We start from the raw sequence: 144179 nt of genomic DNA, 5'->3' as shown, positions 1-144179 counted from the left end.
AATTTACTATCTGTATCCCCATTTATACACTTCGTCATTTCATAGAAGAAAAAGGGTCTACTTATTTTATTTCCTGCCCTCGCTTGCGGCGGAGGAATACCGTGGTTACATTTACGTTCTGGGAAAATTACATATATAAAACCAAAACCATCTGCTAACTAAAATCAATACATGTACCTACAAAAGAAACCTATCTAACTATTATACTGTACCTGAGTACCTCTATACCTCTTGGAACAACTACGACTATCTCTGTCTAATCTGCTCCTCGAGCTCCCAAGAAGCTTCCTCTATAGCGTGATTCCTCCACAAAACTTTTACTAACTGTATTTCTTTAGTACGTAAAGTCTGAACCTTCGTGTCCAAAATTTTTACTGGTACTTCTTCATATGCTAATGAATATTTAAGCTCTATCTCTGCATAGCTAATGATGTGGGATGGGTTTGGGACGTATTTCCGTAACATGACAACATGAAACACATCATGAATACGAGCCAAAGCTGGTGGCAAGGCTAACCTGTAAGCAACTGACCCTATTCTCTCAAGTATCTCAAAAGGGCCAATATACCTAGGGCTCAACTTGCCCTTCTTTCCAAACCTCATAACTCCTTTCAGTGGAGCTATCTTAAAAAATACTCGATCTCCCACATCGAATTCCAACTCTCGGCGGCGAGTGTCTGCATAACTTTCTGCCTACTCTGTGCTGTATTGATTCTTTCTCTAATAAACCGGACTTTGTCGGACGCCTGTTGTATAATATATGGACCCAAAACTCACCTTTCACCTACTTCATCCCAAAAAAGAGGAAAACAACATCTCCTGCCATATAATGCTTCGTATGGAGCCATGCCGATACTAGCCTAATAGCTATTATTGTAAGCGAACTCAACTAACGGCATAAACTGAATCTAGTTGCCTCCAAAATCAAGCACATAAGCACGAAGCATATCTTCTAATATCTGAATGGTCCTCTCCGTCTAACCATCAGTTTGTGGGATGGAAAGCAGTGCTAAAAGCTAGCTGCGTACCCATAGCCTCCTGAAAACTTTTTCAGAATCATGAAGTAAACCGAGGATCTCGGTCTGAGACTATGGATACTGGTACTCTATGAACACGAACTATCTCTTGAACATATATCTTTGCCAATCTGTTCATGGAATAACCAATTTTAATAGGGATGAAATGAGCGGTTTTCGTCAACCGATCAACAACTACCCAAATTGCATTCAATCCCTACCGCACCAGTGGTAACCCCGTAACAAAATCCATCGAAACATGGTCCTATTTCCATTCTATGATAAATAATGGCTGCAGCTGCCCTGTTGGCCTCTGGTGCTCAGCTTTAACCTACTGACATGTCAAACATTACTGAACAAACTCAACTATCTCCCTCTTCATTCCACTCCACCAGAAATACTCTCGTAGATCCCTGTACATTTTAGTACTGCCGGGATGGATCGTGTATAGGGATCTGTGAGCCTCCTCCAGTATAGTCCTCCTAATCTCAGTATCTGCTGGAACACATAGCCTAGTACGAAATTGCAGAGCTCCATCATCCGATATGCTAAACTCATCCCCCTGACCATCACGTACTCTGGCCATCACCGCGGCCAACTTTGCATCGTCACCTTGAGCTACTTTAATCCTCTCGTAAAGCGTGGGATGCACTACAAGACTGGCAATAACTGTCTGAGGACTTTCCTCCACCAATTCTATACTGAGCCTCTCTAAGTCCACCAGAATCGAGTGCTGAATCTCCATGGTTGCCAACATGGATCCCCCTGATTTTCTGCTCAGGGCATCTGCCACTACATTTGTTTTTCCTAGGTGGTAGCTAATTGTGCAATCATAATCTTTAATAAGTTCCAGCCACCTTCTTTGCCACATATTCAACTCTTTCTGAGTGAAGAAATATTTCAGGCTCTTGTGATCCGTGAAAATCTTGCACTTTCCACCATATAAATAATGCCTCCAGATTTTAAGAGCATACACCACTGCAGCAAGCTCTAAATCATGGACAGGATAATTTTTCTCATATTCTTTAAGCTGTCTGGACGCATAAGCAATGACCTTACCGTGCTGCATCAACACGCATCCAAGACCCTTCAAAGAGGCATCACTATATATCACAAAACAATCCTCCCCTGATGGAATAGTTAGTACTAGAGCTAAAACTAACCGCTGCTTTAACTCTTGAAAGCTCTGCTCACAGTCATCAGTCCATTCAAATTTTACATTTTTTCTCGTTTAAGTCGTGTCAATGGACCTGATAGCCTGGAGAAGCCATCCACAAAACTCCAGTAATAACCTGCTAACCCCAAAAAACTCCTGACTTCTTGAACATTTCCCGGCCTCTCCCAATTCACCACTGCCTCTATCTTGCTCGGATCCACTGATACTCCTGCTTCTGAGATCACATGGCCGAAAAAAGTAACCTGCCTTAACCAGAACTCACATTTCTTGAATTTTGCATATAATTTCCTTTCTCTCAATACCTGCAACACCAGCCTTAAATGATGCTCGTGCTCCTCAACACTCCTCGAGTAGACCAGTATATCATCAATGAACACAATCACAAATTGGTCCAAATACTGGTGAAATACTCGATTCATCAGATCCATAAAAACTGCTGGTGCATTAGTCAACCCAAATGGCATCACTAAGAACTCGTAATGCCCATATCGGGAACGAAAAGCAGTCTTTGGAATGTCCTCCGCTTTAACCTTCACCTGGTGGTAACTTGACCGCAGATCAATCTTTGAGTAAACCTAGGTCCCCTAAAGCTGATCAAATAAATCATCGATCCTAGGGAGAGGATATTTATTCTTGATTGTCAGTTTATTTATCTCCCTATAATCAATGCACAATCTCATGGTTCCATCTTTCTTTTTCATGAACAAAACTGGCGCACCCTAAGGCGACACACTGGGCCTAATAAAACCCTTATCCAGTAATTCATGTAGCTGGTCTTTTAGTTCTTTTAACTCGATTGGTGCCATATGGTATGGTGCTTTAGATGCTGGTGCAGACCCTAGCAACAAGTCTATAGTGAACTCAATCTCATGATCTGGTGGTAAACTAGGCAATTCTTCTGGGAATACATCTGGGAATTCCCTCACTACTGGTATGTCAGCTTGTCTCAATATTTCTTTTGAAAATTCTTTTATGTATGCAACATACCCATGACAACCATCTTGTAATAGTCTCCTCACCTGAATAGCCGACACCAGCTATGGCGAGGCACGCACATGCGAACCCGTAAATCTAAATTCTGGCTCACTCAGGGGTTTGAAAATTACTTATTTCTAATGGCAATCTATGCTAGCATGATAAATGGCTAACCAATCCATGCCCAATATCACATCAAAACCTTGCATATCTAGGACCACAAGATCGGCTAGCAGTACTCTCTCCTAAATACTTACTAGAAAATTTCGAAGTAGCCTCCTGCATCTAATCACAGATCCCATTGGTGTGCCCACTGACAATTCTATATCTAATGGTTGTGTCTCTATTCCAGCTATTTTCACATATCTCGCCAATATAAAAGAGTGTGTGGCACCTATGTCAAACAAAAAAATCATTATATATGGTAAAGCAATAAGAGTACCTGTGACCACGTCTCCAATCGTCTCAGCTTCTTCTAGTGTCAACGCATAGACCCTCATCAGCGCAGTGTTCCTCTGCTGACCACCGCGGGGCGCCTGATATCCACCTCGAAATGGTCTAGAAGTCTGTGCATAATTCAACAGCATCTGACATGATCGAGCCATATGACTCGGCCTTCCACAGCTATAACAAACATTCTCCCCAAATCGGCACTCACCAAGGATGTCTCCATCCACATCTAGGACAAACGGCAGGAAACTGACCACCCTGAAATCCCCTGTGCCTTGCCATCTGTCTCTGACCTCCACCAGATCTACCTCCTCTCCAAGGGCCTCGGCTGGGACTGGCCTGAAAACTTGAGGGCGCAGCCCTCTTCTTCTGACTTGGTATCTCCGTCTCTCAAGATAGACTCTCCTCCTCTATAGTGGCCCTATCAACCAATTCTGAAAAATCCTGGATCCTCAGTACCGCCACTTGCCTGTAAATATCACGCCTCAAGTTTCTCTCAAACATTCTAGCCTTCTTTGCTTCATCTAGGACAACATAGGGGTAGAAACGAGAGAGCTTAATAAATCTCGTTGCATACTGTGAAACAGTCAACGACCCCTGGGACAAACTCAGGAACTCCTGCACTCGAGCATCTCTAACTGAAGCAGGGTAATATCTATCAAAGAACATGTCCCTGAATCGGGCCCAGGTCATTTGCACTGGTATAGACCTTCGCTCCTCTAGTAATCTGGTGGCTGCCCACCATCTCTCGACCTCCCCTGCCAGCCTATATGTAGCATATAAAACTCTCTGCTCGTCAGTGCGATGTAGTACTGTCAGAATCTTTTCTACCTTCTGCACCCAGTTCTCTGCAACTGCAGGATCAGTCGCTCCAGAAAAAGCTGGCGGATTCATCTTCATAAATTTTTCTATGGTAAATCCCTGAGCTAAGGATGGACCTCCCTGTTCTCTAGAACTCCGTGCTATCTCAGCCATGACTTGCTGAGCTGCATTGCGTAGCACAGCATTTGAATCCCCACTTGCTGCTCCAGAAGAACCAGCACCATCATCCCCACTGGCGTGAGGGCTATTGCCTCCTAGGTCCATCCTGCAAACACATAGAACACTGTTTCAAAATTTTGTCTTCCTACAGACCCAACTTATTCCACTAAACTCCAAATCCCCTATTAAATATCCCTCATGTTTCTAACCCCAAAATCTACTCCTGCAACCCAAACACATGACTCGTCGACAATTTACTATGATTTTCCTGGAATCGTTACCCCAGGAAAAAAACAGAAACAATCACGAAATCCCGTATTCGGATCACAGAACAAAACCTCAAATCTTTTCCTATATTCTGGTATTGTTTTTCGCTGCACTTTAGAGTCTACAGAACCTAGCAACCTAGGCTCCGATACCAAATTGTGATGACCTCAAAATTTATACCATTATATATATATATACATATATATATATCTGTGTATTCACATCCATCCCTAAGCAGTGGAAACATATATCATACAACCATTCACATGTTTACTATACAATACCAGAATCCAGGTTATACAGACTATAGTCGTACAAAAATACCCTTCTATCATCATCTACTAAAAAATATACCCAATTCTGCCAAAAACTCACCCTAAACCAGGGCGACCAAACACTCTCTCTATCCGCGAGCCTGATCTGCTCGCCTATCTGGCTCACCTGAAAAATGTTAGAGTAATGGGGTGAGTCGACGCTCAGTAAGTGGAAATATGCTATTACTAGTGTGTGGCAACTAAGTTAAAGATATTTTTAAAAATGATAACTGAACTGTAATGTAATAAATCATCTGTAAAACATATCATTCTTTCTCAATTTAAAACATATTGTATCGTCTGTTTTTTTACTTTTCATACTGGTAATATCATACTATACTCATCATATACTATAAAACTGTAAACATATATATATATAACTGTGCTTTTATCCCTGGAACTCTGTACGTTATGATTTGACCCCTCATGACAGGGTTGTGCGGCCCGTAGGCGGGACTCTATCTGGTCGGCCCTCCAGATAAGCCAATATACTCTACACTACCTCAGCCCGGCCAAACTGCGTCCTCTCCTAGGCGCGAGACTGGCTGCTACCACGTCTAACCGGCCCCCCTTTACCTAGTGTACTGGGGAGCTGCATCCTCTCCAAGCTCGGTTAGACGGTACCCACATACTATCTGAGATATGTGGTTGCACTCTATCTGTATCTAGCAACGGTACCGTGCTCTGTATTCTATATCTGTACTGTATCTATCTGTAATCTTTCCACACGGATCTGATACTATATATATATATATATATATATATATATTCATATCTATATTCTTTTACTGTTTTCTTCATCATGTTTCCAAAATTACCATAACTCTATCCTCCCGTACTGTAAATGATGTAATCTCAATATACTGTATCCGTAGCATCTTGATGCTACCTCTGTATATCTATCTGTATACTCTGTCTATATACTCTATCTGAATACTATGTATGTTATGGTAATAGGAAACATGGTATAATATAACTCTGGATATACTGTTTTGTATAAAGCTGTAATATAAATAGTGATCTAAGCAAAACTGTATTCATGTATATGTATATATGTATTTATCTGTTTCATAAGACTATTCATATAAAGACTGTATATGCATGTAAATTTCTTTGTATAATCTCTGTAAATATAAATCTATATCTCCATAATCTGTACAATCTCACATATTGGAAAACTATATAAAATGTATATACTATCTATCTGTATCTTTGTATTTAGTATAGTATGATATTTCATAAAAACTATATAAATTCCTTCATCACATGAAAATCTACTCAGGCTACACAAGCATTTAAATTCATATTCTATAAATACTGTATAATAAACTAGAATAAATATGCGTTTATGAAGTCTCTGTTAACATTATAAAAACTCCTAGCATAGTATATTTCCCTTACCTTAACTCTGAAAAGCCCCTATAAAATTCTGGCTCTATACCCGCAAGGTTCCTAACTTAACATCCCGAAAACACAATCACCCAGAACAAAACATCAGTATTTCTTAGTCTACATCATTTCCTATAACTACCAGGAAGTCAAAAACTAAATAAAAGACCTTACTCTGGATTTGGGATGAAATACAACTTCGTTTTCCCGACGATCCGCTCAAGCAAACTTGTAGAGAACTCTGTCAGGAGCATCATGGTGGCTTTGGATCATCGATCCGGTGACTGGTGGGGCTGGAATCGAAGAGAGAAGGGAGAGAAAGTCTTAGAGAGAGAGGAAAGAGAGAGAGCACGGATAAATAGATAAAATCCTGATTTTCCACTATTTATAGGGCCAGATTCGTCGACGAGACACGTCACTTCGTTGACAAATCCTTCAGTATATTCGTCGACGAAGCCCTGTATTCATTGACGAAATTCAGATTGCCCCAGACCCTCTCTCAGTATTTTCTCATCGACGAGGCCCTGTATTCATCGATGAAGTCTACTGTCTCTTTTTGTTCTTGTTTCCATTTTCCTCTTTCTTTAATATTTAAATATCAGTATTTTCTAGGTCGTTACAGTCAAGGATACTCAAGAAATTATTAAAATTATTTAAAATGTGTTTAAGAATAACCTTGTTCAACCCCAATTAACAATGGTAAAAATTAGGCCAATCCGAGAGTTTCGGTCGATCGAGCCATAGGTTTAGTTGCCCGAACAAACACATGGGAAAAGTGAATTTTTCATGTTCGAGTGCCTGAATTTAAGTTTGGTTTGCTATTCAAGATGATTTTTCAAAATGTCCACGGTTCGGTTGCCTGAAATAAAGTTCAGCCTACCAAACTGCCAAGTTCAATCGCCCGAGGTGAAAATGAACTACAAGTTCGGGCTCCTGAGGACATTGGAAAAAGTAAGGGTATGAGTTCGATCGATCGTGGACACTCAAGTCATTTGAGTTCGGTCTCCTGAAGTCAAGTCAATTATTTAACTAATCAATAGTTCAGTCGACTGAGGCAATTTGACTTGCCTGGTTCGGTCGCCCCGAAGCCCTAATGATTTTAAGCTTAAATTCCATTCTTTAATTTAAATTTACCTCTGATGACATATGAGTGCAGTGGGGTCTTGTGCACTAAGTGTGTAGGAACCTAAGGTCAAATTAGGGCAACCTAAGCATACAGTCCTATCATACATGATGCAGTTATTACACACCATATTGAATTACAATCCAAAATGAAGAATATAAAAATACAATTACAAATGAAACACAATAATCTTCATTCTTACTTGGGGGTCACCATACACCATCATGATATAGAATTCTTTTCAACTTCATGTGTAAAGTGAACCTGTATGCAATCTTAAGGCAAGGATTAGTACCAAGGTATTTGTCATTATCAAAACGGGATATGATCAATCAGGTCAATAATAATTCTACTTATGGAAGGGGTATTTATAGAATTTCTAAAAAATCTGACTGTTAGGGACACAAAGGGAATTTTTAAAATTGTTTAAGTAAAAATTAAACACTTTTAAGCGCTTAAAATTGGTTTAACTCAAGAGGTTCGGTCGACCGTTGACTTCGTTGATTGGCTGGCCTCTGTGTAAGATTCAAATTTCTAAAAAGGGGTTCGGTCAACCCAGGGAGGCGCTGGTTGGCTAGCCAAAAGGTGATTTCTAACCCTTCATAGGTTCGGTCGGCTGGCCCTAAGAACAGTCTGCTGAGCATTGTAGGTCGGTTAGCTGAGGGCTTTTTGAACTAAAATGGCTAGTCGGCTGAGGTATGCAAAACACCTCAAATTTTAAGGCTGATCGGTTGGGCATTGTAGTGTAAAATGGGTCGGTCAGTTGGGCTATATAAAATTACAATTTTTCCCTCTTAGTCGATTGGGGCATTTTGAACTAGAAATGGCTGGTCGACTGAGCATAGTGTAAAAATAAATTTTAGCCCTCTGTTGGCCTTACAAGGCTTAAAACCTTGTTATCTTGTTTTGATGCTAACAAACAAGTGAAATTTAATGTATTTGTGTGAGTAATGATATTTCAGGGCTCATATATGAGAAAACAAAGGTCAAAGTGCTCAAGAGGATCAAATGAAGCTTAAAAGAGTCCAAGCATGGATTTAAAGATGATATATTAAACCTTGAAGAATAAGAAAACATGAATGAGTTGTTGAAAGCCAAGGAATATTAAAAGATCCAAGGAAAGGCAAAGTGATAAAGCTCAAAGAATATGAAAGCTTGAAGAAAAGATGGAAGCTTGAAGAAACAAAACATGAAGACTCAAGAATGAGAAAAGTTTTAGAAGTTTTCATGTAAGTACTTTTAATGTTTAAAATATTGTTTGAAATATTTTGAAACTCTTAGGTTAGCTTAGACCTAGATACTTTTTAAAATACCTGGAAAATATTTTTAAGGCTAAAAATTATTTTAAAAGGGTTAGAATCATTTTTGGAATAAAAAGCACCAAAAAGGGTATTTCTATTTGCTGTCAATTTTTATACAGTCACATTAAGGTGCATTTTTCACTATCAAAACCTTATTATTTTGAAAAGTGGTTAACATTAAAGTTGTAGTATTTTCTCTTAGATTTCATTTGACATCAAGAACACCTAATTTGGAGTTATAAAAAAAAATTATGGTCAAAACATTGAAGTGGGGTCACTGTTGACAGAGAACAAGACAGAATAGGCAGAGAGTTACAGCAACAAGTTCAGACGACTGAACTTGCAACTTTAGTCGACTGAACCTGTGACATTAGACGTCTGAACCTAACTTCAGACATCTAACCCTATATCTAGTTCTATTTTAAAGGGGGTTCAGGAACTTCAGATGACTAAACTCGAACCTTCAGTCATCTGAACACTGTTCAACGGGAAATTTTTTCAAATTCTAATATTTTAAAATATAGCCGTTTGAGCTCCAAACTTTCTAAAATTTTTGGAGACACTTAAAGGAAACTTTTGTAACATGGAAACAAGTTTGAAAGCCTATAAATACATGGTTTTGCAAATCAAAACTCATCCAAGAATTGAAAAAATTGCTTGTAAAGCTGAAAGCACTCTTGTTCTTCCAAAGCTCTCTTGTTCACTCATTAAAAAATTCTTTTGCTGAGAATTCTGAAGTGCTGATCCTTCTTTCTCTGAGTTCCTGCTTCTAATCCTCTTCTAAGAAGGATATTGGTGAATTCTACACTTGAGCTTCATTGTATTTCATATTGATATTTTACATTCAAAGTATATAGTGCTGAAATTGTATTAACTTGCTCTTTGAGAGAGTATACTTGTACGCAGATTATATCTTATTTCTTGTAGTTCTTTGATGATTCCAAGGGTTGTTTGGATCATTGGCTAATCAAGGAAATATTGCTTAGAGAGGCGGGCTTTAACCTATGTAAGGAGTAACCGAGCGAGGGAATATCGTTTGGAGAAGGCGGGCTTTAGCCTTAACCAAGGAGTGTTGTAATCGGTGTTGTTCCACTCGTCAACGGAACTGAACTAGTGAATCCTTTGGTGGTTTGCCAAAGGCGAGGATGTAGGCTGGGTATAAGCCGAACCTCGTAAAAATCTCCGTCTCATTCTCTCTTTCCCCTACTCTTTATTTTCAGCATATTTAAATTGCATGGATGGTTTAAATTTGAAAATCATATAAACTACATATATTTGGAAATCAAACAAACTTAAGGTTTAATTTTGATTTGGGTTGCGGAAACCGAAAGGGAGTACGTTGGTTACACCATATCTTGCGAAAACCTTACGGGAGTACGTTACTTGGTTAACATCCCAAAGATAAATTTACCAAAAGTTTATTTGAGTTCTAAATATTTGGAAAGAGTGATTTGATTGATCTATACAGGGCTTTACATCAGCAAGCATAAATTCTCATTCACTACTGGGTTTGGTTCAAATTTGGAAAATATAAACAAACAACCATCTTGAGTTGTTATATTACCAAAGTGCTGAATACTTTATATCTTGATTTGGTTGTTTGTTGTTTAACTTGTACTTGGCAAATAAATTGATTGTTTGGCTTGAAGATATTGTTTAATTGATTGGTTGTTTAATTGTGTTATTGATTGGATAAAGGAACTAAGTTCTCGATTGATTAAAGAATTAAACAAACAAGTCAAAAATTGGTTAAAAGAAATAAAGGAAGTTTAAGGTATCTCAAAAGGAATTAAAAAAAAATTTTAAAAGCCAATTCACCCCCCCTCTTGGGAAGCTATTCCTAATTTCACCCTCTTTTTATTCTTAAAATATTTTAAAACCTTTGTGAGGTAGGCAATTTTGAAAAAGGTTTAGTATGAAAGGTTAGGTCCCTTGAGGTCAATCTATGGTCATTCTGAGCTTTCATCCACATCATGCATCAGTAGTACTTGATATCTATTGATTTCCCTTGCTCATCCTTATCAAGATTAGTGGAGATGGTCATTGGTGTTCCTAATGCCTTGCCACCTTCTATATCAAATTTCTTGAGCATGTCTTTTATGTACTTAGACTAGTTTATGAATGTGTCATTTTTGACTTGCTTGATTTGAAGACCAATAAAAAATGTAAGTTCACCCATCATACTCATCTCAAATTCGTCTTGCATATATTGAGAAAACTCTTTGTATAGATCCTCATTCATAGCACCAAATATGATATCATCAACATAGATTTGAATGATAAGCATATCATCGGCCAAGGTTTTGATAAAGAAAGTACTATCCATCTTTCCTCTTAAGAATCCATTTTCTAGAAAAAAACCACTCAGACTTTTATATCAAGCTCTAGGAGCTTGCTTTAAACCATATAAAACTTTCAACAATTTAAACACATGGTTTGGAAAATGAAAATATTCAAAACCGAGGGGTTGTTCGACATAGACTTTTAAATTTATGAAACTATTTAGAAATCCACTCTTCACATCCATTTGATAGAGTTTGAAATTTTTGTGGGATGCATAGGCAAGTAGCATGCTAATAACTTCCATTCTAGCTACTGGTGCATAGGTTTCCTCAAAATCAATTCCTTCCTCTTGATTAAAACCTTGTGCTACTAGTCTAGAGCCTTGTTACGGACAACAATGTTATTTTCATCCTTTTTGTTTCAATAAACTCATTGTGTCCCAATGGCCAAATGATCATCTAGCCTAGGAACTAACTTCCAAACTTTATTCCTTTCAAACTCTTGGTCATCCTTAAAACTTAGCTATCCTGTTGCCCGTAAGGATTGAACCTTGTGCTTGAACCGCCGGCAGCTTTCTATTGAATGGCCACAATTGCCAGCATGGTAATCACATATTACACAAGGATCATACCAATTTAGGTAAGGCGCTTTTACAAGAATCAGAGGTTGTGGCATAATTAATTGATTACTGACCAATTGAAGGAACAATTTTGCATGCAACATTGGGATGGATTCGATAACCTTCCTATCCCTTTTATTTTCCCCTGACCCATTGGCATCACACACTAACTGGCTTGGATATCACAAGGCATGGAAGACAGACTTACTATATTGACCCGAAGAATAATAGTATTTAAATAATAAAAGAAAAGGGAAATGGAAACATTAACAGAAGGAGGCAGCCGACTTCGTTGACGAACGCAGAGTGTTCATTGAAGACGTTGCATTTTAGATGGGATAACCCCAAGAAATTCTCCAAGCCTCGTTGACGAACATAGGGGATTCGTCGACGAGGGTATAAGAGGAGCTCGTCGACGAAGACAGAATTTGTCGATGAGAAAATACCGAGTAATGGTTTGAGGGATTCTGAATTTCGTTGATGAGGAGAGATTTCGTCGACGAGTCTTCTTCATGACCTCGTCAACGAGATGACGTGGCTCGTCAACGAAGGCCACAATATAAATAGGCCTAAAATTCATTTTTGGCCAAAAACCTGCGAAAATATTCCTTATTCTCTCTCCTCTACGCCCCTTCTACCTTCTCTCTACGATTTCGGACCGGATTCTCACCGGTTCAACGATCTGAAGCCACCACGATGCTCTTGGAAAATTTCGCTACAAGTCTGCCGGAGCGGATCGTTGGTGGGGCTGGGTTGGAAACCATCCAAATCTAGGGTAAGACTTTCTACTCAGTATTTGGTTATTTGATAGTTGTAGAAAGCGTAGTACGCGTATAAATACTAAACTTTAGTTCTGGGGAATGTTGTTTCCAGGGTGTTGAGTAGGGAACCCTACGGGTGCAAGACAGATTTTCTTAGGGGCTTTTTCAGGACTCAGGTAAGGAGATAAACTAAGCTAGTATTTTATGAATATATGTTTATTATTACAACATCTGATTTTAGGAAAATAAATATATTTATATATAATTTATATTTGGGAAATACTATTGAAAATGATGGTATGTTAAATATAAGAAAAACATGTGTGTGTGGCATGAGTAGAAATTATAATAAAAAATTGTTTTCTGGGAATGTGTTAATGATATAGAATTTTATAATGGAAAACCAGTGTGCGGGCTGAGATTTTTATATGTTTTGTCGGCGTACGGGTCGTGCTATGTGTATGATTTGCCAACGTATAGGTTAAGTTATGGATATATTTTGTCGGCGTACGAGCCGTGCTATGGATGTGATTTGTCAGCGTACGGACCGAGCTATGGATGTGATTTGCTGGCGTACAAGCCAAGCTATGGATGTGATTTGCTAGCGTACGGGCTGTGCTATGGATATGATTTGCCGGCGTACGGGTTAAGCTATGGTAAAATGTGAAATATCGACGTACGGGCCATTGATTTTCATGATATACGTATATATGCAAAAATGATATGATTGATTTGATAATTAATGATATGAAATATCCAAGTATCATAGTTTCAGTATATGTTATATGATATCAAAACCTAGTTAGCTTGGTCTAGGCTAGCACTTGCATGGTATCGTTGCTATGTGTTCATGGTCATTATGATCATGATATTTGTGTTAACGCCGCTGTACGGAATGATGTGAGATTAGATGGTTGATGTGGTTTTTAAGAAGTGTGTGAGCACCCCTGGTGTACGGACTAGGTGTGGCAGACCCATCAGACTTACAGACTGTACTTTTGACTTGAAAGTGGTCGGCCAACCATTGTCAGGTCCCGCCTTCGGGTCACACAACCCAGTCATGTGGGGGTAATACATGACAACAGCCAGCTAACCAACCCGGATTGTTTTCGTATTATTATTATTATATGAGATGATATATGTTTATGAAAATGCAGTTGTTCTACCATGTTTTGATGATATATATGTTTTCCCAAATTTGACATAACAATTTACTGAATATGTTCTATATGGTATACATATAACACGGAATACTCATGTTGTCACATACTAGTATTAGTTTACTTCCCTTACTGAGAGATGTCTTGCCCCGAATTTTATAAACATTTCAGGAGCCCCTGATAGGAGAGCGGGTAAAGCCCCGCTGATCTAGTACGGTTGGTCTGCCCTTCCAGAATGGTTAGTGTTTTGATAGGGTTGAATGTATTTTGTGGGATGACCCTAGATATCTTTTGAGTTGTGTATTGTGTACATATATATACAATGATTATATTAACTCTGGTATTGTGATGTATGGTATAACAAGGTGTTTATGATTTATGTTTCCTGCTGCATAGGCTTCCGTGATGTGTTTTTGATATATCCCTAGTACCCACGGGTCTAAGAGGATTATGATATCCTGAGTTTTATGATATTGATTTAATTATATTAAAAACATGATGAGAAAAGTAAGCAGGTCGTCATGGTTTGGTATCAAAGCCTAGGTTGCTAGGTTCTGTAGACTTTAGAATGTAGCGGAAACAATATCAGAGTATAGGAAATGATTTAAGGTTTTGTTCTACAGTCTAGAGGCAGGATTTCCATGGTAGTTTCTATATTTTTCCTGGGGTGACGATTTCAGGAAAATCATAGTAAGCTATTGTCGGGTTGTGTTCCTAGAAGGTAGGACTAGGGGTTTTGAATAAGTTGGGAATGTTAAGATAAGTGGTAAGGATAGGTGGGTAAATTATAAGGATAGAATTTCTAAGTTACGTTTGTTGTTTTCAGGATGGATCTAGGAGGAAGTAGTGCTCATGCGAGTGGCAGTGATGGAGTAGGGCCATCAGGTGCAGTTGCGACCGACTCTGATGTGGTATTTCGTAGCGTGGCTCAGAAGGTTATGGCTGAGATTGCTAGGAGCTTGAGGGAGCAGGGTGGTCCGTCAATTGGCCATGGGTGCACTATTGAGAAGTTTACGAAGATGAATCCTCTGATATTCTCAGGTGGAGTTGATCCTACAGCCGCTGAGAACTGAATGTAGGAGACCGAGAATGTTTTGGCTGTGTTGCAGTGTACTGAGGAACAGAGGGTCTTCTTTGCCACTTATAGACTGACGGGAGAGGCCGAGAGGTGGTGGACTGCGATGAGACTATTGGAGCAGTAGAGGGCGACTCCAATGGCCATGACATGGAACCAGTTTAAAGAGTTGTTATTCGATAGATATTTTCTAACTACTGTCAGGGAGGCTAAAGTAGAAGAGCTCTTGAGTCTGAAATAGGGACAGTTATCCATCCAACAGTATGCGGCGCGTTTCATCGAGCTCTCTCATTTTGCCCTGTATATTGTCCCTGATGAAGCGAAGAAGGCGAGCCAGTTTGAGAGAGGTTTGAGGCGGAGTATATTCAAGCAGGTGGTAGTGCTGCGGATCCAGGATTTTGTTGAGCTAGTCAATAGGGCAACCTTGGCAGAGATTGGTGAGTGTCTTGATGCAAAGGAGCATGGACAGAGGAAGAGATCTGCATCTACGGGCTACCAGAAGGGTCCTAGATAGGGCCAGTGGAGGGGGGGTAACCATGGCAGAGGGCGGAGACAGGAGATAGGAGGATGTGATGTTTAAGCAGTGCAGGGTCCTCCAGTCTGTCAGACTTGTGGTAGGAGGCACTAGGGAGAGTGTCGAGCTGGTGGTGTGGTCTGCTATCGCTATGGTAGACCGGGGCACATGGTGCGAGATTGCCCTACCCCACCCGATACAGTTCCAGCTCCTAAACCATACCGGGGAGGTTATCAGGTGCCATGTGGGGGCCAGCAAAGGAATACGGCTCCAGCCAGGGTGTTTACTTTGATGCCGGGTGAGGCTGAGACGACAGGTGACATGGTGACAAGTATGGTTATTATGTTTTCATTTTAATTTATTGCACTATTTGACTCAGCAGCCATGCATTCGTTTGCATCTGTGGAATGTGTTAAACTATGTGGGGCTGAAACACAAACATTAGATGCTGAATTATTAGTAGCTATGCCTACTGGGTCAGCGATGAGATGTAGTAGGATACCACGTGGTTGTCCAGTTGATGTTCAAGGGAGGATTCTATTTACTGATTTGGTAGTGTTAGAAATGCATGGGTTTGATATTATTTTCGGCATGGATTGGCTAGCAGCTAATTTTGCTAGTATAGACTGCCATGAGAGAGAAGTAATTTTTAGACCACAAGGAAGATCAGAATTCAGATTTACAGGGTCACGAGTGCAATCTCTACCTTAGATGGTTTCAGCTGTTCAAGCGAGGAGATTGCTCTTGAGTGGTTGTCAGGGATTTGTGGCCTTCGTAAAGGAAACAATAGGGAATGAAGCTCACCAGTACGCCAGTAGTAAAGGAGTTTACTGATGTGTTTCCAGATGAATTGTCGGGTTTGCCACCTGATCATGAGGTAGATTTTCCTATTGATCTACTTCCGGGTGCAACACCGATCTCTAAAGCACCGTATCGAATGGTGCCAGCAGAGTTGGCAGAACTAAAAGATCAGTTGCAAGATTTGCTTGATAAGGGCTTTATACGACCTAGTGTATCTCTATGGGGAGCTCTAGTGCTGTTCGTGAAGAAGAAGGATGGGTCTATGAGGATGTGCATAGATTACAAGGAGATTAATAAAGTGACCATCAAGAACAAGTATCCTCTACCTAGTATAGATGACTTGTTTGACTAGCTCCAGGGTAGACAGGTATATTCTAAGATTGACCTCAGGTAAGGTTACCATCAGGTAAAGGTGAAAGCAGAAGATGTATCGAAGTCGGCTTTCATGACCAAATATAGGCATTACGAGTTCCTTGTTATGCCATTTGGTCTGACAAATGCTCCTGTGATATTTATGGATTTGATGAATAGGATTTTTCATCCATTTTTAGACCAGTTTGTTATTGTTTTTATTGATGATGTACTGGTCTATTCGATGAGTTATAAGGAGCACAAGATACATTTGAGTCAGGTTTTGCAGATGCTCAAGGGAAAGAAGTTGTATGCCAAGTTCAGTAAATGCAACTTCTAGCTAGAGAAAGTTGTGTTTTTGGGGCACGTTATCTCAGGAGACGAAATTTCTATGGATCCTAGTAAAATTGAGGCGGTAATGAATTGGGCTAGATCGAGGAACGTCTAGGAGATCAAGAGTTTCTTGGGGTTAGCTGGATATTACCATCGTTTTGTTGAGGGATTCTCAACTTTATCAGGGCCCCTGACATGACTGACTAGGAAGAATGCCAGATTTGAATGGGATGACAGTTATGAGCAGGGTTTTTAGGGATTAAAGCATAGGCTAGTTATAGTGCCAGTACTGATCATCCTGTCTGGGGGTGAGGGTTATACTATTTTCAGTGATGCATCCTTGAAGGGACTTGGCTGTGTATTGATGCAGCATGGCAGGGTGGTGGCATATGCATCTAGACAGTTGAAAGAATACGAAAAGAACTACCCTACCCATGATATTGAATTGGCTACGGTGGTACACACATTGAAAATTTGGAGGCATAACCTGTATGGCGAGTAGTGTGAGATTTTCTCTAACCACAAGAGCTTAAAGTATTTCTTCACCTAGGAGGAATTGAATATGATACAGAGAAGGTAGTTGGAGTTAATTAAAGATTTCAATTATACTATCAGTTACCACCCAGGGAAAATAAACGTGGTAACTGATGCGTTGAGCAGGAAGTCCAAGGAATTAGTATTGGCGACTATGGAAATTCAGCATCCAATCATGATGGATCTGGAGAGACTCGACATCAAATTAATTGAAAGTGGTTCTCAGGCTTGCATTGCCAGTTTAGTAGTGCAACTTATTCTGCATGAGAGGATTAAAGTCGCCTAGAAGGAAGACCTAGAGTTAGCAGAGGTGATAGACAGAGTACAAAGTGGTCAAGGGGAGGAATTCAATATTGCAGATGATGGGGCTTTGTGGTTTCGTTCCAGATCATGTGTTCCTGCCGATACTGAGATCAGAAAGACTATTTTAGAGGAGGCTCACAGATCTTTGTATATAGTTCACCCTGGTAATATGAAGATGTACATGGATCTGCGAGAGTCGTATTGGTGGAGTGGTATGAAGAGAGAGATCGCCGAGTATGTAGCCCAGTGTCTGACGTGCTAGTAGGTAAAAGCTAAGCACCAGAGGTCGACAGGGCAGTTGCAACCACTCTTTATCCCAGAGTGGGAGTGGGATCATATATCTATGGACTTCGTGTTAGGACTGCTGACGGTGTTACATGGTCAAAATGTCATCTGGGTGATTGTTGATCATTTGACTAAGATCGCCCACTTTTTACCTATGAAGATCAGCTACTCCCTTAACCGGTTGGCGGAGATCTACATTCAGAAGATAGTTCGTTCTCATGGGGAGCCAGTATCGATTGTGTCAGATCGAGACCCGTGTTTTAGATCACGTTTTTGGAGGAGCTTGTAGGAAGCTTTAAGGTCTCAGTTATCGTTTAGCACGACATTCCATCCTCAGTTAGATGGGCAGACTGAGAGGACGATACATATATTGGAGGATATGCTCCGAACGTGCGTGTTGGATTTTGGGGGTAGTTGGACTCAGTTCATGTCGCTGGTGGAATTTGCGTATAATAGAAGTTATCATACTAGTATTGGCATGGCACCATTTGAGGCTTTATACGGTAGGAGATGTCGTTCTCCTTTATTTTGGGATGAAGTGGGTGAGCGGTTTAGCAGTAGGGTCAGAGCTTGTTTAGCAATCGCGTGATAAGGTTCGGCTTATCAGAGACAGAATTAGTGTAGCTCATAACCGACAGAAAAGTTATGCTGATAATCATCGTGGGAATCTGGAATTTGATGTGGGTAATCATGTGTTTTTGAAGATAGTTCTATTGAAAGGGGTTATAAGGTTCGAGAAGAAGGGTAAACTTAGTCCTAGGTTTATCGGTCCATTTGAGATTCTAGACAAAGTGGGGCCGATAGCTTACAGGCTAGCTTTGCCACCTGTATTGTCTAGGATCCATGACGTATTCCATGTTGCTATGTTAAGGAAATACGTCTCAGATCCTTCTCATATCATTAGTTGTGATGAATTAGAGCTTAGTGATTCACTGGTGTATGAGGAGGTATCAGTACAGATTCTAAATAGGAAAGTACAAGAGCTACATAACAAGAAGATTCCTCAAGTAAAAGTTTTGTGGAAGAATCATGCGATAGAATAGGCTTCTTAGGAGTCCAAGGAGCAGATGAAATAGAAGTACCCACAACTATTTCAAGAAACTTAAGTAGTTAGGTAATATTTTTTTTGCAAATACATGTAATGATTTAATTAATGTAGCATTTTAGTTTTGGGAGAATTTTTCTTTTGTATATATAACTTCCCAGGACTCGGAATGTAACCACAGTATTCCTTCGCCATAAGTGAGGGTGAGTAATAAAATAAGTAGACCCTTTTCCTGTTTAGGGATGATGAGTTACGTGAAAAGTAAATTTCGAGGACGAAAGTTTTTAAGGAGAAGAAAATGTTATGACCCGAAGAATAATGGTATTTAAATAATAAAAGAAAAGAGAAATGGAAAGAGGAACATAAGGAGGCAGCCGACTTTGTCGACAAACACTCTGTGTTTGTCGACGATGTTGCATTTTGGATGGGATAACCCCAAGAAATTCTCCAGGCCTCGTCGACGAACACAGGGGATTTGTCGATGAGGGTATAAGAGGAGCTTGTCAACGAAGACAGAATTCGTCGATGAGAAAATACCAAGCAAGGGTTTGAGGGATTCTGAATTTCGTTGACGAGGAGAGATTTCGTCGATGAGTCTTCTTCAAGACCTCGTCGATGAGATGACGTGGCTCGTCGATGAAGGCCACAGTATAAATAGGCCTAAAATTCATTTTTGGCCAAAAACCTGTGCAAGTATTCCTCCTTCTCTCTTCTCTACGCCCTCCTACCTTCTCTTTACAATCTTGGACCGGATTCTCGCCGATTCGACGATCTGAAGCCACCACAATGCTCATGGGAAATTTCTCTACAAGTCTGCCAGAGTGGATCATCGGTGGGGCTGAGTTTGAAACCATCCCAAATTCAGGGTAAGACTTTCTACTCAGTATTAGGTTATTTGATAGTTGTAGAAAGCGTAGTACGCGTAAAAATATTGAACTTTAGTTTTAGGAATGTTGTTTTCAGGTTGTTGAGCAGGGAACCCTGCGGGTTCGAGACAGATTTTCTTATGGGCTTTTTCAGGACTCAGGTAAGGGGATAAACTAAGCTAGTATTTTATGAATATATGTTTATTATTACAACATCTGATTTCAGGAAAATAAATATATTTATATATGATTTATATTTGGGAAATACTGTTGAAAATGATGGTATGTTAAATATAAGAAAAACCTATTCGTGTGGCATAAGTAGAAATTATAATGAAAAATTGTTTCTGGGAATGTGTTAATGATACATATTTTTATAATGGAAAATCGGCGTGCCGGCCGAGATTTTTATATGTTTTGCCAGCGTACGGGCCGTGTTATGTGTATGATTTGCCAGCGTACTGGTTAAGCTATGGATATATTTTGCCGGCGTACGGGCCGTGCTATGGATGTGATTTGCTGGCGTATGGGCCGAGCTATGGATGTGATTTGCCGGTGTACGGGCCGAGTTATGGATGTGATTTGCCAGCGTATGGGCTATGCTATGGATATGACTTGCCGGCGTATGGGCCAAGCTATGGTAAAATGTGAAATACCGGCATACAGGCCAATGATTTTCATGATATACGTATATATACAAAAATGATATGATTGATTTGATAATTAATGATATGAAATATCCATGTATCACAGTTTCAGTATATGTTATATGATATCAGAACTTGGTTGGCTTGGTTTAGGCTAGCACTTGCACGGTACCGTTGCTATGTGTCCATGGTCATTATGATCATGATATTTGTGTTAACACCGTTGTATGGAGTGGTGTGAGATTGGATGGTCGATATGGTTTTTAAGAAGTGTGTGAGCGCCCCTGGTGTACGGACTAGGTTTGGCAGACCCATCAGACTTACAGACTGTACTTTTGACTTGGCAGTGGTCAGCCAACCATTGTCAGGTCCTGCCTTCGGACCACACAACCTAGTCATGTGGGGTTAATACGTGACAACGGCCAGCTAACCTACCAGCTAACCTATCAGGATTGTTTTCGTATTATTATTGTATGAGATGATATATGTTTATGAAAATATTGTGTGTTCTGCCATGTTTTGATGATATATATGTTTTCCTAGATTTGACATAACAGTTTACTGAATATGTTCTGTATGGTATACATATAATATCGAATATACATGTTGCCACACACTAGTATTAGTTTGTTTCTCTTACTGAGAGGTGTCTCACCCCAAATTTTATAAACATTTCAGGAGCCCTTGATAGGAGAGCGGGTAAAGCCCCGCTGATCTAGTACGGTTGGTCTGCCCTTCCAGAAGGGTAAGTGTTTTGATAGGGTCGAATGTATTTTGTGGGATGGCCCTAGATATCTTTTGGGTTGTGTATTGTGTACATATATATACAATGATTGTAGTAACTCTGGTATTGTGATGTATGGTATAATGAGGTGTTTATGATTTATGTTTCCTAATGCATGGGCTTCCGTGATGTGTTTCTAATGTATCCCTAGTACCCATGGGTCCAGGTGGATTATGATCTGCTGAGTTTTATGATATTGATTTAATTATATTAAAAAAAATGATGATGGAATTAAGTAGGTCGTCACACTTACTGGCTACATGATTGCACCCATATACTACATCACCTTCTCCTTTTCTAACTCCTCTGGTATTTTATGGTTTGGACTTCATATTCCCTTTTCTTTTCTTTGCTCTTCTTTGATCATTGATCGGATTCTTCCTCTAATATTCTCCCATCATGAATGGTTGCCTCAATTATTTTCCTTACCTTTTCTACTTTTATAAAATCAGAAAATGTGCCCCAAACTATCCATTCGTGATAAGCATCCAAGAGAGCACTTATGAAAATTGGCACTGCTTCATCAATAGTGAGGGAAGGTTACACTAGTGCAGCTACTTTGTTCCACTTATCTATATATTCTTTGAAGCTTTCATTGGCCTTCTTCCTAATCTCCCATAAAGTCATCTTGATTAGGGAACACTTTCAAGATAGACTTATATTGGGGGAGGAAGGCATTATCATATTAGCCCATGTCCTAATTTAAGTTTTGTCCAATTGCTTGTACCAATACAAAGGTGCCCCAATTAAACTATCTTGGAAATATTGGATAAGAAGGCTATCATCTAGTGTATACATGACCATCCTTTTAAGAAATCCTAAGACGTGTGTAGTAAGGCATTGTTTCCTATCAAACTTGTCAAAGTATGGCATTTGGATTGCATGGGGAGTTGTCATATTAAGGGCCAAGTGTATATCAAATGTGTTGGTAAGCTTAAATTGGCTTACCTCCACAACAAAATTAGTCATCTTCTCAATTAATTCTTACTTTTGCTTCATTTCTGGGTCCTCGATGGACGGGTTATCAAAACTTGCCTCTTATTTATTTCTGATGTCATCATCAAGGTTTGGGGTTCGTGGTCTCCCTCTAGATGTTCATGCCCCACTTGATGGCCCATGACTTAAGCATACATAGCCAAGCGTCGGATCTATATCCAACTGTGACAGGCGTTGCCAAGAGAGATTGGGCCTTTGAAGATGTAAGCTCCTATGATGATAACAGATCCCGACCTTGAAATGACTTAATTGGATCAATTTGTACCCCAGTTCTTGCGCTCATCATTTCTAGCACCTCCATTAGTTTACCCATGTGTTGCTTAAGGATTATGGGGTCTTCACAAATCTCTTTCTAACTTTGCATTATCTTAGCCAATTGATTCTGAATATAATCTCTCATGATCTTCACCAAGTATTCTACAATGATGAGAAATGACTTAATTGGCTAATATCAAAGGCAAATTGAACCTTCTGCATGAGATATGATGAATGGGATGATTATGCATGTAAATAATAGATATATGATATGCATGTAATATTTCCAAGATTCTAAGACTAAGGTAATTAGATTCCCATAAGGTAAGGATCTTCTTTGGCAATTGAGATGCATTCACAAATGCCACTTCCTAGAAATCTTGCTAAGAGCTATGATTCTACTATGAACATAAGTGATCACACAAGTGGATGAATGAATGCCCAAATGCCTTCATGTAGAATGATTAAAAAAAATTAAATGAGTATGCTTGCATGTTTGCATAAATGAATGAAATATCTTCACATGAGATAAGGGGAGGAATTTTGAGGAAGCAAACGATGGGATAGGGGTTAGGGGTCCGTTCTAGCCCATAGATGGAAAAATGGAAGGAAGCTCACACTTCGAGTAGGCTTTCCTAAGAATGAATAGTAATGAGGGGATGCATGATATCAAGTGATGCAACTAGGTAAAGGAGTGAAGTGAAAAATGCTTAACAACACTACAAGTAGGTGGTTAAAAGATCTGAAGTAGAGCCTAAAGGTGACTTAAAGAGATTCCTTAAATTAGGGTTTTCTTGAATGGATGCTACCCTAGAATGTACACCACAGAGTGGGTGAGTATACAAGAGCCCTTACATCAAAAGAATGAAAGAATTGTGTAAGCAATGGTGACCTAATCAAATGGAAGCAAAGAAAGAAATCACTCCCATTAAGGGAAAGGATACCCTGATAAAGGAGTCACCTAGGGAAATGGGATGATGACCTTAAGATTGATAATGATTTTGTTGGCCCGGTTGAGCGTCTAGAGGGGGGGTGAATAGACGTTCCTTGTGGATATGCAAATTTTCTACAAACACAAAAATCTTGCCAAGAACAAGTGCATAATATCACAATATAAAAGTGCAGCAAATGGTAATGAATGAGCAGTATAAAAGAGAGAGGAGAGAAAAGAAAATTAACACGCCGATATTAATGTGGTTCAGCACCCAGTCTACATCCATGCCTTGATACCAACTCAAGGATTCCAAAAATCCACTATACGATCCTCCTTCAGGCGGAGAAGCCAATACACACAACTGCTCACAAAGATCTTCAACAAGCTACTCACTTAGAGATACCTTACAATGGCTCACAAAGGGCCTTTCTTTACAAGTAGTCGATAAGAGGTGAATACAATATTAAAAACTCCTTTTAAGTTGAGTATCACCACAATATCCTCACATTATGTCCTCTTTTCAATGGAGTAAAAACAAGAGCAAGAGCAGCAAGAAGAGGGCAAGTGAGTATAAGGGAAACCCTAGAATGAAAGCACAATAAATGATCTTAATAAGTAAATGAGCTTTCTTGGATAGGAGTAAATGCAATAACCCTTATTTAAACACCAAATAGGTGAGCTAGGTGCTGGAGAGTCGTTGGACATTTATTAATGCAAGATAAGGGTAAAACTAGCCGTTCTGCTACATTTAATGAACCCTGCAGCCCGACATTCGTCGACGAGATCTGTACTTTGTCGATGAGCTCTTCAGTGTATTCGTCGACGAAGCCTTGTGTTCGTTGATGAGTTGTTGGTTTTGAATTCAGATAAGTCTCAATTTCTTTTCGTTGACAAGAACCCTGTGTTCGTCGATGAGCTCTTCAATATATTCGTCGACGAAGTCCTGTGTTCATCGACGAGTTGCTGGTTCTGAATTCAGATAAGTCTCGGTTTCTTTTCGTCAATGAGATCCCTATGTTTGTCGACAAGGGTATGTGTTATACTCGTCGACGAAGCCCTGTGTTCATCAACGAGTCCCTTCTTACTTCTTTAGAAAGAATCCTTTTAAGTTCTAAGAAAGGTCCTTGTCTGTTTAAGGGTTTTTAGACACCTTAAGTAGCTTTACTTGTTTTTGTTGTGTGTGTGTGATATGCCCATTTCTTGCTCTTTATTTGAGTCACTCCATATACAAGGGATTTACAAAATAATCTCTCTCACTTTCACACTTAATCTTTAGAACACTTGCATATGATGTAGAGTCCATGAATTCTTTGAGTGGCTGAACTTTTGGTCATGTCACGAGTTGCTTCTGGCTTATTTGAAACTTATTTGCTTTGGTGCCATTCTGTGTAGCTGAACACGACTAGAGAAAAAGGTTAGTAGCCTTAAAGAACTGCTAATGGGTTGTTGTTATCAAAACATAGTTGGAATGAAAGACTCTTAACCACTTGGTCTAACATTCTCCCCCTTTTTGATGATGGCAATCCATTAGTGTTCTTTTTGAAAGATATATGCTCCCCCTTACTAAATGTATAGGTTTAGAATTTAAATAAATTCTCCCCCTTAATGTTTGCGTTATATGAATGAAGATTTTTTTTAAAAAAATTTTCGGCAGCATGTCGTCTATAAGTAAGACATTTCCCAAGTAATCCTGCATAAAATCGAGATGTAATAGTCCAGTATAACAATCATTGTAGTATTCAAGCATGTTGGTACAAAGATAGTGCATTTATGTTCAACAATTTCAATACTTGCTAAGTACAATAATTTCAGTGAAATACAAAATTACTACATTACTCGCAATGACTACTAAGCTACTACACCAACTAGAAATACATCCAAATAAAAGCCTATATCTCCCCCCCTTTACCATTATCAAAATTGGGGGAAAGCAGAAACAGAGGGCTACTCGCGCGGGTGACCAAGGCGGTCGAAGAGGGCGGCAAAGGAAGCGTCAATGGTGTCAAAACGAGCGCGATTGGTGTTTTCTTGTCGGGCAAGGGACGCATCTAGGGAATCAAAATGGTTGCAGTGACGTATTTCAGACTGCGTCATGGCATGTTGAAGGTCGTCTAGGTACTCCAGGATATGGCCATAGGAAGTATCCTCATCCTCGCCTTCTTCTTCTTCTTCCTCCATGGCGGCCTCAACTTCATCGATCAGAACATGACCCTGCTTGTGGGCTTTGACCCACGTGTTGGTTGCTTTGTCCTTTTCAAAATGCATGTGACGAAGGGTCACCTCGGTGTATATATCCTCGGTTGCAGGAAGAATGCAAGGCAAGCCAGCACGAATGAGCTCGAAATGATCGAAAAAGGTCGTGAGAAGACGACCATAGGGAAGGCAACCCCGCTGCCTTTTGAGGCTCTCTTCCATATTCTGAACAATGATGGAGGGCAAGTAAATACCACGCCCAACCCAGAGGCAGTACATGCTGAAAATATCGCCCAATGTGACCCAATCCCATCCACCAGTGCAAGGGCAAAGATTGTATGTGATCATGTGGTGGAGGACCCTAAATTCAACGGTGAGGTCCTTGGATTTGGGGCGGGCAATGGAGGGAATGTGAGGGTTACTAGTAATGAGCTTAAGTGCAGCATGCGAGTCGAACCAGTCAAACCGTGTGGGCCGAGAAGCCTTAAGGAGGTCTCAGAGTGGATAATTGGTGCAACCAAGCACGGTGGAGACTGTGTCCTCGGAGACTTGAATGATGGTCCCGTGAACTGTGGAGTAGGCGGCAATGCCACAATGTGAGGGAACAAAATTGGCGTAGAATTCGCAAACCAGGTCCTCATAGACAAGCTTATCTAGGTCGAAAAGAGCATCCCACCCGAGAGCTTTGATTTTGGAGAGGAGAGTGGGAAAATGGAGCTAAAGGAAGTCGGAGGGCACAATCTTCCCATAAACGATGTGCCGCTTTAGAATGTTATTCTGATAGCGATAGGCGGCCTCGGAAGAGACAAAATGGGGGTCAGAGTTTGCGAGGGCAGTCGGAGAAGGACTGGTGGTAGGACGATGAGAGAAGCCTTCACCGGCATCGGTTTGAAGATTACAACGCTTCAGTCTAGGAGCCATTGAAGGATGAAGGGGAAGGGGAGAGCTGGAGAGATGGAAGAGATGGTAGGCGATGAGAGGAGAGCCAAGGAGAGGGGAGGCTGGGGAGAGCATGTGTAGTGGTGAGAGAGAGAGAGAGAGAGAGAGAGAGAGAGAGAGAGAGAGAGGTGGAATGAGGTAGAGGGTCGAGAGGGTGCTTAGGACAAGATGGGTTGAGAGAAGGAGGGGAGAGAGAGACAGAGCGTTGAGAGGAAGGAGAGGGATTGAAAGATGATGGCTAGGGGTGGCAAAAAGAAGGGGTTGTGCGAGCGGGAATATGAAGTGTCCTGACAAATTTCGTCGACGAGGCCCTGTGTTCGTCGATGAAATTAAGCCAAATTCGACGACGAGACCCCTGTGTTCATCAACAAATATGACAGGCTTCTCGGTGATGAATACCCTGTGTTCGTCGACAAGAGCAGAAAGAGACAGAAAAAATTGAGTTAAGCGTAGGATGAGCTGGAGTAAGAACCAATATAAGGATCATATGATATATCTGAAGGAGTACACATGCCTAGGGCATGCCAGATTTTATGGAATCTTTCTTCATTGAGTGGCTTAGTTAGAATGTTGGCGAGTTGATTTTCAGTAGGAACGTAAACCAACTCAACGTCTCCCTTTTGAACATGGTCTTGAATAAATGGTGCCTAATTTCAATATGCTTAGTTTTAGAATGGAGGCATGGATTTTTTGAAATTTTGATGGTGCTAGTATTTTCAAAATGGATTGGAGTACCCTTAACTAAGATTTAGAAGTCCTCAAGCTGTTGTTTCATGTATAAGGCTTTAGCACAGCAACTACTGGCTGCAATATACTTAGCCTTGGTGGTTGAGAGAGCTATGGAGGTTTGTTTTTTGCAAAACCAGGACACAAGAGAGTGTCCTAGGAAATGACATGTTCCACTAGTGCTTTTTCTATCGGTTTTGCAACCACCGTAGTCAGCATTAGAGTAGCATGTGAGATCAAAGGGAGCATTCTTTGGATAGAAGAGTCCTAAGTCATGGGTGCCTGCTAAGTATCTAAAGATTCTTTTGACTGCATGAATATAAGATTCTTTGGTACAAGATTGGAATCTAGCGCATAGGCAAACACTGAACATTATATCAGGCCTGCTAGAAGTGAGGTACAACAAACTACCGATCATTCCACAATTGAGTTTTTGGTCAACATTTTTCCCTTTTTCATCAGCATCAAACTTTGTTGTGATGCTCATAGGGGTTACCTTAGATTTACCCATTTCAAGACTGAATTTCTTTAACATGTTCTTAACGTATTTGGCTTGATTTATAAAGATTCCATGTTTCATTTGTTTAATTTATAATCCTAGAAAGAATGTTAGTTCACCCATCATACTCATCTCAAATGTTTCCTGCATAGTTTGAGCAAAATATTGACATAAAGTTTCATTGGTGGCACCGAAAATGATATCATCTACATAAATTTGACTAGCATATCATTCTCCTTATGTTTTAGACATCATCAAAAAGAGGGAGAATGTTAGCCCTGTCAGCTACACTATCTTGGTTTATATGTTTTGATGATATTAACCTATTTGTTGTTTCTAGTATTTTCCATCCTTGCAGATCTTATCTAGTATAGGTACAAAGTGTCAGATACACCGATACCAAAATGGAAGCAAAGATCAGACCTAGTAGACATCAAATAGAAAAGATCGGAAGGACATTGATTCAGAAGCACCAAAGCACATCCCGGAGTTTTTATTGTGTATAAATTACTTGTAATAAGGGTTGTGTGAGTGAGTGCGTATTATAACTCTTGCGGTGTGTGTCTTGCATGATTTTTGAGTAAGAATTGAGCCATTGCATAAACATACTAGGACACATGAGCATATAGGATCTGCACAAAAGTAACAAACTCACAATTCATAGTTTTCAAAGTAAAAACAAAGAGGTTGTCAAAAGAATCCTATACTCAATTAAGTTTTCAAAATGGGACAAGTGTTAAGTAATATATGAGTTATAAACATTTTCAAAACTTGGTCCCGATTTTACAAAACTAGCTCTACGTCCTTAAGTCCTAAAGTCAAGCATATTTTCAATAAAGGACATACTAAGCATATAAGATATCGAAACGAGTTTTCAAATATGTTTTCATAAAACAAGATATCTTATATTTATGGGGAAATTCACTTGGACAAGTTTTAATCTTCATTAGACTCAATGTATTTCATATACTTTTTTCCAAGAATGTTTTAAGTCATTAAAACGCTTTTTGACAAGGAAAAACAAAGCAATCGTCACTACCGTAGTGCAGCCTTGAGTCCTAAACACCCTTTGGTATTTTGAGCATAACTTTTGGTAGAAAATTCCAAATGGGACTATCTTGGTGTCCCTGGAAATCTAATACAAAATTCCACAACTTTCATTTTTATGACTTTTTTTGATTCAGGGATCTCGTCGACGAACACAGGGGATTCGTCGACAAGTCCAACGAGTAGAATGATGCTAACGGGCGAAAAACGGCTAGTTTGCCAAATAAAATATCTTTTCTTCCCCCCAACGGCTAGTTAATGGCTCCTAAGGCTCTTGGGCTATAAATGCAAGCTATTAGACTTGTATTAACATGGTTTTGAAGGTCTTTGATCATTGTTAGTAAAAAACATCATTTTATACAAAACCTAGCACATTGCATATTAGTTCTTCATTACATGTGCTCATTCTCTCTTGCTCACTTATTGTGTTTGATTCAATTTTTGAGAGAATAGTGTGAGATTTGAGTTGTAAATAATATTTGCTCATTGTAAGGAGCATTGTTTGTAATCTTCCATCTTCTTGTGAAAGGTTCTTTGTGAACCAAGTTGTAAGGTTCTTTGTGAAGCGAATCGGTAAAGACTCTTTGTGAGCGGTAGGGATTTGTTCCCGAGTTTGTAAGGCTTGCTCCACCGCAGAAGGAGCGATTATAGTGGATTGTAGAATCCTTGGCTTGGTGCTAAGGCGTGGGCATAGGCTTGGTGCCGAACCACGTAAAAATACCGATGTTGTTCTTTCTCTACTGTACACTCTTTATTTTATATCTTGTGCATGATTTATATTTATATTGCGATATAATTTCTTGTATCTTGCCAAGAGTTTTTATTTTGTAGAAAAATACGTATTTCGCGAAAAGAGTCTATTCACCCCCCCTCTAGATTATATACTCCGGGTTGGGACTTCCAACATGTCCATTTCTTACACTTTATTTGAGTCACTCTATATACAAGGGATTTACAAAATAATATCTCTCACTTTCACACTCAATCTTTAGAACACTTGCATATGATGTAGTGTCCATGAATGCTTTGAGTGGCTGAACTTTTGGTCTTGTCACGAGTTGCTTCTGGCTTATTTGAAACTTTTTTGCTTTGGCTCCATTCTGTGCAACTGAACACGACTAAAGAAAAAGGTTAGTAGCCTTAAAGAACTATTAATGGGTTGTTGTCATCAAACATAGTTGGGATGAAAGACTTTTAACCACTTGGTCTAACAGATTCCTTACCTAAAACTGCCGATAGACAACAAGAATGAACCCACCTATACGAACTAATGAGTAACTAGGAAAGAAACAAGCCTTGGAAGATTAAGTTTCAAACCTTATTTAGGGAGACGTGATTCAGTGTAGGAAGAAGTGCCATCTCTACTATATTGAAAAATTCTTAAGAAAGAGGGAAGAATCATGCACAATTAATATAGTCAAACTCAAATGGAAAAAATTGTACTACACTAAGCAATAATGATAAATTGTAAAAAATGGTCTACTAAGAAGGATGGAGCTTCTGTCCCAACACGAGTAGGTTTATTGATCACATGTCATCTGTGAGGCTTTATACTAGGGAAGATGATAATGTTTTAGCTCGTGAAGCTTAAGCTCTATTCCTATTGAAGAGAGGTTCCGAGAATGTCTTCTATCCTCCTCTCATAAGGGTTTGGAAAAGATACAAACTGAATGAAGTGATTTGTGCACCCCTAGACTCATGCCTCACAAAAGCTAACGCTACTAAATTCCTATCTATTCCTAATAGGGTAAAGCCTAGGTATAGAACTTGTGAAGTGTGCAAGAGAAATCTTAGGAAAACCATAAACCATTCAACCTGCAAGTAATAAAAGAATCACATATACATACATATACATAAGCATACAAGTTATTAAAGAAGAAGACAATGTCATGATTGGTTAACTGTTAAAGATAATCAGATGCTAATCCTTGGCTTGACTCTCAAAGTCTCTAGTGGAGTTGCCAAGCTGTCACAACTTTCCGGAGGGTCCAAAATGACAAGGGGTAAGAGAATTGTGTTAATGAAGGTTTAGTGGAATTGCCACTAACCAATTATTTACCTAGGTGTGGTTAGTTCACATAATTACTTCTTATTGATTGATCTTTAAACTAATTGTAAGACCAAGGAACTAGGATTCTTGATCTATTTTTACTAGAAATAAGTTCAGGAGTACAGTTATGCGAGGAGAAGGTATTAGCACCCCTTATATACCCATTATACAAACGATACCTAATTAACTATGGGTTTTCTCAAATTTAGTAAGATAATCTTTAATTGGCTCCTAAATAATCAAATGAACATTGACATTTTAAAATAGAATGCAAAACCAAGTACGATTTAGGAAGGTCTAATAAGACCTCTAAAGTAAGGCGTCTACTAAATAAACCTCCCTCAAAATTGATATAGGTGAGGTCAGAAACACCTAAACCCTTTGTTTTATCATTAGGTCGCACACATACACACACATGCAAAATATTATGCATATAAATATTAAACATGTCAAATGATTAGATAAATGCATCAAAATGAAGCAAAAATGAGCCCAAAGTAAACCCTACTTTTTAGGAAAAATTTCTAAATTTTCTATAAATTTTATCAATTTTTTTTAATTTTTTGAGATTTTTTAGGGAATTTCTTTTATTTTTATTTATTTTTGGAATTTTTTATTTTTTATCATTTTTTGGACACCCTAAGTCAAAAAAAAAAAAAGACTCAAAGTTATTTTTTTTATTTTATATTTTTAATGAATTTAAAATTATTTTTAAATAAGAGAAAATAGGGAGCAGTTCAAGGATATTGAACTAGATCAAACCGGGTCAACTAGTTTTACTAGGTTAATTGGAAGGGTTCGGGTCAAATTGGGTTGACTCGATTTAAGAGAGGGAAGGCGGGAAACCAACCTAAGATTGCCAAGTGTCACCCATTTGTGGTGACATGTGGCAGCCAAGGAGCAGCTTGATTCACTTTTTTTTTAGGTAACACGTGGCAAAGCGTCACGAGCTAAAATTATTAAGGGCATTATGCTTGCTTGTGACCGCTTGTCTTGTGTGCTTGGGATGCGTTTCCATCATGTAAATGCGAGTGTAGGATTATTTTCTAATATTTGTTTCATTGTATGCCATATAAGGCAGTATGACTCCTTGGTCACTTTGATGTTTCCGAATGCCATGATGAATTTTGCATGTAAAACTCTTTAGGGGAGGGTGAGTGTTCATCAATCTTGTAAAACTCACTAGCTATTGTCAACGTGTCTAGCCTACTTGCCTCCCTCTCTAAACACACAATGTCAACGGAGGCGTTGTTAATGAATTGTGTTGCTTCAATGTTTACTGCTTGTTTGCCACTGCTTTCATAATTACTTACTACTTCCGCTGCTATTTGATTGAATGCTAATGAAAATATTTCGTGGATGAATGTTGGTAAATGATAGGCTGGCTAGTTAAGCAAGAGTGCTTTGGCTAGCGCTGCACATGTAACGACCCACTTAACTACCATACAATTAATTATATTTAATAAAGTCAACTCGAACCCGTGGGTAACGGGGACACACACCTGTCATACACAGCGAAAACCTACGTAGCAGTAAAATAAATTACATTCACCAAACCATAAAGTGCATAATACCAGAGTTAACTACAATCCACATTAACACCGTATTTATATACAATTCCCAAAACAACAAAAACACACCTAGGATCTCATAACACAAATCCCCTGATCCTAGTCCAAAACTTACCCTCCTAGCGGGGTATCAACTATTGCTTCAGCGGCAACCTTGGTTCGCCGGTCTATTTGGGTTTCCTGAAAATTATTTAAGCGGGGGGTGAGACACCTCTCAGTAAGGGAAAATAAACTAAATACAGTTGTGCAGTAATATGAATATTTAGTACTATAATAGATATATAATACATTTTACATACTAGAAAACATTAATCATATCATATATGTATAAACATATACTTCCATATTTTTAATAAATCGTAGTATTCATGAATTGTTTGATATGTCTAGTAATACTAAAATTTACGCCGGATGTATAGCTAGCAGATGTCATTTATTACCCCCCATGACGGATTGTGCAGCCCGAAGGCGAGACCCGACAATGGCTGGCACACCACTACCAAGTCAAAAATATCTGTAAGTACGATGGACCCATCACACCCTGGTTCGTACTGCTAGGTGGACGTCTATAACTCTACACTGAAAGCCACATCGACTATCCATCTCCCACCCCCTCTACTTGCAAGGCCAGTTAGTACAAGTCTGAAACATAATAATTTGATCTGTATAGCTACAATACCGTGCTCTTGAAGCTGAACTGAACTGTCATCCGGGTTCTGAGAACATATAAAACACGCTAATATACTATTTAACGTAAATAGATTGATAGCATTTTATGTAATAACATAAATAAATATGGCTTTGCACCGATTACTTTCATATCTACGGCCTTACGCCGAACATTTCATAAATACGACCTTGCGCTAAAATCATACATAATACACAGCCTTGTGCCAACTAGCAATCACGGCCTTGCGCCAAACATTTCATGCATAATGATCTAATAAACATATTTTTTATCATGTATTATAAAATCGTAATGTACTGCATTATTCCATAATTTCTAAAAACATACTTTATCTGTAAAATTGACTTAATATAATACTTTTTACGTAAAATAATATTCATGCCACACAATGTTGAGTAAGACCATACATTCTATACTGAAATTATATCTTCTGGCATTTTATACTAATACATACATTTCAATATAACAACAGTATTTTCCTAAATAAGCATTTTCCCAATAATACTAAAATGTAATACATGCTTTCTAAACATAAATCTACTAGTAGTTTAATAATATTTTCATAAAAAGGTGACTTCTTTAGTTTATTCCCTTACCTGGTTCCTGAAAAGAAACCCCTTAAAATATACTTGTCTTGCACTCGCGGGGTTCCCCATTCAATACCCTGAAACCAACATCTCTCAAAACTAAACTTCAGTATTTCTTCGAGTACAAAATTTCCTATAACTATGGAAAGACCAAATTTCAAATAAAAAGTGTTACCTTGAATTTGGGATGAATTTCAAAATAACCCCATCGACGATCCACTTTAGTGGATTTGCAGAAAACTTTCCCAGGAGTGTCGTGGTGGTTTCAGATCGTCGAATCGGTGAGAATCAGGCCCGAAATCTTAGAGAGAAGGAAGGATGGACGAATAGAGGAGAGAGAGAGAAGTTGGTGCATCGAAATTCAGCCAAAAAATGAAATTTAGGCTATTTATACACTAGACTTCGTCGACGAGCCGCATCACTTCGTCAATGAGGTTAAGAAGGCAATTCGTTGACGAACTCTCACCCCTTATTGACGAAATTCCGAATCGCCAAAACCCTTCTCGGTATCTTCTCATCGATGGGACACAACCCCGTCGATGAGCCCCTCATGAGCTCTCGTCGACGAATCTCCTGTGTTCATCGACAAGGCTCTATTTAGTTACCTTCTTTAATTCCTTTCTCCTTCTTCTTCCATTATTTAAATACTATAATTCTCTAGGTCACTACATTCTCCCCTCCTTATAAAATTTTGTCCTCGAAATTTACTATCCATATAACTCATCATCCCTTAAAGGCAAAATGGTCTACTTATTTTATTACTTACCCTAACTTATGACGGAAGAATACCGTGATTATATTTCAAGTTCTAAGAGATTACATATATAAAATAAAATTCTCCCAAAACTAAAAGACCATTCATAACTAAACTATTGCATGTACCTGCAAAAGAAATACTACTTATTTACTTACATTTTCCTGGTTATATATGAACTTCTTGGAACAATTGTGGGTATTTCTGTATGATCTGTTCCTTGAGTTCCTAAGAAGCCTATTTTATTGCATGATTCCTCCATAAAACTTTTACCAAATGAATCTTCTTATTGCACAATTCCTGTTCTCTTTTATCTAGAATCTGTACTGGTACTTCCTCATAAACTAGTGAGTTACTGAACTCTAATTCACTATAACTGATTATATGAGAAGGGTCTAGGACGTATTTTCTCAACATGGAAACATGGAATACGTTGTGCATCCTAGATAACATAGGTGGTAAAGCTAATCTGTAGGCAACCGGTCCCACTTTCTCTAGAATCTTAAATGGACCGATAAACTTAGGGCTAAGTTTACCCTTTCTTCCAAACCTCATAACCCCTTTTAATGGAGCTATCTTAAAAAATACATGATCACCAATATCAAATTCTAATTTCCTACGGCGATTATCAGCATAACTCTTCTGTCGGCTCTGAGTTGTACTAATTCTATCTCTAATGAGTCGAACCTTATCGTACGCCTGCTGCACTAGCTCTGATCCCACAACTCTCTGCTTACTCATCTCGTCCCAATATAATGGAGAATGGTATCTCCTATCGTACAGAGCTTCAAACGGTGTCATATCAATGCTGGCCTAATAACTGTTATTATACGCGAATTCTACCAACGACATGAACTGAGTCTAATTACCCCCAAAGTCCAGTATGCATGCTCAAAGCATATCTTCTAATATTTGTATCGTCCTCTGAGTCTATCCGTCTGAATGAGGATGGAATGTCGTGCTAAAAGACAACTGAGACCCTATAGCCTCCTACAAGATCCTCCAGAAACGTGACGTGAAACGCGGGTCTCAATCTTACACTATAGACACAGGCACTCTGTGAGAACGGACTATCTCCTGAATGTAAATCTCTGCCAAACGATTAAGGGAGTAGCTGATCTTGATAGGTAGGAAATGGGCGGTCTTAGTCAACTGATCTACAATCACCAAAATTGCATTCTGGGCATGCAATGCCGATGGCAGCCCTAAAACAAAGTCCATAAATATATGATCCCACTTCCACTCTAGGATAAATAGCGGCTGCAACTGACCCGTTGGCCTCAGATGCTCAGCCTTTATCTGCTGGCACGTCAGACACTGTGCTACATACTCAGTAATCCCCTTCTTCATACCACTTCATTAGTAAAACTCTCACAGATCCCTGTACATTTTCGTACCGCCGGGATGAACTGTGTACAAAGATCTGTGAGCCTCCTTTAAAATGGTCTTTCTGATGTCAACATCGGTAGGAACACATAACCTAAAACAGAACCGTAAAGCTCCATCATCTGACAAACAGAATTCCTCCCCCTGTCCATTTTGCACTCTAACTAATACCTATACTAATTCTGGGTCTTCCTTCTGAGCAGCTTTAATCCTTTCCTACAGAGTAGGTTGTACCACTAAACTGGAAATATGTACTGGAGGATCACTCTCCATCAACTCTATGCTGAGTCTCTCCAGATCCATCATGATCGGATACTGGATCTCCATAACTGCCAATACTGGTCTCACAGACTTCCTGCTCAAAGCATCAACTATCACATTTGATTTTCCTGGGTGATAATTGATGGTACAATTGAAATATTTAATAAGCTCCAACCACCTTCTTTGTCTTATATTCAATTCCTTCTGAGTGAAGAAGTACTTTTAACTCTTATGGTAGAAGAAAATTTCACATTGCTCGCCGTACAAATAATGCCTCCAAATCTTTAATGCATGTACCACTGCAACTAATTCTAGATCATGGGTAGGTAGTTCTTTTCATATTCTTTCAATTTCCTGGAAGCATATGCTACTACTCTACCATGCTGCATCAATACACAACCAAGTCCCTTCAAGGACGCATCACTATATAGTATAACCCTTGCCCCCTGACGGAATGATCAACACTGCGGAATGATCAACACTGGGGCCGTGACAAGTCTCTGTTTCAATTCCTGAAAACTCTACTCACAGCTGTCGTCCCATTCAAATTTGACGTTCTTCCTAGTCAGTTGTGTCAGAGGCCCTGATAACGCTGAGAATCCCTCAACAAAATGACGGTAATATCCAGCGAACCCCAAGAAACTCCTAATCTCTTGGATGTTCCTCGGTCTAGCCCAATTCACTATCGCATCAATCTTACTAGGATCCACAAAAATTCCATCCCCTGAGATAATATGCCCTAAAAATACAACCTTCTCGAGCCAGAACTTGCATTTACTGAACTTAGCGTACAACTTCTTTTCACTGAGTGTCTGCAAAACTTGCCTCAAATGCATCTCATGCTCCTCATAGCTCCTTAAATAAACTAGTACATCATCAATAAAAACAACAACAAATTGGTCTAAAAATGGATGGAAAATCCTATTCATTAAATCCATGAATATCGCAGGAGCATTTGTCAAACCAAATGGCATAACAAGGAACTCGTAATGTCCATACCTGGTCTTGAAGGTCATCTTTGATACATCTTCTGCCCTTACTTTCACCTGATAATAGCCTGATCTGAGGTCAATTTTAGAATATACCCATGTACCTTGGAGCTGGTCAAATAAATCATTTATATGGGGTAGAGGATACTTGCTCTTGATTGTCACATTATTAATCTCCCTATAATCTATACACTTCATCATAGACCCATCCTTCTTCTTCATAAATAATACTAGAGCTCCCTACGAAGATACACTAGGTCGTATGAAACCCTTATAAAGTAAATCTTGTAACTGATCTTTTAATTCTACCAATTCTGTTGGCGCCATTTGGTACGGTTCTTTAGAAGTCGGTGATGTATCTGGAAGCAGATCAATGGAAAAATCTACCTTACGATTAGGTGGCAAACCTAGTAATTCATCTAGAAACACATCTATAAACTCCTTTACTACTAGCGTACTAGTGAGTTTCACTTCATTCCCTGTTATTTCCTACACCAAGGCCATGAATCCCTGACAACCACTTAGAAGCAATCTCCTTGCCTGAATAGCTGAAACTATTGAGGTAGAGATTGCACTCGTGACCCTATAAATTTGAATTTTGGTCTTCCTAAAGGTCTAAATATCACTTCTCTCAAACGACAATCTATACTAGCATAGTTAGCTGCTAGCCAATCCATGCTGAATATGACATCAAAACCATGCATGTCCAACACTATCAAATCAATAGATAAAATTCTCCCTTGAATATCAATTGAACAGCCACGAAGCACCCTACTACACCTCACTGCTAACCTAGTCAGTGTAGTCACTAGTAGTTCAATGTCTAATAATTGTGTGTCTGCCCCACATAGTTTAATACATCTCAATGACACAAACGAGTGTGTGGATAGAAACATATTAACCATACCTGTCACCACATATTAAATAGAAACATATTAACCATACCTGTCACCACATCGTAGGCTGCCTCAGCATCACCTGGCATTAGAGAAAAAATCCTAGCTAGAGCCATGTTCCTTTGCTAGCCTCCACATGGCACCTGATAGCCTCCTCGAGCAGGTCTAGGGGCAGAAGCAGCACCTATCTGAGCCTAATAATCTCTTATCACATACCCTGACTCCCCATACCGGTAGCAAATACCTCCCCCGTCACGACACTCCCCCGAGTGCCTCTTTCCACAAATCGGGCAAGCTGGCAGTGGCTACATACCCTGAAAACCATGATTCCTTATCTCTTGCCTCCGGTCTCTATAGTAGCCACCTCTCTTCCACAAACCACAACAGAACCCCTGCTGAGAACCAGAAGGTGTGGATCTCTTCTTTTGTTTCTGCTCCTCAACCTCCAATCGCTCCCCAATTTTTGCTATAGTGGCCCTATCAACCAACTTGGCAAAATCCTGTAACTTCAGTATTGACACCTGCTTATATATTTCTCTCCTAAGACCTCTTTCAAACTGTCGTACTTTTTTCACCTCATCAGGAATAATGTATGGGTTAAAGCAAGATAGTTCAATGAACCTTGCCACGTACTATTGTACTATCTTCTGTCTCTGCTTCGGATTCAGGAACTCCTCAATCTTAGCTTCCTTGGATGAGGCTGGAAAATACCTATCAAAGAATATCTCCTTAAATCGCCCTCATGTCATCTCCATAGGTACTATCCTCTGCTGCTCTAGGAGTTTCACTGTCGTCCACCATCTCTCAGCCTCTCCAGTAAGTTTATATGTAGCGAACAACACCCTCTGCTCCTCAGTACACTATAGTACTGCTAATACCTTTTCAATCTCCTACACCCAGTTTTCAGCAATAGCAAGATTAGTTCCCCTTGAGAAAGCTGAAGGATTCATCTTAATGAATTTTTCAATCGAGCTGTCGTGGACTGCAGACGAACCACCCAGCTCCTTGGAATTCCTAACAATTTCAACCATAACCTGTTATGCCACGCCGTGTAAAATTGCATCTAAATCACCGCTTGTAGCGTTTGAGGGCCCAGCTCCCTCATTTCCACTAGCCTGGGCACTACTGCCTCTAGGGCCCATCCTGAAAAGACAATAAACTTAATTTAGAACCCTATCACCTTAACATATCATCCAACTAGTACAAATTCTCTTCTTAATTAATTCATCACTCCTGATCTCAATTCAAGGTTCAATCCTACAACCTAGATATCCAACCCGATGATAGTTTAACATGACTTTCCTAAAATCATCACCCTAGGAAAATCACACAAACCATCACAGAAGTCCTACATCTAGGCTACAAAACCAGACCTCAAATTCCTTTATCCTATACTCTGGTATTATTACTGTTGCATTCTAGAGTCTACAGAACCTAGCACCCTAGGCTCTGATACCAAACTATAATGACCCGCTTAACTACCATACAATTAATCATATTTAATAAAGTCAACCCGAACCTGTGGGTAACGGGGACACACACCTATCATACATAGCAGAAACCTAAGCAGCAGTAAAATAAATTACATTCACCAAACCATAAAGTGCATAATACCAGAATTAACTATAATCCACATTAACACTGTATTTATATACAATTCCCAAAACAACAAAAACACACATAGGATCTCATAACACAAATCCCCTGATCCTAGTCCAAAACTTACCCTCCTAGCGGGGTATCAACTATTGCTTCAACGGCAACCTTGGTCTATCTGGGTTTCCTGAAAATTATTTAAGCTGGGGGTGAGACACCTCTCAGTAAGGGAAAATAAACTAAACACAGTTGTGTGACAACATGAATATTTAGTGCTATAATAGATATACAGTACATTTTACATACTAGAAAACATTAATCATATCATATCTGCATAAACATATACTTCCATATTTCTAATAAATTGTACTGTTCATGAATTGTCTGATATGTCTAGTAATATTGAAATTTACCCAGGATGTATAGCTAGTTGATGTCATGTATTACCCCCTATAACGGGTTGTACAGCCCAAAGGCGGGACCCGACAATGGCTGGCCGACCATTGCCGAGTCAAAAATGTCTGTAAGTATGATGGACACGCCATACCCTGGTCCGGACTGATAGGTGGACGTCTACAACTCTACACTGAATGCCACATCGACTATCCATCTCCCACCCCCTCTACTTGTAAGGCCGGTTAGCACAAGTCTAAAACATAATAATCTAATCTGTATAGTTGCGGTACCGTGCTCCTGAAACTAAACTGAACTATTATCCGGGTTCTGATAACATATAATACATGATAATATATTGTTTAACGTAAATAGATTGATATCATTTTCTATAATAACATAAATAAATACGACCTTGTGCCGATTACTTTCATATCTACTGCGCCGAACATTTCATAAATATGGCCTTACGTGAAAATCATGCATAATACACTGCCTGGTGCCGGCTAGCAATCCCGACTTTGCGCCGAACATTTCATGCATAATGATTAGAATAAACATATTTTTTATTATGTATTATAAAATCGTAATGTGCTGCATTATTCCATAATTTCTAAAAACATACTTTATCTGTAAAATTGCCTTAATATAATACTTTTCACGTAAAATAGTATTCATGCCACACAATGCCGAATAAGACCATACATTCTATACTGAAATCATATCTTCTGGCATTTTATACTAATACATACATTTCAATATAACAGCATTATTTTCCCAAATAAGCATTTTATCAATAATACTCAAATATAATACATGCTTTCTGAACATAAATCTACTAGTAGTTTAATAATATTTTCATAAAAAGATGACTTCTTTAGTTTATCCCTTACCTGGTTCCTGAAAAAAAACCCCCTGAAATATACTTGTCTTGCACTCGCGGGGTTCCCCATTCAATACCCTGAAACCAACATCTCTCAAAACTAAACTTCAGTATTTCTTCCAGTACAAAATTTCCTATAACTATGGAAAGACCAAATTTCAAATAAAAAGTGTTACCTTGAATTTGGGATGAATTTCAAAATAACCCCACCGACGATCCACTCTAGTGGATTTGTAGAGAACTTTTCCAAGAGTGTCGTGGTGGTTTCAGATCGTTGAACTGGCGAGAATCAGGCCCAAAATCTTAGAGAGAAGGAAGGAGGGACGAATGGAGGAGAGAGAGAGAAGTTGGTGGGTCAAAATTCAGCAAAAAAAAATGAAATTTAGGCTATTTATACACTAGCCTTCGTCGACGAGTCACATCACTTCATCGACGAGGTCAAGAAGGCAATTCGTCAACGAACTCTCACTTCTCGTTGATGAAATTCAGAATCACCAAAACCCCTCTCGGTATCTTCTTGTCGATGGGACACAACCCGCCGACGAGCCCCTCATGAGCTCTCGTCGACGAATCTCCTGTGTTCATCGACGAGGATCTGTTTAATTACCTTCTTTAATTCCTTTATCCTTCTTCTTCCATTATTTAAATACCATAATTCTTTGTGTAATGACCCGACCCTTTATACGGACCCAGGTGTCACTCATTCATACTAAGTACATGTACCTGTTCAAGATACGTAAATGACCCGCCCTAACCAGAGACATACGGGTATAAATCATACATAATATCGATGTAAATGTGGTGAAAAAACATAAACATCCATTGGGATTTATATTAGTCTTATACCATAGCTTACCAATACATCCACAATTACATAAATACAGACATATGATAAATTCTGTTATTACAATCCTCTAGAAAAGAATTTCATCTAAGTTTAATACAGGATTCAAATGCTTACGTAAGCTAAACCAAAAATAGTCTCCCTAGGCCCTTTAACTACTAAGACCGACGTACTGACGAACCTGAAAACAAAGGTTATATAATAGGGTGAGATACTTCTCAGTAAGGAAGAAAGTGTTACAACAGTGTGTGACTGCATATATGCACATTTTCATACAAACTCATACGTTTGAAACATTTGTTTATAATACTGTATCATATAACATATATTTGCACATCAAGTATTTAAATCATGCATATGATTAGTAGAACAACGACCAGCTTGTCATATATGTATTGCCTATTTTACCCCGTGGCACGGGTTGCGCACTGATATCTTTAACAACGCCCTGTTCGTGCAGGCATATGTCAAGTATCTATATATAGTCCGACTACCCCCATTTAGTTTATTATTTCACCAGTGGTTTCATTACACCTACTAGCCGACTATCTATGTACCCATACTGATTTTAAACATGAGTGGTTGCACTGTACCCTTCCAACTGAGGAATATTCCCTGCCATTGGAGTTTCTTTCAACTCCTATTACTGAAGCTTTTTTAACTTCTTACATTGGAGTATATTTCAACTCCTTTAGTGGCAAGTTGTAGTTCCATTTATCATATATACAATTTATAGCAAAATATAGTAACCTGTGCAATTCTAGTATTTTCACAAATTTAGATAATCACATCGGGTTCAAACTGGTGCCTATCTACTCAGTTTACCCTTTTTACATATATACAGCTTGGTGTATAACCGGCCTCTGTTTTCCACATTTTCAGTATAACAAATTGGAACTCCGTTCCCATAATCTATATCAATAGTATAGAAAATTCATACGTTTCTATTTCAACATATATCACACAAGTTTAGTCCAAAAAGCCGCTAAATGATATAAATCTAGTAATCATCACTTAAAAAGAAAAGTAAAGGATTCAAGCATCGCCTATTACAATATAAATGCAAATAATAAATTTTCATAAGATTTGGAGATCATATGCAAAAATCCTCGTTTTTACCAAAAATCGTAAAATCGTAAAACCGACATTTCTACTCGGTAGAATTTAGCAAATAAACAATTAAATCATACATATAAATATAAACTAGCTTTTTAGTGGTTTAGTTTTCCAAAAAGTGTTGTTGTAATCAATTTCCCTTTACCTTTAACTCGAAACGAAATTTCGTATGAAAACGATCCAAACCGACAACTCGGGATCCCTAAAACCTAAAAACCACAGAATATAATCTTACTATATTTTCTACTACTATCCAAATATCCAATCAAAATTAAGATCAGATCCTTACCTTGATTTTTGGGAAAACCCAAAAATCTTCAAAACTACGATCCGATCGACTAAAATTGTAGAGTTTCCTCTTCTGATCCACGCAATACCCTTCGTTTTTGGAAACGGACGACGAATGGCGAAGAATCTTAGAGAGAGAGAGAGAAATTTCGTTGGTAGAGAGAGAGAGAGTTTGGAAGCAAACTTAGCTTCTAAGCAATTAAAATGGATATTTATAGGGTCTTTGACCAAGTCCAACTCGTCGACGAGGCGGCATCTTCGTCGATGAATCCGCCACACGGCTCTTCAACGAGGCCATCCCTTTGTCACCGAGTTCAAGTTTCGGATATTCTCTTTGATTTGATCGGTATTTGCTCATCGACGAGGCTCTGAATTTTGTTGATGAGGATCTGAAGGACTTCGTCGACGTACAGGTTTGGGTCTCTACACTTTGGGTCACTACAGCACAACCCTTTCACAAAGGTGTGAAAATAGTTGGCCCGTGACACTTGGTATTAGAGCAAAGGTTATTCGCTACATGAATTCAGTTACCTTTGTTGTGGGATTTGGAAAGCTTAAATAAGTGATCATGGCACCAAACAATGCTGAGAGAATCAGCGTGCTAGAAGCACAGGCTGAGGCAACATCCAACAATATGTGGTCATAGACATGGCCCAACTGAGGGAACTTGTTGATGAAGTGATGGGATCACAAAAGCATCAAGCAAGTTTGATAGGTGAAATGTCGGAGGACGTTCACCACTTAGTGGAAAATTTGCAATCACAGATAGTTGATCTGGATGCAAAGATGAATTTGATGGTTCTTATTATGGGGAACTCCAGCACTCCGGGAGTTAGCAAGATCAAGGTACCAAAACCCAAGACATATAGGGGTACTCGTGATGCCAAGGAGTTGGAGAACTTCTTGTTTGATGTGGAGCAATACTTTCAAGTTGTGAGGATGACCTCAAAACAGGTAAAGATGGATATTGTGACCATGCACTTGGTTGGTGACGCCATACTGTAGTGGCGTACCAAGTACCAGGAAATTGAAAATGGAAGATGTGTAGTGGATTATTGGGCAGACTTGAAGAGAGAGCACAAAATCTAATTCTTTCCTGAGAATGTTGAGTATAATGCTAGGAAGAAGATGAGCGATCTCAAGCATAGTGGGTCAATCAAGGAATACATGAAACAATTTTCTACTTTGATGTTGGATATTAGGGACATGTCGGAGAAATACAAGCTGTTTTATTTTCCAGATGGGATGAAATTGTTGGCAAGAACTGAACTTCATAGACAAAGAGTTCAAGACTTGTCTACTATACAAGCTATTGCAGAATGCTTGACTGACTACACTAGGGATAACCCTGCTTCATCTAAAGGGTTTGGTAGAGTGAGAAATAGTTGAAAATATTTCATGAAAGGCAAACCCAAGAGTGGGAGAGTCGACTCTAAAGCATCAACCTTAAAGGAAGCTTCGTTGTCTAAAGGAATCAACACACCCAATGGAAGGGGGAAGAGTAAAATTTTGTGTTACTTGTGTGGAGGCCCTCACAGAGTTATGGAGTGCCCACACAAAGGATCCCTCAATGCCTTACAAGCTTCCACTTCGAGACAAGTGGTGCAAAGTGATGAGGAAGAGGAGGATACCCCGAGGGTGGGTGCAATGCATCAAGTGAGCGCATTGGAAAAGTAGGTGAGAGCTCCAAAAGTTACACAAGCAAAAGGATTGATGTTTGTGGACCTGCGGATCAATGGGAAGAGTTTCTGCACTATGGTGGATACCGAGGCTACTCATAATTTTGTTTCGCAATTGGAAGCATAGAGACTCAACTTATCCTTGGAGAAGGATTTGGAGAAGGATATGTGACGCATGAAAGCGGTAAATTTTGTAGCCTAGCCTGCTTTGGGAGTGGCCAAGCAAGTGACCATGAAGCTTGGATAGTGGGAAGGTTATGTGAATTTTATAGTGGTGCCATTGGATGAATTTCCAATCATTTTGGGAATGGATTTCCTAAGGGGGACAAAGGCAATGTTGATGCCTTCTACTTGTTCTCTGTGTTTGATGGGAGATTACCCATGCATGGTGCAAGCCGTTGCAATAAAAGGAGACGATGGGAAGTCCCTTTTAGTCATACAACTTAAGAAGAGATTGAGAAAGAGCGAGTAGACACATTTAGTCATGGTGGTGGTAGATGAAGAAGTAGGCCAAAAGCTAGTTCCTACAACCATCCAAGCAATATTAGATAAGTATAAGGAAGTGATGCCGGACAAGCTGCCTCATAACTTGCCTCCATGACAGACTATGGAGCATGAGTTCGAGTTGTTGCCATGAGTAAAACCATATGCTAAAGGGTCATGTTAGATGTTGCCTCTAGAGAGAGCAGAACGGAGGAAACAACTTGACGAGTTGGAAGCGGGATATGTTGGCCTTTCCAAAGCACCTCTAGGAGCATTAGTGTTGTTTCAAAGGAAACATAAAGAGCATCTACGGAAGGTGTTCGAGAGGATAAGGGGAAATAATTTGTATGTGAAGAAAGAGAAGTGCTTTTTCACTCAGTGGAGCAACAAGTTCCTTGGTCATGTGATTGAGCAAGGTCATATTTGGAGGGGTATGAAGAAGGTAAGGGCGATTTAAGAATGGAAGATCCCCATGACAGTGAAAGAGTTGTGTTCCTTTCTTGGCCTTACCAGCTATTACAAAAAATTCATTGAAGGGTATTCACGGAGAATGACTCCAATGATAGGACTACTAGAGCAGAGGTATTATTGGCCACATATGTGTGATGATGTGGTTGATTATAACCATACTTGTCTCACTTGCCAAAAAGACAAAAGGGAGTGAAGGAAGAATGCTAGGCTGAGGTATTATTGGCCATACATGTTTGATGATGTGGTTGATTATACCTAGACTTCTCTCACTTTCCCACAAGACAAGGGGGAACGAAGGAAGAATGTAGGGTTGCTGGAGCCCTTACTAGTACTATCTAAACCGTGGAAAAGTGTCTCACTATACTTCATCACTAACCTGCCCAAAGTGGGAGATGCAGGGTCAATACTTGTGGTTATAGACAGGTTTTTGAAGTATGGTACATTCATAGCCACACCAAAATACTTTTTGGCAAAGGAAACAACACAATTATTCATTCTAAATGTTGTGAAATATTGGGGTGTTCCCTATGACATTGTTTATGACAGAGACTCAATATTTACTAACAACTTTTTGATAGATTTTTTCAAGTTCCTTGGCTCACATCTTAACATCTCTTCGAGTTCTCACCACCAGACAGACGGACAGATGTAGAGATTCAATGGGCTGCTAGAAGAGTACTTGCGCCATTTTGTCAATGACAACCAGAAGAATTGGGTGCAACTACTTGATGTGGCTCAGTTTTGTTTCAATGCCAAAAAGAGCTCAACAACCAACAAGAGCCCTTTTGAGCTTGTTACAGGCCAGTAATTGTTGTTACCTCACAGAGTGGATGAGCTGTACAGAGGAAAGAGTCCTAGGGAGTACATCTTCACCAGAGATTGGAGACAAAATGTAGAGATTGCTTGATCTTATCTGGAGAAAGCTTCTAAGAAGATGAAGAAGTGGGTAGAAGACTGCAACACTTCAACGTAGTGCATTATGTGTCTTATGTCAGTTAGCTCAAGCTGTTCAACACCAACGCCAACAATCCGACCAGAAGTCAGTCAAATAGAGTAGAGTTGAAGACAGTGCAATCTGACAGACGTGAATTTGAAGATATCCTTGCAGACAGAGGGTCCATATCCCCAAGGAAGAAGTGGCAGGAGTTCCTAGTGAAGTGGAAAGGCCGCGGTGATGAAGAAATTAGCTGGATTTCAGTGGAAGATATGCAACCGTTCATGGAAAAAGTTGAAGTGTACCTAGTGCCAAAGTCTACAAGGACATCGACCACATAAGTGGGGGAGTGTCATGAGCTAAGCTTGTTCAGGGCATTATGCTTGCCTATGACCGCTTGTTTCATGTGCTTGGGATGGGTTTCCATCATGTAAATGCTAGTGTAGGGTTATTTTCTACTATTTGTTTCATTGTATTCCAAATAAGGCAGTATGACTCCTCAGTCACTTTGATGTTTCCTAGTGTCAGGATGAATTTTGCATGTAAAGCTCTTTAGGGGAGGGTGAGTATTCATTAGTCTTGTAAAACTCACTAGCTATTTTCAACATGTTTAGCCTACTTGCCTCCCTTGCTAAACACACAATGTCAATGGAGTTGTTGTTTTCGTTTCTAAAATGTTTACTGCTTGCCTGCCACTCCTTTCATAATTGCTTACTACTTCTGCTGCTATTTGATTGAATGCTAATGAAAGTGTTTTGCGGATGAATGTTGGTAAATGAATGGCTACCTAGTTAAGCTAGAGTGCTTTAGCTAGCACCGCACAACCCTTTCACAAAGGTGTGAAAATAGTCGATTCGTGACACAAGGTGACGTTATAATGATGTCACCCACCATGTGGCACTCTATTACAGGCCCAAAGGAAAGGACACAGATAGCTGATGTGGTTGTGATCCTATCATCCAAAGAAAACGTAAAAGGGACGTTCAAGATCGTGCCATGTTTATAGGTGACGTCAGCGGAATGCATAGATGTGGTTGTGTCATGTGTCACCACTTGAGTGGTTACACGTGTCCAACATGGAATAATTTTTTTTTTAAATTAATATATATTTTATTTTCTCTTTTTTCTTTTTCTTTTCATTTCTTTCTTTTCTTCTGAGTTCTCTCGAAGCTCTCTCTCTATGCTCTCCCCTCTCACTCTCTCTAGGTCTCTCATCTCTCTCCCCCCTTTTGCTCTCTTTCTGCCTTTTACACCATGGCTGTTGCACCCTCCAGCAGCCACCACCAACTCCGGAGGCCCTTACCACCTCCAATGGCGATGCAAGTAGGACCTCCTACTCCCTTCTCTCCTCTTTCTCTCTTTTGATCCCTTTCTTACCTCCTTTGCTCTTTATTCTTTCTCTCATTTCTCCATTCCTGTCTTTATTATCTTATATCTCTCTTCTGTCTCCTTCAACCTCTTTCTTTCTCCCTCGATCTCTTTATGTTTGATTTTAACTTCCCAAATCTCTCTTTATTCGATCCTCTCTCCTTGATTCTTTCTTCCTTTCTTCTTCACACTCTTTTTGCACATTACACAAACACACAGAGGCATCTCGAATCCGAGCCCTAACCACCCAAAGGTAAAGAGACCTACCCCTTTTTCCTTTCTCTTTTGATTCTTCCCTAAGTTTCTTAGGATTTTTTTGCCAGTTTCTTGTGGTCTAAATAGGGAGTGTGGCTTGGGTAACCTGGGTGTTTACTTGGGTTAGGTTTAGTGTTAAATTAGGTTAACCAAAGTTCGGTTAACCAAGGCTAGGTCGGGTTTTTGACTTCTAGTTGGGTTAGGGTTTGTCTAGGGTTTGGGTTGGGTATGATTAAGGTTGGTTGGGGCTAGGTTAGGATGGGCTTGGTTTGGGTTGGGGCCTAAATTGGTTTGGGCCTGGGCTAATTTGATTGGGATAAATAGTGGGTCAGGTTAGGGTTAAGTTAGTTTTGGGTATTGGGCTTGGTTTGGGTCAGGTCCAATTGGGCCTTGTACATTATGGGCTTAGTTAGGTTGGGTCTTAGGTTATTGGGCTTAGTTTGGGTTACGTCCCCACTTGGGTCTTCAGATTGGGGTCTAGGCCTTAGGGTTTAGGTCTAGGTCTAGGTAATTTGACCCAAGCCCAATTAGGCTTGGGAGTTGGTTAGGTACAACTAGGAGTTTGTGGGTTAACTCGTGTTAAGTTGACCCAAATCTGAGTATAGGTTATTGGATCTTGGTATGTAGGTCCAAAATGAGCATTCTTGACTTGAATTTTAGGGTCAATTCATTCAGACCCCTTTTTATTTTTGCAGGGTTTTGGTATGGTTTTGGGGTTCTAATTGGGAGTTTTGCTGGGATTTGTTTGGATTTGTTTGGGGAAATTTAAAGGCTCTGTTTGGGTCTATTGGGGAGGGGGGGGGGGGGGGAGGGAATTAAGTGCTATGTTTGGGAATTTAAATTTTATTTTAGGACTTTGAGATTCAACAATTTTAAACAAGTCAAAAATTATAAACCCTTTTTAAAATGCAGCTAAATAAGCCAATGTATTCAAAATAAAGCAGAATTAGGGGAAGTGGTACCAATCTCTTGATCTTTCCTTTTTTGTTTATGCTAAATGAACTTCTCTAGTAGCCTCATGACTTTGGTTTTAATAATTTTGCACTACCCCCCTTCTACTTTTGCTAAACTGCTCTCTGAATGTATTTTGTCCCAAAAATCTTCCAATGTCTGCTCCTTTAAATGTCTCTTTTGCTAGCTTCTTTACTCTCTTATACTTCTCTTGCTTCTTTAAGTGATCTTATTGAGTAATCTCAGTTTTCCTTCCCCACTCTCTTCTTTGTGAACCTGTTATTTATAAACAAGGGAAAAGAAGGGAGAAGAGCCCTGATCGGGCCTTGATTTATTGAGGGAAGGCGGGAGCCTAAAGAGGAAAACAGGCTCTTTTGTGTGTGCAGGTGTAGGATTTTAGGAAGCTGACCCAATGAAGCTCCAAGGTTTTTTGTTGTCTTTTTGTTTTTTGTTTTGTTATTTATTTATTTATTTAGGTATTCATCATTTTTTTTATTGTACTGTAAAATTGCCCAATGCATGTATATGCGAATCACGATGATGAGGATGAATGAATTAGAATGAGGGATCACTAGGCAAAGACCGTAGATAACACTAAAATTATATAAAAAGAAGAAATGAATATAACAAAACCCAAGGTTTTGCTATACAAAGATCGGACAAAATGAGGTATCCATTAATAAATACGACTAAATCAGTTTGATCTGTGTATAGAAAGAAAAATGAGGGTTTAGATCCTAATTTCTTCTTATTTGATAGCCTTCCCTGTTCTCTCATAAGAAACAAACCTAGAACGAGTACCTTGTCACTATTGAATGAGCTACACAGCCTTACTACCAAGATTGTCAATGACAATTTCATCCATTATCGAGGCAATGCAAAAGCACTCTCCCTTTCAGTGGAAGCACTAGGCTAATAGTATGTTTCTTCTTCAAATTGACACTTCCCTCTTATTTCATTTGCGAAATAAATCAAAATAGAAATAAAAAATTTATTAAAACATGAAAGAATTAGGTAGGTAAATTTTGATTTGTTGTATTTAAGTTTATTCTATTTTCATGTACTAACCATGCACTAAAATCTCTAATCATCCTGCCATCACCTCGCCATTTGTCAAAGAACTGGTAGCATGTATCTGAAAATTCCCTTGATCCTACCAAATTACAATCAACCCAACATTCTCATTTAATGCTGAATGAAAAATTGAGCGAGGAAAGTTTAAAAAGCAAAATTAGACCTTTTTTTTTTTTTTTTTCCTTGTCTTATTGCATCTTTAGCTCAATGAAAGTTTATTTGAAAAGATGCACCATCATATAGAATCAAAAACTTCCTTTTTAATTTGCTATAGATCTATTCTTCCCCTTTTCGCTTGATATCCAAATAAAAACTGCTTTGGTGTATATTATTATTTTTTCAGGTTTGCAAGTTGGAGACGAAGACCATGCGTGCCAAACAGCCATTAGATCCCCCAGATTAATGGACTCAAGTTGCAGCACCATAACTCAATAGCCAAAGAAATAAGCATCATTTAGTTGGAAATAATAACACTAACTTGGAAACGTCAGTGGCTCCTCAAATATGGGGGAAAGCACAAGGATGCAGCTCAATTAACACTTCATCCCAGTGCGGATTTTACAGCTAGTTTTGACAATTGCAAGCAATCTAATCAATTTTTGTTATCCATTTTTTTTTAACTCCTTGTATGGGGGATCCTTTAATAACCCAGGATCATCTCAGTCCTCCTTCATGGTCTTAGAGATGAATGCTCTTGTAATTACAATTGCTATATAAGCTGAGGCAGTGACAGCAAACCCCCCCAGCATAATGAGACGGTCGTATGCTAAATCTTGGACTGCATAGGCCCGCAGGCTAATCTGCTCCCAGTTGCTCTCAGTCCATACTGGATCCATCATTTCCGTAATGTCGGATGAGTTGGGGGGTAACACAACCCATGTCTTGGACTCAAACTTTAGACGGGTTGAATATGCTGGAACATACCTGAAATGATCAAAAGTGGTTGAATGAAAAAGAAGAGAAAAATGTGGGAAGCTCAATATGTGCCTGAAGTCCAAGCACAATATTGCTTACCTAGATAATCAGTGAGTTAAGCTGAATGGCAATCAATCAATTACTTAAATTGGCCATTCCAGCCATTGAACTGGGTGCAGGTACACACAATATGCAAGGGAAAAGGTGCCACTATCGAGTTGGGTTTTAAAACTAGCATCGATTTTGAGCAAACTAATTTGTTGTACCATGAAATAGAAGTCGTCAAACTTTTTCATGATCAGGCCTATGGAATGGGTACATTAGGTCATCTACTTCACTATTAAGATGAGATTGTTGTCTAGAACACGGTCACTAGGGCAGAACTTTGTTCTTCTGCAATTTGAGAATAGAACCATCTTTTTACCTGGTTGTTTAATTTGGACTAGTCATATCAGATAAGATTTTTAAGATTGGTGAATGACTTAAGCCATTGGATATCCCAAACTGACTAATAAAGGACTCAGTACCCCTTTCTTCATGAGCAAAAGCAGCGTGCCATGCACCCAAAAATGGCTCTGAAATAAAAAATAAAACATTTAGATTAAAAGAAAATGAGCCACCTTTTACCCCTCATTTGCAAGATGACCCATCCGCACACTTGAGTGCATTTGGTTAGGGAAAAGCAGAGGGAAGAGAAAGGCAACTTAACGGGAGAGAATAGGAAAGAAGAGAAACTAGTTCCTCGTGTATGTTTGGTTCAATAGGAGAAAAACACAAAGAAATCCATTTTTCCTTGTTTGCTTGAACTAATGAGAGAGAGAGAGAGAAGAAACTATATATAGTTATCTTACAATATTATCTTTGAAAGAAAAAAAGCAAGATAAGGCAATAACATTATATAACATAATTTTTTTTTTACATTAAAACAAGATACAAATTTTTTTACAATAATCCAATTGCACAAGATCCCATTAAATGCTGAACAAAGCTATGTGCACATTGAACTCCATGACCCAATATTTACTTTGGCCATGATTTTCTAGAGATAATCAAATCATATAAAAAATAAACTTAAATAAGATTCATAATTTTAGGATTTTTTTTTTTTTGTTTTGTTAAGGGGCATAGTTGTATTTTTGTGAAGTTATGAGTGGTTTTCAAATTTCTCAGATTTTGGAAGGCAAAAAAATGGGTGTTTTTCACCCCTTTTTCTTTCTACTTGTTTCCAATTCTTTTTCCCTTCTTTCCTCTCTACATGAACTAAATACCATTGGCGGAGAGAAACTATTTTTTTTCTCATCTTATCTTCATTTCAATCAGCCAAACTCACCCTCAAGAGGACTTCTGAGCAGCAGTCAACTAATAGTTATATTTAATATGCTTAAGAAAATCTATTGATCATATGCACTTACACCACTGGGATACTGCCAATATAAAAATCAAAATCATTTTCTTAACCTTTGTTCATATAAAGTTGCAATCCCAGTCGCAAGGAGTGTATTAGGCTCGAATTTTCTAACCAAAATAAAGGTCCAGAAAAGGTGAGTCTAAGGTTTGCTTATGACTGCACAAGCATGCCAACACCTTGTTATCATGCCTAAATCAACTAATAAATTCCCGAAATTTTCATTTAAAAAGATACCTGGTTGTGGAGATGACACAATCTCCCTTTCCATCTGTTTCTGCTCTGATGCACACACCACCTATTTTACTGCAATCTTGGGGACAATAGGAGCTAGTATGCTCACTTGGAAAAGATGTCCGATCAGCCAAAAAATTCCACACAAACCTGGAAACATCACTGATCACCCCAGCAAAAGGTGTGGATGAAGGTTCTCCCAGAACAACACCAACATAATTGTTTGGGCAGGTACTGGTTGATGCAATATAGTTCTTCACCAGTTCGCATGACAGACCAGGATTACAGTTCAACAGGCAACCCATAAGCTCCTCAACCAGAGAGATGTTTGCACTGATATTACTGATGGATGAAATACTTAAATCTTTGTCAGCACTGGCAAGAATGTAAAGGGTGCGAGCAACAAGAGTAGCAGCTGCCACTATAGCGGAAGAGTTTGTATTTGCTGCATTAAAATATCATAGAAAAATAGTTTAAAATTTTTGCACAGCATTGAACAGAAAAGCAAGAAAAAAAAATATCAACTCACATATATCATCAAGGTGACTATGGTAGAACTTGTTGGAGAAAACACTATCAAAATCCTCTAAAACAACTCCAGAAGTCAGAGAATTCTGTTACAAGAGGGGGGAAAACAGATAATCACATAAAAATCACGTTAGATGAAGTTAAACAAAACCTACTTTTTTTTTTTGCCTGCATTTTGAAGGGGTGCAGTTATAAACTTATTTCAATTTTTATATGTTTCAGAAAGGTTTGTGTTTTTTCTTTTAATTCATTTGCCACTTTCCAACTATTGTGCAGTGAGCTTGGAGAAAATATTAACTATGCTCCAGAGACAAAGTTATTAACTATTAATAATACTTGTTTGTATGAATTATAAAAATGTAGGATGCCAACTAGAAAATGATGACTGTCTCGAGAGAATATAAATATCACATTTTTAGTTTATTTTTCCTAATCTCAATGGAGTTCTCTTCATTTATTTATTTATCATGGGTGGTGGTGGTGGTAGTGGTTTCAGGGTATGGAAGAATACACAGACGTTTTGGTATTTAGCTGATGAGCTTAGAAGCAGCTTGACCAGATACTACAAACTAGTAATGAATGCTTATAAAAAATAAAAAAAAATAAAAAAATACACTAGTAATGAATAAACTAAAAACTATATATTCATGTCACCATAACATCATCATATTTTTTGTCATTGTCATAATGTTATTGCATGAAGTCCTGTCCAGCAGTCTTGTGCAGCCAGCTTCAATCTGAGCTCTAAGATAAAAAATTTCTAAAGATAAGGCTTTTATAATGTTATTGCTTCAAATTTTAATAAATTTAACTTAACAAATTAGTTACAACTTACAGATAGAAAGCAACTCAGTGTTGGATATATTTATTTATTTTTTTCTCTTGAATTTGAGCAGGCAAAAGTTCATTGAACAAGGCGCTTTGTTGAACAGGCTAGTCTTTAGAATAAAATGAAAAATTTAGGGAAAGCAATTTATCTTCAAGATAAAATACACTCAGAGCTCCATAAAAAAATGTGGTGCAAAAACAAGAGTCTTCGAAAAGAGAGGAACAAGAAGATTAACAGTTCAGACATCTATCTAGGTACATTTCACACTCCTGCTGCAGTTCAGTTATTTTTTAAGCTTTTATATCTTTTGAGTGGTGCCTTCAATTGGAGTGAACTTGGTTTAATAAATACATACTTGGGTGTTCTCTTGGTTTACAAGCCCTAAAATTCCAGTTACAAATCCTTGTTTGCTTCAGTCCTCTTGGATTCTTTAGCCTTTTTACCTTTACCTGGTATTGTATTGCTGTGCCAGTTCAGTACCCAGCCACTGGACAGCATTTTTCTCCCTTCCTAGCCCTGCATTAAAATGTCCAGCAGGGACATTTCTATTAAATTTGAGGTTTTTAATTACTTGGTTTCCTGTAAAGAAAAATCCACCATATAGTTTGTGGAAAATTAAAGTAGTCCAAAGTGATAGGCTACAATATATTTGAAAAGGTCTCAGTGACAAATTCAAATTTTTGAAGGGGGGAACGGAAAACATGAAAGATCAACTGATGCTTTCCCAATAACAAATTTCATCCATAAGAAACAGGGCAGACCCTGTTAAAGTGACAGGAGTCTTACAAGTCGGTACTTTCAAGTCCAATGCGAAATAATGGCCAAATTAATCATTTGTTTAAGGATAACTGTCCGGAGCAAACAAATAACCATGAATTAACAGCAGTTGAAGAAGAGTAAGAAGCTAAGGAAGCATCATTTTTATTTATATGATAGTACAAATAAGAGAATCAAAACCTGCATGTTGACAACACAAAAGAGGAAATTTTTTTTTGTGTTACAGACCTTTCTCATAAATGCCATCAATGATGATGGCGGCAGCCCAGGATTTGAAGTATTAGCCATAGAGATATTAACGCTCTCAGACTTTAGTGATTCTTGAGCACGTTGCAAGGCTTTTAATGTCTCATTTGTAGCTGATGAAGTCTAAAATAATGAATCATGCATGTGTTAGGCAAATTTAAAAATGCAGACTGAACAAGTAGAAGGAGATAAATCAAGAAAAGTAGTTCTGGCAGTTAACTTAAAGATAAGGCCACATGCACAAAAAAACAGGAATTACAAATACCAGGCATAATTCAAGTGCTTTCATTTCAGAGATTTATAGACCACGTTTAATACTAGATATTACAGTTCTAAGTATTAAGCAGCCAAACTGATACATGATAAGAGAAGCACAGGCATTGAAAAAAAATAAAGTATCATAATTTGAAAAAGAAACACAAATAGAAAATCCTTAACATAGCATACAGATTACTTTCTTTGTTTTTTGTTGGATAGACAACAAAAACACTCAACGAAGAAGTGCCACAGGGAGAACTTCCAAGAACCTACAACTCATTGAGAGTAGTATTAATTAATAAGGGCAACTACATAGTTTTCAGATTATTATGCTACAAATTATACGAGGGGTGTGCAACTCACTAACACTTACACATTCTCTTCAATATATTATGACTGAAGTCCTCTCTCTCTTACATCAACCTCAATCTTTAAATCTAGCGTGGGGTGTGGAGGGTTTTAATCCTTTTGTTCCCACATGGTATTGGAGCACTCGATCCATTGAATTGCTTAGACTTTTCTTTCCTCTATGTTTTCCATTTTTTATCCTACAGTCTTTCTCATCTGAACCAAAGCGGAAACCTCAAAGGAAGTGGGGAAAGCATCAGAGGAATAGGGGGACAGTAGGAGCACAACATCTGTAGAACCATACATTCCATACAAATAGTATAAGGTTTTCTGTGGTGTTTCTATGCTGCCCTGCACAACTGTGCTCTGGATGCTGCTCGAAGCTCAGTCTTGGCTTTTTGGGGTATGCTGCAATGTGTTCCAGACTGATTCAAGTCAGTTTTTTTGGTTTATATATATACATGCACATATACACACAAACACACACTTAAATGCATGTAAGTATCCATGTGTATGCATGCATGTATGTATGTATGCATGTATTTTTTTACAATTGCTAAAATCTACCATTGTGACAATTTGCAAGCATAGTACTTTTTATTTGGTTTATTGATGAATTTGAGAGCATTTGGCATACAGGATTCTGACTCTAACACACTGTTGATATCTTCTATTGATCAAGTTAAAATTTACTAATTTAGATTATAACAAAAAGTTGGCATTGAATGACCTTCAGCATAAGCCATGAAGGTCATTCTTGGAGCAAGGAAGCAGTTAATGTTCCTTAGAAAGATCCTCCTGCAAGTTCTAATCATGATTATGATGAGCTCTTCTCTGAAAATTGTGTCATGTCATGGCAGTGGAATAGAAGGGAATCATCTATAAGTTTCAATGTAATGTTTTTAAATATTGCAAGTGATCTGGATGCTATTACTAAGATGAATTCCATTGATAATAATGTGTCTTGCATTATAATCTATACAAGAACACATTTAAGTTGCAACAAGACAAATCATTTGCTGATTATAATAGCACTTTCAGAGGGATGCTTAATGAACTGAATCAGTACCACCCACACACCAATAACTTGGATAACAAGAAGTTCCTGGCTTCAAAGTTTCTAAATGGCCTGACTCCTAGTCTCCAACCTATCAAAGGTCAGTTCTTAGCCAGAGAACAGGCCTTCCATCCTAGAATATGTATTTTTTATTGAAAAAGAAGAGATTTGCCAAGGAGAACAAGAAGCACAACATGGAGCATAAGAAATCCTCTTCAGAAAGCAAGATACTGAATCCTATCCCAAAGCATAGCTGGACATCCTCTTTCCCATAAAAAAAATTCAAGCATTCCACTCCAACCAAATCCCCTAGAAAGAAAAAATCCCACACCTCCACAACATCAAACCATCTTTAACCCTCCTAAAACCTGAAAATGATATAGCTGATGAAACCTCCAGCAATTCTGGACACATTCAACTCTCCAAATATGCCAACAGGATTGTCCCACCCCGGCAAAAAGGAGCAATGAAGGAATGTGTGAGAGACAGACTCTTAACTTGCAAGACGAAAGGAACAAACATTTGGGGCTAAAGCCTTTAACGGCCTCCTACTTTGCAACAGATTGTTAGCTCTATTAAGAACAACTAACCCAATAAATGCCTTAATCTTTGAGGGGACTTTAGCCTTTTAGATAGAAGAACGATGAGGGAAGCAATATTTTTATTGGTTACAACAACAACACAAGCCTTAAGTCCCACTAGGCGGGGTTGGCTACATGAATCCTTTTCTGTCAATTCACCTGATCGAGAGCATTTTCCTCCTTTAGCTTAAGAGCTATTAAATCCTTCCTCACTACCTCATTCCAGGTTATCTTAGGTCTACCCTTACTCCTTTTAATACCATAAGCAATACCTAACTCACTCCTTTTCACAGGTGCACTACCAGGCTTGCGTTTCAAATGCCTACACCACCTACGTCACCCCTCCTTTATCTTGTCTTTGGCTGGTATTATGCCTAATATATTTCGTATATGTTTGTCCTTAATTTATCTTTTAATGTTATACCACTTATCCATCTTAACATTCGTATTTTAGAAACTTTAAAATTTTGTACATGTTTCTTAGTTGTCCAACATTTTGATCCATAAAGCATGACTGGCCTTATAGATTTCTTATAGAACTTTCCTTTTAATTTCAAGGGTATTCTATGATCACACAACATGCTTGAGGCACTCTATTTTACTCAACCTGCTTTAATTCCATGTGTTACATCCCCTTCAATTTCCCCTTCTATTTGCATAATAGAATATCAAAATCTCTAGTGCTATTAATTTCTTGATCATCAAGTTTAATTTTCTCTCCAATACTGCCTCTTACATTACTGAAATTACATTTCATATATTTTGTCTTATTCTTACTGATCCTAAAACCTTTAGACTCTAAAATGGTTCTCCAAAGTTCTAAATTAGATTCCAAACAACTCCTACTTTCATCAACCAAGACATGTCTTTATTGGTTAAATCCTTAAAAAAAGACTTAAAGAGTATTCCCCCAAAGACTCCAAAATCCACAAATGGTAGTCCCTCCTATAAAAAAAGCTACCCTCCAAAAAACTTATATGTAAGCTCCAACATCTCCTATTATTAGGAGTTGTACAAAAATAGAAAATCCAAAGAGAATCCCTTCCCAAAAAAAAATGAAGAGGACAGTCTATACAAACCAGGAAAAGATATGCAAGTGAAGAAACCCCCACCCAAATGCCTTCCCAAAACCAAATGCGGTACTTATATCCCCTAACCAAGTTAGTATAAGGAATAGAAAAGGATATAACTGCGAAATAACCTTCTAAGGATTGTCAAAAGTACATCTTAACCCCAATTTAGCATCTGACCATTAACTTGCAAGAAAGATTTACTCTTAATAACTTTGTGCAAAAAGGAAGACTCCTCTCAGGAAAAACAGCACAATAATTTACCCATTAAAGCAATGTTCTTAGACATCAACATCAACTTACCAAGACCCAAACCCCCTCCATTTTAGACCTACAAACAGCATCCCAGTTAACTGGGTGATTTTTTTCTGCCCCACCCTAGACCCAAAAAAAAGTCTCATGATTCAATATTATTGGCAACCTTCAAAGGAATTCTAGAAGTGGACAAAAAATGAGTAGGAATACTAACAAAGCAAGCTTGAACAAGTGTACTACAACCACCTAAAGAAAATAAAGCACCCTTCCACCTATCCAACCTCTTAGACACCTTCTCCACCAGAGGAATCCAAAACCCAACTGACCTCGGATTACCACCAAAAGGCACACCTAAATAAATCAGAGGCTAACACAGAATACACATCGAACTTAATAGGACAACTCCAAAGATCTAGAATACACAAATCATACAAGCAAACCTACTCTTCCTCAAATTTCTGTTTAAACCAAAGACCCTCTAAAACAATTGCGAAGTAATAAATGTGGGAATCAGCTTGAATAATGTGTATGTTAGATTAGTCCATGCATCAAATGGTTCTCCTATGTTGGTTTCTGGGACAGGTGGATATATGCTTTGCCCAGTTCCACTAGTTATCATGGTGGTAGTAGTTTAGGTTTTGGATAAAACTATTGTGGCATATGAAGTGAAGTGATGGTAGGAAAAATATAGAGGCCGGGCTGGTCTCGGTTGAGGCAGGAACAACTTTTGGTGGTCTTCTCATTGCGGAGCCAAAGGTCATATTTCCAATACTTGTTTCGACTTACATGAAAGCCTTGGGAGAACAAAAATCATGCAATGTACTCATCATAAAACATTGAGACTTCACAAAAATCAAACATATTTAGTGGATAATCCCCATTACTTCCCATCCTACTTCTCCTAGTCTCTTTTCTGGTTTCAACTTACATGGAAGCATTGGGAGAACAAAAATCATGTGATGTACTCAACATAAGACATTGAGATTCACAAAAACCAAACACATTTAGCGGATAATCCCATTAGCTTCCCATCCGACTTCTCCTTGTCTATTTTCTGTTCAGTATATTATTCAGTTTCCTTTCAATGATTTAATCTCTCATTTTCTATTCAATCAGTTGACTGACTCTGTTTCTCAGTTGTTCTGCACATTTTTACCCCTCTAATTATGTTATCAGATCTTAAAGGCAGGATAATTTATGGAGGTTGTGAAAAAGTGGGATTTGATTACTCAGATCTGACTCCTAAGAATAGAGCTCAAACATTGATAGCCAAAGCATCTTCCTTTCAGTTTTATTATTGTCTTGGTCATCCGTCATTGAAATCTTTGAAGAATCTCATCCCTTCCAACAGAAAGTGCCTAGTCTAGAGTGTGAGATGGTCAATTTGAGTAAACATTATTGTCTTTTGTTCATAGAGAGAATGGATGTTGGCCCACTCCTCTTGAGCTAGTTCAATTTGGTTATTCAATTTGTATTTTATGTTCTAGATAGAAGACATTTGATTGAATAATGAATTATTGACGATGCACATGCTGTGAAGACGAGACGTTTGACAGAGAACATGAGGCTGGTGCACTTTACTTCTTTGAGTTGCTGTTTCCTCCTACCGCCAGTGTTGCTGTTGTCACACTGCTTCAATTTTTGGCTCAGTCATCCTTTGTGGACAAGTTAAAAGAGCTGGTTTTTTATTTGAGTTCTGTTTTTAGATTGAATCATGAGTCTAGTCAATCGGGAAAGCATCATCGTGTTCCATTTGCTTCTCGATTCAATAACGAGCTATTGACCCTTTTATGTTAGTCCATTTTAATGATTGGGTCCAAGTTCTGACTTCTCAAAGTTGGGTTTCAGCTACTTTGTTAGATCTTTTGATGACTATTCTAATGACTTGACTTTTGAGCTATTACTCCTCTCTTTCCATATTTCCTTTTGGACACTACCACTCCTCACAGCTTCTTGAACTTTTTTTAAGGTCTCGCTCACTAAGTTCAAGAGTAGACACTCTTGTGTCATACAGCTCCAACCAACCTATCCCCCCTTTCTTCAGAAGTTCTAGTGCAGGTGCTTCGTAATAATAATGCTAAGAAGTATTTTAGCACCCACTTCACTATCTATATTACTAAACGTGGGCGTATTCACCAGTCATCTTGTTCCCGCACTCCACAACAAAATGGAGATCCAAAGAGCAAAACAAACATCCGTCAAGTCACTTAAAGCTTGTTATGTTGAATTTGTTCCCAAAGTGTTTTAGAGTATTGTTGTGCTCACTCTAGCTCCCTTATCAACAAAATGCCATCTTTTGGGTGGTAAAAAACCCTTAACCCTTACTACGGCACGAGCTGAAGACAACCACGCACCAACTATGTCTGCGTTCCCGAAGGCACTCTTCTCTTTCAAAAGGATTCGCGGCATGTCAACCCCTAGTAAGGTTCTTCGCTTTGCATCAAATTAAAACACATGCTCCACCCCTTGTGCGCCTCCCTCCCCCCCCCCCCCCCCTCCCTCCCTCAATTCCTTTGAGTTTCATTCTTACGAACGTACTCCCTAGGTGAGAAACTTAACGTGTTAGCTACAGCACTGCCCAGGTCGATATGCACAGCGCCTAGTATCCATTGTTTACGGCTCGGACTACTGGGGTATATGTTCTCTTCCTTGATGCTCCATTTTTCTCACTTCCTCCTTATATATTTGGGGTGTGTGTCCTTTGCCCATCAATTAACTCCAAGGGTGGATAAGTTGGATCTTCAAGTTCTTTAAGAGCATTTTTTTCTTGGATAATGTTGTGCTAAATTGATCAAGATCCATTCTCTCTACCTTGTCTTCCTAATCTAGGCCTATTGTCTCTACCTAGTTGTTCTCTCGAATCTTCATCTTGATTGAGTTGTATTTGCTTGAACCATCCTAATTTGATGGTGTACACACAATGGCAATTCAAAGGAGGAGAGATTCCTCTAGACCTTACCATTGTGCCTTTGTTTTCCTTGTCTTCCTAATACTGATCTTCCTATTGTTGTTTCGCAAGGTAAACACACTACCCTATAACTATGTACATTACAATCTTTTGTCACCTTCATATCGCCGTTCTATTACTATTTTATCCTATGACTCTCCCCAAGTTTGTGTTTGAAGCCTTATCCTATTCTTGTTGGAGAGCTGCACTGGATGGAAAAGTGCTTGCATTATAGGTTAATGATACTTGGGAGCTTGTGCCACTTTCTGCTGAAAAGTGGTCAGCAGTTGTAAGCGTGCACCATGAAGCTCAATCCTAATGGTTCTATGGCTTGCCTAAAGGCCTGCCTCATTGCCAAAGGGTATACTCAATGTATGGTGTGTACTATTCTGCATTCTCCCTAATCACCAAACTTACATCAATTCATCTTCTTACCTCTTTATTTCCCATCTGTCATTGGCTTTTGCATCATTTGGATGTAAGGACTGCCTTGCTACATGGTAGTCTTCAGGAGGAGGTTTACACTGAGCAACCACTTGGGTCTACTTCTTAGGGAGAGTCATATTGGTATATTGTCTAAAAAAAATCTTCATTTGGTTTTGACTTTTAAGCAATCTCCTAGAGCATGATTTGGTAGGTTTAGTGTAATAAGGCTCGAGTTTGACCTTCAATGATATTTGGTAGATCACTTTGTCTTCTCTCATGTATTGCAGTTGGTAGGCTTTTGATGGTTGTGTATGATACTATTATTACATGCTATAATTGTCAAGGTATATAGCATAGACAGTGGTTAGATAAAGATTTGGGAGCATTGATATACTTCCTAGACATATCCAAATCTCGTATAAGTTCTAGACCTTTGGAATGAGACAGGGTTATTAGGATCCAAACCTGATGATACACCTATGAATTCCAAGATCAAATTATTGTCAAGTGTGGGTGACCTGTTGGCTAATCATAGATAGTACCATAGATTTGTTGGGAAGTTAAACTACCTCACAGTCACTCGATCAAACATAAATTTCGCAACAAATCTTATCATCTAGTTCATTGATTTTACCTAAAAAAGTCATCGGGATAGTATTGTTCGTATCTTGTGATACTTGAAAGGTGCACATGGGAGGGGTCTCCTATATCAAGATTAGGGATACTCATGTTTCGGGATACAATGATGTAGATTGGGCTACACCCTCTTAACAAAAGATTCACAACATCGTACTATGTGTTTCCTGTTGGTAACCTAATATCTTGGGAAAACAAGAAACAAACAGCGGTTGCATGGTTAAGTGCTTAATATGAGTATAGGGCCATGCTTATACTATAAATGAACTAACTAGGCTGAAGAAGATGTAGGAAGAACTTGGATTTCCACATTCTTAGTCTATGGAATTGTTGAGTACTAACCAAATTGCTAATCATATTGTATCCAATTTTTCACAAGGACAAAACAATTTGAGGTTGGTTGTCATTTTGCTAAGGACAAACTTGTGCAAAAGTTTATTGCAACTGCTCTTGTGATGTTGAGTACCAACCAGCTCATTTACTCACTAAAATGTTGGGGAGGGGAGTGCCTCTGTTAAATTCATTTGTAAAAAGCTAGGAGCATATGAATCATATGATAACTATGCAATAGATTGCGGGGGAGTGGTATCCATTACTATCTGTTATTATGGTATGTTAACACATGTGAGTTAGCAATGGCATGGTGGTCATTATGATGTGTGAGGTCTTAAATTTCGATTTTGATGTCAATTTTGATTTTGATTTGAAAAAATAATGGAAATTAGTAGTAAAGCATGAAATTCTTTTATGAAACTTTAGAAATGGTTAATAGGCTTAATAATATAAGTTTTAGGACTACTATATTACAAGTTAAATACATTATGCTGTGTATGAAGTGGAAAAGTTGTAATATAATTAGTGAATCAAACATATTTGTAAGATAATATGCATTAAACATAAACAATTAATACAAATGAAATTCCTAAATCATTTAAATATTATTTATTATACAAATAATGATAATTTAGACATGAATGGCTAGATAAAAAATGTTGTTGTAAGTTTATTTTTTCATATAATTTCAAAAGCCTTTGTAATAATATTTTTGTTTCAATAAAAAAATAAAATAAATTAAAAGAGAAATTTCACTTTGCTCCTAAATCTCTAATTTGATTCCTGAGGAAATTTCATTCTATAGTTAAAATTTCAACTAGTTTTGCTAAAATTTCAAACTTTCGATAAATTTTAGATGATCTATTGAAATGTTGATGGAAATTATGTAAAAAAGAAATCGACTGCCATTTCGATTTCGAGGGTTACGTAAATCTTTGAAATTTCGATAATTTCATGGAAAATTTAGGACCATGATGATGTACCCAAGATATATCATAAATAAAAAGTGAGACCTATAACTGTGTTATTTTCTCCAATTTATCAAACTCTGTTTGCAGTAGATAATGAATGCACACCACATATTGATATTTTGTTATTCATCTATATCAAGGGATTAGACCGAGCTAGTACAAAAGGAAGAGGGTTAATAAGTTGGCACAAGAAATTAAGATAAGAGTAGCAACTTGGAATATAGGGACTCTTACAGGAAAAAGTACGGAAATAGTGGAAATAATGTTTAGAAAGAAAATTAACTTAATCTGCCCTCAAGAGACGAAATGGGTAGGAGAGAAAGCTAGAGAAATTGAAAAATAAGGATTTAAACTTTGGTGCACTAGTAAAGAGAAACATAAAAACAGGGTGGGTATTATCATAGATAGAGACCTAAAAGATAACGTAGTAAATGTTAAAAGAATAGGGGTTTGGATCATTAAAATTGGGATAGCTTTAGGCCTTGAGATAATGAATGTCATTAGTGCGAATACTCCCCAAATAGGCTTAGCATAAAATCTTAAAAAACAATTTTAGGAAGATATGGATAATATTTTAGAAGGGATACCAAGGTCTAAAAATACATTCATAGGAGTTTATTTGAATGGTCACATTGGCAAGGATAATATAGGATATGAGAGGATACATGGAGGTCATGGATATGGAGATAAAAATGAGGCCAGTGATACAATCTTAGATTTTGCCATGGCTTACGATTTGGTTATATTGAATACTTGCTTTATAAAAAAAGAACACTTGACAACTTTCAAGAGTGGGTACAATAAAAGCCAAATAGATTTCTTTTTAACTAAGAACGGGATTGTGTATCTTGTAAGGATTGTAAAGTTATTCAAGGTGAAAGTTTGGCTACACAACATAGAATCTTAGTATTAGATATTCATACTAAAAAATGAAAGAGAATGATTAGCATAAATCAACACAAGAGGACTAGATGGTGGAACTAGAAGGGAGATAATATAGTAAAATTCAAAGATAAAATGAACAAAGAGTGTGATTGGACAGTAAGGGATAAGGTTGATGCAAATACTATTTGGAATAAAATGGATTCTATCATAACCATAGCAAAAGAGGTTTTAGGTGAGTCCAAAGAAAGATACTTGCATAGTAAAGAAAGTTGGTGATGGGGTCAAGAAGTCCAAGAAGTCATTAAGACAAAAAGAATTCTGGTATAAAATATGGCAAAATTGTAGAAATATAGAAAACCTTGAAATATATAAAGAAGCAAGGAAAAATGCAAAAAGGACTATCAATGAAGCTAAACGTAGAGCTTATGATATTTTATATACTAAACTAGACAAAACAAGGAAACATTCATAGACTTGCTAGAGCTAGAGAAAAAAAATGTAACGATTTATGTGATGTAAAATATATAAAGGATGAGAATGATAATGTCTAATTTAGATAAGAAGATAAAAGAGAGATGGTGAAGATACTTTGATAAGTTGTTTAATGAAAACCAAAATGAAAGATTGAACTTGGAAGTGAATAATGAAGAGAAGATTAAAAATAGGAGGTTTATTTGCAAAATTAGAATCCTTGAAGTTAAGATGGCATTAAAAAAGAAGAAAAGTGGGAAATTTATAGGATTAGATAAAATACCAATTGAAGTTTGGAAATGCTTAGGTGATAAAGGACTTATTTGGTTATCTAATCTATTTAATAATATTATAAAAAGTTAAAAACCAAGAAAATGCCAAAATAATGGAGGAAAAGTACATTAGGACCTTTGTATAAGAACAAAGGCAATATTCAAAATTGTAATAACCATCGCGGAATTAAGATTATGAGTAATACGATGAAATTATGGGAAAGGGTTACTGAACATAGAATAAGATTAGAAATGAAGATTTCAGAAAATCAATTTGGTTTTATGCCTGGGAGATCAACAATAGAAGCTATTTATCTTTTAAGTTTAATGAAAAAAGTTTAGGGAAAAGGACTTGCATATGGTTTTTATTGACCTAGAGAAAGTATATGATAAAGTTGCTAGGGAAGTGCTTTAGTGGGTATTAGAAAAGAGGGAAGTTCGCAGTAGATATACGGAGGTCATTAAGGATATGTATGATAGAGTAGTGATTAGCATTAGGACTATAGGAGGCGATTCTAGAGAGCTTCCAATCACACTAGGTGTACATCAAGGTTCTACTTTGAGTCCTTATTTTTTTATTTTAGAAATTAATGAAATTACTAGGAATATCCAAAAAATCCCTTGGTGTATGCTGTTTTCAGATGATATCATGTTGATTGATGATAATAGGAGCAGAGTAGAATCTATGTTAAAAATTTGGAGAGCCACATTAGAGTCTAAAAAGTTTAGGATAAGTAGGAATGAGACTGAATATATGAAACGTAATTTCAATAATGCAAGGAGTAGCAATAAAGAGAAGATTAAACTTGATACTCAAGAGATTAATAGCACTGATAGATTTAGATATCTTGGATCTATTATGCAAGGTAAAGGGGAATTGAAGAAGATAGATAGGTTCGGTAAAATGGAGGAGTGCATCAAGTGTATTGTGTGATTGTAGAATACCCTTAAAATTAAAAGGAAAGTTATAAGAGGGCTATAAGACTAGCTATGTTTTATGGTTCAAAATGCTGGGCAACTAAGAAACAAAATGTACAGAAAATGAAAGTTGCTGAGATGTGTATGTTAAGGTGGAAGAATGGTTTAACTTTAAAAAAAAAAGTAAGAAATGAACATATATGTAATAATTTACGCATAGCACCAGCTGAAAACAAGATAAAGGAGGGGCGACTTAGATGGTTTGGGCATTTGAAACGTAGGCCTAGTAGAGCACCGGAGAGTAGGAGTGAATTAGTTATGGTTTCTAGCACGAAAAGGGGTAGGATTAGGCCTAAAATAACTTGGAAGGAGATAGTGAGAAAGGATTTAATATCTCTTAATCTAATAGAGGAAAATGCTTTGGATCGGAAAAGGATTCACGTAGCTGACCCCACCTAGTGGGACTTTAGGCTTCTTGTTGTTGTTTGTTTATGGTTGAAGGCAATCTAATTTCATGCTTTCTTAAAACTCAACATTGTCCCTCTCAGTTGCACTTAGAACATAAGTTAACTAGAGTTGGCATTCTATACCTGGATGATAGTTACATCAATGAATGAAAATTAAATATGTTGGTCTTTCATTACTCCTTATATAGATAGACCAAGGTTAAGTAATAATGAGAATGACATTCTGCCATAATAAGAGGAAGGTTCTCAAGGTTTTGGGTAAGAAGCATGAGATTGATGTTTTGAAACAAGAACACCACCAAACATACAAGGTTTCTACTTCCAAGGGAAAGATAGCCAAATCCACTATGGCTCAATGGTAAAAAGTTCATCTCACCTGACATTAGAGAAGAGTTCAAACCCCAGTAATCCCCATCCTCAACTTATCAGTGAAAGAAAAAAGGAAAAGAAAACAAAAAAGAGAAAAAGAAAAGGAAAAAGAGAGATTAACAAAGCTATTCATATGCTATATGAGTGCCTGAACTAGCCAAAATTGGAGCATTTTTGCTCTACCTATTTAGAGAGTCCAAAGCTCTCGCTTCTCCCTCCCGTCAAGTTTCTGATGTGGGACACACCAATTCATGTTATGTTTAGTTTCTGTGTCAAAATTATGTCATTTTGATATGTAAAAGACGAATATCTTTAATGAGCAGAGATCCCACATCAGATTTCCTGCGACTGTGCTTCTAATGAATGACTCAACTTCTGGAAACTTTGAAAATCTCCAACCTCTCTCTCTCTCTCTCAACACACACACACACACACACACACACACACACACATATGTATATATGGGAATGCTACACTAATGCCCTGTCCCATCTGAAACTTTCTCTCTCTCTCTACACACACACACACACACACATACATATACATACACACATATATGTACATATGGGAATGCTACACCAATGCCCTCTCTCTCTCTCTCTCTCTACACACACACACACACACATATACATACACACATATATGTATATATGGGAATGCTACACTAATGCCCTATCCCATCTGAAACTTATACCTAAAGCATTCAAGGACTAACACATTCAAGGCAACCAGCCTGATACAACCAGATGCCTATCTGACTCTCCCACTCCGCAGAGCTCTCAAAGCTCTCTCCATCCCTATCTCCTTGAATAATCAAAAGGGTTGGAGAAGAAAACGGATGGCTGGAGATGGAGGTTGGCAATGCACCAGTTGGGATGGTTTCTGGTGGCTAACAGCAGCAGTTATCTGTGGTATTGAAGTATTAAGAAGCAAAATTTGAAAGAGAAGTTTCAACAACAAAAAAATGAAGTGATCAGAAATAAAACTTGATCCGCTGACAGTCATGAAGGATGCCAGCAGCAGAAATCACAGCAGATTATGGCTACTATGCCCCCACCATCATTAAGACATGTTGCTCTCTCTGAAAGTAAAAATATCCAAATCTCTCAAAATCCCCATCAGTTTATCAGACACCAGAAAAGGAACAATGTGTATAATTATCTACGATGGGTTGGAACTTGGAGTAAACCAAACCATGGGTTGTATTAAGGTAACCAACTCCTGCAAATCTCCGTCGATAAGTCAGCAGGGGAAATCAATGATGTGCTGCAACTTACTGCATATCTCCTTGATAATTCAGCAGGGAAAATCAATAGTGTGCCCTGCCTTGGTTAGAGGTAAAACAAACAATAGGTTCTAGCAGGGTAACCCATCTTTTGAATGCAATGAAACCACACCAGCTGCCACTGCTACCGCCACAAAATCACTACTAGCCCCAGTAAACGCAAAAAAATAAAAATAAAAATAAAAAATAACACTAAAGCAGACAGTTGAGCAACACTACCACTAGGGTACACTATGCAAAGTGCCACAACCAAAACCATGCCACCACAGTTATCAGCATTCACACCCACCAGTGCCTTCATCTTGGTTATATTTGACACCACCATTCATTTCCAATACACATAAAAAATTTCTAAAGAAACAATAAAAATAAATATGAATGCCCCCGACAAGACATTGACACAGAACAACACGAAAAAAAGGTAGGTAATTCACTCAGTTACAAGAAGGAAGAGCAAAGAAAAAGGATATTAAGCTACAAGAACAAATACTTCTCACCCCTGCTGCATGAGCGAAAAAATTTTTAAGCCCTTGACTTGAAGCCTTCCCGACAGATCCAATTTCCATGACCTATGAATAATCATTCAACATAAAAGCAACTTGTTTATTGAAAGGTTTCCATTTATAAATAAAAACATACAAGCTCCGGCAGAATTATGAAGCATCCAAATATATTATTTCCAAGCTAATTATAAAACATGCATTACGTAATAATATATAATTGCATTGCATATGAAGACTCAAAGAATATGTAAATAAAAAAAATAAAACTGCTCCAACTGAATTACAAACCATCCAGTTTATACTACATAAACCAAACCAGTGTACAGGCATGATATAAGTCAAATATTCTGATTTAACTACTCAAGTATAATTGGTCTAGATCATTGAGTCAAGGATTCCCCAAACTGCTGGACATCCTTTTCCTCTAACTGAGTCTGCCATATAGCATGGCATATAGTCCTCACTAGACAATTCCGTAACATCAATTAAAACCCACGTGTGTAATTTCTTAAGAAGAGCAACACATTTTCTTCATCCATAGGAATTATGTTCATTTCAACAAGGGTTATGTATCATTCTAGCTTTGGTAGATGCTCCTGCACAGTTTCACACATCAATTTATATTATCACACGATCACATTTTGAGGATTAAATTTTTGGTTATAATGATCAATAAGTTCTACTAGACCTTTGACCATGTCCTACAAGCTTCACAGAACAACATTTAATGATCTTGGAAAAGCATTTTTGCAGGATGAAAAGTGCTCTCCTGCTACTTTGGGATGCAAACTTCAGTTCTTGTTATTCAGCAGAACCTACAGCCAAATATTTTTTAGTCCCAGTTGATCCAGCTTGGCAGAATCAAGGCTTAAAGCACTTCTCCTTGAACAAAACACCATTGAATTTAAACAGACTAGAAGGCAAGTTGAATTTATTGTAAATCGACTCATAGCACAATAAATCTATAATTCTAGATGGGTGAAATGAACCTTTTGAGGACTTCTTTAGGATACTAGTGAAACCTTATAAAAGAAAAGCCCAATGACAATATAAACTCTCTGCAACTTTCATTTATTAATCTGAGTTCTTCAGAAAAGGATCAGGAACAGAAAATTTCAAAATAAATGCCTTCATTATTGTGATTTGAGCTTGTACCTCCTAAAAATTTTAATTCTCAACTTCAAAGAATGCCAAAGATGGCACACGCAGCAGATCCCCATACTCATGCATTTGTACAGTTTGAGGACTGCACTTGATGCACAAAGAGAACAGTTTTGGAAATTCATTTAAAGAGTTACGCTATATAGCATCAAACAATTAGGATGACTAAAAATGGAAGATGAACAAAACAAGAGATTTTAGAGTTTTAACGGGAACATAGTTATCATTTATCTGACAATAGAAAGGACTGAAATAGCTGATAAAGTTGATAGGCGTTCAATTAAAGGCTGCACTAGTTGAAATTAGCCCCCAAAGAAATAACACATTGAATAAATTATCAAATAATTCTAAACCTTGGCCATTTTCTGCATGTGAAAAATACAATGAAATTGCCTCATATATAAGACTTTTAATAGCCGGATTATTACGTACAACTTCTATAATTGATTATCACGCGAATACAGATAGTGAATGGGTATGTCTTCAAGAAGTCTCATCTTGCACGAATTTTAGCCAGTATATTTAGACTTAAGAATCTTTCAATTGTTTCCTTGTTCTTGCACAAAAGCTTGATAGATTCCCGTCCTTGTTTTGCTTCAGTGATACAAGAAGCAACAAGACATAGGAAGATGCAGAGTTTGGCAAAAAGTGGTATGCTATCAAATTCTTGAAATGAACGACAATTTCCAAGTATAATAGACAAGGCCAAGTTATTTCCTTGAACCAAACAGGTGAAATATATCTAAGGCAACATTCTAAAAAGCCACCAAAAAAAAAAAAAAAAAGAAGTTGGTTTGTGGCTCTCAGCGGTCAACTACAAACATAAAAGAGTACCAGATGCAACTGGTCCAGTCAATCAACAACTGGGCTGAGGAGTAGCGAATTTGGACTTGAGTTTCAACACTAAAAGAAAACCTCGAGCAGATGCTAAGAAACTCAGAAAGAGGTGTGTTACCTACAATTAAAATGTAAAAGATATGAGATGGTGCTGATTACAACTAATAATCAGCATTAGCAAAGAACTCAATGACATTGATGAAGACAAGATATTAACACTATAGAGGATAAATTTTGAAAGATGATTTTTCGCATTTGTCATAAAATGAATATTGCTGGAGGAAATTGTCATGATTGCATAAATTGGCAGAAAAGGAGTCATGTAACCGACCCCACCTAATGGGACTTAAGGCTTGGTTCATTGTTGTTGTGATTAAAAGAATGCCATTTCATGAGACTTGGTAATCATGCAGCCAAAGCAAATGAACATCCAAAGCCATAAAAGATCCATGTTAAAATGATACATGGAAACAGGCATTCTATCGCCTACATAGGAAATTGAAGAGGAGGATTGAAATTGGTTTACTTTTAATTTTTTAAAAATCAAGAAAACCCTTCTTACTAAAAAGCAACTGGTGCAATGCACTCAATCAATAAACAGCATAGGTAAAGCAAGAAAACGAGAAAGAAAAAAGAGAAAAGAGTAGACAAGAACACATTGCAACTTTTATGAGCATCTACTAGAGGTTTACTTGGATCCACACCACAAATTCAAATGAATAAGAAAATATGGGTGAGATACCCTCATAAGAGTAAACAAACATCTGTCGCTCAAATTTTGAGAAAAATATGACAAGATGAGCTAATGAAATCAAGGAAAATGAAATCAAGGGAGGTCACTATCAATATTGTACTCAAGTATCCTTTTTAGTTGAAATGGCATTTAAAGATGAAATACTCTAGAAAACTGCCAAAAATGGCCCACTGACGTCAATTATCATCTAATCAGTCCAAAGAATTGGCTAGCAGTGTTCCCACATGGGCGGAAGGCTGGGAGCGGGTCCAGTACATATCACTTGGAGGAACAGCCGCATCTGGATCCGATATCTAGTCATCAATTCATCCAATGACTTCATGGTTGCCAAAGAAGCAGCGGGAAGCATCAAACACTTCCAATGAGATCCATGGAACAACTCCTAGATAGCAAGCAGTAGCTGCCAGTGCAACTTCATAAAAAGCAATCAAATGTATAAAGAAGAGAGTGAAACACATGTAGTGGGCATTATAGCGGTTCTTTCTTATCCTAGAATATGTCTGCAAAAACCTGGTAGTCCACTCTCAAGCAGAGCCGAAATTTTGATTACATACATAATTTCAAGTATGATCCAAGGATTTTGAATTAAACTTGCATAGCATACTTAGGTTATAAATTCTATCTTGCAGCGTTCATGGACTTCTGTGGTAGAGTCTACCACTTGGTGTATTGCATTTTTATGAGCATGATTTTGCTAGAAGTTTAATTGTGTTTTCTGGTGATTCTACCAAACCAGAACAAAAACTATCTAGATTAGAGATGTATTCTCTAAGAGATCACTAAATATCAGTTAGCCAGTCCTGGGAGATTCACAGAAAGATCTTGAATGTCCTCAGGATCCCTTAATTTGGTTGACTAGTCTGAGAATATCAGCTGATCACAATTCTTAGGATATTTTCAGTTCAGTTAACTTGCTCATAAAACTCATCTTTATTGGTCCTCAGATATTAATTTACCAGTTTATAGTCAGACAAGGAAAGGAAAACTGCAGACGAGAAATCAAAAGAAGAAACAAGAAATAAAGGGGAAGATTCTCAATAAATCAATTCAATCCAAGCTTCAAAACCATTACATAACCTAGTGATTTAAATATCCAATAAGCTAGAGAAAAAAGAATATAAAAATTAGGAACTGGAGGTGTTAGCCTTGGGTGACAGTTTTTTGTTTCAAATCTTTGATTGTATTTTTTATTAACTTCCAAGTATTCATTTTCAAATTGTTCTTAAATTTCTGCATTTTCTTTCTTTGTATCATCTTCTTGCCTTCTTGAAAGCCTTGGATAAAACAAACCTTATCCATATTTAACAGGCGAAGGAAGAATTTGTCCTGTAGGCCCAAAGAAACACAAGTTGCAAACAACTTTGGGCTTTCTGCTTAATACTATTAGGATACTTCTTTCCTAATAAATAAAAACCCAGAATCTACTAGATTATCACCTAACAAAAATACAGTTATAAAAATGCTATGAAAATAAGAAAAATCATAGAAAACATTAAAATTAAAGTTTGCCAAAAATCTCGAAACTTCCAAGTGTGTTGAAGTTGACTTGCAGGCCTTGAAGCTCACACTGCCTCATTCTCCCCCAGTTGGTAAAAATTTGACCTCAAATTTTAAAAATACAGAAGGATAAAAAACTAAAGATCCGTCAAGACATAGGCGGCGGAAGCAGGGCCACTTTGCTTTTCAACTCTAATACGATTAAAATTTTGAAGACTAAGTACTTTCCTGGAACAATAAACTCAACATATGCTCCCATGAATAACTTCAAAACTAATGCTTGAAAAAATGTATGCACCAAAATGTATCTACGATGTGGGGAGGAATATAAATGCAAGTCATGTTAATGGTCCATCAAATGTACCAGAACATTCGTGAGAATGAAGATGTATGGCTAAACTAAAAGTTCCCTTCAAAAGTCTTCAGAAAAAGGAAAAATGCACTACACAACCTACTATGTCAATATTGCAACCGACTTGATGACTGAGCATCCATGTAGCATGCTTAAAAAAGAGTTTTCCACTACAGAGTTCAAGTCAACCAATTTAACGGAAATTGTCACAGATAAGCTCGTCATTGTATAATGCATGCCCAACAAGGCTTCCATGAAATGGCATAATTCCAAATGAAGTATATTGGCATCTTCACAAGTCTAAATCTTCAAATAGAAAATGGCAGTTCAGCCAGAATTTACATAATTATAGGGAAGGCAAACTTATCAATTAGTACAAAATAGAATCAAAATTTGGATGGTTCAAGGTTGATTATTATGTCATGCAAGTCTAAAGGCTAAAATACAATACAATGCACATTTTAAATTTATAAGTGAGAAACAACACTGATGCAAAAATACGCTACAAATGAGATTGTCTTTCAAGATATTATTAAAATATGAAAGCCATGGGGGCATTACGTGCTGATTTATCTCTCTTTTCTAACTACAAAGAAACCAAATACATTGATGAAAGAACAAATAGAAATGAACATAAACCAAGTGGGCCAAATGTCAGGATCTATATTCCTATTTAAAACTCAAGGCCAACATGGTAATCACTTCCCTGAGCCAAAGAGCTTCCTTGTTGGCTAGAATGACAGTGAAACTGAAAGCAGCCATGGCCAAACTAACTGGGCAAGAATTCATGACTACGGACGACAAAAAATATCATACTTTTCTTTCATTTTTTTTTTTTTTTTTTTTTTTGACAGATGAATGGGAAAGGGGAAGTAGGGCCTATGGTACACAAAATTGTCTCTGCTTTCCACTATCCTGAAAAATCAAATGCCAATCAAATTCTATCTTATAAAATTCCCATCAAAATTCCAACAAATTATCCAAAATATAGCAAAATCTCAAATTTTAAATTAAATTTGTCGAAAATTTGTCCATGGAACAAAATTTCCTTGAAATTAAAATTTGAGATTCAAAACAAAGATAGTAATTTCCATTCTAATAAATCTTCTTTCTTTTATTGAAAAAATATTACAAGGATATGAATGCTGGCCTTTTGACCTTTGAAATTCAACAAAAATTGACCTTAGATCTGAGACACATGATTTTATTCGTTCTTTTTATGTCTAAATTAGCCGTATTTGCATAATAACTAATACTTAACTAGTTTATGTGCTAATTCTTGCATTCTTATGGTTAGTAATAGCCTCTAAACTTTCATAAAAAGTCCATGTTTCAGTACTAGTTTCCATCAATATCTAAATTGAAAATTGACACTCAAATCTTCATTGCAATTAGTGTACTTTTGACATCTCAAAATTTTAGTCAAAAATGAAATTTAAAACCTTGTTTGGGCACTTGGGTAGTGGGCAACACGGTAGTGGACCTAGTTGCCACCCCAGCACACCCAGGGGAACCATTCTCTAATTTGTTATAAAAAGAAGTCCGCTAAAATGTAAAGTACATGGAACTAGTGAAATCAGCTTAAATTTTTTCATGGAAAATGAGAATTTTATTTATAGAGGAAAGAATATACAAGGAGGGATAAAAATCCTCCTAAAAGGTACAAAAAGATGCAAAACAAAAGAAAAATGAAACATGCCCAAGAAAACATCACCAAGCAATCACACTAAAGATCAAAGAAACCAAAACATATGGAAGCGAAGGCCCATATGATGGGAAAATATGTTTTTGTACCACATCAAATCAGTAGAGCTAATCATCATATTTTTGTCGCTCGTGAAATCATTAGAACTAATGATTATAGAAAATGCGAGGCTTTCACACCAGTTAAATGACCCATGAGATAACAAAAACTGTACACCACCATAATCTCCTCACTTTTCATTTTATGCCAACATATTCTAAAAGCAGTCAACAGAAAAGCCTCCAAAGAACTAGGGCATACCCAACACTCACCAAATAAACCAAGAATTTTGTTCCATAAACTCCAAGCATCAGCACAGTGAAGAACATGAATCTCATAACATGCACAAGCACATTCCACAAACATTCATAGACAAGGCCTTGTAAGGCCTTCTAGTTTGAATTAACTCCATAAAGAATGGCCATCAACATAAAAGCCTTACCCCTTAAAGGAAGCCTCAATTTTCTAAAAAAAATTAGTAAGATGAAAGGAATTCGATGAAGCAATCTAACGAGAATAAAAATATTTACAAGAGAAGAGACTGGAAACATCCAAATTCCAAATCCTACAACCTCCTTCATAGGAGGGTTTATATGAATCCAACAAAAAAGCAGAGAGAGCCCCTCAGTCTCACTGTCATCAAGGTTCCTACGAAAATGAAAATCCCACAATACACAATCTTCACTGATAACCAGAAAATTAGATAGAGAATGTAGACACAAAGTAATGCAAAAAAGAGAAGGAAAAGCACGGCTGTAAAAAAGAAAATGTTCACACACCAAAGGTCCACCATCCCTTTTTATTTAGAATAAGGAAATAAAAAAGGTGAAATCTGCAAGATAAATTTTCATGAATTTTCATGATGAACTCTATTTCCACATTAGCATCCTATCCATTCCATGCAAACTTAATTTACTCTTTATCATTTCATTTCATAGAACTAGTTTCCAAACAGAAATGCCATAACCACTAAAACCACAATTTCAGCTAGTCCCTGAAAACATTGCATGCTAAATTTCCAGCTTAGGAAATTGGATACAGGTGGAGTAGGAATTCGAGCAAGCAACAAAATCAGCTATTACTGCCACAACTCAGTGTGACCAAGCTTTATGCTTGATTAGAGAGGTAATCATCACCCATAAAGCATGTAAAATGGCAAATCCAAGACTCCTTACTTTTTTATTCACTAATGGAATTTATAAACACATTGAAAATAAATGGTACACCTAGGCACAACTCACTTCCTATGAAAAAGAACTTCCTTGAAAATCAAGCTAGATATTCTACAATTAAGATATTTATTAAGAATTATTAATCAGGAACCTACAGGATCCACAATTTTCTTCCCACATTATTAATTATGGCATCCAATACCATGATCGTTAGATTGCCACCTTATGCTTAAGCTGCTAGGTTGTGAGCCAACAATGTATATCTCAAGCTTTAACACTCCGTGAGCAGCCCGATTGCATGTGGAGTTAGAAACAAACAATAAATAACACTTAGGGAAAACATAATTTTTAACCACCACATAATATATGTGGGCAACAAGGCTAGAACCCAAGCCCTCCAGCAACCTTAGCTCTGATACTATGCTATATTACCACTTTATGTAAAAGATATATCAAGCCTCAACTATAATTAATAGTCTACTCGGAAATTACTTATAAACAAAATTGTCTTAAGCAAGAGGCAGATGGCATGATAAATTGGGATACCCCTTTGGTTTGGGCTTAAGGACCAACATAAAAATTACTACATGTAAGCTCTAGAACTACCTAATGGTAAAGTCAAGGTCTTTACACAGTTCCTAATCTTTCACCAACTCAGAGAAATATCACCCCAGATAAAAGATGATAGTAGAACAATGAAATTCACATTTTCAAGAGCAAAATATTACAGAGAATCAAAACTTAACACCTTGGACCCAAAGAAATCCTTTATGGAGTTGCAACATGACTATTTCAGTGGAAGATAGTTATACTGCTACTCATAATAACAGACCAAGTAATAAAGAGCATAGCTAGTAGGTTGTAAATTCAGGACAACTAGAAATTTAAATGCTTCTGAGTATAGATAAATTTTAACTACATTATAGGATTAAGAGAAGAATAATACCGACTCAATCAAAGTACTATTAAGACCATTAACAGCATCAGAATGTAGATCCAGTTCAAGTAAAAATCGCCGGCTGCCAAGATAACCCCATGATTCTCCAGTGAAAACCATAAAAACAAGCTGCAACAAAATTCAGAGGTCTATCAATAGAAAAATAAGTAATCCAGATGATGTACAGAGGCTCAAATGGATGAATGACCATATAACCAAGAGGAGAAGGCATAACTAGCCATTGCAAAAACACAACCAGAATTTGAAACAAATACAGGAGACAATGCATTTATCAATCCTATTAAATAGCTGTCAGAAGACTGCAACATATACATGCAAAAGTAAATCAAAAGAAATCTTCAAGGTTATTTCAATGAATCCCACTCTTTCCCCTTTCATTCTTGTTTTCTACAAATGCAAGGAATTTTATTAGGACTATTTTTAGTACAACATGCAAAGCATTTTCTTGTTTCTATAATTATGGATTAGTGAAAAGATCATGCAGCAATTCCGTATTGATAAGATGGCACCACAAATTCGCAATTTCATTTCCTCATTAACTTCCAAGTGAAGTTTGGAAGTCAGTACAAACCCTATGCTTGGTATATAATTTATATGGGGGCTGCATGCTTAGCAATCAAGATTGACTGAAGCGAGTTTGATTTAAAAAATTGTGGCAGTCATAACCATCATGAATGTTACGTTAGATATCACGTTCATGAAATTATTTTTCACATTAGCATACTTGTTAACAACACATAGGTTCACATATTTTGATCCCAGAATCCTTCATACTAATGCATTAACTGATTTTTAGTAAATTTACCAGTCAATATATAACATATACTAGCGTGAGATGTTATCTTGGTTTCTTTAGTTATTTGGCTAGGTGCTGACAAATGAGGCCATCTTTATCATATGGATGCCTATACATAGATCATAGATGGGTACTTGGCACTGAGTTGGGACTCACCACACCAAATATCATGCCAAAGAAACACATCCTCCCCATTCCCCACGAGAAAATGAATGTAAGAAGATATTCTCCCACCCTTCCTTGCTGAATTCCCAAAAACTTGTACCATAGCCTTCATTCACCTCTTTTGAGGCCCAACCATTATGATGGACGTCATATTTAGCAGCAATAACTTCCCACCAGAAAAAATTCTTCGCATACGTGAACTTCAAAACTCACTTCCCCAAGAGTGCCTTATTAAAAGTAAGAAGGGATCTGAGTCCAAGACACCACCTCCCCTTTTTCATGCATTGTAACATCCCCATCTAACAAGATTATCTTTAGATTCCTCTCCCATGCTCCCCATAGGGATCTTCTTTGAATACCTTCTATTCTCTCGGCAATGACAATAGCGATGGGAAAAAGTAACAAAATAAAAAGGAAGGTTGGCCAAGGTACTCCTAATGAGTGTGAGTCTACTGTTGAGAAATTCACTTGTGAGTTTGTCCCACATTGAAAAAATTGAGTGGATGATGGATGTTTATATACATGGTTGGGCCCAAGACCCAATAGGCTTAAGCTTTTGGGTCAAGTTGGTGTTCACCCATGTGTATCAAGCCCATTCATGGACTCCTCGGGTGCTAACAAGTGGTATCAAAGCCAACGGTTCGTAACTATGGGTGAGCGACATTGTAAAAAAAAAAGTCGAAGCATGAAGTTAATTCTCCTGAAATGTTAACAGTTCAAAGATCAAGTGTGTGATTAAGGCCAATACGGATCATCTAGGCCTAGAAGATGGATTCGAATAGGGTCAAGACGTGGGAGATAGGATTGGTTCGAAGGCATGTTGAATGCAATCCGAGGCACGTAAGACGCAGTGGTAAGACCCACTTGAGTAACTGTTGGAGAATTGGGCTTTACTGCCATGAGGGAGATAATTTCCGTTCAATGGGGAGCAGCTGGAACTCACAAGTGAGGGGGAGATTGTTGAGAATTCCACTTGTGAGTTTGTAAATTGAGTGGATAATGGGTGTTTATATACATGGTTGGGCCCAAGACCCAATAGGCTTAAGATTTTGGGTAAAGTTGGTGTTCACCCATGTTTATCAAGCCCATTCATGGACTCCTTTGGTGTTAAAATTTGCCACCCCTTGAGAGGAAGTTCCTTTTCCAATTGGCCAGTTTCCTTTCAAATCTTCCAATTATAGGGTCCCAAACCCTTATCTTTGAACTTGGCCCCCAAGGGGAGAACAAGGTAAGTAATAGGAAAGGCTCCAAGTTGCATCCTAAAAGGCCTGCAAGTAAAAGCCAAAATCACAAGGCCCCATAGGAATGATTTCACTTTTTCCCATATCCACTTCTAATCCAAGAACTGTTTCAGACCTAGTAGGATGCATCTAAGATTAAGAATTTGATCAGATTCATCTTTGTAGAAAATAGTAGTGTCATCTTCAAAAAGAAGATAGGAGACTACCAAATTTTTGCTATTTCTTCTAATGGTGAGCCCCTTCAACAGGCCTTCTTTGTTGGCTATGATTATCATATGGATCAAAACATCCATAACCGTGATAAATAAAAGGGGACAGAAGGGATCCCCTTGTCTCAAACTGCACGAAGATCTGAAGAACTTGGTAGGGAAGCATTTATGAGCACTAAGAACGAGGTTATAGAGATGCATAGATTAATCCAATAGCACCAGATTTCCCCCAAACGAATCCACTTGAGGATATAAAGCATACATTTCCAGTTCACAGGGTCAAATGCCTTTCCATATCCAGTTTACAAATCGCTCCTTTTTTCCACCCTATAAGTAGCCATCAACAACTTTGTTCACGTTTCACAATAAGGGAAGCATCCATGATCTGTCTGCCTGCAACAAAAGCATGCTAGTGTTTCCCAGTGGCCTTTAAATTGCCAACTTGAGCCTACCAGCAAGAATTTTGGAAAGAAATTTATACAAGTTGCAAACAAGGTTGATGGGACAGAAATATTTGATGTTTAAGGCCCCCACTCTTTTAGGGATCAAAGAGATAAAGGTTGAATTAATGCGAAAGACAAATCTACTTGAACTGTGAAAATCTTTGAAGACTCCAATTATATCCTTTTTGAGAATGTCCCAGTTCCTTTGGAAGAATGCCATATTAAAGCCATCGGGACGAGGGGTTTCGTCCCCATTGCAGCTCTTGGAGGCTATTAGAATTTCCTCTTCCTCAAAATGCCTCTCGAGTCACCAAGTCGTGGAGAAGCCAAGCATTTTGAAAGAGATAATAGTTAAACATTGGTTTCTAGGAATCCTGCTCAGTATACAGATCCCTGTATAAACTGCAAATTCGCCTTTTAATATTCTCTTCTTCCACAAGAAGCTCACCCTCCACTTCTACTTTAGTTAACAAGTTGAATCCACAATGCACATTAGCAGCTCAGTGGAAAAAATAGGTATCCTTATCTCCTTCCTTCAATCAAAAGGCCTTAGATTTCTGTCTCCAACTGATTTCCTCCGTAGTAATGAATTCGGCAAGGGCTTTTCTAAGAGCAACTATTCTGGATTCATTCTCTACATTTAGGTCCCCTCTAAGAACCTAGTCATCCAACTCCTTAATGTTGTTTAGGACCTCATTCTTCCTTAGAGTAATATTGCCTAAAATAGTTTTGTTCCACCACTTCACCTTATCTTTCAGCAATTTCAATTTTGAGGCGACCACAAAGCTGCCATTCCCTTCAACTTGCATGTCGTACAACCAATTCTTAACCAAATCATCAAAACCTTAATGTTTAGAACACATGTTCTCCAAATGGAAGGGGGTTGGCCCCCACTTAGTTCCTTCTGTATCAAGTAAGATGTGATAGTGATCCGAGATGGCCCAAGGTAGTAAGGGATTGTGTAGCTTTCATGTAATTCTCCTCCCAATCAAAGGAAATTAGAGATTTGTCAATCCTTGAGTAAGTAGGACACTCTCTTGAGTTTGACAACGTCAAAGAATTGCCAATGAGGAGAAGGTCAATGAGGGCATAATCATTCACGAAGTCAAGAAACTCCAAAATGCTGGAAGACTAGAGGATCTCTCACTTCATTTGTGAGAATATAAAACCGGGTTAAAATCTTCCTCAATGACCCAAGGGGCATCCCATTTTCCAAGAGCTCGTTCCGGATGAGCCTTCACTTGGACCATAAACCCTAATGAAAATTCATGAAAACTTGTCATCCAAAGTCCTGAACAAACAGGAACTGCATGACATCAAAATAGTATTTAACAGAATGATACAAAAAATCCACAAATAAATCACTACACATGATGAAAATATCACCTGCCATGCTTGTGACATTTAACGGAATCCTTTTGCAGCTTATTATCCCCATATGCTAAGCACCAACCAGTGATTTAGAGATTCAACCTTGGCGTCTTGATTTCCAATCATTGAGAAACAACCTTATAAAACGCTTTTTGGTTTTATCATTTAACCCCCTTACATTCCCAAGTGATTAATTTTCTCAACATAGGTTCCAAAAAGTCCCGCTGTTTCCAGCCTCTCACATGTCTGAAAATCTTTCTGGCTTGTCATAGCTTGCAGAACATTCCAGTCTCTTCAGTTCCTTGCTAGTTCCTTTCTTATGGCTACTGCCTTGTGGTTTTTTCTCAAGAATTTTCCCTTCTCTTTTTTTCTCAATTTCCTCAAAACACAATGCTCTTTCTTCAGAGCCTTCAAAAGAAACCCCAATTGACTTGCTAACTAGGCTCATTTTGTTAAGAACCCAATCTGATACCTGCAACTTGATGCTGGGGCTGCTGACATCCAACCTATTGAGATCACTTAAGTTGGGCAGCAATCCTCAGAGTTCAACCCGGGTTATCTACAAGGATAATCACCAAGTCTTCCTCTGAGCTCCTAGGCTTCAATGGCTCTCCCCTTGAGTGTTCGTCAGCCAAGGAAGACATCGCTAGCTCAAGTTAAGCTTGCTATGAGACAAGGGCACCAAAGTGAAGTGAACCTGAGAGCCCAGAGAACTGGTTGGGACAAAGCTAGAGGAGAGAAGGTAGGAGGCTTTGGGTTCAACAGGAAGCAATGGAGAGGTGGCCTGGATGGCAAAAAAGTTCGAAATTGAAAAAAAAGTGGGTTGGGATTTGAAGGGCCCACAGGAGGATGAGACCCTAAGTCTTTGAAGCAAGAGATCAAAATGCGAAGAAGAGGATTAAACGTTGGAAATTCAAAATTGATTTCACTTGACTGCCTGTTGACCAGACTTCCATCCCGAACAAGACTCACGAAAAAGCGTGTATCCTCACTCATCATCTCCATCCTCTGCAACTTCTTAATGGAGAAAATGAGGCAACCACCGCAATCAGGGAAGATGTAGTTTACCTCAGAAGAAGCTGTTGGCGAAGGTGCTTTAGGAACGACCTGGGTTTTCAGCTGTAGAGGCTGGAGAGGCCAAATTGAAGGCCTTGTCTGCCCTGGCCATGTCTTTGAGCTAGGAGAAAAAGTCAGGATTACTCTCCTTCCCATCTGTGAGGTGGCGTGGAACCAACCAATCGAGTCAAAGCCCTCTAGGAAGGCTACGACTCCATCTGCTGACATTGCTCTCAGTCAGGGCAAGAAACTTACTGGAGTTGGAACAGGAGGGTCTTCTCCTTTGATCTTGTAAAACTCTTCCAAAAGGGGAGAAGGCATCTGTCCTTGCAGCTTCTCCAAAAAACTTCCATCACCAAGAGGAGCCACTCGATTTCCCTGTCTCTAGAACGATGGAAATTCTGCCTTTCGGCTCTCAATTATTCTAAGAGGACTAATGTTCTACCCTTCTATCACAAGGCCAAATATTTTCGTTCAGTTAAGACTGAGGTCCTCCATCTCTTAGCATGGTGGAGGGAGAAAGAAAGAGCGTAATTTTAGGTCACTTTCAGAAGCATATTAATAATTTTTAAAAAAACTATAAAATTGCAATCTGTTAGGATTTGACAGAAGAATAAATAAGAAATCTAGAGCATAGTGTTTCCTCTTAGCCATGTGGATTTCAACTTTCAAGGTGGTTGTAACTTGTAAGGGGGTTTCTCACAGATCTTAGGAGTTTTTTTTACAAGATTCTTATCCTCCTACTGCCCCCTCTTTTCTTCTCTAGGTACATGGCATCTGAACTTCTATTTTGTTTCTATTTACAACCCTAATCACTATTCCATATTCCACCCAATAAAATCCCTAAAACCCTAGAGTTTTTTCTTGCCCTTACTACCATAAAACCCTAACCTTAGCTACCAAAAATCCATGTTATTTCACTGCACAAAACCCTAGTCTTAATTTATACCATAATTGCAAAACCTAGAAGTTGAAGTGGGTCTGGGTCTGCATGGTCTAGTGCAACATCCTCTCAAAGTTGAATTTCCATGAAAACCTTTTCTTACTGGCTCTGTCCAAGTTATCAGAAGCACATGGTTAATCCAATTAAAAAATGACAATTTTTTCATTCTATAAGATGGATCTCCAATCAAATATCCAAATAACAAAGAAATGAGATTAAGATAGATTAGGTTGGGGAATATATTTCAAACATGTAAAGGAAAAATACTCAGAAGGAACAATTCCTCCACGTAGGATTTGTAACCAACCAACTCAAGTAGCCATTACAAAAGTGCTGCCCTCCAGCCTCTTATGACGTCTGATAGTGATAGACACCAAAAGTGGCAAGGAATTACACTCTATCCCATAAAATCCCTGAACAGGTTGAACGGCCTTTGAAGATCCTAGCATTCCTCTCCATCCACAAGGTCAAAAGAATGGCTAAAACAGCTGCACTCCAAAGAGCTCTACCATTTCTATTCTTTCCAAAACCCCCGAAGTTGACCACAAGCAGCTCTCCCACCTTTCATGGAGCCACCCACTACTCTCACCCCCCCCCCCCCCCCCCCCCCGCGGCCCCGGGCGGGCAATGAAAAAGGGGCATTACAAAGCTGCAATGCCACTCTGCAATGCATGAAGAGATAAGCATTTCGTTTCATTGGTTTCACAACACATAATACAAATGTTAAGACTGAGGGCCTTCTCCTCTGACGCAAATCATGCATGTTAATCTTTTCCAAGATCACAGTCCAAATAAAATCCTGAAATCTTCCTAGGCTCCTTTGCCCTCCAAAAGATGCAGTTCCAAGGATAAATTTTGGAGGTGGGCTCAAAAGGTGAGAAAAAAGATTTAGAAGCAAACATACTTGAAGAATCACCCTTCCACACTCTCTCATCCTCACTGATAGAAAGGTTATCCTAGTCCAACAAAGAAATAAGTGTTAGCCCACTAGGTTTCATGTTGACTTTGATGATGACAAAACAAATAAGAATTAGTGCATGTATTATATGAATTTGTGCTCCATGAATTATTACGTGATATTTATTTTCTTTTATGGTTATATACGGAAATCATTTTTGGTATTTAGGGCTAAGTATGTTAATATCTAATTAGAAAGCAAATATATCAACTTGAGTATCATATAGTAAAATGACCATATATTTTTATTGAAGGCTCCAAATGTGACAAGGCCCTTCATATTTAAAAATTTAACTCACAAATCTTTTCAAGAACATTCAATCTGACTATTACATATTTAGAGCTAAAATGGGTGTTTTTGTAAAAGTGAACCCTATGTCTTTGAAAAAAAAAATCAGACTATAATTGTGTACTATTTTTGAATCTAGTTCTACATTTTATTCCACATGAGTCCAAAAATTATATATTATTTCATATAAAACTAGACTCATCATTCTCTCCAAAAAAAATTCATGTAGACATTTTGGAGCTATAATGTAGGAATAATAATTAATACAATATGGTCATTCTACACTGCTATAAAGTCAGAATTAGAAATAAGTATGCTGCAGTAAATTAGACATATCTTACTGTAGAAAATTTGAAAATATTTCATTTTTTTTTTATATGAAAGTAGATGTTATGGGGCTTTCAAAACGATGTGGCACATTTAATTTGAATAAATATTCTATTTTTTATGAATTTTACAAATCAGCCAACAGATTTTGACCACTGTCATAAAAGCAACTTAACATATTTGTAGTGTTTGAATTTTATTTCTTCAACAGCTATTCCAATTGGCATGATTCTTTTTTCATCAGAAACTAGACTCGTTGATAAGTCAATATGAATTTTTATAGAATTTTATTTGGTATTTACATGAACATTTGTGATTTTATAAAATATATCATCTCACCTGAAAATCAGAGTGGACGTAGGTGCTCGTGAAGGAGACTGAACCATTATAAAAGAGTCTAAGCATTTCTCTCCCTACAATCATACATTACTTATTATTTGATTGAATTAATTGCTCAATTTTGTTTGTGCATATTTCATACATTATCTTGGGTTATTGAAGCATATAGGGTGAGTTGTGAGTGAACATAAACTTATTCTTATCTAAGCTTCTGCAACGCATTTACTAGAATATACGTACTAGACTATTACTCATCAAGAGTTAGATAAAAGGAGCAAGTGTCATAAAAATTAGAAAAAGACCAAATTCACCCCCCCACCCCTTTCTTGGGTTTCCTATGGGACCAACAATAAGGATAGTGAGCTCATCAACCTCCCTTTAGTTGAGATTCCTAAAGAAATGGAAATCCAAGACGAATATCCACCCCACCCCACCCCCCGGGGGGGTGGGCGCAAATAAATGAAAGAGCTGATGGGAGCATTATGAAGTAATAAAAGCTTAAATAAACAAGGAACATCTAGCTCCAACAAAGACTCTCCCACCCACACATCCTCCCAGAAATGAAATTTTTGCTGTTACCCACTTTGAACCAGATAATGGGAAAGAACTAACTAGCAACCTCTGACACAAATTTCCATGGACACGCATGAGAGAGAATGCCACTGCTCTCCTTCTCCCACCCATTCCATTTGATCCCGTACTTGCTGTTAATCACCTTATACAATAGGGAATCAACTTCTAGAGGGAACCTCCAAAGCCACTTGCCTATAAGGGACATTCCCAATGCCTACACCCTCTCAGACTTAGGTCTGCTACATCTGCAAACCACATCCCAGCTAACCAAATGGACTCTCCTACCCTCCCTAAGACTTGATCAAAGGAAATCTCTCATCAACCTCTCTAATGATAGAGCGACTTTCAGGGTGATTCTAAACAAAGAGAGGTAATAAATAGGATGTTGAAGCAACTGCTTGTGTACAATTATATTTCATAATTTTTTTACTGCCCTGACCTATTTTCTTTGTTACCTTAGTATTGTCCTAACAACGCCGTCTTACTTGCTCTTGCATCCAGCAGTCTATGCAAAAAATGTCTAAAGCCCAAACCATCATAAAAGCTTTTTATCATATCTCGTCTTCAAACAGTGTAACCCCTAACCTATCCTGTATGCAATCATTTCTTGTTCAGTCCTCTTTCACTGCTCATACACCATACCACTCTCACATCTATACACATTCTTCGAGTTCAAAGATGCATTTTTTTATATTGCCCAATGACATATATAACATGGACGATAGTCTTACCATGTCCTAAAAAATATTTCTTTCAATATTACACTAATACTAGGCATAGTACTCCAAAATCATTTCACTTTATTCTATGCAATATATCCTCCTCAAGGGACAAAAAACAATTATGTTTAGGCATTGACCATTAATAACAATTATTCCACTTACTAGCCTACCGTTACTAAACTTACATTGCATACATTTTTTCATAATCCTACATTCCTACTCACCCTAAAACCTTCTCATTCTAGAGTTTCCCTCCAAAGTTTTATCTTGGAAATGACATCTATTATTGTCTCGTCCAGTAAAATTGTAATACATGAAAAACAATTCTATTTGGATAAATGAAGTGCCAATTGATTTGAGTAAAGTTCTGCAAATGAAACTCTGTAAATTTTTTGACAACCTTAAGCAAGAAGAAAGGTAATGGCATTTTTTAAATTTCAAATGATTGTCAGAAGAAGTTAAAATTTTGTTTTAACATTATCAAGCTTATTCATTCACGTTTCTGCACCCAGCACTTCCCCTCAACCAACCAAGAAATGTTGATTCTATTCACTCATTCCACTTGCTCATTTACAAACTTTGGAGGAATATTTGAATAGTGTTGTAATGGAAGTGTCAAAGATACAAATTGCATAAAATGATTTGAAAAAAAAAAAAAAAACTAAAAGATTATTGTGGTCTCAAAACTTGACCGAACCCAAGCATGCTTCCTTACTTCTTGGGCAAATCCTTCCCACTTTACTTATTGGAATAAGGTCGGTCTTTAACGCAACCCAAGTGGCATGAGCTCAATCAACCTGATAAACCTCAGCTATCTCTCTATGCCAAAAATTTTCCTTTGCTTCTCTCTTTAGTCACATGCTCATATTCTTCATTCATGTTTTCATATCTTTTCAAGGAAAATGCTTCAACCTATAAATTCAGACTCTGTCAAAGCTTTCAACACCACATCAGAACACTACCTTTATTCCTGAAATTAAGCAAATTATAGCAACTACAGAATTTTGGTGCTATATTAGTAATTAACCGATTAACAGAAAACTTATCAAAGAAATTGGGTTTTAACTTTTAAGATACCAACTCTAGAATATAACCATATAAGGACAGACAAAAAGTGCAATATGTTAATCTCATGCGCACCTGTTTTCCAAGACCATTCAAACCATTGACATGAGAAAGTGCATCAACAGCTGCCAGCAGTGATATAAGTCCCTAAACAGCATTCTAAATATAAGTGTCTAATATTATATAAAACTTTGAAGTGTCACAATTAAATAAATTGCCTCAAGAAACTTGAACTTACAGATATAGGAGACTCTGCGCCAAGACTTTTGTCACGAAAAAATGAAGCAGAATCCATAGATGCCACTGTTAATATGATAGGCTTGCGCTGCTCCGAGGATGAAATATTAATTGGTGGAAGTGATGACCAAACACTGCCCTCCACAATCAAGACACATTGAACTAAAAATCAGTGTGAAAGAAAATGAATATAGATTAATAAATGAAAGCGATTGCCCTTGAGGTCAGCTCAGCTGTCGGAGATCCAGAGTTAATACAAGGAAGTGATGGCCAAACGCAGCCCCATCATATTCAACATGCACAAAAATAAAAATCAACATGAAACCCAAAAAAAAAAGAGAAAAAACTTAGATAAATAGAAGTAACTCATCCAAAATTCCAGCGGTTCAAAGGCCTTTAGGAAATAAATACCACAACTGATCCCATCTTTTAAAAAGTGATTCCAAGGGTCATGAATCAAATATAGAACTTGAGTACAATTTCTCTTAACGATTCACATATTTGCCGATGATATTTAAACCTTTTCCAGATAGCACAGTTGCACCAAAACAGACACCATGGTCAATGTCCATTTTTCAGGCTCAAATTATAGTCTTAAACCCAGCCTGACCAGGTTGTTTTGACCAGGTCAGACCAAACCTGATTCATTTATCTGTACAAGTCAAGCACAAAACTAGGAAATTCATTGATCAAGGGTCAACCGGGCCAACCCAGGCTCACTCAACTTGACCTGACAGGTTGGTACTCGCTAAGAGTTAACCTGGTCCACTCACATTAAAAAAGTTGAAGGGAAAATGTGTGTTGAAAGATTTAAACCTCACATCAACTGCAAAGAAATGTAATGATTCAACTGGGTGCATTGACATGTCTTTTACATAGTTGAACGTTTGAACAATATAATATACTTCCAAAGAAAATATTTTCGAAGTTCTGTCCATATGCAATGATAGTAAAATTAAGAAATCATATATGTGTACATTATTCTCTATAAAAAAAATTATTTTATGACATATTTTGTATATTCAAAGAAAAATTATATAAGTTAAGCAGAATAAGTTGTAATGTAAAATGAAGTATTGGTTTATATAAGTAATCTACAAATTAATTGTAAAACGTAATATTTCAGCATATAAATTTTAAAAAAAATCTATATAATTTTTTCTTTTAAAAAAATTACACTGATCTGACCAAATTGACCCAGCTGAATAACTTTAGCAGGTTAATGTTTGGGCTATGTTTCGTTATATTTCTCAAGTTTTCACAATCTTGGAGAAGATATATTCTAGAATCATCCAAAGTTGGTACGTCGCCATGCTTGTTTTCAGGTTTAAAAGGAGGTGGAGGAAACTTGATTCGTCAACTAAGTTTATATGGAATTTTCACTACCTTCCAAGATTAGCCTCTGAATTTAATGGCAATACTCTACAAACTTTCCATAAATCAAGGAAAAGCATTTGACTAAAAGAAGTTGGTGCAAATAACAACTTAAATTGGTGCACCATCTATTTCTTCCAGACCCCTTTCCTTCTTCTTACAAATTGTAGTGGGGCGTTGCTTGTGATTCGTCCAGAGTTGGGATGACACTGCTTAGAGAGATAATGGACCACAACTATTAGTCAGTACCAAGATGCAATGATCCTCCCCAAGAGCAGCCAAAGCAGGAAGAATGGAAGCTGTTATTGACGAGAAATAATCTAATCATTCTAGATGCTTTTTCATTTAATGATCATGATTTAGCAATGAAATCATCAATCTTGATTTGCTCTCTAATACTAGATGCACTTCAGGTACTACAGACTTCAAAGGGAGAAAATCATCCTTCCTGTGTCCAGAGGAAAAGAAATGTGGATGGCTTCTGGTGCAACTTGATGTATTCTAGTCTGGTCCATTGGATAATAGGAATAATCCTTGGGATAAACACCTAAGATCAGCTGGGTTTATGTCCTTCTGCAATTGGTGGAGAATAAAATTGGTAGATTCCTCTGTTAGGAGAAGTTTGAAGAATCAGGATTTAGGAGGGATACAAGGCTCTTCGTATTCTAGATGACTTCTTTCAGGCCTTGAAGATAATGACGAAGACTGATACAAAGCCGAATCTTCCACGCTCCTCAGACCCTCAATCAACATTATTCACACTTCCCTCAAAACTGAAATTTTCTCTCAATCAACAATATTCATCTTCAATCCTCCATTATCGTGTAGCAACCAACATCTTGTCCTCACTCATGGTACCACCATCACAAGCCAAACCTCAATCAGCCAATTGTTGCAAGCCAAAGCTTGATCAGCAACAAGAATCTCTCGCCCATTCCCCTTCCTTGCAAGCAACCTGCTCAATTGCCTAAAACTACCAATGCCATCAACTTTTTTCCTAGTCCCCAAAAATCAACCATTTGACCCTCACCATTTGTTTGGATAGACTATTTCTTAGGCATCAAGATAACAAAGTGCATTTGGGTGATAGTTCATAAAGTAATATGCATGATTAGAAACTGTAGAATTATTAGATATCTGTCAGCCTTTATTAGAGGCTGATCTTTAGGAGATTTACAACTAACAAATCATTTTGGCTCCATGATCCTAGGGGATTTGGGTAGCATGTTACCCGATTTTGTAGATATAGTTTATCCTATTTTACTACATTCCATTTTAAATGGGATATTCTATTTTCAATAGGTTGTAGATATCCCTAGTAATTAGATGAGAATTATCATCTATTTAAAGGTAATGTAATCCTTTTTGTAAGTCAATGAAAATTTAGTTTTCTATTCCACATTTCAACATGGTATCAAAGCATCCTCTGAGCCCTAATCTTCCCATATGACCAAATACGGTATAGCCACCGGGAGACGCGACTCCACCTCTTCAGTCTCAAATGTCACCACCAATTAGGAAGCCATGGTCTCAGGCAACAACAACAGTGACATTAGACCAAAGAAAGGGAGGCTGTGGTGTGACCATTATCAACGTCCTAGTCACACCAAAGACACCTGTTGGAAAATCCACTGTAAACCCGCAGATTGGAAACCTTCCCGCTTTGCCAACGACAGAGAAGGATGGGGAAATTTCGTCTTGGTAGATGAAAAACCAACACCACCCAAGCCCAGTCTCTTCAGCAAGGAGCAACTAGAATTATTGCAGAAAATGTTCAGCCAATCTTCAGAAGCCACTACTATTGTGGTTGGTACTAGTTCTTTGGCACACAAAGGTAATTTTTTAAGTGCTCTTATTGTTAAAAAGGAGAAGTTAGGTCCATGGATTATAGACTCGAAAGCATCGGACCATATGACCGGAGATGGAAAATTTTTTTCTACTTATATTAGGTCCATGGATTATAGACTCGAAAGCATCAGACCATACGACCGGAGATGGAAAAATTTTTTCTACTTATAGTCGCATCAGACCATATGACCAGAGATGGAAAATTTTTTTCTATTATAGTCGCTGTTATGAAAATTTAACAGTCAAGATAGCAGATGGTTCACTCAAAGGTTGTTAGTACAGGTTCTGTTAAAACTTCAGAGAACCTAACACTCAACTCAGTTCTATTAGTGCCAAATTTGGATTGCAATTTACTGTCTGTTAGTAAACTCACTCGGGATCTCAATTGTGTTACTAATTTTTTCCAAATATGTGTGAATTTTAGGTTTTGGATTCGGGGAAGACGATTGGCAGTGTTAAGATGTGTTCGGGGCTCTATCTTCTCAAGGTTAATGATCCTCTGCAAGGAACAACTCACAAATCCAATTGTTTAGTGTCTAGAAGTCAAAGTTACTTTTCTATCATTCGTTCTAATAATTATAGTGCAATTATGTTGTGGCACTATAGGTTAGGACATCCAAATTTCTTGGATCTCGAGAAACTCTTTCCTTCATTATTCAATAATAAAAATCCAAATGATTTTCAGTGTAGGATGTGTCAATTTTCAAAACATGTTCGCATCTCTTATCCCAACCGACCCTACAAAGCATCCCAACCCTTTTCAATGATTCATAGTGATACGTGGGGACCATCTAGAATCAAGAATATTATTGGATCTCTTGTTGGTTTATATATTTTATAGATGATGACACTGGACTTACCTGGATATTCCTCATGAAAGAAAAGTCAGAGGCAGGTCAGATTTTCAAAAGTTTTAACACCATGATCCAAACATAACTCCAAGCAAAAATACAAATTGTGAAAATTGATAATGCCAAAGAATATTTCAAATCCATTTTTGATGATTATCTCTTGAGTCAAGGTATAATATACCAAAGTTCTTGTGTCGACACTCCTCAGCAAAATGGAATTGCCGAAAGAAAGAACCGGCACCTACTATATGTTGCCCACCCCCTCATGTTCTCTACACATGTACTGAAACACTTTTGGGGTGGAGTCATTCTCCCTGCAGCCTACCTCATAAACAAGATGCCCTCTCGCGTTCTCAAATTTCAAACTCCCTGTCAAACTCTACTTCAATCCATTCCCAATACTCAACTCATCTCCACTAGTCCCTTCAAAGTATTCGGGAGCTTAGCTTTTGTTTATGTTCATAGTCAACACCGGGGTAAACTTGATCCTAGAGCCCTTAAGTCCATTTTTATCAGATACTCTCCAAACCAAAAGGGTTATAAATGCTATTCACCAGCTACTAAAAGATACTATCACTCCACAGATGTCACCTTTTTTAAGCAACAACCATATTACCCCAAATCTAAAATTCAAGGGGAGATTACATAGGAATTCCAGCTTTGGGATAACGAAGAGTTATCTCACCCTTCTTCTGATTTTGGCCCTTCCCACCTATCACAAATTTCTGAATCTATTTCAACTACTGACCCCATTTCTCCTTCACATCCCTTAGAATTTCCCGTGAAATATCAGCATCTAAACACTATTCAACCAACAAGAAATGATGAGTTGATTACCTATTCACAGAGAAGAAGGAACCAAAAGGAGTTAGAACAGCAAGCATCCCTTGAGCAAATCCAAGAGTTTGATCCGAGCCCTAGATCAAGTGAAAATACACCAGGTAACTCTAATCCCAAGATTTCCCATAATGAGTTAACTAATGATGATAGTTATTGTCCTATTGCTGTGAGAAAAGGTGTGAGATCATGCACAAAACAGCCAATATACGCTTTTGTGTTATATTAGGGGCTGTCATCGAATTTTGGATCTTTTGTTGCCAACGTTCAAAAATTCTAGAATCCTAATAACATACAAGGGGCTCTCGGTACACCTGAATGGAAGTCTGCTATCTGGGAAGAAATCAATGCACTAGAAAAGAATGGAACATGGGAGATCACAGAATTACCAACTGGAAAACGTCCAATAGGTTGCAAATGGATATTTACTGTGAACTACAATGAAGATGGAAGTGTTAACCGATTCAAAGCTCGGATGGTAGCAAGGGGATTCACTCATCATATGGAATCGAATACGAAGAGATATTTGCCCCTATAGCCTAGTTAAATACAGTGCAGGTCCTCTTATCTTTGGCAGCAAATTTAGACTTCACCAACTAGATGTCAAGAATGCCTTCCTCAATGGAGACGTAGCTGAAGAAGTCTACATGGAAATTCCTCTTGGATTTGAGACACAAGCTACACACAACAAAGTCTACAAACTCAGAACACCTTTATAGGCTCAAGCAATCCCCAAGAGCCTGGTTCGAGAGATTCACAAAGGTAGTCAGGAGGTATGGCTATTCTCAATGTCAATCAGATCATACACTATTTGTTAATGAAGGAAAAATTTCTATCCTCATTGTATATCCGAACGACATCATTCTACCAGGAGATTATGAAGAGGAAATGACTAATCTCAAAAGTCTTCTAGCTAAAGAATTTGAAATCAAGGACTTTGGGAATCTCAAATACTTCCTAGGCATGGAAGTGGCACAGTCAAGGAATGGAATCTGTCTCCCAAAGGAAATATGTTTTGGATCTTTTGAAAGAGACTGAGATGCTTGGATGCAAGCGAGCAGATACTCCTAAGGATTCAACAACCAAGCGAGCAGATACTCCTAAGGATTCAACAACCAAACTAGGAGCCAAGGAAGACAATGTAACAGTGGATAAAGGCCGATATCAAAGACTAGTTGGAAAACTTATATATTTGTCTCACACCCGACCTGATATTGGCTTCTTTGTCAATATGGTGAGTCAATTCATGAACAATCCCAATGAAGAACATATGGAGGCAGTTTATGGATTCCTACGATATTTGAAGCTAACACTAGGTAAAGGATTGGTTTTTGAGAAGAATCAAAGAAGAGATTTAGAAGTATTCAATGATGCGGATTAAGCAGGATCAATACATGATCAAAGGTCAACTTCTGGGTACTGCACATATGTGTGGGGAAACCTAGTTACATGGCGAAGTAAGAAGCAATGAGTTGTGTCAAGAAGCAGTGCAGAAGCTGACTTCAGAGCAATGGCACACGACAGCTGTGAACAAATATGGCTAAGAAGGCTTCTAAAGGAATTAAAGATTTCAGGTGAAGAACCCATGAAGATGCTCTGTGACAATCAGTCAGCCATTAGCGTTGCAAAGAACCCAGTGCATCATGGTAGAACAAAACACATGGAGATTGATCGACATTTCATAAAAGAAAAAATAGAGAAAGGAATAATCAAGATGTTGTATGTGCCTACATGTCTCTAAACAGCCGATATCCTAACCAAGGCTCTGCCAAGAAAGAATTTTGATGATTTGAGTTCCAAGTTGGGCCTAATCAATATTTACAGCCCAACTTGATTGGGAGTGTAGAATTATTAGATATCTGTCAGCCTTTATTAGAGGCTGATCTTTAGGAGATTTACTGCTAACAAATTAGTTGATTTGTTAGCTATTTTTGGTTTCACGATCCTAGGGGATTTGGGTAGCATGTCACCTGATTTTGTAGATAGTGTTTCCTATTTTACTGCTTTCCATTTTCAATAAGATATTCTATTTTCAGTAGGTTGTAAATATCCCTAGTAATTAGATGAGAATTATCATCTATTTAAGGGGAATGTAATATTTTTCATAAGTTAGTGGAATGTTCAGTTTTCTTTTCCGCATTTCAACAGAAACTATAAATTCCCAACAAACGGTCTTCTTTTTTATTGGAAGGTAGCAAAGAAAATTTAGTAAAAAGGAGAGAAGAGATGGGTAAAAGCTTAAAAGCTAAAGGAGATGATATATACTCATAAACAAAGCCAAAGGGAAAAAGAAAGAAGAAAAGACTACTTATTCAAGGAACCCTTCTTCAAGACTACCATCATAGTTAATCAGCAAGCTAAAATAATTAAAATTATAAAATAAAGAAAATAAACAGAGTCAAGAAAATCACCAATTCCTGGAAAACGCACCTATATCCGCCTAGTGGAAGGCAAGTTTCTTCTTTCAAACAAGATTCTGAATCGTGAGTTCCAGATTTTGTTGTCTAATCAAGGCCAGGTGTATTATATATCAATAAAAAGTAAATCACATGAACTGTCTAAAAAGTTACAAAAATAATCATTAAAATGCATGAAATAGTCAAGATGCACCAGCAGAGCCTTATACCTCCATCACTAGATGAAACTCAGCCACATTTGTAGTAAAGGTTTTCTTTTTCTTCTCATTCTTTATGGCAGCCTGCATTTTTTGGGTGCACACCAAAAGTCACCATTATAGTCAAGTGAAAAGGCTCTGTAAAAAGCCCACATAATATTTCAGGCTAAATTATTAGGATACTTTCTGCATCCGTTATGGTATGAACATTTGATTATGCTTCAAAGGGCAGTTTGCAACTTCATTTTCTCTTCAATATAAGTATATATGTAAGATAGAATCTCCTTGTCTCTCTTACATGGCATCAGTGCATAAAAAACAAATTTTTTACTTATGTATTTTTCCTTCTTCTTCCTCTTTCTCTCTCAGGAGACTAGTAAGAAAACCCTAGTCACACGAGGGAGGAAATTGCTGATATTAGCAAGGTAAAGTGATGATGTCAGCAATGGGCACTGACATTAAAAAGCTCTAGTTTTCGGTGCCTACCTCTGCTACATGTGGGTGCGAAAATTGGTTTTAGGACTTGAAGGCCTATCATAGGCCATAAACGCTGTTTTTGAGGTATGTTGCAGAAGTGGCTAGATCCTGTTTGTGCAATTGTTAGGTGTCTTTGGGAGCACTTTTGCATGATTAATATTTTCAATTGCTGATCATATTTGGCTGCTGTTTGTATACATCCATTTGGTGGTGATAAATAAACTTCTGCTGTTCAGCGTGCTTTGTTTTGCTATTCTTTGCTGACATACAGCTACAAGTGTCCTGGTGCTCAGGTTCAATGTTGGAAGTGCTTGGTTTGGAGCTACTGTTTTCCCAATATAGTGCCGGACAATAGCCTATGGAATTCTTAGTGGTTTGTAGGCTGTTTTCATGAATCAAGGATTGAGGGCTTGATGGCTACTTGATTTAATTCTTGAATTGCTGGTATCTGTGATATGGTGGTTATATAATCTGGTTATTTGATTGGTGGTTTTGTGATTTGCATGATGTATTGCAGTGATTTTTGTCGCGGTGATTTGGTTAGGTGAAACTTTTGTTGGTTGGTTGATTCAGTGCAATGATATTGATGACTACATCTAGTGACCGCAATGTAAGAGTGTAACCAACTCAAAGATGATCCTTTTTTCTTGAGGGGGGTGCTGGATGTGGGCAGGGATAAACAAAGAAATTTCATCAAGAGGGAAAAGAAAATACAAAGCTTAGTATAAGATATCCCCCAAAAAAAACAAAAAGGAAAATAAAAAGAACAATAAGACACAAATCACATCAAAATAGCCTGACAAAAAGACTTTAAGCCACCTTCCAAATCCCCCTAAAGCAACCAGCAGAAAAATCCCAAAGAGATGCCAAAAACCAGGTTCTATCCCAAAGTAATTAAAACAATAAATCTTTTCCAAGAAAAAATATATGAATTCCTTTCCAATCAAATTCTCCACAGAACAGAAAAAACCACACATCTCCATAGTCTACTATCAAGGGAAAAAGACTGGGACAAACCAATCAATATAAAAGAAATTTAAAAGAAAACTTCCTAGAAGCATCCACGACTATGGAGAATTTGATAGGTGAACAGTCTCCAACAAAGAAAGGAATGACAAAAGATAATCATCCCAATCATAAAGATTTTGATGAACATGGAGACCCAAGAAATAGAATAACTGACAATTAACTTAAAAGGAGGAGTACATGGGTTATGGAGAATAGGAAGAAGAAAGACAAAAAGAACCTTCATCATCCAAGCATCCTGCCAAAAGAAAAAAAGAGAACCGTTCTCCATTTTATACTTGGTGAAATGGAAGAACAATGAATATAACTGTGAAATAAACCTCCAAGGTCTCTCAACAGTTCTGATCCCCATACTAGCACCCTCCCCCCCCCCCCCCCCAACATTCTCCTTAAAGCTAAATTTACTTTCAATCAATGCCGAAGGGAGTTCACCTCTAATGGAAACCACCACATCTATTCCCCTACCAAACCACTGTTCTTACACCATGTTTTGTACGCAAAAAAAAAGTCTATTCTAGGAATAGATTAGTTATAACAGGTTAGATTACTATTAGTTATACAAAAAAATATGTTGATACTTGATACCATAAAGCAAGAATTTTTTTTTAAGTTATTGAAAATGCATCAAGGGGATGCCAGCCTGAAATACAAAAAGTCAACCACGCTGAAGGGTGTCATTATATTACAATCATTTACAACAATCCCACTATGCCAGCTCGTAACCGCAGTAGACCACCGCTCTTTGCTGATCTAGAGTGCTGAGGTTGAGTTTTTAAACACTCCTGTTTCCCTCTTTCCAAATGCACCAGAAAATTGTGATAGGAATGAGAGAGCCTTTTTTTCATCTCCTTTGTGTTGCCCAAATCCCTCACCCAGCCCAGAGTTTCCCTCCTACAGAGTTGGCAATAACCCACCATTGTCCAATCAAAGTCAGAGCCATATTCCAAAGATTCCTTGTCCAAGGGCAATGAATGAGGATGTGCTCAACCGATTCTACATCAACCGCGCAAGGGGGCTTCTGTTGGCGACAGAAAATCCCCTTCTCTGCAAGTTATCCAAAGTGAAATCTTACCAAGTGTTGCCTCCCAAGCAAGAAAGGGAACTTTTGTTGGGATAGCTGTCTTCCAAATCCGAGTCCAAGAGGAATTATTGCTGTTTGACTCCAAAGGAAAAAAATTCCTGTCGAAGGATCTAACAGTGACGACCCCCTTCTTATCTAATGTCCAAACTGGATGATTTGTATTATTTTGATGCTGGAAGTTATAAAGATTAACGTATAACACCGTGAGCTGAAGGCCCAGTCTTCCACATTTCCAAGGAAAGGGATCTTCCAAAAGAACCCCTGATATGAGGTTTGGAGGAGCTGACTTATGCACATATATTTGTCACAAGCCAATAAATGGCTGGAAATAAGACATTAAGGGCTTCCTGGTCATGCCACACATCATGCCAAAAATAATTACAGACTTTCCTGATGAATTTCCACGCCCCTACACCATGTGGTCCACTGTCAGCTTGGGAGGTCCAATCATTATGTTCAAGCCCATATTTCATGGAAATAAATTTTTTTTTTTAATATAACAAAAGAAGGGATTTCATTGATAAGAGAAGAATTTACCAAAAGGAGAAAAAGACTTCTCCCATCAAAATTCTGGTAAAATTCCAGAAATCACAAACTAATAAAACAAAACTGGGAAAGAAAAACACAGAATTCAGAACAGAAGATTCTTCCAATCTCACTGAATATCCGAAAAACTAACTCCCTTATAGCAACCGAACCCAGCACAGCATAAAGAAGCCAGGTAATGAATCTTCTCCAGTTCTCCCAAACCAGCTACCAATTTAATTTTCTCCCAGAAAAAATACGTGCATAATGCTCCAACCATAATCCCCACAACACAGCAAAAATACCACATTTTCATTGTGTCATCCTCTACTCCCTTCTACCAAACCCCTCAAAAGAAATAGGCAACAGTTCTTCCACCGACGCCAGACAGACTCAACATTCTCCCATCACACCAAATAAATTATTCCAAATTCTCCAAGCATAGTCACAATGTAAAAATAAATGAGGTGCTGTTTCAGAATTCACATAGCATAACACACATATATATAGAGATGAGGCCTTCAAAGGTCTCCTAAGCTGCAGCAGGTTATTAGTGTTGATTTTATCATGTATAATCAGCCATATAAAAGCCTTAATTTTTGTGGGAGCTTTTGCCTTCCAAATAGATGAATATAGGGGAAAACAAGAATTAGAATGGGTCAAAAACTCAAAAAAGATATACAAGAATATACCCACGAATGACACAAAGCCAACGACCAAGTATCCCTATCCAAAGAAAGATGATAGTTGTTCAAAAACGATAACAAGGATGAAAGTTCAAACAGTTCTCTATTGTTAAGAGGCCTTTTGAATTGAAAATTTCATGAAACCAAAGGGCTATCCGAATCAACCACAAAGAAAGAAATCATACTATCTTTCCTTCAGCACAAACGAAAGAGACAAAAGATGTGACTAGAATATCATTCCCCACCCACAGATCTTTCCAAAATCAAATTCAAGATCCCATCCCCACCACAAATTTAATGTGAGGCATAAACAAGGGATAAATTTTAGAAATAGATCTCCAAGGGCTCTCCAATGAACATCTCAAACTACCACCGGTACCCCAACCATTGTCACCCATCCCATGCTTCTAATCACACTATGCCAAAGGGAGTGATCTTCTAAGGGAAAAATCCATACACTAGCTAAAAGGGTGATGTTTTTAGACATCGAATTTCCAAGACCCAGCCCTCCCTCCACTTTAGACCTACAAACCTCATCCCATCTTGCTAAATGATCCCTAAAACCCCCAACCCCGGACCACAAGGAATCCCTCATGATTTTCTCAATCTTATTAGCAATCCTTACTAGCATTCTAAAAATAGACAAATAATATAAGGGGATACTAGAAAAGCAGGCCTAGATAAGAGTGATGCTGCCCCCTAAGGAAAAAAGAGCTCCCTTCCAACTGGCAAGCCTCTTAGCAACTCTCTCCACTACTGGGTTCCAAAATTCAGCACATCTAGGACTACCCCCAAACGAGACCCCTAGATAAGTTCTTCGGTGTTTTTCGAGTTCACACACTACACACTGAACATCAAGAGACATTTTATTCAAACATAGCGAAGGAAATAAATGACACATGTACTGAAAATTGGGGTGACCCAACCGAGAATGCCATAACATTAGGTCACTATTCTTAGGATAGAGACAAAATTACTTTGACACTGATCACTCATTTTGGCTTCCTCGAAGTAGTAGATTCCCTCATACTCCTTAGCACTACCAATCGTCGTCCTCGATGACAAGTCCTGAAAAACACAATGGGATGAAATAAATTTAGCAGAGCAATTGGACTATTTAGTGAGTTGGTTGACAGACAAAAGATTACAAGATAATTTTGGAACATGAAGAACAGACTCTAAAGTAATCGAGCCAAAAATTCGAATACTCCATTTGCCGGCAACAGGAGCAAGAGACCCGTCAGCAATTTTGACTCTTAGGTTACCAACACATGGGGTATATGATAAGCAAAGGTGATAAGAGTCTGTCATATGGTCAGAGGCTCCAAAATCTATAATCTAGGGTGTATGGTTACGAAAGGTGTATAGGGCTTGTGAGAAATTACCTTTATATGCCAAATTACCAAATGGAGTATTTTTTGGTGTCTAACCTGAGGCTTGGAGGCCAAAAAGCATCTCCATGATTTTCTATAGTTGGTCATGGCTGGAGGTGCTGCTGTTGCCACTTTCAGAATGGTTGCTCGCCACTTGTTGCCTCTTGGGATGAGTCTCTGAACAAGCTTGATAGCCTCTGGTTTTGGTGCTCTGCCATGGTTTCTAATCAGCTAGCTTGCCATGAATCTCCCAACAAGTATCCTTGGAATGGTCTCGCTTTCGGCAATGTTCACACTAGAGATTGCCCTTTGGTTGCTTGAGGTCCCACAGGATACAAATGTTGAGCCGTCTAGTACCGTGGTTGTAGCTTCCTTCAACATGACTTTGCGCCTTGCCTCTTCATGCCTCACTTCAACAAACACTTCTCGAGTGGATAGTGGAGGTCTGCAGCTGAGAATCCTTCCTCATACATCATCTAAATCTCCATTAAGGCCTGCTAGGAAATCAAAAACTCTCTCCTTTTTCAAGGTCTTGTTGAACAGTGCATTGTCCTCAGCACAGTCCCATTCTTCTTCGCTACTTAAATCCAATTCTTGCCATAGTGCCAGCATCTCCATGTAATAGTTTGTCACCTCCCTCTCGCCTTGTTACATCTGCCATAGGTGTGTCTTAGGTTCAAAGACTTGGGAAACATTCTCCTCATCAAAGTAGGTTTCTCAAACTGCATCCCACACCTCTTTTCCTTTGGGCAGGAACATATATGTTTTCCCGATAGTTGGCTTCATGGAGTTGATAAGCCATGAGGTAATCAAGGAATTCTCCGATCTCCATTGACTGAGTGCCACAACATTCGTTGAATCAAGTTTCTTTGAGTCGCCGGTAAGTTACCCAAGCTTTCCTCTACCATCGACTGCGAGTTTCACGGACTGGGCACCATTCTCAAAAATTCTTCCTGTTGAGTTTTTCTGCCGATAGTTGGACAGAAGAGCCATCTAGTACATTCGAACTGATGATGGCATTGGTTCGACTCATTAGAGTCTCTGAGGTTGTCGACTCTCGACTGTTGATGGAGTTGTCCCCCATAGTTAGCTTATTTTAGGAAAAAACCAGCTCTAATACCATGTGGAGAATGAGAATGAACCAATTGTATATTAAATTGTGTATTCTTTACTTACTCGGGTCCCTATTTAACATGTACAAAAAGAATAAAGTATGGAAAAACAGAAGAGGACACAACTTGCAGTTGAGACGTGTAGTTTAGCTGCGGTGGGGGGTCTTAATTTATAGCCTCTGGCTTGTGGCAAGATCTCATGGTAGGTGGCTGTCATTCACCAACCGTGGCCGTCATTCACACTTGTAGGGATTTCCACAAATAGCTATTTTGCGAACCAAACAAGTCATTAGACACCAAATCATTCCCTATCATAGCAGCATTCTTAGAGACCAACTTATTGAGATACACCTTCAAAGTTCATGCTTACACCTACAAACAATCTCCCATCTAACCATATGGTTCCTCTTCTTACCCACACCAAACCAAAGAAAATCTCTCATAATCTACTCTATCATACCTGCTGCCTCAACAGGCATCCTAAACAAAGACAAAGATAGAGTCGAACAGTATGTAGTAGGGCACAACTATTTCTCTCTCAAAGCCATGTTGTTAAAACACCAACTTACAAAGATCCACCCTCATGCTTACGCCCACAGAAAATCTCCCAAGTAACTATATGATTCATCTTCTCAACCACGCTAAACCAAAGAAAATCCCTTGTAATCTCCTCAATCATACCTGCAACCTCAACAGGCATCCAAAACAAAGAAAAAAATAGGGAATAGTAGTGGGATACACCTAAATTAAAGTAACATGGCCTAATAAAGACACTTAACACTGCAGCCAAAACTGGGTCTCAAAAAGCTAAATACGGAGGTTTGATGCCCAAAGCAACACCTAAGTCACAGGACAATCTAAAACTCCACAACCCACTAAGGAAGCAAGTTCAAAAGACCGATCAGACTCAAATTAATTGCAGAATAATTTCAAATCCACCCTCTCAAAAATGTGTAAAAAGTAGCATTCGAAAAAATAAATAAATAAATAAATCCCTATGGTCAAATATAGAAAGGATAGTATCATTCATTTTTATAATTTTTTATAGTGATATCAAATGGCCCCTAACCTTTTTTTATCAGGAAAAAAAATCATATTAATAAAGTATGTACAAAACAGGAGAACAAAGTATCCTCCCAAAAGACAGAAAAACTGAAATAGGAAAACATTAATACAAAACAGCAAGCCACACAATCAAATGAAACAATCAGCAGCAACAGCCCATAAAGAAGCCAAATACTGAATCTAATCCCAAACCAAAACTGAAGAAGTCTTCCTTCCCTTTAAGATGTGGATGTCCCTTTCCATCCACATACCCCACAACACAGCAAACAAACCACAATTCTGAATAGCAGCCTTGTCTTTGCTCCTACCAAAAAAAAAAAAAGGGCCAATATATCCTCCAGAGACTCTGGACAACCACCCCAACTTTCCCCACTAAAACCAAATAATTTGTTCCAAATCCTCCAAGAAAAAGAACAATGCACAAACAAATGAGAGGCAGATTGAGAACTTTCGAAGCAAAGCACACACATCCAGAGATAGTGCCCTATATGGCTTCCTACTCTGCAACAGATTGTTAGTGTTAACTCTATTAAGAGCAACCAACCAAATAAAAGCCTTAATTTTAAAGGGAACTTTGGCCTTCCAAATTATACGATAGAAAAGAAAGGACATATTCTCTTGGGTGAAGAAATCAAAGAAATAAATGCAAGAAAATTTTTTCCTGAATACTCCAGCATCCACTGCTTCACATCCTCCTTATTAGGACAGCAACCCTCCAACAAACTCAACAAAGACACAAGCCCCTCTGCCTCTCTATCAATCAAAGGTCTACAGAAATGAAAATCCAATGAAAATTTCTCTCCGCCAGAAAGAGAAAAAAAAAGAATAGACAGGCCCATTATGTAGTGAAGAAACACAATACAAATGAGGAAATAACATGAAAAGAGCTGAACGCTCCACTCAAGGGTCTTTTCAAAAACTAAAGTGCATCCCATTGCCCACCTCAAGTTTGGTGTTAGGAATAAAATGTGGATAAATCTCCAAGGACTCTCAACAGAAGATCTAAAACCAACATTAGTTTCACAACCCTTTTCTTGAATGCAAATTTACTTTCAACTATTTTATGCCAAAGAGAGTTCTCATCCAAAGAAAATATTTATAACCATTTACTCGTTAAGTCAATGTTTTTAGACACCAATTTCCCAGGACCCACCCAAACCACCTTCTTTTTCTCAACCTACACACCACCTCCCATCTAACCAAATGATCTTTCTTCTCCCCAAACCAGACCAAACAAAGCCTCTCATGATTCTCTCAATAATCCTAGCCAGTGTCAGAAGGCTCAATTGAGGCTCACCTAGGCAAAGCATGCCTAAAACAGCTTGGCTTGATCTAAAATACCGAATTCCAAAAAGGCTAACACATTAAATGCTGAGGCTTACGCATTTTTAAAAAAGCCACACGTTTTGTGCCTTTCTAGCATGGTTTTAAATAAAGGCCGCGACCAATACATAACGCCGTTACGTAACAGTTTTTTGGGTTACCGATACTGTTACACACTGCGAAATTGGTGGGAAGGAAAAATCACGGCCATAACGGCCGTTATAGACCACGACCATTACGTAAAGGCTGCTATGGCTGTTACATAACCTTTACAAGACTGTTACACTAAAAAAATATTTTATTTTTTACTTTTTCTTCTCACTTTTTTTTCTCTCTTTCGTATATCATTCTCAATATACCACGTGGCAAGAGGGGGAAAAGATTATAATGAGGATGACAATGATACAAAATTTACTATTTCTTTAAATACTCACAATAGATGCATTAATTAACAATTTCAAAGTACTAACTTGTTAGGAAATTTTTTTTTTTTTTTTAATATTAGTAATGTGATATTTATGTTCTATATTTTTCAACTTCAACCTTCTTTCTTTTCTAGCTATTTTATATTATATTATTCGTATGTCTTATGTGTCTAATAGATTAATAGTGTATAATGTATTCTGTTTTATTAATTAATTTAGCACACATAAGACTTTATTACAAATAAGAACAATAAGAAGTATAAATACGCACATACACGTAATTTTCTATCAATGGTGGCTTAAAGCAAATGTAAACTTGTTACCCTTACCAAATAACTTAGTTACTCGAACTAAAGGATCCAAAAAACACTAAAACTCTTTCTAAGAATTGCTAAAAGTTTAAAACATGCAAGTACGCTAATATGCACAAGGTTGTGCGTGCTTCAAAAAAATTCATGGCCATTACACCCGCTTCCTGTTATGTAACATCCGCTAATCATGCTTCCTATTACACTCGTTACCGTTACGTTACGCTACCCGCTACTGCGATTTAAAACCATACTTTCTAGTTAGAATTGGTTAAAAAATTTTAACTACATGTTTGTATAAAAGGAATGTCATAATATGAGTTGATATCTAAAACTCTTGAACCTCAACCTTTCCAAAACAACTAAGAGTTGTATCTTAGATCATGAAAATAGTTTGAACTTTGTAATAGTCTGACTATCTCTTGTCAAGATTTATGTCATGCATTCAAGTTAGTAATTTTTGAATGGCCAACATGTAGATCGCAAAGTATATATAATTTTTCTTTTTTTCCAGTGTTTTAAAAGGCATTCTTGAGGCGCACCAGAGGGGTTTTGGGCTTAAAATGCCCTAAGGCGTAAGTGGAAATTCGAAAATCCAAAAAAATCTTATGCCTCAGGGGAGAAGGCGTATGCCTCAGGTGTAAATACTCGCCTCTTATGCCTCAAATGTAAAGGCATACGCATTTTGGGCTACTTGATTTAAAACATAAATTTTAAAAAAAAATGCAAAAAAAAAAAATCCAAAACTCTAAATCTAAACCCTTTCCTCCGAATCTAAAACCCATTTCCTCCAAATCTAAAACCCTTTCCTCCCTCTCTTCGACGAAGCCTCTTCTCTTGACAAAGCTTCTGCTCTCTTGACAAAGACTCCCGTCTTCTCCTCTCTTGACGATTTCTTTCGACGAAGCTTCTGCGCACTCGACGATTCCTCTAGCAACGTCTTCTCCTCTCTCGACGAAGCTTCTTCTCCCTCTCTGATGACTCAACGACTGCCTCCAACGATTCGTCCAAGCTTCTCGTCCATCTCCGACAACTCCACGATTGCTTCCGACTATTCCTCCAAGCTTCTCATCTCTGTCTGACGGGTCGAGGGTCCCTTCCAAGCTTTGATCTGCCTCCGACGACTCCTTCAAGCCTCTCGTCTCTTTGCAACGACCCTCTACAACCTCTCTGCTTCGAGATTTCATCTCAATCTGAGGTTTTTGTTTCAGATTTCAATTTTCATTTTTCAGTTTTAAGTTATTGCTGCACCTGCTGATTGTTCCTGTTCAATAAAAACAAACATGTCTGAAGGTGATTCAAAGGGGCAAAAAAACGATTTTGTTTGGAAATACATAAAAGAAGTTGATGGAGAAAAATATTTTAGATGCAAATTTTGTGATCAAAGTTGTAGTGGGACTACCACAAGATTTAAACATCATTTGGCAGGGACAAGTAAGGGAATGAAACCTTGCCCAAAAGTTCCTCAAAACATGAGAGATGAGTGCAAGATTGCTCTTCAAAAATTCCAAGAAAAGAAGGGTAAAAGAAATGAGCTTCTTGAAGAGACTAGGATGGGTCCAGGAGGAGGGACTCAAAGTGCTATGTCTCCATTAGTTAGAGATATTGAGCAACAGAATAGTAGACTGGCCTTAATCCTAGGGTTAGAGGTCCAATGAATAAGTTTTCATTTTCACAGACCAAACAATCCACTCTAAACTCAAAATGGAAGAAGAAAGAAAGAAATGAAGTGTGTAGGAAAGTTGGTTGTTGTGTGTTCAACAATGCTCTACCATTTGATGGATGACGTATATTGGCGTGTTATGGTGGATGGTATTGCTAATTACAGGCTAGGTTTGAAGCCTCCATCTATGCAAGAGATGAGGACGTGGATCCTTAAAGATGAAGTGAAAGGCATCGATGGCATGTTGAAAGACCACAAAAAATCTTGGAAGGAATATGGATATTCTATTGTGATTGATGGACGGATTGATGGGTGTTCAAGGGTCTTGATTAATTTACCCTTGATTAATTTCCTTGTGAATAATCCTGCTAGTACATGGTTTTTAAAATCCATTGATGCTTTTGATTCTATAAAAAATGGTAATTTGATGTTTAAGTATATGGATGAGGTGGTTGAGAAATTTGGTGAGGAGAATGTAGTGCAGGTGATAACTGATAATGTGAAGAACATGATAAATGGTGGAAAAAAGCATATGGAAAAGAGGGAGAAGCTCTATTGGACTCCATGTGCTGCACATTGTTTGGATCTCATGTTGGAGGATATTGCAAAATTGAAGATCCATGCAAGCACAATCCCAAAGGCTAAGCAAGTTGTGAAATTCATTTATAATCATTCCTATGTACTTGCAATGATGAGGAAGCATTTCACCAACAACAAAGAACTCATCTGCCTTGCGGTGACGCACTTTGCTATTGCATTTTTGACACTTCAAAGCATTTACAAACAAAAGCAAGGCCTTCAATCTATGTTCTCTACGGAGATGTGTTGCACTTCTACATACGTGAAAAAGCATGAAGGTATAAGGACTCGCTCAATAGTTTTATTTGACCAACAATTTTGGCCTCATGTGACTTATGTTATCAAGAGTGTTGTCCCTCTTGTGTGTGTTCTAAGGGAAGTTGATTCTGAGGAAAGACCAACCATGGGGTTTCTCTATGAGATGATGGATTCGGCGAAGGAAAATATTGCTGCAAATTTTTCTAGAAATACCAAGAAGTATGGACCCATTAGGATAAAAATAGATAATAGATGGACTCCACAACTTCATCACCCTTTATATGCTGCAGGATATTATTTAAATCCCCAATTGCGTTATAAGGAGAACTTATCTGATTGTGAAGAAGTGAAGAAAGGACTATTTGAATGCATGGATAGAATGTTTGACATATGAGGAGAGGCTAGCTGCAGACATCCAATTGGATTTGTTTGACAATGCACGAGGGGATTTTGGGACTTGAGTGGCTGTTGACTCCAGAATGTTGAGAAGCTCAGGTAAAAATAATATTTTAGTAAAAATTAGTTAATTAGTAGTACTCTATCGTTGTTTCTTCTTATAACTTGAAACTTAAACAGGTTTTTTTTTCTTTTGTAGCTGATTGATGGAAGCCTTTTGGGACAAAGACCCCAGAATTGACGAAGCTTGCTATTCGTGTTCTTAGCCTGACATGTAGTGCTAGTGGATGTGAAAGGAATGGGAGCACATTTGAACAGGTTCTTACTTCTTACTTCTTACAAATGCCATGTTATTATCGTTTCACTCAAATATGAAAATATCTTCTAATATCTAAAAATTTAAATGGCTTAAACTCAATTGTAGATTCATACAAAAAAAAAAATGAATAAATTAGAGCACAAAAGATTGAATGCTCTAGTTTACGTGAAGTACAACACCAAACTAAGGAAGAGAGCTCTAAGAAGAAGACAAAATTATGATCAAATATTGGTACCGGAAGTAGATTCAGATGATGAATGGATCACAGAGAAGGAAGAACCAATCCTCCCAAAAGATACTTCTTGGTTTCATGATGAAGATCTCCTAGATGTTGATGCTATTAGAGCTTTGCCCATGGTACCTTTTGAAGGAGATGATGCTCAAGCAATAGAAGCTTCTAGTAGCTCGCATTCTAATCTTCCTAGCAAAAAGAAGATTAATGATTATTGTGAGAACTTGAGTACATACATATTAATAGTCATTTTTGAATCTACTAATTTATAATTCTCCATTTCTCCTAACTCCTAACCTATAACTTTATTGAATATCTAGGCACTCAAGACAAAGGCAAAAGGCCAACATTGGTCACAATGGAGGAAGGCAATAATGTTGAAGTGAGAGAGGAGGAATTTATTAGTGGAAGAACTCCTACTATAGATGATTTTGATGAAGATGAGGACTTTGATGAAGATCTTGATAGTTCCCTCTGAACTTTGTTGATTTAGATTTAGATTCTTAGAAATTAGAATCTTGGATAATGAGACATTGTGATGCTTTAATTTGGCTTTTTCTCTTCTTTTTGTAAACTTATGGCTTATTTTTAACATGCATTGTTTGAGTTAGTTAGCTAAATTTGGCCTATATGATGCTTAAGAATTACGTTTTTATTTTTATCTCCATTATTCTAATTTTTTTTCTCATTTTTATACTATATATAAATTTATTTATTTATTAATTATTTTAAAAAATATAGTCCCAAAACGCTTATGCCTCAACATCTTCAGGCTTACACATCGCCTCGCAAAGGGTAAAACGCCTCGCCTTACACCTTCGCCTTTTAAAACATTGCTTTTCTCCATTATATTTGTGATTTTTTCACAATGTTTCCTTATTTTAAAAATATATCTAATATATTTACATTTTTTTACCTTAAAAACAAATTCTCGAAAGGCTTACACCTCGCCTTATGCCTTTACCTTTCAAAACATTGGTCCTAGCCATCCTAACACAAACTTTAAAAATAGAGAATAAATAAATAGGTACTAGAAACACAAGATTTTATAAGAGTTATCCAACTACCCAAAAAAAAAACACCCTTTCACCCATCTAGACACTTAGTCACCTTCTTTACCATAGGAGCCCAAAAGCCCACAAATGTGGGATTAGCACCCAGTGGAACCTCTAAGTACGTCAAAGGCCAATCAAGGGTAGAACACCCCACTAAAGGAGCAAACTCCAAAGATCTAGCACCTACTATAGATACCTACAATCCCACTTTTCCCTAAATTCACTTTTAACACAAACACAAAAAAAGTTGTAAAATGGTGAGCACATTCAAAATAGATCTCCCATGATCCTCTAAGAAGAAGATAGTATCATCGCTAACTCAAGATTAGACACAATGACCCTCTCACTATCCACTTGAATACCTATCTATCACTAACCCTGCTATCCATCGCCATATGAATAAATCCACTCAGACGGTCAGGCAACCAAGACAAACAAAATAGGGGACAAAGGACTTCCTTGCCTGACACCACTCAAAGCAGTAAACCACAACTTAGGCTCCCCATTGATAATAATAGAAAAGGAAGCATTGGAAAAACAACCCTTGTCTTTTTAATCAAGATGGCAAACCATCATGGCCATCAAAAATCTGCTTAGAAATTGAGAATTGCAAGGTAGGGTTTGTAATCAGAATCTGCATTGAAGGCAGCATACCTGTTGAGTCCCTTGCCTGCCTACACCAATTAATGGGAGAATTCTGGGTTTGGAATGCAGGAAACTTCCGATCCTCCTCAATTTGACCTTCAACTACTGGTAGCTACTGCTCCATCTGAGAAGATCCTCCTGTAACAGATTTGAAATTCCTCTTCCCACTCACCACAAAATAAAAACCTATCCAGACAATTAGCGGCGTCCCTCTCCCCATCGACTAACCAAGAAACTAAGCCATTACCCATTTGAAAGTCCCTTAATCCACACTCCCTAATAAACCTATCAAAATTACTCATGCTGGCAGTAAGACTCCCTCCCCCTTTTCTTCTATCTAGGGAACCTAACCACACTAAAATCTCAACCCCCCTCCCCCCCAACCCAGGCGAACAAAGCCCAAAAACCACATAAAGCTCCTCCCAAATAAATTATCCAATCTCAGGCCTAGAAGGACCATACATGGATGAAAGTATGAAACCTGCCACAGATCCCTACTTCCAATATCTAACAAAACAAACTAGTGAAAGAAACCCACTAAACCATCAACCTTACAAATGGAACAAATGTCCCAAATAATGATAATCCCACCCCACCTGATCCCCCAACAACCCCAAAAAGCCCCTTGCAAAGGAAGAAAATCCCATTCCTTAAACCTCTCCCCCCTCCCCAAAAAAAAAACTTTTTTCTGAAGCTTAGTTTCCTAAATAAAAACAATATCAGGAGCACTTCAACTCAAAACTTCCTCACATCCCCCTAGACCTCTCACATTCCAACTAAATATTCACAATTTAACTAATATACCCCCTTTATTTATACCCTTACCTCCCCACAATTGATAGATTAACTTATTCAACTCCTTTTGCACCTTTTTTTATTCTTCCTCTCATAGGTCCTAGGAGAAACCACCACCTTCAAAACCTCCCCTGATCACAACCTGAACACCCATCCCCTCAAGGAGTTCTTGAGGGTCACAGTTGTCCTTCTCACTCCCCAATAAGTAAAGGGCCAAGATATCCCCCTTAAAAGAATCCTCCCTCTGGCATACAATATTTCAGAAATTTCCAGCATATTAGGATTGGGTTGAATACCTTTTTGAGAATTTTGAGCCCTTATATTTTCCCTATTGATTCCATTACAGCATCATCCGCATCATTACCAGAGCCAAATATATCAGGGGCATCAATAGGATCACAATCCAAGTTAGATGGAACAGCAGTAGGACCACAATCCAAGTGAGAAAAACAAGCAAAAACATTTTCTACTTGATCATTTCTTTAATTGGAAAACACTAGTCTGTTCTTCTTTAGAGGAACCCCTGGTTCCATCATCCCCCATTTCCTCGCCATCTCCCACTTTCATACTGCAATCTGTAAATAAATTGCGATGTGAATTTAAAAATTCACCAACATCCCCCACCCCATTTTCAGCCATCAATTGATCCAGTAAAAGACCCTGATCATTATCACTTAAACTCCCCATATCTTCCTCTGATTCTACCACTTCCTTAACATCACAACCCCCCAAAATTTAAGACTTCTTGATTACCTGGTGTTCCTATTGCAGATAATAAAGCATGCATTGCTTGCTGTATAGAACATTATTCTGATTGTGTTCAAGACCTCTTGTATTATCAGCAACTTTTTGATTCTTTGATAATCAACATGACTGAAATCCATGAGTTCCCCCAATTCCTGACTCTAGCCAATGCAAGAACCCTTAAACCCTCATGAATTACATACCATCACTTCCCCCATCCCTATCACATCTTGCAAATCATGTTCAATTTCTAGTTCACTTCGTCTTCAATTCTTCTCGTGTTTTCAACAGATTCTCTGAACTCTGCAACAATCAGCGATATCTATCTGTAGCCCCTGAGCCTTGTACTTCAAAAATTCACAATCCATCTTCAAGGGATTTAGTCAACCCATTCTTACCTGAAAAGCCCGACCCCTCACCCATTAAATTATCCAAACCAACTGCTCCATCAGCTTCCACCTTATCCAGCCCAGTAAGAACCTTCTGGCCCAGTTTTGCATTACTAAAAAATCTAAGGCCCAAGACGCCCTTTCACAACCCAAGTTTTATGACCTACTCCATGGGCTCTACGTAAACCTCTTTGTTTTTCAACTCCAGCCCAAGATTTAGACCAATTCCGGCTTAAAACTCCTAAAATTTAGATTCCTACCTCGTCAACAATTCTACCTTCAAAACCCAAATCACTGATTTCTGCCCTGATATCTCACCACACCATCCCAACCAACATGTTCAGTTGCTCACTCGCCAGAAAACCTGAAACTAACAGTGTAGATTGACAAAGCACGTCAGCATAAGATAATATCTGGAAAACATTTTCCTTCTCCATTCCTCACAGCTGATGCTCTTGAACCACACTGACAACAGAACAATTCTACTCCCAGATTTCTGTTGGTCTCCACTTCCCTACCAGTGGAAAGCTTTGACAAAGCCCTCCAAAACTTGCACCAACTTTCTGCTTCTTTTCCTTCTGGAATTGTGACTGAAAAAATATCACCTTTTTTCCTTCACTTTTTCCAGACACAAGAAACAACCCCCTTGGTTGCACAGCAATTTAACAGTCACAAAACCCCCTTCATTCCTAAAAATTGGTCCTCCCGAACCCTGATCAAATTCACAAGGTCTAGACCAGAAATTGTTCATACAATTCAGCAGCCAATGAAATTCCATTGCATCCAACGGCAAGAAAGAAATACACCTACCAGCAAACCCCAATATGCACAAGCCAATCTTCAAATAATTCAAATTGAAAAGCTTCCCAACTGCTTTTAAATAGTTACAAAAGCCCATAATCAATGGATTTCCATATCAAGTAGTCAGGTGGAAAAATAATCGGAAAGAAGATTTTTCATTAGGACAAAAGAAATGCTGGAGTCAATGGAGGTTTCTGGAAGTTTGGACTTCCAATGATGGTTACCTCCCAAACACCACAACCCTGAACAAACAGAAAGCTATCAAAACAAAAACCAAATGACAATGAAGATCACCAATCTAAATCAATGGTGGGTTCTGGTACATCTCTCTCATATCATCTCTCACAACGCCTCTCACCTGAGGCTTAGAACAGTATCTAGGATTTCCTTTGGGTGTTAAAAAGGGTGAATAAGGTTAATTGTGAGGCTATTATACAGAGAATTTCCTCAAGAATTCATAATTGGACTTGCAGGCAGATGGTAATTGGTCAAAACTGTTTTAATGAGTATACAGGCCAATTGGGGATCTGCTCTTTCTGCCTAAATCTGTCATCAAAGCTCTGGAACAGAAGCTTAAGTCTTTTCTAAGGAAAGGAAATTTTATAGCTTTCCTATGTGGTATCTAATATTTTAAATTGAAATCCCAAACGAAATCCTCATATCCCTCCCCTTCCCACCATTTCAGCCTAGGATCAAAGATCTTAGATACTTTGCAATAAGGTTCCAATAGTTGCAAACCCCGTCTTGTCTGGAAACAATGGTGACCTAACCCAAAACTGATCAAAGTGCTTCAAATTACTCTCTTCTTGATCGGCAATATTCTTTAAATTTTGAGGAGCTTCCACCACCTAGCAGCTTTGAACCCTTCAAGGTCATAAACAGGGCTGCTCCAACCTCCCTCCCTGTACCTCTCCAAGCACAGAAACCTTTCCCACATGTTCCCAAGTAGCTTCTAATGAAGAAAGCCTCCTTCCACCCTAAAGAGCAGACCCAAAATATTCTTATCTAACGACAAAGCCCTGATCAAAAAGCCATAATCTGAAGCAAGACGCACTTGCTACCCAACTCTATTATTATACAAACAAATTATTACAATAAAAAAATAGAAATAAAGTAAAGAAAATAAAATTATTATCATTATCGTGTTACAGTAACGTAACATAATAGTTGAAATTTTGAAACCATACCACCCCCAACTATTTCCATGAATTTGATTATTAAGGGATGAATTTTTTAATTTATGATGTATGAATTTTTAGGACATGAACTTAGCTACACATCCTTAGTAGGCTTCTGTGCCGAAAACATGATTATTCTTCATCTATTGTCCATACAAAAGCCAAGGGTATAATAGTCATATTCTTGAGATGCGATTACTGTTTTGAACCAAACACTGACAAAGTCATCCTGCGTACATTCCTGGGCATTTTACAATGCAAACCAAAAAAAAAAATACTCCCATGTATTCCATTCCCAGGAATGAAATTCCTAAGAATGCCATTCCATGGGAGTATTTTTTATCTGTAAGCTAACGCCACCTAAGTGTTAGCATCTATTCAACAGCTATAAAGTGCAAACAAATGGCATGTAAATGAACTTCTAACAAGAATCATGACATAAGGAATTTCAATCAAGACAAAATATTTTGATCTCTTTATTTTGATTTTTCATGGTTGCTCATATGATTTACCATAGTTCTGAATCATCATCAGTCACAATAATATATCTCTCCCTTAAGAAATACACCTGTAGGTTGTGAATGAGGAACCGGAAAATGAAACTTTTAAATAAATAGAACCATCTCACCCTTTTATAAATGGTCACATTCCAGTATACCTTCAGGCTTCAGGACCATTGTCCAGTTCTGGTTCTAATCTCCCACTCACTCCAGAACCATCAAGGAACAAAAAAATCTGCCTAGAACCATGTAGTGTAAAAATCCTCTCGAAATCCCATCCCTGTTTCCCCAATCTCAATCATCAGTTTAGTGTCAGGTTTCCTTCAAAGACAAATGGGTCAGAACAACAACGCCCAAAGTTTCTACTTCTTCACAGATCGATCATGCTTTCTGGAATGCAACATTTATTCTATTTGATAGGGAAGCAATTCCCAACTCTGCACAAGCCACATCCATTCTCGGCAGCAACTCCTTTATACAACTTTTTACACAGGGATCAGTAACATTACTTCATTATGAAATTCCCCTCCCTCCTCTCTATGCCATCTAGTAGAGGCTCACAAGTCACTGCATTTGGTTTCTAAGTCACCATATATGCTGAAGCAAAAAATATAATAGATTGCAAGTAAACAACCCAAAGAATAAAAATTTATTGAAGTCTTCTTTGCATAAGCATCTAAACTTGTGTGGAAATGTGTAAGGGACTGGCAATCAGGTAGTACAGTTTTGGTTCCAAGGTTCAAAGTCATTAGTAACAGTTTTGGCTCTGGTTCTACCCTTTGAAAGGATGGAACTAAAGAACCGTATTCAGGATCTGAAACAAGACCATACCCTCAGTTTCTAAAAATAGACCCCCCGGAATAATTTACAATGTAAAACACAGTCCATTGCATCAATCAATCATACCAGCAAAATCATGCCAAATTTCAAAGAAATTGGAGACAATGCATACCTCCTGCAGGGGCACTGTGCTCTCTTCAGAGAGTAAGAATATAGGAAAATTGTAAGTATTCCACATTATACCAGAACCCTGCAAATAACAACGACAAATGCTTTAGTTCCTCTAGGGAAGAAATAGAAATCCTATGACAACTAAGATCAACAAATGTATGGTGTCATCAAGAAATTAACTTCTTTAATACTTTTAAATCATTTATCTTTTTCATATATATATATATATATATATACACACACATATTTGTATAACAATCTCACATGATCAAATCTAACAATCAGATATTGTTATACCCCTTTGGAGAACATAAATCCAAATTTCATACCGACTCGAATCAGTTATCCCATTTTAAACACTCCCAACAGTTGAAAAATAATGTTCAAAAACAGTTGATGATTATCAACAAAAATTATACTATTAAGAATCAATGACCACTATAAATGAGACAAAATAACAGAGAGAATAATTAGTTAGTGGCTGACAAAGACTTTAACCGGTGACTAGAACTTTAAAGAGTCTTTTCCAGAATCAATCCATAACATACAGTTGGATTCCACTCATAATCGATGCTACGGTAAGGAGCAAACTTGGCTTGAGGAAACTTTTCATCAGGAGAGAATCCTACAAAGATGAGAAAATTCCAGGTTTAATAGCATCCTAGTGAAATATATTCCTAAAACAAAGAATGGGAACTGCATTATTACCTTTTAATTTACCTACACTTTCAGCTCTGGATTCAACTAAAACGCCACCTACATTCTTAGAAAAATTTGAATCACTTGATATTCTGCACGAAAAAAAAAAAAAAAAATAGTATCATTTAAAATCTATTGTACACTTACATTATGATATCACTTAATGGCAACAACAACGATGACAAACAGAAGAACAACAAAGCACATCGATACAGCACCATCCTTGACACATTATTTGCTGCACCTAAGACAAATTTGCACCATCCATACATGTATTAATAAAACATACATCTACAGAATTCTGGCACCTCCATTAATGAACTGCAATTGGAGGATAATAAGATTCCAGACAACATATTCAGTCCAGTTTACTAGAAGATGATCCAGTCCCATACGAAATGCGATATGTCATGACCAATATCAGACAACAAAATGCACTCACTCCCCCACATCTGTGTACAAAAATAAAAAAACAAAAATAAAATAAAAATAAAAATTTGATGATCTACCCCCCCCCCCCCCAATCTTACATTATATATGATTAAAAGCCATTGTTACCAAAAAATTAAAGAAAAAAAAAATTCCAATAACAAATCAAGTGAAACTCCCTGCCCATAGGCAGGGGTGGGACACAGTTGAATGTTTTTGGCCTTTGAAGTTTCAACACATTAAACGAGTGGGCTTGAATACGAATGGGCTCAGCACATTTCGACTCGTTACAGCCTCAGCTGGAGCTTGTTTAATATGCTTGAATTAGAATCATTTATGGGATAGTTTAATACAGTCTAATTAGGCTTGATAGACAGTAGTGAGTTTAAAAGTAGGGACTGTGCAAAGAATTATTTAGCTCAAACTCCAAAACATGAATTTAGTGATAAGACTAACACTCAAGGCCAAAAAGAGTGTATTAGTAAGAGCCATTTTTCATCTTTTTGCCTAACAAAACCTCTCCTCTCTCAAAATGAGAGGTTTCAAAAGGTAAATTTAGCGATGGGGCAAAAAAAATTTTAAGGGATCATTAGTAAGAGCCACTTTTCACCTTTTTGCTTAGCAAAACCTCTCTTCTCTCAAAATGAGAGGTTTCAAAAGGATCAAACTGTTAGTAAGCATCTCGGTAGCTCAGCTCAATAAGGTACATGAGTTCATTCATTTGCATAATAAACAAACTAGAGCAAGTATATTAAAGCTCAGTCTGAGCTCGAATCAAGCTTGAGCTCGGCTAATGACCAAGCTTGAGCATGGCAAGGCTAGGCTCGGCTCATTTGCGATCCTAATTTTCACATGTATGCCAGCCCACCCCAAAATGTTTTTTCACATAATAAAACTATAATAGACAACAGATACTTATAAAATGAAAAAAGAGAACAGTCCATAAACATTTGATTGCTAAGTTCCAAAATAATTCTATGTAAATAGAACATAACATTTAACATAGATAGCTAACCAAGTCCAAAATTTTAAAAATGAATTTTTTTTTTAAAAACATAAATCTTAGAACATCAAAATAAAAAAAGGGGTTATGCATGCCTACTAAAGAAGCTCGGCATTTCATCTATTGACAATAAAAGTGCAGAAGACTGAGACAGCGATATAGCATTCCTAAATCTTATAATTGGAGCCACAACTGGAGCACGTCCCGGACCTGCAAACACATATCAAAATATATTAGACCATGATAGAGCAACAATATTTAAAGCAAATATCTATAGCACCAAAAATCTAATAGATGAGACCGATTCCTGAAATGCCTTTCTGGATATTCCTCAATGTCCCTCACGGAACGTGAGAAGCAGATAATTATTCATCTGTTGAGAGAGATATTGAGCGAGATCACGAATTCTCACTATTTCTTAGATTCATGGACCCAATTCAATTCAGTGGGATCTTTCATTCACATTTTTTTTCACCAAGAACATTTTATAAAACTCTTTGGGAACAGTGATTTTTGGAATCGAGCAGCAGTCATAACGGATGTCAGGGCAATCCAAAGGAAATTATGCATTGCTTTTATATATATATAAGAGAAAGTGCAAGTAAAACTTTTCTTTAAAATATGCAATCCTAAAATAAAACTCACTAGAACATCCAATCTCCCCGGAAATATTGAGTAGCCGTACGCAAGGATATCCATCAACAACCATATACATTGACTTCTCAAGATCAGGAACTGATTTAAATGAATTGATTGCTCCTGCAGCTGCCAAAAATTATTTTAAAAAATAAATAAATAAAAATAATAATAACAATAAAAATAATAAAAAAACTGCATAAAAACTAGAAACAAATCCACACAAAAGCTCCTCTTGAAAACTAAAGCAAACACTCAAATTAGAAATCTACACCGCAATTGCCAAAAAAATGGCATACAACAAAACGAATTCTTTTTTTATAGGAAAAGAAATTCATTAATAAAAAAGAGAGAGAATTACAAACCATAGGGGTGAAGACGTGGTCCAAGATCAACAAAAACCAATTACAAAAGGCAGATCTCCAATCCTTTTGGAGATCAAACAGTGAAATCCCTCAAAAAATTCCCAAACCCTGCGTTTGGGAGCATGGGTTTCAGACCTTATATTTGGATTTGAGTGGATTCAGACAAATTTCAATCCACTTTTATATTGCATCTTATCCAAATCCAATACAACTCCAAATCCAAGACGTCTCCAAACATAGGGAAAGAGTGCCAAAGAAAAAGCGAGGTAAACAACTCTATTGCATAACAAATGGAAGATGCTGTTTTGGAATTAAAAATCCTAGCATTTCTCTCGAGCAATAAAGTTCAAAGAATAGAATGCACTAAACAAGTCCACAAAACCAGCCCTTTTTAGCTTCTCCTAGAACAGGACAAGCAGTCATCAATACCCACAGTTCACCAAATATAGAGAAAAGGGCAACCCAAAGCTATCTAGCCACCTGAAATGTAGAAAGAGATATGTATTGATCACTAGACTCTATACGCATCAGGCAAATACTGGATATTGGGGCTGATGGTTCATGGCTGTAGAGAGTCTCCTAATTTGCATGTAACAAGTCATTCTTATTAATCATGTTAAGAGTTAAAATCCTAACAAATGCTCTGATATCAAAAAGGAACCTTGGCCCAATTTAGTTGTGGAGAACTATTTTCATCTTCCATTTTAGTTTTTCAAAGAACTCCGCTTGTGATGCGCTTAATGTACTCATCTTTTCACACACAGCCAGTCCTAAGTCCGGGTAACGGAGGAGGGTTCCGTTAGGTAGCTAACAACTAGCGTAAAACTTGTTAGATCATTATGATATGAATCCTTACCAACTCTTTGCTGGGACGTCCCCTGCGAACGACGCATTTCACTTATACCACCCGAGTGTAGCAAAAAGTGGGTGAGAGTGGGCTAGGTAGTCACCCCAAAGCAACGTGTCATGTCGGCACCTGGGTACGGTGTCAAATATGGGAGGGTTCCCGTATCATTCTGGACGTGGACAGGTATAGAAGTTAGTTTAGGAGACTAGGATTAGATTAGCAACTTGGAATATAGGCACACTTGTAAGTAAAAGCATGGAAATTGTGGACACAATGATTAGAAAAAAATTAATCTAATCTATCTTCAAGAAACTAAGTGGGTGGGGGAGAAAGCTAAAGAAATTAAAAAATCAAAATTTAAACTTTGGTACATTGGAAAAGAAAAACATAAGTTTGGGGTAGGAATTATTATAGACAAAAACTTAAAAGATAGCATTGTAGATGTCAAAAGAGTAGGGGATAGAATTTTAAAAATCAAGATGTTCTTAGGCCAAAAGATAATAAATGTTACTAGTGCTTATACTCCTCAAGTAGGCTTAGCAAAAAAACTTAAGAGACACTTTCGCAAAGATATGGATAGTATCATAGAAGGCATATCAGGGAAACTGGGACTGAGAAAATATTCATAGGAGCAAATCTGAATAGACATGTTGGAAGGGATAATAAAGGTTATGAGAAGATAGGTGGAGAATATGGATATGGAGACAAAAATAAGCCTAGGGAGAAGATCTTAGACTTCACCATGTCATATGATTTTATTACAATGACTACTTGCTTTAAGAAGAGAGAAGAACACTTAATAACCTTCAAAAGTAGACAGGATAACAGTCAAATAGATTTTTTTCTTAACTAAGAGGGTAGATCGTTTATCATGTAAAGATTCTAAAGTTATCCCAGGTGAAAGCTTAATAACACAACATAGAGTTCGTGTAAGATATATACATTAAAAAAATGCAAAAGAAAGGATAAAATAAACCAGTGTAAGAGAACTAAGTGGTGGGACCTAAAGGTAGAACCATAGAAAATATAATAAAATTTAAAGATAAAATGATCAAAGATGGAGATTGGACTATAGAGGATGGTGTAGTCACAAACACTCTTTGGAGTGGGATAACTAGCTTTATTAAAAAGATAGCGAAAAAGATTTTAGGCGAGTCAAGAGGAAGATTCTCGAATAGCAAAGAAAGTTGGTGGTGGGATCAAGATATCCAAAAAGCTATAAAGACAAAAAGAATTTAGTATAAAACTTGGCAAAAATGTAAAAGCATGGAAAGCTGTGAAAAGTATAAAAAGGCGAGAAAAGATGCAAAAAAGACAGTTAGTGGAGCTAAACATAGTACATATAATAATTTGTATGCTAGACTAGATACAAAAGATGGGGAAAGAGACATATTTAAACTTGCTAGAGCTAGAAAAAGAAAGTTTAAGGACCTAGATAATGTAAAATGTATAAAAAGGAGAGGATGATATTGTCTTGGTTAAGGAAGAAGGCATAAAAGAAAGATGACGAAGTTACTGTAGTAAGTTATTTAATGAAAACCAAGTAGAAGGCTTAAACATAGAATTGACAAATGAGGAAAAGACTAAAAATATGAGATTTATTCGTAAGATTAGAGTTAATGATGTTAAGTTTGCACTAAAAAATATGAAAAATGAAAAAGTTATAGGACTGGATAACATCCCAATTGAAGTTTGGAAATGCTTAGGTGATAATGGAATTATATGGTTAACTAATTTATTTAACACAATTATGAAAACTAAGAAAATGTCAGACGAGTGGAGGAAAAACACTTTAATACCTATATACAAAAATAAAGGAGATGTTCAAAATTGTAACAACTATCATGGAATTAAACTTATAAGTCATACAATGAACTTGTGGGAAAGAATAGTTAAACAATGATTAAGACTAGAAATAAAGATCTCTGAAAATCAATCTGGTTTTATGCTTGAGATCTACTACAAAAGCTATATATATCTTTTAAGAAGATCAACGAAAAATTTAAAAGAAAAGTAGAGGGACTTGCATATGGTATTTATTGACTTAGAGAAAGCGTATGATAGGATACCTAGGGAAGTTCTATGGTGGGTTTTAGCAAAAAAGGGTGTACGTAGTAGCTATACTGATGTCATTAAGGATATGTATGATGGAGTAATGACTAGTGTTAGAACTATAGGTGGAGAGACTAGAGAATTTCCAATCACAATAGGTGTACATCAAGGATCTGCTTTGAGCCCTTACCTTTTTGCTTCAATGATGGATGAACTGACTAGGAGAATCCAAAAAGAGGTTTCATGGAGTATGTTGTTTGCAGATGATATTGTCTTGATTGATGAAACTAGGGGTGAAGTAGAATCTAAGTTAGAATTATGGTGAGAAGCTTTAGAATCTAGAGGTTTTAGGATAAGAAGAAATAAGATAGGATATATGAAAAATAATTTTAGTAATAATAGAAGGAATATTGGAGGCAAAGTTAAACTTGATAATGAAAAAATCAATAGCACTAGTAGACTTTGATACCTTGGATATATTATGCAAGCTAAAATAAAAATTGAAGAAAATGTAATACATAAGAATTAAAGCAGAGTGGGTAAAATGGAAAAGTGCTTCGAGTGTGCTTTATGATCGTAGAATACCCTTAAAATTAAAAGGGAAGTTTTATGAGCGGTTGTAAGACCAGTTATGCTATATGGATCAGAATTTTGGGCAACTAAGAAACAACATATCCAAAAAGTAAAAGTTGTCGAGATGAGAATGCTTGGATGGTTGAGTGTATAACGTTAAAAGATAAATTAAGAAATGAGCATATTTGTTGTTTGTTCAGCGTAGCTCCTGTAGACAATAAGATAAAGGAGGGACGACTCAAATGATTTGGGCACTTGCAACGTAGGTCACATACTGTATCAATGAGGAAGAATGAATTAGTTACTGTGAGAGGCAGTAGAAGGGGTAGGGGTAGACTTAAAATAACTTGAAATGAGATAATGAGTAAGGATTTAAAAGCCCTGATTTTGATAAAGAAAATTCTCCATGATCGCATAAATTGGCGAAAAAGGATTCATGTAGTTGACTCCACCTAGAGGGACTGAAGGCTTGGTTTTTTCTATTGTTGCTGTATTTTAGTATTTCAAAGAATTATAGAAATGCCAAATCAATTTTCAATATTTTCAAAATTTGTATTAAAAATGTAGAAAATAAAGCATTTGTTTAGTTGTAGAGATAGATTTTAATTTTCATTTCTAAATTTCCAAATAATTACAAAGTCACACCTTGTTTTCCAATTTTCTAAAAATTATATACAAAATAAAAAATCATTAATAATAATAATAATAATAATAATAATAATAATAATAATAATAATAGGATGTTTTCCAACTTCCCTATACAAAATTCAAAAATTAGAAAAAAAAAAAAAAATAGTAGCACTTTTATAATTAGTTGAAAAAATGGAAATGAAAAAAAAAAACTATTTTTCACAAGTGAGTCGTGCCAAAAAATTTTATATTTTTCCAATTCTTTTATACTAATATTGCACTTGCACAATTGAAAAATAAGCTAGATTTTTGTAGCTCTTCAAAAAACAAAAAATAAAATAAAATAAAAATTCATTCTCCATAACTATACAGGCCCTTAGCATTCCAAATGACATTTTGCAAATGAAAAAAACGAGAGAGTAAAAGTTTCATTGAATGAAGAAAGAATGGCTTTAAAGAAAAAGAATTAGATGTATCCCCAAGCAAAGCACTCATGTCACGCCTCATTTGGGGAATAAGGAATCCAAGACTCTCAACAAATAGTAAGCTTATCAACCTAAACTTTTATATTAAGGCACCTAAAGAAATGGAAATCTTAAGAGACCCCCCCCCCCCCTTTTCTGAAAGGGAAAAACAATAAGGTATGTGATTGGAGCATTATGAATGAAGGACAATCTTAAAAGGCGAGTGACCAAAACCCCCAAACAAAACCTCACCCACCCAAAGATCCTCCCAAACCAAATCTTATTTCATTAGCAACTTTGAACCAAGTAAGATGAAAGAACAAATAAGCAACCTAAGATACGAACTTCCATGGGCTCGCATGGGAAACACTATCTTTATTTTCTCATCCCTTCTGATGAACTTTATACTTCATATAAACTTATCCATAGAAAATAGCCTCTATAGGGAACCTCCATAACTATTTCCCAATCGGAGAGATCTTTTCAGACACGAAAAACCCCCTTATGATATATGTACCCTACTCAAATGATTCATATCCCAACTAACAAGATGATCCCTTGTATTAACACCCATACCAAACTATAGGGAGTCTTTCATAAGCCTCTCCAATGTCTTAGCAACACTCATAGGTCTAAAAAGGGATAAGAAGTCTAAAAAGGGATAAGAATAAATAGAAATATTAGAAAAAGAAGCATTAATGGGAGTAATATGACCCTCTGATATTAAAATAAAACATTCAGGCAGAACTCAAGGCTCAAATAGAAATAATTTGTTCGACTCTTACTCGATGCATATACTCTCAATCACTGCACCAACAAAATTTTTAAATATTCTTATGCAAAGAAGGTAAATATTGAAGAATAAGTGTTTTCCCCGAAAGATTCAAATATGACACATTAATGAACAAAAATTTAACTTCATATATTCAAATGACAAGATTTGCATTAGTTAAAACTTAGAACCACAACCCCAAGGGAGCTTCCAAAGTTCGTAAACATATTTCTTTATAGCACATAAATGTGGAATGTCACCCAACTACCTAAAAAAACAAACATGCCTACCCATTAAAAGCAAGGAATGTCTCACAATAATGAGTCTAGACCAATCGCCTAGCTCATATATCCCAACAAACAATCATTGGATTGACCTTCATCTAAACTATGTTTTTCCAAACAAATGCATGCCTTATGACATACAAAAGTAATGCATAACAAAGTGAGATCATGTATAATGGCATGAATCAACAAGACCAACCAAGATAAGTCGTTGTTTAGAGGCTCAACCCCTGTCACTAGAGCTACTTGTAATGCCTCTGAGCCAAGCCCACTAGCCCAAGAACTTTTGGATTAATCAACTAGCCCAAAATGGATAGGCCAAATCGATTGGCAATAGGTTGCCCAAGCTTATGGGCATCCCTTCGACCACTAATGTAAGACAGGGACTTGGGAGATTGGGGGAAGGAGGGGAAGGAAGGAGTATTTGTGTGGCCTATAAACATATGGCCAAACTACAACCACATCCCTTGGCTTAAGAATTTTGGGCTAGCATATCAACCCCAAAGTACAATGTTGCACAACAAGGTAGTTGTGCATTTTAGGGGGCAAAATCATGATTCCCCAACTTCCCAATCCCACATCAATTATGGAGAGGAATCTTGCATGGATTATAAGCTAGGAAAAGCCTCATATCAAGCAATTTGGCTCTATGATTTTTGGTCTTGTGGAGTTGTTTAGAAGTTCTTGGGTTACCGGGCTTAGCTTGGGGCATTATATTATATTTCAGAGCTCATCCCAAGCTCCAAACAAGCTCAAGCTGTTTGCGCTTGGCTAAGAAATTCCAAACTAATTCAACAGTCCACAGCTATTATATCACTTCAGTCACTTTTATAGTGGTTGAGACTTGATTAAGGACATATGGTAAAAAGGGACTGCTCTATGTAGTGGAATATCTCATTGATACAAAATTAAAACAGGAAAATAAAAAGAAGGAAACAAAACTGAAAATGAAAGTAAAATGATGACGTACCTACCACTCTTCTGCAGCTGACCTGCTTACAGCATTTACTACGGATAAGAATCTATTCCTTTTTTACAAATTATTATAAATAGTTCAGTTCTCACAACAAATTTCAAAGAAAATGATAATAGATTCCAGTGTGGCTTTCTATGATTGGTATAACCAATTGTAGATGCAGAAGAAAGTAATATCAAGGGAATCTTGTTCTGGCTTTTTGCCATTTAAGTTCATTAAAACTTAATAAATGCATTGTGTATATTGTATAGTCACAAAATATGAAAATATATAAGTTGTTCACAGACTGCTCAAGCCAAGTTATACTAAAGATTTTATTTTATACAGAAATTTATATTAAAGAAATATTGTGGATAAAACCTTTTACAAATTTGCTGAAGAGCGTTGGTCTCTTTGATCTTATACTATCCCCAACCTCTCTTATATTTATTTTCTTTATCTCCCTCTATTTCTTTCTCTTTAAATTTTAACATCCACTTCTTCCTAAATCTTGCCCTTAATTCTCCAACGCCACTCCCTGCTCACCATCCCACCCCCACCCCCCCCCCCCCCCCCCAAAAAAAAAAAAAAAACCATATTTCCCTCTTCCATTTCTCCATATTTATACTTATCTAGGTTAACCCAAAAAAGGCCCATGTCAAGCTTCATCCCTCGACTAGCAATCTGAGCCCCTGTTTGGAACTACTTAAAAAATAAGTATTTTTTGCAAAAAGTACTTAAAATAAGTTATTGTGCAAAAAAGAGTTGTTTGGATTGCACCCAAAAATGTAACTATTGTGAGAAGTACTTTTCCAAAACTACTTCTTTGGAGCAAAAATAAGTACTTTGAGAAGCAATCAGGGATTACTTTTGGCTACTTATAAGTAGCTATCTTTCATAGGCAGTGGCAAACATGTAAATTTAAACAATTTATGAGCAGGAAGGTTATTTTATTAATTAATAATTAATGACAAATTATAAAAATATAATTATTAATATTATAAACATAAAAATAATATTTTTATAGAAAAAAGGTAATAATATTAATAAATTAAAAACAATGTTATTAGATATTATCATTATAAATTAATAAAATATTATTTTTAATTATAAATAAAAATCATATATTGTTTTATTTAATAGAAAATTTTAAAAATGTGAACTAAAAATGTTAAATTAAGACAAATATTAATTATTTTTTAATTCAAAAACATTTAAAATTTTAATTAAATACATTAATAATAAAATTTTAATTGAAAATTTAATTAACATGTTAATCAAAAAAATATTTAAATTTTTCATAACTTTTTGTTTATAACCTATTTATACAAATATGGTAAAGTGGCCCTAAAAAGTGAAAGTGAGAATGTTGACTTGAGTGACAAACAATGGTGAGAACCCTATGCCCCGAAAACCTAAAGGTTCCTCTGCAAGGTTCGACCACAAAAGGTGAGTCGGGGCCTAAGATCAAGCCGAAAGGCGTAGTCAATGGACAACAAGTGAATATTCCTATGCTACCCCTTGTTGGTCTGAAGGGAAAATTTTAATTAATTTTTTTAATTACATAATATTAATTAAAATTGCTACATAGTTTAATAATTATAAAATATTTAAATTGTAAATTAAAATTTGAATCGAAAATTTCAATTACTTTGTGAATTAGACAATATTTAAAATGTTAATTAACATGAATATTAATTAACTTTTAACTAAAAATAAGTTTTTAATTATAAATATTGATTAGAAAATATTAATTAAAAATGTTAACATAAGTAATAATTAATTTTTATGCAGTGTAATATATAAATTATATGTTGAAATATAATAATATTAGTCATATAATAATAATATATATTCCCACAACACTTGCAATAAAAGTGAATATCCAAATAGTACTTATATTCAGCACTTTTTTACGCACAACCAGTGCTTGTGACTTTCAGAACTTCTACAATTCAGCACTCATTATAAGATTTTTAATGTGCTATGGATCCTATTTGTTTGGTAAAGGTAATTGATTTTATATTGGTTGTTAAATGCAATAAGCAGAAAAGTATATTTCTTTTTCATTTTTCATTACTTTACAACCATAAACATAAACAGATTATTGATTAACCATGTTAGATTTCCACAATATCTAAAAGCTTAAGCTATTTGGTTTTGGGCCAAAAATGTATATCAAGCCTTGAAACTTCCCTTCACGATCAATCCAACTGCATGTGCAGTGATAAACAAATGATAAATAACACCCACTACAGGGAGTAAGATAGTTTTTTAACAATTATAAAATAAATGCAGGCAACAAAACTAAAACCTAGGACCTCCTAGCAACCTTGACTCTCATATCATTTTAGATATCCACTCTAACTAAAAGCTTAAGCTGTTTGGTTGTGGGCCAACAATGTACATCAAGCCTTAACAAATCATTCAAGTGATTAATATATTAGTGAAACAAAACAGATTAGACCTATAAAATGGTATCTATCATTAATATTCTATTAGGCACATAAAATATATGATACATTTAAAAAGTTACATTATATTATCATTTGAAGTCTCCCAAATCAAATAAATGTAGACCAAGAAGTTCTATTGCATAAGTTATAAAATTTCAGTATCATACTCATAAAACTCTAAATTTAAAAAAAAAATGAAATTGAAAAGTACTGGAAAGAAATAATATTAACAAAATAAATTCAGCGTTTTGCTTTATTCATTTATTTCTTCATTTCTCAGTGGCTTAATGCTTATGGAGTAAGCTTTGTTGTTTGCTAGAAGAAGCAAAAGAAAACGAAGGTTTTGTGGCAATGTGCAGTCTTTGCAGTTATAAGGGTCATATGGCTGGAGAGGAATGCCTGGATCTTTTGGGATCGTGCTTCATCCATAGATCTGATTTGAGGGACAGGATTGCGTCTCTTTTTGGTGTTGACTACTAGTGCTTTGGTAGTACTGCCTTCTCTGTTATTTAGTGTGATTGGTTGGCAGTTTAGTTTCTTGCTTTTGCTTTTTGTAATTTCTAGCTTTTGTTTTGATTTCCTTTTGCTTTTCGAGGAAGTTTTATCCTCTAATCCTCTTTGTAACTCCTTTCAGTAGTGATTTTCTTCTTTTTATACTAAACAAATAAATAAAATAAATCGTGGTTTAGGGCTACTAGGGATTTTTTAGATCAAAAAAAATGTATTAAGTGAGAAATGCATTACAACCAAGAAAGGGCAAGAAATCCTTAGAAAGAGGGCAAAAAATGAAATAAATAAATAAAGACAAAGAACAAAATAAATCTAACAGAAAACCAAGAAATTCCCTTCTCCAAAACTCATCTAATTACAAACCATCATTGCAGAGAAACTCATTGGCCACATCAATCTCTTCCTCCAGCATAACTCCCCATTGCTTTTTCTCCTTACTGTTACAAACATTTTCATCCATATCCCCCTTTTGAACATTAACACCTGCATGCAATGCTATTTGATGAGAAAAAAACCTCATCACCCCAAGCCTTATCACAGCTATTTCCCTTATCACTACACTCTTGACAGCCAATCCCTCATCCTGACAACAATTCTCACCCACCAAGGAAGTAGAAACATCAATTGACCTCTCAAACTTGCCTGAGCCATTTCTGGCTTTTACCAAACCTTGAATCCAAGACCCATGGATCCATTACCCCTTACTTGCACTAAATATGTAGCTGACCACTCCACTAGTTATGAAACAACACTCTTAGGTAGCTTGGACTTCCATTCATCTACAAATGAGGAGTCTAACCTCCACCAATAACACTTACCTTTTCAAAGAGCAAAACCCTTCTTTGACCTAGAAAAACCCAATTCAGGATCAAAACCTATATAGGCCTCATGACTAGTGGAGACAATAAGCATTGTATGCTTCTGGCCAATATGCAATGGGCTAACTGAATCCTTCCACTAAACTTTGCAAGATCTAACTTCTAAATACCTGATATCTAGCCCAAATGCAATGTAATATTGACAATACTAGGCCCAACCCACTCCAAGACCACACCATTCCCTTGGACTTGCACACCCGAATTTTCAAGCAACCTAGCCCATTCCACATCATCATCACATAACCAGCCGCATAGAAATCCTAGCTAGATCTAAAGCAATCTTTGTATCCCCAAACATAGAGAATGAGCGGCCGTTAATGCACAACCAGCCTCCATGACCTGCATCGCAACCCCACACCGATCACCAAATCTTGTTGCTTCCTGCTGTCACAACCATACTCCATGATCAAGCATTGGTTTTTTGTCCTTTCCCAAAACTGCCATTACCAGAATCCTTAGCCATTGCGCAAAATTCCTTAGCCATCACACAAATTTTTTGTATAAATCCTCACCAACCAAATCCTTTTGACCCATCAAGAACAAAAACCTAAAAGCACTTACTTTACCATCCCAACTCTAACTCTGAAATCCATCAATATACTTTTCATAAATGTGTTTGATTCAAATTACACTATTGACACCCTATTTTAAATCAAAATTTTGAATAAGTGGGTGAAATGGAAGACCTAATCACAATGATAGGTCTCTCCCTTTATTTATAATATATGTCAAAGTACATACCAATGACCATAATGCCCTTACTAACTCTTACTTGTTAACATAACAGTCACAAACTAACAATGCTAAATGACTAAGATAACCATCAACACTCACCCTCAAATTGGAGCAATATGCTCCTAGCTTGTTACAAATGAATTTAACACAAGCACCCTCCAAGGCTTTATAAATAAATCAGCAAGCTACAAATCAGACTTCACATAAGTGGTGGTAATGAGCTTCTGCAAAAGTTTCTCCCAAACAAAGTGACAATCAACATCAATGTGTTTTGTCTGCTCATGGAAGACCAGGTTGGAAGCAATATGAATGGCAGCTTCATTATCACATATCAGCTCCATAGACTAAGAATATGGAAAACCCAGTTCTTCCAACATGTTCTGCAGGCAAACAAGTTCACATGTAATGTGAGCCATGGCCCTATGCTCTAACTCAACACTTGACCTAGCTGCCGCAGCTTGTTTCTTACTCCACCAACAAAACAAATTTCCACCAAAAAGAATACAATACCCAATTGTAGATCTTCTATCAAAAGGTCACCCAGCTCAATCTGCATCAATAATGATTGTGACCTCAATCCTGATATAAGAGACTTCTCCCAAGTGCATCTTTGAGATATCTCAAGATGCGAATCACTGCATCCCAGTGACTTGTTCTCCGATAATCAAGAAACTGACACACAACTTGTTAAGAAAGATATATCCAGTCAAGTGACTGTGAGATAATCCATCTTTCCAACAAGTCTCTAACATCGTCCGAGGTGTATCAACTAGGTTTGGATCCCCATAGTCTAGTCTAATCTAAAAGATCAAGAACATAATTCCTCTATGATAAGACAGTTCCGATATGAGATCTCGATATTTCCATACCCAAGAAGCACTTCAACAGTCCCAAATCCTTTGTTTGAAACTTAGTCTACCAAAAATGCTTTAGGCTCTAAATACCTTGATCGTCATCACTAGTAATCACAATACCATCCACATACACAATAAGCAAAATCCTTCCAGATGGAGTATGACGATAAAATACAGAATGATCTACTACACACCGTTGAAGGAAAAACTCAAGTACTACAACATTGAAGCTACCAAACCATGCCCTTGAAAGACTGTTTTAAATCATATAGTGACTTCTTAAGCCAACACACTAAGCCCAACTCCCCTTGAGCAACAATCCCAAGTGGTTACTCCATATAGACCTCCTCTTGAAGATTACCATGTAGGAAAGCATTCTTCACGTCTAACTGGTGTAAAGGCCAGTGATAGGTGGTGGCTAAGGAAATGAACAAACGTAATAAGGCAAGTTTGGCTATAGGGGTGAATGTGTTTGAATAGTCCAAGCCATAGACCTGAGTATATCCCTTAGCAACAAGGTTGGCCTTCAATCAAACCAAGGAACCATCTGGATTAACCTTCACAATGGACACCCAACGACAACTAACCACAAACTTATCAAGAGGAATACATACCTAGTCCCAAGTATCATTATCCAGTAGAGCATGCAACTCTTTTATCATTGCATTCCTCCACCTAGAATGGGACAAGGCTTCAAAAATAGACTTAGGATGAGCAATAGAAGACAAGGTACTAACAAAACAGTAGTATAAAGGTGACAAGAAATCACAAGAAACAAAACTAGAAATTGGATGTTGGGTACAAGTGCGTATTTTTCAAACAACAATAGGAGGATCAAATACTTAGGGAAGAAAATCATCTAACGAGGCCTGAGGAAATTAGAGGTGCCGAAGTGGAAGCTAAAGGAGGCCCTCCTCCCTTGAGTCGTCATGTGTACAATTGCAGATTGGGACAATCCAAGTGATAAGAAGGACTCAAATTGGATGAAGATGCTGGAAGACTGGAAGAAGGAAATAAGTTAGGCTCAGGAAGGCTAGGCAAAGGAAGAGACTCATCAAGATAAAAAAAACTTAAGGAATCATAATACAACGGCATAGATTCAAAAAAGGTGACATCAGCAAAGACAAAGAATCGATATAAAGTGGGACTATAACATCGATATCCTTTTCAAGTATAGGAACAACCCAAAAAAATACATTTGATAGCACGCGGATCCAATTTATCCCTTCTTGCATTTAACTGATGAATGAAGGACACGGCCAAATATACAAGGAGGAAGGGAGAACAAAGGGCCCTTAGGGAAGATAATTGAATATGCGATTTTACCACCAAGAACAGAAGATTGCATTTTATTGATGAGAAAGCAAGCGCTAAGCACAGCATCACTCCAAAAAACTTTGCGAACATTCATTTGATACAAAAGGGTTCCAGTGACTTCAAGAATATGTCTGTTTTCCCTCTCCGCAACTCCATTTTGTTACGCAGTGTGAGCACAAGATGACAGATGAATCATGCCACAGTTTGTCATATAGGGAATGAATTGAGTATTGAAGTACTCTTTAACATTATCATGACGAAGTATCCAAATTGGCACATCAAATTGAGTTCTTATTTGAGAACAAAAGGCACAAAATATATTAAACAACTCAGAACGATCTTTCATCAAATACAACCAAGTCATTCTAGAATAGTCATCAACAAAAGTGATAAATAAATGAAACCCCAACTTTGATGTGACACGACTAGGACTCCAAACATCGAAATGGACTAACATAAAAGGGCTAACACCTCTTTTATTGACTCAGGAGGCAAAGGAAGCACAATGATGCTTTCCTAATTGACAAGACTCATAGTCAAGGTTAGACATGGAAACTCAAAGTAGGAACTAGCTGTTTTAACTTGTCCAATGATGGATGACCAACACGACAATGGATTTGATGTGGTGTGGCAGCAACACTACAGGGAATAGGAGAAGAGAGAGAATCAAAGTAGCAAAGCCCACTAGCTTATGTCCTGCACTAATCATCTTCCTCGTCTTCAAATCCTAAATAAGAACAGAATTAGGAAAGAAGGTTAACTAGCATTAAGGGACTTTGTAATTTACAAACAAACATGAGATTAAAGGGGGATTTAGGAATGCAGTGGACAAAAGAAAGAGAGATGGAGGGAGTAGGATTTACTGTTCCTATTCCCTTAGCAGCAGTAGTGGACCCATCAGCAACGGTAACTCGAGGTAGATTTGTAGAATAATGGAGAGTAGAAAGAAGTTGGTGACAGCTGTGTATGGTTAGTAGCAACAATATCAATAATCCAGGGACTAATGGGAGAGATACCGGATGACATACAGACAGTATGGTAACTTTTCTAAGCAAAAGACGCAATGTGATGAGATGCTTGTTGGGATGCCTGATACTACAAGAACTTTAAATACTCTTCCTTTGAAACAGCTATAGTATGTTGTTCACCCAAACAAGTGACTAATGAAAGAAACACACTTTTGGGATTTGGGAACTCCATCCCAACACAAATACAACCTTGATAGAGCATCAAATCAAAAACACACAGCGAGCAACATGTTTCTTGAATTCACCAACTTGAACCCAACATACACAACCTTTGACAACTGAGCAAAACACAAGGCCACAACGTACCAATAAAAAAAAACAGCAAATACCACTGTTTCAGGCTCAATAAACTCAATAAACATTGACAAACAGCTTTGAGAAGCATCAAACAACCATTTCTCAAATGTCGTAAATAAGCAACTCAAAAAGGTAAGATCTTTGAACAAAAAACATCACGAAAAACTTCAACAATATGTTTATAGAGGGATTCGAGCCTTGCTGGAAGAATTCAGGCAAGAAACATGCCTGAAATTCGCTTCATGTGCCAGCGCATGAGGTCGGCCTTGGCAGCCTTCGGCCAGCACATGAGGGTGCGTGGGGAAGCTTCTAGAGATGAGATTTCAGTGGGGGGCAGATCAGCAGTGTCTGTCGGTAACTATGGTGTTGTTTTTTGCAAAATCTATTGTGGATTTGTGTTCCTAAACTGGCAGTGTCGCCCAGGAATTTTCCAGTGAGTGCTCTGGCTTCCGGCAGCTGCTGGCTATTTTTTTAGGGCTATTGTGTTGCTGGAAATTCTTCTACAATGGTAGACATGCAGCAGATTTAGGGTTTTGGGCTTCCATTTTGATGTTGGCAGTGAAAATTAGGGTTTAGGTCTCAAAATCTTACTCTGATACCATTTTGAATAATTGGGTGAAATGGAAGACATAATCAGAATGATAGGTCTCTCCCTTTATTTATAATATATACGTCAAAGTACATACCAATGACCATAATGCCCTTACTAACTCTTGTTAACATAACACACACACTAACAATGCTAAATGACTAACCATCAACAAAAACAATCAAATAAGGATTCCTTACCTTTACTAGCCCTTAGTGAGCACTACTAGAGTCTGAGCTAGTTGAAGGCTTCAATTCATGTATTAGGGTTTGATTTACCCTTTTATTGGAGCATGGTGCGTATCCCAAGCCCAATTAGTCTTTTCTTGTTTAAAGATAGGAAATTAGCGGGTCCAAATACTCCTTTTGGACAAGGAAGGAAGCTCCCTTTATCTTCAAGTGCATTTTTTGGAAAAGGAGGATATTAGGGAAAAATCCTAGCCCCTAAAGTTCTATAAAAGAAAGTATTGGAAAAGCTTTAGGGGACACAACAAGGAGTCTTCAAGAAGGGAGCATGGGAATCAATCGCAAACTCTTGAAAGTGGTTTTGGTACTCTTGGGAGTGAGTTTCGAGGAGAAAATCAAGGTATATGACTTCTTCATCATTCTTTGATATCGAATGATCAGGTCCTAGAATGATTGTTTTTATGGTTTATAAGTCTACATGAACAACACGCAAATTTGGCCACTTTAAGTTTTTATAATGAGAATTTTTCTTTCTCTTCTTCTCCATCATCTTCTTCTTTCTTCATACTTCTCCATCATCTTCTTCTCTTTATTTCATGTGTCATTGGTGTTCACAAGGTTGGTATGAATATTTGCCAAAGAGAGAATGAAGAGTAGAATGGTGGCATGGGTAAACTCATACATGAATTGGATATGTTTGTAAGCCTGTGTGTTTGTGTATGAGCATATTTGTGCGTATGTATGCAGGAGTGTTGGAAAGTTTCAAAATTTATCTAGTCAACTCTCCTTGATTATAGGAGAAATTTTTGTAATTATGTAAATAATCTTAGGAGATATTCTAGGATATATTCTTAGGAGATATTCTAGGAGATTTGTTAGCAATTGTCATTCCTTCCTTTCTTCTATTCTTTCCTTTATTCTTTCCTTTGAAATTATCCTTGTAGTCTATAAGACATTCAGATTGTACCTAATTTTACAATAATAAGAAATACTATTTCAATTTTTCTCCACTTCTAGATGGTATCAGAAATTGGTTTTCTTTTCCTTTCGGCAATCATAGCCTCTAAAACCTAGGCCTCACTGCCTTAACTATGTTCAGCCTCCATTATGTATGAAATTTCCGAAACTTCCACCATGGCCAGACCTGAACTTGTGGTCAACACCAAAACTAAAACCAAGGTAGCCCATACCGAACCCCATTCAGTCCAAATCACAAATATCTGTCTCAATGAAGCCAACTTCTTAAGATGGTCTCAGTCAGTTCGAATGTATATCCGCAGGAGAGGTAATATTGGGTACCTTACTGGTGAAACCAAGGCCCCTGACAAAGCAGACCCATCATATGCTATATGGGATGCTGAAAATTTCATGATTATGGCTTGGCTTGTGAATGCAATTAATGAAAATATTAGTGCTAATTACATGTGTTATCCTACTGCAAAAGAACTCTGGGATAATGTTAGTCAGATGTATTCTGACCTTGGAAATTATTCCCAGATTTATGAATTGCAGCAAAAAATTGGCAAGACCCAACAAGGGGAAGATAGTGTGACAAAGTATTTCAATGTCCTTAAGGGACTGTGGCAGGACTTGGATCTATTCAATGATTATGAATGGACGAGCCCTGATGATTGCAACTACATTAAGAAGATAATGGAAAATGCAAGAATTTTCAAATTCTTGACTGGAGTCAATGATGAGGTCAGGGGGAGGATTCTTGGTAGACAGCCTCTGCCTCCAATCGGAGAGGTATTTTCTGAAGTGAGACGTGAAGATTGTCGCCAGAACGTTATGCTAAAGAAAAAAGGGGCTGATGGAACAGTCGAGAAGTCAGCTTTGGTTGCTTCTATTCCTACTGTTTTGGCTGCTGCTAATGCCTCTATACAAAGGTCATATCCCAATCAAAAATCTCAAGTATGGTGTGACTATTGTAATAAGCCACGCCACACCCAAGAAACCTGCTGGAAACTACATGGAAAACCAGCAAATTGAAAGAGCAGCAAACCTGGACCTAGAAACAACCAAGTGATTCCTAGAGCAAATGAAGCCCAGACCAATGTTCTAAGTTCAGAGCAGATGGATCAGCTTCTTCAACTGCTAAAATCCAATCTGATATCCAGTACTTCTATTGGTTCCTTGGCCCAAACAGGTAATATGTCGAGTGCCTATTCCAACTCTTTAGCCTTTGCACCATGGATTATTGATTCAGGTGCATCCGACCATATGACTAGTACATCTCAATTGTTTCAATCTTATTATCCTTGTCTGGGTAATAAAAAGGTTAGGATTGCAAATGGGAGTCTTTCATCCATTGCAGGAGCAGGTTCAATTAAAATTTCCAGGAAAAAAGAATTAAAATCTATCCTTCATGTTCCTAAACTTACTTGCAATCTTTTGTCTGTTAGTAGATTATCCCGTGATTCTAATTGTCGTATCATATTCTTTGATTCTCACTGTGAATTTCAGGACCAGAACTCGGGGGCGATGATTGGTAGTGCTAGGATGATCAATGGCCTTTATTATTTTGATGATACCCTATTCAGCAATAAACAAGGTCAGGGCTTGAGTGGTAGTACTAGTTCAATCCCTATGCGTGATCAAATAATGCTTTGGCATCTTAGATTAGGGCATCTTAGTTTTTCTTATTTAAAATATTTGTTGCGTAATCTGTTTAAAAATTTGAATTGTACTTCTCTTCATCGTGACGCGTGTCATTTATCAAAATATCATCGAGTTCCTTATATTTCAAAAGGCTACCGTGCATCAAAACTTTTTTATTTCATTCATAGTGATGTTTGGGGTACCTTTAAGGTTACTACCTTATCCGGAAAAAAATGGTTGGTGACTTTTATAGATGATCATACTCGGATTTGTTGGGTATATTTGAAGAATGGAAAATCTGAAGTTGAAATATTATTCAAGAATTTTTATAGTATGATTGAAAACCAATTTCACACAAAAATAAGCATACTTGATACGGATAATGGTACATAATATTTCAACCAAGTTTTGGAAATTTTTTGAAAGAAATAGGGATTCAACATCAATCCACTTGTCATGACACCCCACAACAAAATGGCATCACTGAAAGAAAAAATCGTCATTTACTTGAGGTTGCACGGGCTATAATGTTTTCAATGCATATTCCAAAATATTTGTGGGGGGAATTCTATTCTAACTGCTTGTTACCTTATTAATAGAATGCCTACCAGTGTGCTGCAGTATATCACTCCTTTGGCATGCCTAAAAAAATCCTTTCCTGATAATAGGATAATTTCCGATCTGCCTCTAAAAGTATTTGGATGCACTGTTTTTGTTCATATTCCAGCTCACCTTAGATCTAAACTTGATCCTAGGTCTGAAAAATGTATGTTTCTTGGATATGGTCCCAATAAAAGAGAGTATAAATGTTTGAATCCAAAAAAAAAAAAATTCACATCAGTATGGATCTCGTTTTTGTTGAAAATCAGTCTTACTTTAACCAAACTAATCTTCATGGGGAGAAAGAGAGTAGTGAAGATCAGTTTTGGCAAACTTCTATACCAATGCCTAATGTTTTCCTTGACATTGATATCCCTATACAAAACATTCAAGGAACTGAAATTTTAAATAGTGAAAAAAAAAAAAATGGAAATCCCAATCTGCCTGTACAAAGCATAAGGGAATCACAAACAGGGGGAGAATTGCTACAGAATATTCCCTCTTCTGAGCTTCGTGTTTATACGAGAGGCAGGTATTGTTCTAATACTAAGGATCATCCCACAATTTCATAGCAGAATCAATCATCAACTCCAAAAAATGGTCATTTGGAAATCCCAGGTAATCCTTCTACTACACTTCTAGTTGATCAATCTACTGACCGTGATGTACCTATACCCATTAGGAAAGGAGTTAGCACATCCCATTGCCAAATATTTATCATACCATAGACTCTCTCATAATCATAAGGCCTTTACATCCAATATTTCTCACCTATTTCTTCCAAGGACCATTTAGGAAGCTATGGATCATCAGGATTGCAAGTTAGCAGTTCTTGAAGAGATGAATGCTCTACGGAACAATAGTACTTGGGAAATTGTTGATTTGCCAAAGGACAAGAAAACTGTAGGTTGCAAGTGGGTGTTTACAGTTAAATGCAAGGCTGACGGCAATATAGAGAGATATAAGGCAAGACTCATTGCAAAAGGGTTTACACAAACATACGGAATTGACTATCAAGAAACTTTTGCTCCAGTGGCCAAGATAAACTCAATCCAAGTGTTACTCTCCTTAGCTGTACATTCTAACTGGCCCTCACACCAGTTGGATTTAAAGAATGCCTTTCTAAATGGAGATCTAGAGGATGAAGTGTTTATGAAATTACCACCAGGTTTTGAAGGTAATCTTGGCAGAGATAAGGTGTGTAAATTGAAAAAAATCATTGTATGGGCTCAAGCAATCTCCGAGAGCTTGGCTTGAACGCTTTGGGAAGGCTGTAAAGGGTCATGGTTACAGCCAAGGTCAAGCTGATCACACCATGTTCTATAAGCACTCAAGTGAAGGAAAGGTTGCTATTCTAATTGTCTATGTTGACGATATTATTTTGACAATTAATGACAGCAAGGAACTTAAGAAATTAAAACAGATGCTTGCAAATGAATTTGAGATTAAAGACTTGGGTGACTTGAAGTATTTTCTCGGTATGGAATTTGCAAGGTCAAGAAAAGGTATTTTTGTTTCACAAAGAAAATATGTGCTTGACTTGCTTGGAGAAATAGGTTTACTAGGGTGTAAAGCAGCTGAGACACCTATAGAGCCTAATCTTAAACTACAACCTGCCAAGCCTGAGGAAGTAACCAATAGAGACCATTACCAAAGATTGGTTGGAAGGATACTTTATTTATCACATTCACGACCTAACGTAGCCTTTGCTTTCAGTATGGCAAGCCAATTCATGATCTTAAACGACAACCTGCCAAGCCTGAGGAAGTAACCAATAGAGACCAGTACCAAAGATTGGTTGGAAGGATACTTTATTTATCACATTCACGACCTAACATAGCCTTTGCTTTCAGTATGGCAAGCCAATTCATGCACTCACGAGGGCCTGACCACTTTGATGCAGTTTATAGAATATTGAGATATTTAAAGAGAACTCCAGAAAAAGGTCTATTTTTTGAAGACCATAGACATCTACAAGTTGAGGTATACACTGATGCAGATTGGGCTGGGAGTATAACCAATCGAAGATCAACTTCTAGCTATTGTGCCTTTGTTGGTGGAAATTTGGTTACATGGCGAAGCAAAAGACAAAATGTGGTAGCTAGGAGTAGTGTGGAGGCAGAATTTAGAGCAGTTGCTCATGGAGTTTGTGAAATGTTGTGGATTAAAAAATTATTGGAAGAATTGAAAGTCACTAATCCACTACCTATGAGACTATATTGCGATAACAATTCTGCCATAGCCAGAGTTTCATGATAGAACAAAACAAGTTGAGGTCGACAAGCATTTTATAAAGGAGAAGCTGGACAGATTTGTTTGCCATATATCTCTACTACTGAACAAGTTGCAGATATACTTACAAAAAGACTACCAAAGAAGCAATTTGAAAATTTGATCGGAAAGCTGGCTATGGAAGACATCTTCAAACCAGCTTGAGGGGGAGTGTTGGAAAGTTCCAAAATTTATCCAGTCAACTCTCCTTGATTATAGGAGAAATTTTTGTAATTATGTAAATCTACTTTCCTTGATTATAGGATAAATTTCTATGATTATGTAAATAATCTTAGGAGATATTCTAGGATATATTCTAGGAGATTTGTTAGCAATTGTCATTCCTTCCTTTTTTCTATTCTTTCCTTTTAGATTATCCTTGTAGTCTATAAGACATTCAAATTGAACCTAATTTTACAATAATAAGAAACACTATTTAAATTCTTCTCCACTTCTAGAAGGAGTTGTAGGCCTAGAGAGAGAGGGAGATACAATTACAGAAAGGGTAGAGGGGAGGCAGTAGGCAGGCAAGCTGGCAGGGGCTGCACCATCCAAAATCGGCTAGTTGCCACTAGCAAGGGCTCAACCTCATGGGCATAGCTCCCTGAAATCCAGGATCATTCCCACAGAAACATGAAAGAGAGAGAGAGAGATAAGAGAGAGAAGAATGTTTTCCAATGCACGCAGCTACACTGGCAGCAATGGGCCACTAGCTATGGCATAGAGCTACTTGCAGACAGAGGTGGCCGCTGGCGAGAGCGCAGAACCATGCAGTCCCTACAATTGAAGAGACTTCAAGAGAGAGAGATGAGGAAACAGTGATAGTGGAGATGCTGGTGCGGTAGGCGAAACTAGGTCACAGCTCAGCAAAGTCAACCCAACTAATTTTTTTATTTTTAAAATTAGTTCATTATTCATTCTAAATTAGTTTTAATAAAAATTCCAAAAAATGTTTTAAAAACAAAATATATATAATTTATTTTACTTGGCAATTTTCTGCATTTGGTAGATTACTACTACTACTACCACCACACTACAATTATTATCATTATCGTTTAGCTTATCCAAAAAATAAAAATAAAAAATACAAAAGGACCATGATTCTTATTTGTCATTCATTATAAGTATTATTTAAGTTTTTTGTAGATTATTATCAGTCAAATTAGTATTTAGTTATTTCAAAAAAACTTCCCAGAAAATCCAAAAAATAGAAAATTGCCCAAATTTTATAAAAATTCAGGGGAGTAATTTCCTAGGCTTTCTAGGGTTTTTTTAGGTTTTTTTCTTGATTTAGGGTTTTTAATTTGCTAAAGCACAAAAGAATGAAATTCAGAAAATCAAGAATTAAAGATTTCTATCCACCCTTTGCTAGTTGTTACTTATTTTGGCATGACCACGTGCTCTTATTGTTTCATTAACGGATTCTCTGCATCATTCCATGCATTCTACATGATTGAATTTTATTTTCTCTTGAAACCTAATTCAATTAATCAAACAACAAACCCTAAATGGGTGCACTAGTACCCTAATAGGGTTTTTTTCGGTGAGAGAATCCTTGCATCTCCAAATCAGACTACTGTGAGGAATGTAAGGTGACTCAATACTTAATGGCAAAATAATAAATTCTAACCATAGTATAAACAATTCAATTTGGTGATCATATGACTAAGTAGGTACGATTCAACGCGTGTGTCAGGGCGCTAGTACCTTCCCATCACATAACCATACACCGAAACTCAACTCTAGTGAACAAAATGGAAACCTGCTTTTTATAAGCTAAATCTAGGTTTAACTTAGGTTTTCTTTAAAATGATAGTAGATAGGTGATCTAACCTAGAGTAAATGAAGATTAGTGACAACTCCGTAGAACCTACAAAGACAAACTAAGACCAAAATATATATTTTTGATCGCCATTCCTTGACGAGACATTGGATCCCAGTCCACACATGTTGACATATGCAATATGAACATAAACATATAATTTTCAAAAAGTTAAAAAGAGTCAGGTTTTTTCAATAAATTTATCTATAGAAAATGATAGATATTAAAAGAAGAACAGAATGCACAGAAAGGAGAACAATACGTCTTCCAAAGGACAGATAACCAATGAGCCCTCCTCAAATCCCCTTCCAAAACCATTCAAGTATTGAACAAACAACACAGAAAACACCATAAACTAGAACCTGAGAACTGAGAAGAAGGTAGAAGAATCACTCTATGCCTGTAGGGAATAACAAGGTGTAAAGATTCCATCACTCCTTTCCTTCCACATAACACAAAACCCAAGCACATTGCCACAACAGCTTCTTGCTTAGTCTTACCAAAACCCCAAAACTTCATCCTAGTGAATTTACTCACATTGCTGAGCTCACCCACATATCCCAAAAAATGGCAAGCCAATTACACCAAAGTTGGGAAATGCACTTACAATGAAGACGCAAATTATCACTTGTCTAACTAGAAGTTGAACACATTAAACAAGAATAAGGACCAATTGCCTTTATGACGGCCAAAATATATGGAATAATTTTTTTGTTGTTGTAAACTAAGATTACGAATCTCACATTGTTCCCTATTAGTAAACATTAAAAACAACCACACTTGATTACGTCCAATGAAAATATTAAACACCCTTGAAGCACACTTTTTTTTTTATTAATTTTGCGATATCAGAACAACAGAAACAGTAGAAGACAGATATTCGTTTGTTCTACTTCATTTTCTCGGCACACCAACAAAGGCTGATCTTCCGAGAGTAAAAGACATATGAGAAAAGAACGCACCACCGGAGATGGAGAGGTGAAGCTGAGCAAAGCAGCACAGAAGAACAAGAAAACGCTTCATGGTCATGGCAGAGACGCAGGGACTTGGGAGAGAGCGTAGAAAACCTAAGCCATGGTCGTCACTCGTCACTGCTTGACGAAATGGCAGAAAAACAGGCCTCCCGCTCCACCCCTCTCTTCGTGCTGGAAACGTTATTCAACAGTTTTTCATTTTTTTTTTTTTTTTCCTTATTTTGCATAGACGACCGACGATTGGGACAGCAGCCGCCCTTCGGAGCTCCCGCTCCTTTGATCGAAGAAGACCCTCCGGAATCTCCCGGTTGCCGGTGGCTAAGATAAGAAAATGAAGTTCTTTTTTTTTTATTAATGGAAAATTACCATTAGATTAAAAAGACATAAGCAGCTATTCACCGTCCATATTAGCACTTAGAGTCTTGGACTTGAACAAATAAAAGATATAGATTCTTGCGAGTCTTAACAATGTAAGCCTTACAATATTTCAACAAGACCAAACATTAATATAATATATGAATTCTAAAATTCACATTAGAAGAACTATTCTAAGTGTTTTTCTATTTTAATGATAATGTTATGACGGTTAATGAGTCCGTGAAAAGTGAACTAATAATAAAATTCTTGTTGATGAACTAATTGTGGATAATTAGAAGACTGTTTTGGTTTAAGAGAATGACAATGACTCAAACATGTCTCGAGGTTAATAAGTCATTTATACTTATAATGGTAAAGATCTTGCTGTGCATTTTGGACAACATAAAATTCAAAGAAAAAAAATCAAGGACAGTTGCATTTCAAGAATTTCAAAAATTTATGTATTGTCTAAAATCTAAAATATTAATGAATTTGAATTTAAGAAATTTGCAAATGAGAAATGCTTTAATATTTAACCTCGTATTGTAATGTGCATTGGCAAATCTATATTACAATATTAAAAGAGGTCAATCACCCCTCATAGGCCTTCAAATGTTGATTTTGATTTTTCTAAAATTTTGATTTTTTAAATTGATTACTAATTTTTTGATTTGTTAATTTCTAATGTTCGAATTATCTTCATATCATTTGACTAAAACATTAATGATTAAATGATTCTTAAATGACGCTAATACCAACAAAATGTTTGATGATCACCAATTCTCTCTCACTCACACACACACACACATAAATTTCACTCAAAAAGAGTGCTTTTGGGTCACTTCGAAGAGCTTTAAGATGGAGAGTGTTTTTATCAGATACTTCTTCACCTCAGCTTCTTCATCAAACTTC

The 144179-nt window shown here is 37.4% G+C and overlaps 1 protein-coding gene across 2 annotated transcripts; it reads right to left on the bottom strand.

Moving 5' to 3' along the window:
• Positions 1-50913: 50913 nt before the first annotated feature.
• Positions 50914-143238, bottom strand: LOC131160112 (nicastrin). Of its 2 annotated transcripts, none has more exons than XM_058115455.1 (16): positions 142899-143238; positions 118861-118974; positions 118311-118425; positions 116793-116875; positions 116633-116709; positions 116086-116163; positions 96191-96262; positions 95995-96068; positions 88656-88788; positions 88493-88564; positions 77910-78029; positions 69441-69512; positions 55377-55517; positions 53544-53628; positions 53018-53459; positions 50914-51384 (listed from the first exon to the last, which is right to left on the bottom strand). In XM_058115455.1, the coding sequence occupies exons 1-16, from the start codon at positions 142963-142965 to the stop codon at positions 51120-51122; spliced, it is 2010 nt and encodes a 669-aa protein (XP_057971438.1). In that variant the 5' UTR covers positions 142966-143238; the 3' UTR covers positions 50914-51119. The 2 variants fall into 2 exon arrangements, with proteins under 2 accessions (XP_057971438.1, XP_057971437.1); XM_058115454.1 differs by having other exon boundaries at positions 118861-118980; positions 142899-143237.
• Between the last annotated feature and the right edge of the window lie 941 nt (positions 143239-144179).

The sequence above is a fragment of the Malania oleifera genome, chromosome 7 (assembly GCF_029873635.1).
Source record: "Malania oleifera isolate guangnan ecotype guangnan chromosome 7, ASM2987363v1, whole genome shotgun sequence".
Classification (NCBI taxonomy): Eukaryota; Viridiplantae; Streptophyta; class Magnoliopsida; order Santalales; family Ximeniaceae; genus Malania; species Malania oleifera.
This window is presented reverse-complemented; position numbering and strand designations above follow the sequence as displayed.

Excerpts from the sequence above, each read along its gene's own strand:
- LOC131160112 (XM_058115454.1), bottom strand. The coding sequence starts at position 142,965 with ATGACCATGAAGCGTTTTCTTGTTCTTCTGTGCTGCTTTGCTCAGCTT. Across the intron at positions 88,565-88,655 it reads GCGCAGAGTCTCCTATATCT|GGACTTATATCACTGCTGGC; the intron begins GTAAGTTCAAGT and ends AATGCTGTTTAG. Across the intron at positions 55,518-69,440 it reads TTTTCGCTCATGCAGCAGGG|ACTTCATCAGCTACAAATGA; the intron begins GTGAGAAGTATT and ends TCATTATTTTAG.